This window comes from Sinohyriopsis cumingii, chromosome 3 (assembly GCF_028554795.1).
Source record: "Sinohyriopsis cumingii isolate HCF-2022 chromosome 3, ASM2855479v2, whole genome shotgun sequence".
Taxonomy (NCBI): domain Eukaryota; kingdom Metazoa; phylum Mollusca; class Bivalvia; order Unionida; family Unionidae; genus Sinohyriopsis; species Sinohyriopsis cumingii.
Window position 1 is genome coordinate 94517366 of NC_142963.1, and position 106716 is coordinate 94624081.

General features: G+C 35.6%; 1 protein-coding gene across 1 annotated transcript; it reads left to right on the plus strand.

Annotated features, from left to right (window-relative positions):
- The first annotated feature begins 15582 nt into the window (after positions 1 to 15582).
- Positions 15583 to 101617, plus strand: LOC149803317 (choline O-acetyltransferase-like). Its single transcript, XM_089953914.1, is given in 15 exon segments — positions 15583 to 15625; positions 25012 to 25148; positions 28875 to 29069; positions 41610 to 41728; positions 42101 to 42154; positions 55431 to 55611; positions 56404 to 56581; positions 57253 to 57464; positions 63437 to 63537; positions 67626 to 67757; positions 68984 to 69106; positions 71279 to 71417; positions 77932 to 77994; positions 78366 to 78503; positions 99604 to 101617. Coding segments are annotated over 15 exon segments (2187 nt in total). The 3' UTR covers positions 99976 to 101617.
- The last annotated feature ends 5099 nt before the right edge of the window (positions 101618 to 106716 follow it).

Genomic DNA, 106716 nt, shown 5'->3' on the forward strand with positions numbered 1-106716 from the left:
TACTATTTGCTTGTAGTGTTTCTTCTAAATGGGTAGTTGATATAGCCATAGTCTTGTTTTTATCGCCGTTGGTGATACCTTTGACCTTAAATTATGGAGTTCAAGAGCAATATCGATCGTAAAATGGTCAGCATGTCAATTGTCAGTAAAATTTCTACAAAGGTGTTATTATTCAAGTAATTTAAGTTTATATCTCTGTTATGATCTTATCCTACCTTATATTTTTATAGCGCAAAGTCAATTTAAATAAAGAGAAGATATTAACAAATACGAGTTATTGAGGCACAAATGGTACAGATAAAAGAAGATACGAATTACTGAGACACATATGGTATAGGTAAGAGATCTCATTGCGTCAGTTCTATTTGTACTTTGCCGGATTATGCTTTCTGAGACTGATTATTAAATGGAATGGCCGCATGATCAAATATTTTACTCAAATGACGGATTTGCTGTTCCAAAACGGATGAGGAAAGCTGAGACCCAAATTCCGGCATTCTGACAACACGTCTTTATGTTCCGGAATTGTGTAATTTTATAGCCGTTTTAGACAAAGCTTGTTCGGAAACACGCAATGCATAAAGATTTACTCTTTCCTAGTTAGACCTAGTCATACTGACACTACTTGATTTATTAAGTTTCTCTTTTTGCGTCCTGTCATTTGAGCAGATTAATTTCAATCGGAAATTTGTTGTGTGCATCTCTATTTACTTTCGCACGTATGCCAAATGAAAATAAAGAATAATATTTAAAACCACACGAAAATTACCTGGGTAACAGATGCATATATTTTTCCAGCAAGTTTACTTGTCTTTTGAAAATATCAACACTATAATAGGTTGGTATTTATTGATGTAAATGTTATCTCTTGTGGTGAATATAACTTACATGCACTGTGTCCTAGAAGAACTAGGTGTAAAAAGGCATAAAAGATTAATGGCAATTGCATCATTTTGGCAAACGAAAATTATATGCAAGAATAATCCACAAATTTTAATTTTTATAACTTAGGAACTGACAAACATTCATGGTACTTTATTAATTCCTTCGTTTATGATCCCATTACGAAAGATGAAATTCACGTGGCTACTTTGATGTTTTTTAATTATAACAACATACTTTATGTAGTTAATAACATAAACTTGATATATCCATTAGTGTGCCATTCTATAATTCCCTTTCCAGTTTGATGCTGAATAAAGGAACATTACTGAGAGAGTTGATACAGTTATTCGTAGACCGATTTTATTGAGGTATTTCAGACAGATCTTAGAAGGATTTTACTGAGCGTTCATACAGGTCTTAGCTGGATTTTACTGAGAATGTTCATACAGGTCTTAGCTGGATTTTATTGAGAAAGTTCATACAGGTCTTAAATGGATTTTATTGAGAGAGTTCATACAGATTGTACACAAATTTTACTGAGAAAGTTCATACAGGTCTTAGACCGATTTTATTGAGGTATTTCAGACAGATCTTAGAAGGATTTTACGGAGCGTTCATACTGATCTTAGCTGGATTTTACTGAGAATGTTCATACAGGTCTTAGATGGATTTTATTGAGAGAGTTCATACTCATTTTACTGAGAGATTCCATACATGTCTTAGATGGATTTTATTGCGTTCTTACAGGTCTTACATAGATTTTATTGAGAAAGTTCATGCAGGTTTTAGACGGATTTTATTGAGAGTTCATACAGATCTTAGCTGGATTTTACTGACAAAGTTCATACAGGTCTTAGCTGGATTTTACTGACAAAGTTCATACAGGTCTTAGATGGATTTTATTGAGAGTTCATACAAATCTTAGCTGGATTTTACTGAAAAAACTCATAGAGGCCTTAGCTGGATTTTGCAGAGAAAGTTGAGAGAGGTCTTAAATGGATTTTATTGAGAGAGTTCATACAGATCTTAGCTGGAGTTTACAGAGAAAGTTCATACATACTTAGCTGGATTTTGCTGAGAAAGTTCATACAGGTCTTTGATGGATTTTATTGAGAACGTTCATATAGGTCTCAGATGGATTTTATTGAGAGAGTTTATACAGATCTTTGGATTTTATTGAGAGAGTTTATACAGATCTTTGGATTTTATTGAGAGAGTTTATACAGATCTTTGGATTTTATTGAGAGAGTTCATACAGGTCTCAGATGGATTTTATTGAGTTCTTGCAGGTCGTACATGGATTTTATTGAGAGAGTTCATACAGATCAAAGACTGATTTTATTGAGAGGGTTCATACTGGTCTTACATGGATTTTATTGAGTTCTTACGGGTCCTACATGGATTTTATTGAGAGAGTTCATGCAGGTCTTAGATGGATTTTATTGAGTTCATACAGGTCGTACATATATTTTACTGAGGGAGTTCATAAATGTCTTAGATGGATTTTATTGAGAGAATTCATACAGATCTTAGATGGATTTTATGGAGAGTGTTCATACAGATCGTACATATATTTTATTGAGAAAGTTCATACATGTCTTAGATGGATTTTATTGAGAAAGTTCATGCAGGTCTTAGACGGATGTTATGGAGAGAGTTCATACATGTACATATATTTTACTGAGAGAGTTCATACATGTCTTATATGGATTTTATTGAGAGAATTCATACAGATCTTAATGGATTTTATGGAGAGAGTTCATACAGATCGTACATATATTTTATTGAGAAAGTTCATACATGTCTTAGATGGATTTTATTGAGAAAGTTCATGCAGGTCTTAGACGGATGTTATGGAGAGAGTTCATACAGGTACATATATTTTACTGAGAGAGTTCATACATGTCTTACATGGATTTTATTGAGAGAATTCATACAGATCTTAATGGATTTTATGGACAGAGTTCATACAGATCGTACATATATTTTACTGAGAAAGTTAATACAGGTCTTAATTGTATTTTATGAGGGAGTTCATACAGGTCTTAGATGGACCGTACTGTAACAGTTCATACAGTTCTTCTTCGACAAATATTATTGAGAGCGTTCATACAGATCTTATACAGATTTGTGAAAGCGTTCATATACTTCCCAGAAAGATTTTATTAAAGGCGTTTCAATAGACTTAAATGGGTTTTATTGATAGACTTCATACACAACTTAGATCGATTTTACAGTGAAAGTTCGTGCAGTTCTTGATAGATTTTATTGAAAGAGTTCATACTTATTTGGATTTTATTGAGATTTCATACAGTTCTTCCTAGACGGATTTTGCTGAGGGAGTTCATAGTCATCGTAAATGGATTATATTAAGGGCACCAATGAATTCATACAGACCATTTATAGATTTTCTTTCGAGAGTTCATACAGTTTTTAATTTCTTTGCTGAGAGTTCATACAGGTCTTATCTGGATTTTACTGAGAGAGTTCATACATATTGTAGATGGATTTTACAGAGAGAGTTCATTCATATTGTAGATGGATTTTACTGAGAGAGAGAGAGAGAGAGAGAGAGAGAGTTCACATATATCTTATATGGATAATATATTCTAAAGTTAAAATTTCCCACCATCACTTACGAATACAAACGGCTAGAGCGATGAATCCTGATACAGAAGAAAGATCATGCAACCTTTGTTGCATAAATTAGTTAGGCCATATCTGAACAGACATATTTCAAGATGGAACAGAAATTATATCTGACAAAGCATTTGTTTAATAGACCAAACATTTTATTGGTCAATTCTAGAGATCCCTGCTTAAATGTGTTTTGGGATGATTTGAACACATCAATGTCAGAAAACATCATATTCGTTGTTATTACCATGTGTCTTGCATAGTGTACTAAATTCATTTTATCTACCTCCTCATTAAACGTGACGCCAGTGTTGCTTGCCTTTGATATGTATGAGAAATGAAATATCAGCAGAACAAAGAACTCTGTAATGTATATATTAACCTATTATGTAGGGAATTTATGAAATGAATACAGAGCATGTTGAAACTTGACCCAAAGAAATTTGCTAATGCTACGCTCATGGTCATCGATAGATCTGGAGAAAACGTATTGCCTCTCTCTTTATGCAAAGGTCACCAGGTCTTACATTCATTTATGAAAATATAAAGAATTATCTAAATAGAATCTGGCTTTATATGCCGCTCTTAGAAGATAAGAAATAAATAAAGAAAAAAGTTATAATTGTTACGTGTTGGAAGTATTAAAAAATGAACGTCTGGAACAACGTGCTATTGTTTATAAATACTGTGCATGACACGAATATGTTAATGACGGCAATGGGGTGACCTGTAAACCATAAGTATACTAGTTCTATGCATGAGAAATATTAAACATAAACACATTAGATATTATTGCTGTATTATCACATTTAATCGATTGATGTAATATGAAAATAATAAGTAATTAATATCTTTAATACGGATAACTTTTAACTTTCATCAGTTCTAATTTGGAAAACGTCCTAAGGTAGGCAACGGTACGATGCTGTGCAATACAGTAATGGGTACACAGTTATAACAAAGAGTGTAGCGATTGTGAGGAGATTTCAAATTCATGATTTTCTTGGAAATTTATATTTTCTGTCCTGGAAATATGGCACGCTTTGCTATTACTAGTGCAAAGAATAGCGTGTGGACTGATGGATGAGCCACTTGGAAAGTGCAGGAGATTTAATTTGCAATCGCATTATTATGTATGATTTAACTGTGAGTGTTTGACAAAGTTGCGGTATTGCACTTGAGAGAGTTTGGAATTTAACAATTTGGTAATTTCTACTAAATCTATCTCATTATAACACTTATCTGTAAGAATTATCATACAGTTTGTCAGTACTGTTTTCTTAGGACGAGATTCACAAACCAAATGTAGCTGAATATCTTGAGTTTCACAAAACATTTCAAAATGAAGTGTTAGAGTTTTTTTAAATTTAAACAATCAACTGTTAATGTAGATAATTATGTGGAAAACTTTGTACTGAAAACGCGTAAGGCCTGTGGCGTAAATGGATCCAAAGGGAAGTATATATATATATATATATATATATATATATATATATATATATATATATATATATATATATATATATATATATATATATATATATATATATTCCCCAAAATTATCATTTTAAAAATTTAACTGAAGTCTAAATTTTCCTAAGATCTAATTGTACAATGTATCATAGATAATTTTTGTATTAACTCATTGCAGGCAAAGGCGTATTATTTTATAGTTTGGTTTGGTACTTTACGGCACAGCAACACAAATAGATTAGTTAGTGCCTATGCCGCTGGGGTAAAGCGTCTTGCCTAAGGACAAACCACGACAGGTCCGATGGTAATACTTTAAACGACATCCTTTCTGTCGTAGGTCCTGCACTAACCGCTTAATCATCGTGGCTTCCAATGAACATTCCATCATCCATAACTATGGCATTAAATTTAAAACAAATAAAGCCTTCTCACGCGATTTCTTTGAAAACATTGATATGTTTCATTATACAAGTGTGGTATAGATAATATTCGCTCTAGAATGACGCAATACATAATCTCAAACCTAGCCTCATTTAAGGGAAGGACTCAAGTCGGCAATTTGTATTTAACTCTAATAATGCCTGTCTTCTGAATTAACAGTGCGTTTATCAAAGTAATTATGTAGAATAAAGATGTATTTCCTCTTGTACGCACACTAATATTCATATACATATAAACACGGTGCACCAAATTTGTTACATTGTTTGACCTAAGCAAAATAAAGATTGTATAATGTATCTTGTACCCATCTGTCTCATATCTTGTACCCTTTTTTATTATGTATTGTACCCATCTGTCTCATATCTTGTACCCTTTTGTCTTATATCTTTTACCCATCTGTCTCATATCTTGTACCCTTTTGTATTATATCTTGTACCCATCTGTCTCATATCTTGTACCCTTCTGTCTCATATCTTGTACCCTTTTGTATTATATCTTGTACCCATCTGTCTCATATCTTGTACCCTTTTGTATTATATCTTGTACCCTTCTGTCTTATATCTTGTACCCTTTTGTCTTATATCTTGTACCCTTCTGTCTTATATCTTGCACCTTTGTATACCATATATGGCAATTCATGTTTTAAGTATGTGAATTAAACATTAGACCAACACCTTTCATTAACAGCATCATCAAAGTTGTTGTTGTAATTGTTATTGTAGGGTTTATCGCCATAGTTCAGCACACGATAGGCTAGGCATGGAGGCAAGTATCAATAATGGAGGAAGAACCCGGAGAAACCCCAGAAAGAACAATCGACCCACGAGAAGCTACTGGCAAGCTTTCTCACGTGCCCACATTGGCCGATCATCTCAAAGTAAGTCAGGGACGACATCCTGTTGAAAATTTGTGCACAGTTTAATCCACCAGTACAAAATTAGTAATTCAACTTTCTCGTTTTCTTAGAGGCGATGAATGGTTGCATTTATCATCGGGAGAGAAGCTTCAACGTTTTCGGTGTATGCTAGATTATTTTCATGGACAATAACATTTCAGTCATTTGTCATTAACAAGAAAAATATTTCACAAGTGAAAACGTCTATATTAAAAGCAGATGGGATACAAACGCTCAACAAGTGCAAATACGATTGAACAATTGAAATATTTATTTTTCATTGTTTTGATAACTTATAGTTTTAATGCTAATTACTTACATTATTTGGCTTTTCCTTCGCTCAATAAAGATATAAGCATTATAAGAAAAACGAACCATTGCAACTATGTTTAAGACACACATACATACATACATACATACATACATACATACATACATACATACATACATACATACATATGGTGGCGCTCTACAGTTTCGTATTTATTTCGTAGTGTTTGATTTTTGATGAAAAGAATTTCCGTTAAGTATCGTCACAATCTTTATGACAACAGCATTGAGCCGTGAAACATCTTCACACTTTTTATGGCGATCTTTATCATCCACTACAATTTGGATTACTGTTTTTTTGTCAATTCCATTTTCATATATACGATTTCTGACCAACATGATCATTGTTCGCCAATACGACCTTGACTGTTTCATGATAGTGGTCAACATGTATTATTGGATTTCAGCAACAGAAAAACAACTTTCATAGTCCTACGGAGCAGTAGAAGAGAAATATCGCTGACACTTGCGGAATAAAACCTGATAAGTATATTGCAGGAGAACAATATGCAATTACTGTTGCTATGTACCCAAATCATCACTGTCTTAAACATAATAATCGGAAATTAACGTATTCAATGATAGATATAAGTATCAAAAGAAACAACTTAAAAATTGCAAACACAGATTTCATAGGGTGGATAAGTAAAGGACTGAACCCATCCCGCGTTATTCAAGTTCTCTTTCTTGGTTTACTTAGCCCAATACAGCTCTTTCAAAATCCGCCCCTTGATAGTACAACGATTAAAAAAATTAGATAGGTGCGTCCTTCTGTAGTAAGCAAATGCTTTTCTAAAGCGGCATGGGTTATCTACGTTTGGAGCATATCAACACGCCTACTACTACTCACGACAATAATAATTCATTCCAGCACATACAAATCGCTAGGCAGTTGATTTTCCTCTAGCACTTTATTTGTGACCTATGACACCTCATAAACAAAATCCCCACTCCAGTTCACTGTTGTTTCTGCGTATTTCTATCGATCCCAGAATTCTCGTCCCAGCTGTCAAACAGGCGCCATTTCTCATGATGGTGTGTCAAAGGGGCCATAATTAATCCCGCCCTGAAATCGATCCCCACTTCATCCCGTCCGACAAGTGCACTTCAGCAGCAGTTTTAATCATGTTTAGGGACTTTGTTCAATCTAAAATGTGTTCACTGAAGCAACGTGGGAAGATAAAAAAAGAAATGTTTGCCCTCAGAAGAAAACGAAATTGGAAAACGAACAGTTCTAACGGATTCGTATTTGTTGTAACCGTATAAATGTCCGTAACATAAAGCTGCATTATTCATATCTAAATCAACAACAGCGGTACAAACATGGTGAACAAAATATCATACACTGACACGTTCTAGTTAGATAATTTCTTACGTTTGAAGAGTAAAACTTTCGTGCGAGAAAGAGTGAAGAGCTACAGTGCCACACGGCAAAAAGAATAAAATTATTAATACAGTTTAGGGTATTAATTTTTGAGGATATATAATTATTTTATTGTCAGATAAAAAGTTTAAATGGCATTTAAAGCATCTCTATTCCAAGTAAAGAGTTGTGATGTTTGAACTGAATATTTTGGTGCACAATACTTAGTAATAGTGAAAGGCACAATTATTTTAACAAAATTAAAAAACAGTTACCAACGTTTCGAACTAATTGTGACGCGTGGGTGGTGGTGGAGAATCTACGAACAAAAGGTGAATAATGGCAAGCAAAAGGAAAAATAATTAAAACAATGGTCATGAAATGAATAAATTACGTGTCTAATTTGGCTGGTGGCAGGTTAGATTAAACATTTTTATTACAATAATCAAAGTTGGAACTATTCGTGCAATTTCTCATTCATCTTGCAGAGAACATGTCCATATGGCAGTTCATCTATAGACATAAATTTGTAAATTCAATTCTATAAGTTATATATTCATTCATTTTATTAATATAAAAGGATGCATATAACTGATATTCTTTTGAATAGTTGACATGCAAACCTTTATCCTTGTGCAAATATGTACTTTCGACATTAATCGATGTTTACTGACGTAAATAGGACTGATATTTCCGTTAGTTCTAAAACTTCACATGAAGTCTGCAAACATACGCAAATTATTTGATTAAAAATGAGGTCCATATTAAAATCAGCTTTGACATATCAAAGCTTTATATATTGTTGAATATACAAATATTCTTCAAATTTCCAATAATGTCAATATTTATTAATCTCATGTCAAAAGTAAACAAACATTATTTAAATAGTTCAATGAATAATTTAAAATATAATCCAATACCATGAACGTATATTATTTTCGCGACTATTTTAATTTTAGGCAATGGCTTGAATCATGGAACTAAACGGGATCAAAGAAAACGTTTATTGGCACCTCGACCAACGTAGACATTGACTACGTACACAATGGTCTCGCATTTATTATTGACTCCTTGCGGGAGCCGACAGGTGTTGGGCTTTGCTGAAACCACGGGTCTATTGATGTAACAAAAACAATCAACTTAATTGCCAATTGCTGTATTTGTTGTTTGAGATAAATATAGAAAAAGCAAATTGGTTTCTAAAAGAATATTTGAACGCTTGTACCCTTAATAGGCTGTTATTACGACGCTAAAGATTAACTTGGATTCTAGCATCGTAAAGATGGCCGGAAATGTGAAAGTAATTGCTGTTAAAATTAAATGATAAGAACGCCAGCAATATTTATCGAAAAGGCATTAATTTGCAGAATGAAAAACAAATTTACTCAACCAACTGCCAAACAGTATGCACTCGAGTCCTTCAACTGACTGCGGTCAATTCAAATATGCAACGGCAATAGTGTTATGTTTTACATGAATCCTATATTCAAATAATGTCAAATTCAGTTAAACAAATTGTTCATTAAAATTATAAACATTACATATGAAAAAATATCCTTTCTTCATCAATGCGAAAGATAATAACGTCTCAGAAGATCTAGGTATATTCTTGTCTCCTCAAGTTATCAATAGAACGAACTGTGTAGTCTGTGGTGTGGGACATCACGTGACAATATTTCGGATTATGTGCTTGTTGCTTGTTGCCTCAAGGGATCAGTACAATGAAGATTGTATATGTGAGCACATCGTTATGGGTCCAAGTTTGTCGGTTCAGGTCATGTATGCAACGAAGAATATATATTCTTATGTGTGGTCACACCAATTTACAATAGGTCTACGCTTCAACTCATGAGTACATCGAACATTGTGACGATATGTCGGCATTTACTAAATTATTTTCTTTTTTTGTGGTGGTGGCGGCTTCTCAAATAATGGTAACTATCTACAGCATAGTTTTTATTTTTAAGGCTTTTTATTGATAGTGTATTGGTTATTTTCGGAAGTTTACAAATCTGTAAAAATGACATTATTGTACAGCAGATTTCGGCTTAACATACACCTTGTAAGTTGCCTTGTAGCATGCACGGTTTATCCTCTTCCTTTTATCCTTTATCCGACTGAGCGTGACGTACCGTTTTACGCATTCAGTACAAGTATCAAAATGCGTACAGTATATGAACTGCTTACAGTATTCCGGAAATAACTTTTGCAAGCAGCTCAAGCTCAACCCATAACTCGTCTATGATACTTCCGGTTCAACAATGTCATGGACATCTCGAAGTCTTCGAGAAAGACTAAATTTTTTATACAAAAACTGATATCATGTGATTCTAGTTTTATTCTAAATAAAGTTATAGGATGTAAAACAGTTTGGGACTCTGAAGTTGAGCTTGAGTTCCTTGCTCAAGACATTTTATGAATACGGATCTCGATCTGTATGCACATAAAGCAACAAAAAATACTGGAGTCACACTGCTCACGTAAGTAGGATGGCCAACTGAAACACTAAGTTAAGGGTGAATTATAGGACAACATCCCGCATCCTTTTGTAATATCCCTATGTCATTTTGGATGCTAAATGTTTCTACAGTCCAAATGTTGTCACTTTTCCAATGCGATAATTTTTGAAAAACATCGTGTACTAAACAGCATAATGCAGTTCAAATTAGTTGCTACCTTATAAACCATTGTAAAGAAGACAAGTCAGCTCTGTTCCAGTTTAAAAATATGATTTTTGCTTTTCTCAATATCTAGCCACTTGTTAGTGTTAGTGGAGGGTTTAACTTTATAACATTTATAATAGAAGTTATGGAATATTTATGTGGGATATTCTTATGTATTGTGAATGTATACATACTGGGCTATATTTCAGAACTTATATCAGGATGTTACGTTTGTTGTTTTGCTTGTTCCCCGCCCCCCCCCCCCAAAAAAAAAAAAAAATTAGAAAAAACAAGTTCCTAACATTAGAACTGTCTCAACTCTACACATTCTTGGTGACTCGCTGGAATTATTCCTGTCATCAATTTTCAGTATTAATACAAATTTTAAGCTATCTCAATTTTTTTGTCTCCTCTGGGATTTCCAAGATATGCAAAACGTATAAAAGAATACAGGGAAATAAACAAACATAGCTACATTGGCAACAATCATGCTATGTATGCAAATACAGATATGATTTCACCTTAAAATGACCAGTTTAAGATATGATTTTCTTACAAGGTTAAGAATTCATGTACGTATATGAAAGTAGCTAGTTCATGTAACAACAGACAACAGCTTTACTAATCAGGCAGCCCCAACTTCACTTGCACTAATTTGCTCCAGTATCAATATCACTGAAAATTTGCATAAAAAGACAAGGTTTTATAGAATTCAATGAGATTCTATGATTTTCGGCAATAAATATAAGAATTCAAAATAGTGACATTGCAGCATTAAAAATGTATCAGAATATTATAAGTTTATGTTCGACTCTACCGTATCTAAATTAGGCCTACCGTATGGAAAAATTAGGCGTACCGTATCAAAAAATTAGGCGTACCGTATCAAAAAGTAGGCGTACCGTATCAAATTCAATATCTATTGTAATTTTATATTCTGCTTTAACCTTTCCTCGTGATACTGTGTAGACATCCTCAAGGGAAATGGAGGGGGTGGGGCAGAATAATGAACTCTGTCTCTCTCTCTCTCAAATAATAGACTAAAGGTATGTTTACTAATTTAGGGGTGAGAAATTTAATATTCGTGCTGGAAGTTATACAGGGAGGAAACAAATCAACACTAATGAGCAAGCTAGATTATTCCATCAGAAGCATCTTTTCTGCAGTCACAACTGAAACGTCAATAACGCTACACACACACACACACACACACACACACACACACACACATATATATATAATTTGCACTAATCAAAATTAAAGCTATATACCTTTCCCCCATGACTTTGTCGTCACTATACGCGCACGCACACGAAACTGCGAACATAACCAACAGGTGTCCCTGCATGAAGAAGTCAGGAATACAGCCACTGGCCATTGTCATGATTTACACCAACTCTCGTGTGACCTTTATCATTGGAAAGGTATTACAGACACAAAGCTTTGACTTTGTAAGTGCGCAAAAATATATTTATACTTGGCATTGATCAACCCAGAAACCTGTGTTCGCTTGTGTTGATATGTGTCCTCAATCAGCACATGTATATATTGTTTCCATTGTTCGATTGCTGCCAGTCAGCTCTGGTGTTCCATACTGTAAAAAACTGTACGTATAATTCGGTCGGTCACTGAGTAGCCAAAGAGCAATTTTGCACAATTCTATGATGTGTCTGCATTCAAGAATCTGAACAATTCCTTCGCGATAATTTCCTGGTCTCGATGCAGAATTAGGTGGGACTGTAGTGCACACGTTGATTTATGGGTAACAGAACATTATATTATATGCAATGGCAACCACTGACTTAACTTTTGTTCCAACCAACTACCTTACTTACCAACAACTGCCTAATCTAATGGCGGCGTGGAAGAAGGCGCTGATGTTTGCTGGTGTCTCGAAGATTCTCGCCCCAATTCCCTACGAACCTTGCAGGTATGCAACAACCACAGCGCTAAACGCATTTGCCCCGCTGTGGTCATTTCGTATTTTGGTTGGCGCGAGCGATTGGGTTTTGTGTATTTTGTATATGCGAATGTTCTGCCATGTTTTTCCAAGTCCCATGGGCATTCCCTTCCTATTTCGTCCCTACAAAAGCAATCGTCCAATCTTACTTCTTTGTGCGTATAGCGCGTTACTCACGCGGTTTACATCGGATAGGTGCTGGACACACACCCAACTCGAGCTTGAGAAAGTAGAAACCGTACACTGGAATCTTTTCTTCATTTGTTTTTCCCTATCGCATGTGAATGGCTGTAAAATTAGGATTTAGCTGGATGTGCCACGAACCATAGACTTTACATATCTGTGACGGATATATTTATCTTCTTCGACGTCGCGACAATTTTGGTACAGTTCGTGTTAGGTGGTGCTTCGACCATTCTTATTTGAACATCCGATGTTTCTCAGGTTTTTTTCTTTTGAGACCAGCTGTTGTGTTTCTGTATCAAAGGCTTGTTCGGCTTCTTAAACAAACCTGCATATATCCCCCCGTTCCTGGTCGTTTGATATTGCTAGTTTGTCCAGAATAGTTCCCCACCCTCGTTATTATAGTGTATTATGTCTTTTTAATTTGTAGTATTTGTCATCTTTTCTTAGTGGTCATATGTTATGTACATTTTTATTTTGTAATTGACCTCAATTCAATGTGTACATGGCTAGAGACATTGATATATTAACAAAATAATACTTAGCAAACTTTTCTCTATGAATGTGGAGTACTTATTCAGATCATTATTACTTAAAACATGTTTATCTTACACTGATTATGATATTACAATTACCCCATGCAAAACCTGGTCTACCTCATGTTCACCATGTTTTTTATTATAATTTTAGCAACCATATTTTATCATGTTCACAAAGAATTTTCTACAAATGAACTTTTGTCTATCATCTTAGTTCTACTATTGTGTCTTAGATTTTTTATGTATAATATTGTTTACTTGAGAAATGATTCATTCTTGCCTTAACAACTTGAAGCAGAATCAATTGTTTTTCAATTTTCTTTTGGACGGGTTTGTTTATTATAATTATTATTCACTGGAAATACAAAGTGGTCATCTATAATATTCTTGGACTGGCAAATTAATTTGCAATTATAGTGAATTCAGACAAGAACATTTTTGGATTATAATATTGTGATACATCAAAATACTCTTATCATATCGCCACAATCCAGGCTGTTGGCAATTGATCTCGTTCGCGACTGCATGCACATCAACCTGCTCATTATATGAATTTAAATGGAATACCAATGGCATTCATATGGAACTTTCTACATTTGGTCCTGTGATAAAACGTTTATGACTAATAGGCATTTAATTCACAATACTTTAAGTTCTTTTCAAATGCTTTCTTTGAATTCTAGAGAAATAAATTATGTGCTTAATTTTACAAAACTTGTTGGTGTTCGCTCTTTTCTTTTTCATATTTGAAGACCATAGATTCTTAACAATAGTACAAGCGTTGTCAATGGAATGTTATCAAGAAACGCCAGGTTGGATGCGCATATACAATGTAGAAGATCGACGATCTGTGCCTTTTTTGTCCTTATCATTTACGAAATATTTTCTCTAAAACTCTAAAATAGCGTCTGGACCTTTCGTGACCAGACTGTGCAGCAGTGCTTTCCTTGCTTCTCCGAGTCTGCAAGGTTGTTTGGAAGAATATATCAACTTTGTTACTTTCTCTTGTTTGGACAATGCATCATGTATTCATCTCGAGAGTGTATTCGAAGATTCTTTTGTATTCTTTGTGTGGAATCTGGATCTGATCCAAGTTTTCTATCTCATTCATTCGTCGCAGTCGAGATTTAAAAAGTATTTTCATTTTTCCAACTACCTCGCGTTTGTGATACAGCAGAGAGATCTTTTGGTCCGTCGACAAATCTTCTGAGGTTGTACAACACACACTGCCTTTTAGTGTATACGATGTGTTTGTGGAGAAAGTATACACTTGCATCGTGTAAGAACATGTGAAGATCGAAGAGTGGCTGAAAATGTGTGCGACCCTAGTACCTTTCCAAATCTTCAGCCTGTCTATATCTGGTACTAGATTATTCTCGTACGTGTTTCTTGAGCATGCAAAGTAATGCCGATTTCGCGCACGGAGACCTATGCTGAGAAAAGTGGCATATACGGATTATTACGTTTTGTGTTTGTACCTGCGATGAGTTTTGTATGGTTGTCTCTTTTTCCATACATGGACTACAATATTTCACCATTTTTTATTATTTTTTATTATTTTATTTTTTAAAATTTTTTTATATAGTAGAGCGAAGTTTGCAACGTTACTGTTGGCTTCGATGAATATTGTCTTGGGGTTTTGGCATTCGTAGTGCCTGGTGTGCGGGGCATAGGTGGATAGTGTATAAATACTTGTTGGTCGAAAATTGGCTTCAGTCGGTGCGACAAAAGTGTGATAGCCCCAAATTAGGACAGCTTCGTCACTTTTTGTACTCTTACCAAGACCAAGTCAAGAGTAGTCGAAGGCTTTAACCTTGATCATTAAAGAAGAAATAAATTCTGGTATATAATTGCTCCCTAGCATTCTGAAAATAAAAACAGGAAAAACAAAAATTTTCTAGCGATTCAATAACTTTTTATTGAAGGGTGAAGAGTAAGACTCTGCCATTTTAATTGACAGTTAGTTACTGGAAAATTCAATATTTTTGTCCTGAACCTGCTTCAGATACTGAAAATATACCAGATTCTGAGTTCCGTGTTTCAATCATTAATCAATTATTTTGTGACCATACTAGTAGAAATTAGTCAAACCATTTCACATTTGTCAATAAACAGACAATGAAATCAATTGTTAAATGACAACTTATTCAAGGTAAAGAATTTCTAAACGAAAGCAAATAAAATTGATTAATTAAGATAATTAGAAAATAAGAATGGAGCAAACGATGCAGATTCGAGGAAACAAAGAGGAAAGTGGTATGATAAAGTCAAGTGCAAAATGGATGGAAGAGGGACAAAAACTCTCAAAAGAATTTTGTAATTATGAAAATTTGCGTTACATCACCAAACTATGCTTGATTTAAAAAATGGAAGCGTAACAGGAAGTCAAGAGGATATTTTGAGGAAGCAAATATGAATTAGAATTTATACTCATTTGAACATGTTGATCCAGTCACATTGTAGTCTCTGTTAAATTATGCAGATATTCCCTGATTGGATAAAGAAACACATGGGCAGATATATTCAGTTGGACAATCAACAAATATGAGTAGATATCCCTTAATTGGACAATCCACAAATATGAGTAGATATCCCTTAATTGGACAATCCACAAATATGAGTAGATATCCCTTAATTGGACAATCCACAAATATGAGTAGATATCCCTTAATTGGACAATCCACAAATATGAGTAGATATACCTTAATTGGACAATCCATAAATATGAGTAGATATCCCTTAATTGGACAATCCACAAATATGAGTAGATATCCCTTAATTGGACAATCCACAAATATGAGTAGATATCCCTTACTTGGACAATCCACAAATATGAGCAGATATCCCTTAATTGGACAATCCACAAATATGAGTAGATATACCTTAATTGGACAATACACAAATATTTTGCTGCTTAAGTCATCAATTTGTTTTACTAAATCAGCGAATTATAACACATTAAAAGCAAGGGATCAATACTTGCAATGGGAAATGAAGGACAATATTTTACCCTATGCAATAAATGCCCACCAAACATGCTTTATTAAAGACATATGCTAGAGTAGCCTATATGATCCCATGTTCTATACAAACAAGTATAACAAACCTCATATAATGTTTTAAATAGATTTTGGGAAAGCATTCGATTATTCAAACATATAGTGTTAGACCTATTCAAACTAAGTATTACTGTTAAAAAATAGATGCAACTGCCAAGTTCCATCAGTGTTCAGAATTATATAAAAACAAACGCATTTGACAGGCCCATACTCTTTCCCTTTCCATTGTTGCGATATATATGCAGTGATTTTGGTCGATATAATCATAAAAATATCCAATATAAAAAGTATTAAGGCAAAAACAATATATCATGTAGTATCACAATATACTAAGGACACATGACTAACTCTAGATGGCGGTGACAACGCTCATAAGTCCGCATTGTATGTTATATGTCAATATGTGAAGTTTTCCGGACATGCTATAAAACTGAAAATCCCTAAGCAATTTGGTATGGGAATAGTGCATGATGAAAAATCAGATACTACCAAAAATGTAATTTGCATCCTGCCTTTATTAAATTATAATTTATAAGCATATCATTTTTATTTCATTTTTATTATACGATAGAGCCCTAATAGGATTAGTGAATCAGAAAAATAACTTTATTTCTCGAATGGTCGCGAAGATCACTCACACATTTGGGAAACAACAGTAATAACAAGTTTAGCACTACCTAAATTAACTCATTGTTTTACTTACATTACCAAACTCTCCTCAAAGCGTGTTACGAGAATTAAAGTCACTTTCCCATAAATTTTTTGAAAAGGATCAATTGCAAAATGTAAATTAAAAGATTAAAAGATTACAAAGAATGAAGTACGAAAGGGTATAAGATGTTCATGATTCGATTAAACTTACCTGGTTAAGACGTTTTTATAACATGAATCAAAATGGAAACAAATATTGGTAGATTACTCCCCTTATGTCAATATTTGTTTTCCTTTTTGCAGTTGAACTTCATTAGAATTATGTAAACAAATCAACGAATTCCAGGTGGCTTTTTCTGTTGTTTATTCTCAATTATTGGGAAACGTTTACGTGTGTAACAAACATGATCTTGACCAGCTATACAATGGTACAATCTAAACATTACAATAGGAAACATTGGTATCTTTTATCGGCGTTAGTCTAACAAACATGATCTTGACCAGCTATACAATGGTACAATCTAAACATTACAATAGGAAACATTGGTATCTTTTATCGGCGTTAGTCTAACAAACATGATCTTGACCAGCTATACAATGGTACAATCTAAACATTACAATAGGAAACATTGGTATCTTTTATCGGCGTTAGTCTAACAAACATGATCTTGACCAGCTATACAATGGTACAATCTAAACATTACAATAGGAAACATTGGTATCTTTTATCGGCGTTAGTCTAACAAACATGATCTTGACCAGCTATACAATGGTACAATCTAAACATTACAATAGGAAACATTGGTATCTTTTATCGGCGTTAGTCTAACAAACATGATCTTGACCAGCTATACAATGGTACAATCTAAACATTACAATAGGAAACATTGGTATCTTTTATCGGCGTTAGTCTAAGTGTATTTTAACAATTTATAAATGAAGACTGTTCTTAGGATCAATTAAATAATTTACAAATAAGTTTTATGTTCAATTAAATGTTTTTCAGTGTACTGAATTCTGTTACATTTTACTGGTATAAAGTTATTTCGACTCTCTGGTCTCAAACTAACTAACAAAAAAAAAGAGTTAAAGCCAACAAATTATGTGAAATTCAAAATATTATTGATTTCTATAAAATACTGATGAAACATTCAAATTAACTCATAGTATGTTGAATGAAATCAAAAATAGTCAAGCAAATTTGATAACAAGTCCTAAATTTTCGGATATTCCAAAAGAGTTCCAGTGGTATTCCGAATGAAGTTCAATATATTGTGCTGACGTGCCAGTAGTCTTTATGCATCAAAATCATATAATAATCATATAATCCAAAACTATCTTTAAATGGATTCACAGTACAGCCAAAGCAACTACTGAATCCTAAAGTCTGAGAACTTTGTAATTCCAATGCATAATTGAAATAAATAAATTAAATCCTCTCAAGTTAAACATAACTATGCTACTAAAAGAAGGCTTATGTTTATTTCAGGAATGACTAATTTGCAGTAAATAATTCCTTTTATTAGAAAAAAGCTAACACGTAATACGGATGAGAGTCGAATAATGATTGTGAAATCACTCTACCATTTTCAACAAAGTCAAGTCCTTTAGCAGCTAGCAAATCAAGAATTAGATCACATGTTTTTGAAAGGGAAATCCCATTGAATTTGTCATTAAGGTTTCTACTACAGCTTGCATGGTTAAAAAGCCACAATAACATGTTCACTCAAAGGATATGACCTACCTTATCCTAAAGTACAAACCCACTATCTTGATGCTATGTAATATGTTAACTAAAATGACCCTATTTATAAAGTATAAACCCGCAATTATAATGAAAATTAGTATTTGATATGTTATTTATTAAATGACCATTACAATCTATAATGATGCAACTTAGCACACATAAGATAGATACACGTAACAAAGGTAACATATATTATAAAAGAAGCGCACATTTAGTAACTGTGAGACTGTGTTTACGGTCGAATGGTGATTTGAAGTTAATAATATGGAAGCTAAGAGGATTCAGTTTTATGATTAGCTATGTAGGATCACAAAATGTCCACAATCAATAGCCTTCCAGCTTTAAACTTTGACACAACATGTCAACAATCAATAGCCTTCCAGCTTTAAACTTTGACACAAAATGTTAACAATCATTAGCCTTCCCGTTTTAAACTTTGACATAAAATGATTTTGTTTGTAAAATAAGATAGGAAAACTTGATTACAATTGTGTTGCCTTTGCAAAAATACAACGGAAACTGTTAACCATAAACTTCGTGATTGGATAGTACCTAGCAGGCTTCTACGTGATACTTTGGATTAAGAACGAGAGTCACCATCAATCTAATATGATTCATACAAAAGGAAAATAATTAAAATGGAGTCCCTCATGAAAAAGAATTAGAGAATACTATCAATTGAACTATGTTGTCACTGAAGCAGCATATCTTATCGATATGATTTAATTTTAATAAATTACCCAAACGTTTCTCATTTTAGCACGTTGTTCATCACGTATTTTTCCAATCCGATGAACTACCCAACGTTTCTCATTTTAAGAAGTAATACATGTTGTGAACTATCACAAATTTATCAGCTTAACAAGTAATTCACATTGTATTTCTGTCAGATTTACTACCCAATGTTTATCAGCTTAAGAAGTAATACTTATTGTGTTTCCTAACAGATGAACTCAATGTTTCTTAGCTTACGAAGTAATAAATATTATTTTCCAATAGATGAACCCAGTGTTTCTCAGCTTATGAAGTAATAAATATTGTGTTTCCCAATGGATGAACTACCCATGTTTCTCGTTTTAAGAATTATAGGTTACTGCAATTGTATGGGAAAATATGAACGATTGTTTTGGATGGAATACTGCACGATCTTGGGAGTCATTATATCCATCCGACAAAACGAGTTCATATTTTCCCATACAAATGCAGTAACCTTTTTATTATATGCTCATTTTTTTAAAAATTCTACCTAAGGCTTAATTATATAAACAAAATACACTACAAGAAACAACGTAAATGAATGTATGCCGTATTCCAAACTAAATACACAAGCGCAGATTTATCGTTACACAACAACATTATTATTGCGCACATAACTCCGCCCAGATAAATTTGAACTTAGTCGTGCGCTCGACATAACTTTCGAAAGAAAATGGTGTGTCTAGTTAAAATTGAAATTTGGAGTCATATTGTGAATGAATGCGTATTGCAACAACTTTTCCATTTGATCTGGAATGAATAGATTTTGGTATTTATTTTCGATTCTACGAAAGATCGTGATTATGGACTAGATTCATCTGTGCAAATTGTACATGAAATACATCGGATTGAAGCAGCGCGGGAGAAGCATGTTTACATCTGCAAGTGTGTTTGTTCTGTCCTTGACTATTTGAAATCATAATGTGGGAAAAATATGAAGTGTTTCAATTGCAATTATCAAAAAGACGCTATTGAATTTAATGTTTATTACATTTCGAGTACAGTAAGGAGGATGCAGTTGCACTTGGAATATAGTCGAAATTAAAGTACAATTTCGAAGTGTGCAATCAAGCTTGAGAACTCATGAAATGGCTCATGTACTTGGGATTTGCAGAACTAAGACAGTACATTTTGAGGAAATTCAGAATGTAAAACTGTAAGTATATTTTTTACCATTCTTATTACCAGCTAAAGGAGGCAGTTTATGCCTTTATAGCTTGAATGTTATTTGTAGGTACCAAACAATTTTATGAAATCTGGCGTCTATCGCCAAGATCCGAAACATTGTATCAAAGTAGCTGGTATTTGGCAGTCCACTAAACATCTGCTTTAGTTCTTTCAGAAACAAATTTAATCAACCAAAACGTATTGCGCCTAGTATGCGAGTGTACATGATTTCTTTATAAAGTAGTTCCGAATACACTATTGGGCACACGTGTCCTGCGCGTGGGTGCAATATGAAGGTGTGCAATATCGTAAAATACTGAACGATTCTGATAATGTAAAGTTAACGTAGAAAATAATTGAGCATATAATAGGTAATATATGTTGAGTTTCATGTAGATGAACCACCCATGTTTATCGTTTTAAGAAGTAATCTATATTGGGTTTCTTATCAGATAAACTACCCATGTATCTCGTTTTAAGAACGATACATATTGGGTTTCCTGTCCAATAAAGTACCCATGTTCCTCATTTTAAGAACTAATATATAAGGGGTCTCCCAAAAGATGAACTACCCATATTTCTCGTTTTAAGAAGAAATACATATTGTGTTTCCTAACAGATGAACTACCCATGTTTCTCGTTTTAAGAAATCATACAAATTGGTTTTACTATAAGGTAAACTAACCATGTTTCTCGTTTTAAGGAGTAATACATACTATGTTTTTTTAACAATGTTTCTCAGCTTAAGAAGTAATACATAGTATTTCCTAGCAAATGAACTACCCATGTGCTACCCAATGTTTTTCAACTTTTAGAAGTAATACATATTGTTTTAAGAAGTAATATGTATTGTGTTTCCAAACAGATGAACTACCCATATTTCTCGTTTCAAGATGAAATACATAATATATTTATGTCGAATGATCTAACATTGTTTCTCGTTTTAAGGAGTAATACATATTGTGTTTCCTAACATATGAACTACCCAATGTTTATCAGTTTAAGAAGTAATACATATTGTATTTCCGAACAGACGTACTACCCATGTACTACACAATGTTTTTCAACTTAAGAAGTAATACATAATGTTTTAAGCAGCAATATCTATTGTGTTTTCTAACAGATGAACTACCCATTTTTCTCATTTTAAGAAGTAATACATATTGGACTTCCTATCAGATAAAGTACCCATATTTCTCGTTTAAAAAGTAATACATGTCGAGTTTCGTATCTGATAAACTAACCATGTTTATCGTTTCAAGAAATAATGTATATTGCGTTTCCTATGGATGAGCTACACATATTTCTTGTTTAAGACGTAATACATATTGTATTTATGCCAGCTGAACTACCATTGTTTCTCGTTTTAAGTAGAAATAGAGACTGTATTTCCTATCAGATGAGATACACATGTTTCTCGTTTCAAGAAGTAATATTTATTGGGTTTCCTATCATACAAGTGATCTGTTTATTTATGTCAATAATAATAGGGAAAATATTGATTTGTACAGAAGGTTATTTCATTTAGTATTATATGACTGTCTGATGTATGTATGTATGTGTGTGTGTGTGTGTGTGTGTGCGTGTGTGCGTGCGTGCGTGCGTGCGTGCATGTATGTATGTATGTACGTACGACTGTCTGATGTATGTATGCATGTGTGTGTGTATGTGTATGAATGTATGGATGGATGGATGTATGTATGCATGCATGGATGGATTGATGGATGTACGCTAGACAGGAGAAAATGAAGAATGGTACAAAGTTATTTTTAAAGCATAATGTAACTCCCTATATTAATCGAATGTATATTTACAAAGGTCTCGTTATAGTTATGACGTCATGAGTCTTGTATACCCTGACTGTTTTCGGCTTGAACGTTTTAAATTGTTGTGTTGCATTGTGGATCCCTAGGACGAACAAATGAGAGGCAGAATCTGACGTTGAATAATGATCAGGGAGAGCTAGGTTTATGTTCTTCGTTTTTTACATGATTTCCAGATGCATTTCTCTGCTAGGATTAGATGTGTGCTATATTCAGCAAAAGCAGTGGTACAAAGATATATGACATAGGAAAGTGGTCTGTGATTGCAGTTAGAAGATACCATCCAAAGGAATCATTTTTCTTAGGTTTACCTTAGTATTATCACATTCTAAGCCATTACTTAAAATCCAGAGATTATGCAATTAAAGTTTTACAAACACGGAAACCTCCTCCAGCTAATGGAACTATACCAGGCTATACCACGACTGACGCTTTCATAATCGACGTGTAAAGCTAAACAGCCATGGAACCTCATTCAAGTTTGATTTGGTGGAGGATAACATTTTTTAGAAGCCAAAGAGTGGACCCTTTTGCAAAATGTTGGTTTATAAATTAATGGACACTTGATTTTTTGCTGAAAAGACTCATTTGTGATGTTCGTTACATGAAGAAATTATATAAAGGAGACCACAAGTAATATGATTTTTACCAAAAGTACTTTCTGAAACATGTTGGTTAAATGTTGTTTTAATGAGTCAAAATTACCAGGGTAAACGTCTAGAGTTACTGATGTGGCCTTCTGCATTTATACATGCAAAAAGATCAGAGTTTTCGCTTCTAGTTGGAAATAATAGGATGCAGAAGTTTCATGATGTAGGTGTACCTAAGTATTATAGAGATTTAGGACTTTGCACAAAGTATATATATATATATATATATATATATATATATATATATATATATATATATATATATATATATATATATATATATATAGTTTTACCCTTGATGTCTTAGTACTAAAAGCTTTCTATTACGGCTAGTACGTGTATCCTTAGGAACACTGAATGATTGATCTTCAACGTTCATAGGCTTTTCAGAACAAATGATCTCGCCAACTGTTCTGTCGCACATCATAGAGTTTTCAATAAACAACGATCTCGCTAAACTGTTCTTTTAAAACATATTTTTAAAACCTCTTCGCCTGGTTCTGTTCTTCACATTATTTATCCATTAGTATCATTGATCTTTGCATTATGTTTAAACTCTGGCGAACGAAAGGTAAATGTTCAAAGCGACCGATCCTAATAATTAGACCTTTAATCGTTCTCTTTTGTTGTATGAACACTGTCTTTTACATGTTACGCTATAACATATATATATATATATATATATATATATATATATATATATATATATATATATATATATATATTGGGGCCCCGAGTGCAATATAATTTGTAATATAGAAATTAAAGCTAATCAGTCATTAATTAAAGACTCCTAATCAACGATGTCTTGCAGTCCAAGCATGAGTAATTAAATGTCAGTCATCGATCAGTGGTGCCTTTATGTCTGACGATGTATATGACCAATCAACACAGGTGGGAACAAAGTCCATGTCAGACGAGCTTATTACCTTCATCGAAACTCTTTGACACGTATGTTCATAAGACCTTACAAAGAATTGCTGTTCATCATTCCTCTGTTGCCATTGCGTTAGGGATAGTCCGAGTAGATCTCTGATAATCTCTGTAAAATCTTACCATGAATTTTATAATTTAATTAAATTATCTAAATAATAGGTTTTGTTGTATCTGCTTTTTCCTGTTCTGAAACATGTCCGATGTTTACAGAATGTTAACATTCATTGATATTAATACAGTCAAATGTACGATGATCTTATGATCTTAAACATTTAATCCTGATACTTCAATCCAAACTTTTGACTACGAAAAGAAAGAAGGATCATCCAAGCAAAATCTATGTCCCACGATGGTCTCCGATACTCAACGTTATACTGTAATACTATTTGGCAGATGTAATCATTAAGTTATTGATAGGAAATTTCCCACTATTTTACCTGATAATACCATTATTTATTTTCATATCTTTGATGACAACGTTTATATTCACCAAATCCTATCAATAATAGTAGCAAGTAAATTTGAACAAAAATTAATAGCTAATTTATCGCAAAACCAATACACGTTACACATGAAAATGTTCTATTGAAATTGTTCATAAAGGTCCTACATAAGAAATACGTGACAACATTAAAGACGATGCTAATGTAGAAAATATAGACAAAATTTCCCATTTGGTTTCATGTTCCTTATCAAAAGAATTTTTACTTTCAGCTTTGAACATGAGGACATTGTAAAGGGATGGACTTCCTGAAAAGAGCAGTAAATTTTCACACTGACGAATCATTGCTGAAATCCAGTATTGTCTGAATAATCTAGTTTAATAATTGTAACTTCTTTTGGAACGATAAAGATGTAACATCGTACAAAGAAGGGTACAAAAATATATTTTGACTTCAACGTGTTAAGATGGCTGCCGGTCATGTAAAAGAGTATATTACAAGGGTCGCCTCTATCGATGGGGAAATTTATCCAAGATGGGATCTTATGGTAAGTTTCAATACACATTTTATCTTTCTCGTTCTTTTCATTGCTAACCCATTATTTGTTGTATCTGCATTGTCTTCGTCATTATCATTATTGCCGCCATCATCATAATCTTTATTATCATCACCATTTATGTAAATACCTCAGTTTTCAAGTAATGTTTCTAATAAGATACATTAACTCCGTTCGATTACCATAAAAACATCATTTGCTATATTATGTTACCTCAATTAATAATATATATATATATATATATATATATATATATATATATATATATATATATATATATATATATATATATATATATATATATATATATATATTGATCAACGAACAAAGTTAGTATCATTTATTTTTCTAAACGTTATATCTCTCCTTCCTGCACTATTAATCATTTATTCTCTTATTGTGGTTAACGCTCCGGCAGACTAATCCGCCGAGAAATCACCGTATATGAAGATGCAATTCTTCTGGTCGATTAACTCAGCCAACAGCAATTATTTGTTTCTAGAAAATTAGATAAATTGGACTGTAATTCGTGACAAACATTGTTCCTAAAAGCTCGAGCTTACTAGCAAAACTGTAAATTGAAAGTGCTTCGGGGAACAGTTTCCTTTCTTTCATCCCTTTAAAAAGTGGCTCACCGTCCAATGGAACACGAACTTCCATGATTCAAACGCGCGATTCCTTCCCAGGCCCTTCTTAAAATCTTTAGCATCACGATTTTCCTCTCTATTTCCTCTCTCTTAAACAATTTAAGCAGAATAAACGTCTGACCAGTTTCTTAACCAGAGCAATAAATTAGTGGCTTCTAGGAAAATTATTTTCACTAGATTCAATTAGTACGTAGACGATCCTCGAATTTTGCACTACAACATTTATCGGCTGAGTACACGTCGAATCTTAAAATAAAATAGTCGTATTTCCTCGTGTCGATCAAACGCCTAGTTGTAAATAGGGTAAGCTATTCTGATTTCAAGAGAACTGAGCAAATTATATTCTCTCAGCACATCGTGCTACGAGAAGGTTTGATTTTTGCTGTTCGCATTTTGGTCGCAGGTTCGATACCCGACTAGGCCAGTCCGGGTACTTAATATGCTAAAAGTACCGATAAAATCAACAAAACAAATAAAAAATTATACTGGTATTTATGGAAGGCAAGGAAGATTCCTTTGCTTACTTTGGATGGCAGTTGACAATGAAAGTCGTGGTTTCCGTTATATTATTTCCAATTTCATCCAAACTATTTGGCTCTGACTTAGCCATTTACACAAAATCAACAGCAGCAGAAAAAATATTAAAGGAGCGTTGAATGAGAGCAACGAATGATCCCTACTCATGGAATCGGTGATTTTATCGCACATAAGTACTACAGTTTGTTCAATGTTCTACTACACTTGTCTGGTATTAGGTTTTATTATGTTAGTCCATTATTAGGTTCTGTTACATTAGTGTAATATCAGATTATTTTCCACCAATCTAGCATTAGGTTCTATTACACTAGTTTAGTATTAAGTTCTATTACAATAGTCTAGTATCAAGTTCGTTTACACTAGAATAGTATCAAGTTTGATTACACTAGTCTAGTATCAAGTTCTATTACACTAGTCTAGTATCAAGTTCGATTACACTAGAATAGTATCAAATTCGATTACACTAGAATAGTATCAAGTTCTATTACACTAGTTCAGTATCAAGTTCGATTACACTAGTCTAGTATTAAGTTCTATTACACTAGTCTAGTATCAAGTTCGATTACACTAGAATAGTATCAAGTTCTATTACACTAGAATAGTATCAAGTTCTATTACACTAGTCTAGTATCAAGTTCGATTACACTAGAATAATATCAAGTTCGGTTACACTAGTCTAGTATCAAGTTCGATTACACTAGAATAGTATCAAGTTCGATTACACTAGAATAGTATCAAGTTCGATTACACTAGAATAATATCAAGTTCGATTACACTAGAATAGTATCAAGTTCGATTACACTAGAATAATATCAAGTTCGGTTACACTAGTCTAGTATCAAGTTCGATTACACTAGTCTAGTATCAAGTTCGATTACACTAGAATAATATCAAGTTCGGTTACACTAGTCTAGTATCAAGTTCGATTACACTAGAATAGTATCAAGTTCGATTACACTAGAATAGTATCAAGTTCGATTACACTAGAATAATATCAAGTTCGATTACACTAGAATAATATCAAGTTCGATTACACTAGAATAGTATCAAGTTCGATTACACTAGAATAGTATCAAGTTCGATTACACTAGAATAGTATCAAGTTCGATTACACTAGAATAGTATCAAGTTCGATTACACTAGAATAGTATTATAATATAGCTATTCAACTGGTCTATTATTAGGTTCTATCACACTAGTCGAGTACTCGGTTCAATTAACCTAATCTGGTATTAGGTTATTTTACATTTGTTATTATTAAGCAAATTTAAAATACGAATAAGAATATTGTCAAATACATGAATATTTTTCCTTGCCGTTCTTTGATCATAATTTACAAAGTTTTTTTAATATATTTGGGCAATTAGTAGTTCAACATATATAAGTGACGGGTTACATTTTCACGTTGCACACATTACGACTATGTATAAAATTCCAGAGATTTTTTGTTGTTGTTAAATTTAATATGGTTCTGAGGCTGCCAATAATTAAACAGCCGATTGTTGCTTAGAACATTAATACACTATATGATTTATTCAAAGACACACTGTAAACTGTTAAGAGCAATATTAGAAAGCCCCTCAATATTTATGGTTGGAGTTATATTATAAATATCTTGGTAATTCTGATTAAACGTGACTGTATATTCGTCATACATTATATGTACCGACAGTGTAATCCAGTAATGGCGGCGTCGCGCACTTTTTGTACGGACAGAGTAGTTCAGTAACAGCGGCATCTTGCATTCTATATACCAACAGATTAGTCCAGTAATGGCATTTTGTAAATTTGTTGTTTTATTACTTTCTTACAATATTTAATTGAGTTTTTTAGATACATGTATAAGTTTGATTCGTTCTAATCACAACGCATGCTAAACATTTGTGAAATAATTCCAAGGGTCATGTAGGGTGGGAAGTTAGCATACCAATAATTTAATTCATAAAGAGAAACGCTACTCACAATAGCCGTTGCTTTTAAAATTAGTTTTACTTTTAATTATTTCTTGATAAAAAGTATTCAAGATGATATCAATTAAGATAGTACCGATTATCACAGGGGCAATATCAACGTACTGTCCAGCATGAATTAACTTTTTTATATAAAAAAAAAAACTCCGGTGCTTTTAGATGAATAACACCATATAAAAAATATTAAAAAAACATATTTTCCCCTGTGTTCGCCTGAGAATTTAAGTTTCACAAAAATAACTCCGGGTAGTCATACTTTCTCTCCAAAAACTCATAAATGTTAGCTACAGATGATATACAATCAAAGGCTTGAAAAAAAGCTTGTACAAATGTTAAAATCATCAGATTGACGATGGAATGTATTTAAAACATAAATGTTATGGTATGCAGTATTCATTTTATAAAGTTTATAAGAAGGTATGATAACCCCCTCCCGGGAGTGTGGTGGGCTCCAATTGGAAGGATAGTATGCAAAATGTCCTTGCACCGTCCCTGTTTGTTAGAATAGTATGTTCATATCATAATGTCTAAATAATATGATGATTTCTTCTATATACATACAGAAGCCTTTACCTAAGCTGCCGGTGCCTGATCTTCACCTGACCTTGCAGAAGTATCTTGATATCATGACCCCTATTCTGACCCCAGAGCAGTTGCAGAGGACCAAACTAATTGTGGAGGACTTCGGCAAACCGGGTGGTCTTGGTGAGTTCCTCCAACAGAAACTGAAGAAAGTTGCTGAAACAAAAGACAACTGGGTAATTACTTGTACCTTAATGATTCTGTTATTCTCATGTGTTCTTCCTGTATTATGTATATCATAGTAATGACATGATAATTTATATCATCATTATTTTGGTATATATTTTATATGTCTTCCCTTTAAAGGAAATAAAGTCAATCAATGCATGAGTCTGTTACACACACAGACAAATATATGTATACTGTTACAATATGTATTCTGTTACAATTAAAAACATATTGCGCACACCCGGGAGATTTGTACTTGTATACCTTCTTATTCTCGTTGATGTTTTGAACATGAATATGCACCTTCTTTTCCGCCCTCTATATAACGGACAATTGTGTCTCTACACAGATTCCTAAAGAAATCCATATTTTAGGTGTTTCAAAATTTCATCTAACGTTTCAATGGAAAACATACGCCTTTCAATTTTACTTGTCAACATTCTTACATTTAAAATTTACAATAATTTTGTCATTGCGATTAGTTTTTGCGCATTATAATAAAGAATGTGGACATTAAATTCCTTGATACGAGGTTGTTTCATTTACGGAGCGACACATGCATGATATACATCTCTTCTGTGTAAAGATGAAAATACTCGAGAAGTCAACCAAAGACAGACATGCATGAAAGATGCTTTCCTCAATGACCATGAAATTATAGCCATAGAAAAAGATATTTTGCAGCTAGTATTGAAATCCTGAAACTACTGACATGTCGAGCATATATCGTTTATATTAATCTTTCAAAAATATCAAAATCGTATTACGAAATTTTGTTGCGTAGCATTTTTAGCAATCGGGATGGGGAAAATACCATGAACGATGAAATCAAACACTGGATGACGGGTTCGGATACGTATCAGTTAAAATAATTATATTCAACTCTTCTTTATTCGTGAAACGTATTCTTTGGCTAAATTCATTCCACTTGCTTCCAAGTGTTGGATGCAATTTTCTTACGTGACATTGCAGTATTGCTTGATTATCGGCCCAATGTTGATATTTGTTACTTCATAAATTTTACTTGTGTGATGCATATTTAATTTGTATCGTGTGATTAACCTTTGTCCATCACTGAAGATAGGAATTTGGACCTTTATGACCAATATCATGCAGGGTAAATATGTTTACTTGGTTTTGAGTTCTAAGTACAGTCTTGATTCTGACCTTTGAAGGTTCCAGAAACGAGATTTTATAGTTTGATAGAAATTTCCATTGTGATGACTCGTGGTCCTCATGTAGTGTTTTAGGTTTAATATAAGGAAAAGTAAAGAGTAATGTTTTATTTCCATCCTTGTATCAGTCTGTAAAAGAATCAATTTTAGTTGTGTTCACTTAATACTTGAGAGGATTTATTTATTTACATTATTAATTGGAATTAAAAAGTGCTCTTTGACTTTAAAAAGTGTTCTTTGACTTTAGGACTAAATCACTGTTTTGGGATTATTGTGCATTCATTTATAAACATGTTGGATAATACTTCAAGACTGAAAGCAGATCAATACTAGTTCAGGCTAGCAACACATTCAAAACTGGGATTCAATTGGAACACTACTGAAATTAGTTCAGAATACTCTCTACTTTTGGATATGTGATAGAATATTTAGGACTATTTGGGATTTAACTCACATCAAAATCTAATTCCTTTTAAAATTTGTATTATGTATTCTATGTAAATATCTTATTTGCTGAATTTTACAAATCCTGTTGGTGCAGCGCTTTTCTGTTAAGTTGTTTTAAACCATTGAGTCGTAACATAAAATTGGGGAGGAGCAGTCATTCGGAACACGAATTTCTTTAAAATATTTCAGAAAACTTATATTTGTTTTTGGAAATTTGAATGTATTTGGTTTCTGAATTTTTAGTTCCTGGTCTTTTAATTTCACATGCTTGCGAAATCTTTAGTGAATTCATCAAGCTTTCACAATGTCATACATAGTAGATACATTTATTTTATGTCCTGTCCAAGACGGGTTAGAGTCAATGAAGAAAGACGAATAGTTTTAGCTTGCCAGACAATATGATATTTCTGAAGCGAAAGTTTATTTAACGCAGCAATAAATAAAAAATATTTTGGTCTAATATTTGGTGGTTAAGAATATTTTGGATAAACGTTATTTGGTTTGATTAGTAAGTCCCTACCTGCCTCTGAAATGAAAAAAGAAATGAAATTTAAAGAAAACATATGGACATTTAGTTAAGAAAGCTCCAGCTTAAAAAATGAATTATGAAATCCACAATTAAGAAAGAGATTGAGAAAAAGAAATACAAATGCGGAAAGAGGAAAAGAGAGACAGAAAGAGATGAGAGAAACTGCAAAGGCAAATCCAAAATAAAGAAGAAGAGAGGAAAACAAAAATGTAGAGAGAAAGAAATAAAAAGAAGAAAGAGAAATAAATGCAGAAGGCAGAGAGCGAAATGAAAATTCAGAACGAAGACAGGGAAATGCAATTTAGAACAAACGGACTAGAACTAGCTAGCTGAAAGAATCACCCCACCACAGTTTATATTCATATTCAGGTTTTGATGTAACCAGAAATGTAAGGTTAGTATCCCCTTTTAAAGAAATGCAAGATCAATATTTTCCTCATTTTGAGAAAATTGCTGAACACTTTAAATGGCCAAGTGAGCATTGCGCTTAATTATTCCAAAATGTACGAAGTGACAAAGATCGAGAAGGGTACACTTCACTATCGGCACAGTAAAGTGCTAATTATGGTGTGGTTAGGAACTATAAGGATTATAAGATGTTACCTGTGGGATATCGACAAAGGTTTAGGAAAAAAGAAACTGAACAGACCCATGTCGAATTTGCAAGAGATGAAGAAGAATTATTTGATAGCTGATACTCAGTCAGGAAGGTTGATCAAGATTACGACAGACTCAGACAGTTCATATGATTTGAAGAGTTAAAGAATTGCGTCCATATTGACGTCAATACATACCTTGATGAACAGACGATTGGAATTTTAGAATATGCTCCTCGTACAGCTGATTATTATTCCTTGACAAACAAAGCTTCGCTTTTCAAGACATCTTCCTCTTAACCGTTCTTTGGTAAAATCAAAATCTAAGTCTCATACGCGTACGTGCAGTTAGATCCGAAAGTTAATCTGTTTGACATTAAAATCCCGTTTTTATATCATACACTTTTGGACTTGTGATAGAACTTTTAGGATTTTTTGGGATTTAATTGACATTTATAAAACTTCTCTTAAAAGCTTTACTTTGTATGAATATAAATTATTTTTTATTTTCTCCTTACGATTGGAAAGGAGGGTTAAATGTGCTCATATTTAAAGTTGGAGGGACATTTAAAAGTGACTCTGATAATTATAAGCTATCTCCTGTTAGCTTGTATTATATAAGCGGTTTGAAAAGTGTTTATTTGATTGATTTACTTGATGGTGTAATATTACTATATATAACTTTCCTAACACCAGACAACAGGGGTTTTTAAAAAGAAATTGAGTAGGATAAAAGGATCCTTCAATATGCACGAAACTATTGTTTCCACTTTTGAACTAGGATCACGAGTGTCTGCTTCTTTCTTAGATATCCAAAAGGCATTTGACACCGTGCATCACACACGACCCTTCCTAAAACTCAAAGAAAAGATTTTACACGTAATAAATGAATTGTACTCAAAATCCGAACCTTTTCCAGTAGAAGGATAAATTCGGTAGGGCGGTATTTTGTCAACATATTAGACCGTGTTTACATTAATAACATTCTGCAAAAAGTACAGTAATCACAATTAGGGCTACTTGTTGTGTCCACTCCATCTAAAAACCCAGCGCTGGTTGATGATATAATTCTGCTTGCACACACACCAAACCATTTGCAAATACACTCGATATAAGAAACCGATACTCTCTGAAATGGGACTGCACCCTCAACGTTAATAAAATCTGCGTATTAGTTTCTTGTCAGAATTCAGAATAGACAAACAACATGGGAGAAGTTTAAGTGGAGAATATGCAATCCTACTCTACCTATTTAAAATGAGACCGATTATGTTGGAGTGCCTGTTGGCGATAATATGAAATGTTTCACAGCAAAGTAGACTGGTCTAATAATAGTAGCCAAGGTTACTGGTAGTAGACAGTGCTTATGCTAAATGCAGAAAACCATTTTATTCTCTTTTAGCGATTGGCACAAATGAAGTTATACCCAATTCTCCAACCTACGTCAGTTTGTATAAAACAATTGTGATTAAATCAGCTCTTTATGGCTGTGAGGATTGGTCGAATATCAGGCACACATACTTACGAAAGCTCGATGTATTTCAGCACCATTGCACCAAACTTCTTCAAGGATTTCCTCGAACCATACGGTCAGGAATGAGAGAACGTTTACTCGGGATAAAGCAAATTGTATCGGAAATTGATAAATGGAAACTAAACAGTATTGTTATATCTTGCTATATTTAAGAAAGTGTAACATCAAAAAGAATACTTTATTCAGATTATACACAAATCTTCCAGGAGAGATGTTCCGCTACAAAAAGGTTATATTCTCGACATGTGTAACATTTTGCACAAATATACTATTCATGAATTTATTAAATGTTTTGTTAGAGAAAATTTATTTATAAAACATGCCATTCATAAGTATGAAAACGAAAGCTTTGACAAACATGTGCCATACTGACATGTCCTTTTAAAAGATTATAAAATGTTCATATTTCTATTAACAAAAATCATCATTTTCATTGCAAATTACACATACGAGATAATTGCAATTAATTAAATCCCATGTATACACTTTGATCACTGTTCCAATTAATACCCTTCAAGATTGTAAGTATTACAGCTATTCTTACACAGATGTAATAATCCATGCATTTATTGAAGTCAAAGCACTGTGCGACACAGAGAAATATTTTGGACACATTAATAGTTTTGAGATTCATTTTTGTGTATTCTTTCATAATATAGCAGACGAGGAATTTATTCTACATCTCCAGGGTAGGAAACTTACCAAGCGTATCGGCTTAAACGAACCTGAAATACCCCAAAAGTTATAACGTCTGCTTCAGTGTTGGCTGCATCTGTAATGCGTGTATTCCTTTCTTTGTAATAAGATCAGTTTTAAAATTATCAGATTTGGAAGATCATAAAGAATATGAAAGTCGTATCACCTTGCGCGCTATTTATGACATAAGATATAAAATATCACTTATTGTGCAACATTAAGGATGGCGTGTCAATTAATTAAGTATTGGAAGGTTTCGCAGGAATATGCGTTATCTTTTAAAACTATAGTGCTCTAACATAAGAATCCTCAACGGGAAGCTGCGCGTCTAAGAAATATATCTTATGTTTATCTATGCTAGTTATATATAACTAATGCAATTTTGAGATTACCTTTTCCTGCTCATGTCCTTTTTCCTATGTTTGTATCATTATTTCTGCAAAGAAGAAATACAAATTGATGATGATGATGATGATGATGATGATGATGATGATGATGATTAAGAAATCACTTGCAATTGTGTTCCGTTAAAATGTCAGAGGATATATTTATATAAATTAGTCATTGGAAATACAAAATGCTGCTAAACATTAGGACTAAATCACTATTTTGGGATTGTGGACATGAATTAATTTGCATACATTTTGGGTTATATCGTTGTGACACATCAAGAATATCAGCACATCAACACTATTCCAGACAATTAGTACATCAGTACATTCAAAATTGTAAGTCGTTTAGAACACCACTGGTAGTCATTCGAAATACTCTATACTTTTGAACTTGTGATTGAACTTTTAGGATTATTCTGGGTTTAATTGACACCACTACTAATCTCTTTCAAATTTTTCACTTTGTATGCTTGGCAAATAAATTATTTGTTGAATTTGGCAAAATAACTGGTTTTCGCTCTGTAAGTTAGTTTAAGACCATAGAGTCATGACACATGGTAATGTATAATAAACATTTTGGTATAATTAAGGACTTAAAAACTACTGTTTTCAATTACTACAGAAGGCAGAATATGACTACCAAACGAAGGTTCGAAAGCCATTTAATGTCAACTAGAGCATAAGATTACAATTATGTTACTATCCTAGTCGCATTAAAAGGGGGAAATAATCTTCCTAACTAATCTAGCTACAAAAGACTAATATGAGTAAATTTTTAAAAATTATTTTCTGCTTTTCTGTTACGGGTTCTGTGGGAAAAAATTATATCTGTTTGATGCTGCTTTGTGCCAGATGAAACTTCTTCCACTTTCAATTCCACCATTTACATGATTGCTGAAGCATATCAATATTTCTACTAATCATGTTCGTCATTCAGAGAACGAGACAGAAATACAGATCTATTGGATTTAAAATATTGTCGTATGGTGTGATTCATTGAACATCACTCCGGTAGTTTGACTCATTCATTTCAGTATAAACTTAGACGTGTCAGCTTTATATGTAACGGCATTTCAACGCTAACAATGTTTAACGTTAAAGTAACTTAGTTAAAAATTACATACTAATCCGACAGGGATTATATGACCAGATATCAGTGCCAAATTAGATTATGTCCTTTTGCCTTGAAATGTTCGATAACCGACGGTAAATTTGACTTGATTGGAATAATTAGTATAGATTTTGCAACTTCTGCCAATCATTTAACATGGAACTATATATTTATTGAAAATGAATGAAAGTGTGTTTCCTGAAGTTCTTAGTTCCATCTAACACAATAAAGTAAACGCTGCAATTGCACGTAAAACGAGTAATTTAATCCAATATATATCGTTTTTGAATGCATGGTTTGCGTGATCCATTGTATCGATCGGAATGTGGAATGGAAGTATTCTAGGTTTATCATGCCGTTGTCAGAAACTACACCAGCAGAGAATGCTTAATAAATTTCATGTACATCAGTTATAATCAATTATATGAGAGAGATGAAGCATCGTGAACATCGATATTTATCTTGAGGAGGTAAGGCTGTAAAGGCAGCTCGTTATTTTTTAAATTGCCATTCTCTTCGCTCCTCAACGACTGTGCGATCACCCATTTGCCTCGTTTTCTGCGCTCTATCGACGCTGTTTGCTGCAGTAGCATTGATTTAACATCAAGAAGCAAAGATAGCTAGCTCGCCAATCGATGACGGTTTGACATTCAGCAAGGAAAAAGTTCATAGTTGATAATATCAATACATGTAATAACTGCATATTTCTAAAAAGAAACAACATTAAGATATTTCCGGATAACAAATCGAAAAGACACAAATCAAATCCATGCAAGAACCAACGGAAGAAGCCGCATTTCTGTTTTATCAAATAGAACAAATTAGTTTCTAAATCTGGACATAATTGAGAAATACTGTTTCTCATGTCTACTATACATGTAAAATGGACCTTTCAAATTTCAAACAAAGATGCTTTATCACTACGTGCATCTTTACGTTCATTCCAAAATGGATACTTATCAATATCTGAGAGAATTATGTTCGCATTTGCCGGCAGGAAATATTGTCTGTGACATAATTTTGATGTAAGCCGTTTGGAAAAAGTAAATGTTAAATAGCGCGAGTTCTCAAATGAATAAATTTCAGTTAAAAAGAAGAAAAGAAAAAGAAGATAAATAGTATTACAAGGACGATGGAAATGAATATGAAAAAGACCAACAGCGACGTGCCAGTCGTTTATGCAACCATCATTTTAAATATGATCTACAAATAGTTTATACAGTTTAGGTTATAAATGAACTTATAATATAAATTGACATTCAACACGATGTGAAATATACCCTATTAACTGAAGTGTTTATGTTGCTTTGATTTACTGTTGGGTTTTTTGGGGGGTCACGCGTCGATTGATTCATCGTTCTTGCTGCTATCTAACCCTTTGTGGAAATAGCAAACTGTTTATATTGTAGCTTTACGAAATATTTCGAGTGCTTGGTTAATTTAATTTTACCATGCTCTTCTTTTTGTACGAATGCAAGTGTTCTTTAAGGCCGTGACTTTTAATTGGGTTCATAAATTCAGGTTGATTGTGCAATCGTAAAGCAAAATAGTTTTATGTAATTATTTTATTACGCTATTTTTTTTTCTTCTATTTTATGGTGATTAAAATAATAATTCAGTCTAGATGCATTCGGTAGACAAATCAAAAGGAAGATCAAATTGAAAAATGTATGTCTATGCAAGTGGCGGTTGTTTCTCTTTTTGTCGTTGGAATCATGTACGTGTAGTGCTCGTGATCCATTATGTAAATGAAACATCAAACAAGAAATCAGTTTCCTGTGAACTTGGGGAGTAGATATTAAAAGCAGATGGGATGTTTTGCTGAGAATAGCTTCTTTGTAGCCAACCAATGAAAGATAATGGAGTTTATTTCTGTATGTTTGGAGAACTAGCAGAACAGAACAAAACTTTTATTAATGAAAGTAAGTCTCAGGCCACACAAAGATGGCATGTGAACATACCACAACTGCTACAAGTTTTATAAGGCGACGTCACTAACATATGCAAATACAGATCAAATCGATTGCCTAAGTTTACAATCAGTGCAAAAATATTAAACTTTCAGAGGAAATATAAAAACATTTGGGTAAAGTAGGTATAACTGCAGGCAGACAAAATAACAGTGACTATCACGGAGTGTACTAGAAGGAAAAACACAGTATATCATTAAGATATATAAACAATTTTCAATTTGACTAATAGCAGAAGGTTTATGCTATTGTCTTTATTATTGGAGTAACAAATTTAACTAGATACCGCTAACGTTTGCGATTATTGGTGGCAAATAAGGTTTGTAATTTTTCAATAGAGGGCCTGTGAAAAAATTCCCTTTTTTAGAAACTACTCTTCTTTCTTGTGAAATTTGGGACCAATGAATATTTACTGGTTTTATCCCGGGTATAACTTTTATCACAATGATTATATCTTTCATCAGAAATGTATTGTCCCAACGACCGGTTTCAACTGGGAATTTGTGATTGAACTCCCAAATTTAAAAAAAAAACTTGATCAGATGGCAACTCCATGATAATAGCACATAACTGTATAACCTTTATTAAGGTGATCATGTCAGCCCAAACAAGCATGTTTTGCACATCGATACTGATCAGGATATTTTCACACACCCATAGGTCTCTTGTCTCGCTGGCCATCATTGGCCAGTGCTTTTGTCATTCATGGTGTTACTACTGGTTTTAACATTCTGCACCACACATTCAAATATTAAATTGTTATTGATACAAAAAGCCTATTATCTTAATTTATTTCAAGAGCAGATACGGTAATTAATTTGATATTACAACGCGAAACCTTAGCCCTAGTTATTCCTGTGTGTACCATTTCTAGCTGAAGGAAAATTGAGCTGATATTAAGGACTAGTCTCGAGTTGATAAAAGAGATCAAAAGAACACAGTGCTAATAGTCTCGACGATTGTCTTGTGGGAGTATCGAAGCTTATCCATACATTACCAAACCAGATTTCTTTCATTTTGATAAATAAAATTTAGATTGAATCGGCTATTTTTATGAAGCCTTATTCCTGCAATCTTACTGATTGAAGATAACGGTGTACATATGTAAGTGGGTGGAGATAAAAGCCTTCTCCAAAATCGTCGAAATTATCGAAAGAATAGTTACTCTTTTTAAAACAAATTTTAAATCGGCAAGTTGTTCTGATGCCGAGCATTTATCTCTTTCAATTTTTTTTCCTCTAATTTGCACCGAAAATGAAAATGTCCCTTCAGCCTTTGTTCGATGCCAAAAATGTGTTCGACGCTCTAGTCTGGACTATTGAAGAGAATAGTTAGTCTTGTTATCGATTATAATAGTCTTTGAAAGGCCCTTGCCATTTTGTTACTTAAGAGCTTCTTTGATTTCCCTGAAGGTATCTGGAAAATTACCACAGTATCAGTGTACCACATGATCTATCGTTCTTTGATCTAATCTAATTTCACGGAATGGCGAATCAATGAATGAAATAATCAGAGAACGTCTTCGATTTTAGACCGGCGTCTTTTTTACTCCCTCGATTTCTGATTATTGTTGTAGCGCCTAATTTGATGTAACTGCGCTAAGGGAACATAGTCACAAGAGAGGGTTTTCTTTTCCACATTTAATTTATCCCTAATGCTTCCAGTTCTACATTCTGAATCCCTGCACTATGTTTGACCCTAGCTGATGAAGGATCCTAGTGGACTTATGGACTGATTTTGTTAACTGCAGCTCTTTATTTACCTTAAGTCTATGTACTAAAATGCACAAAACCTAATTTCTATAATCAAGTTATAGTCATATATCCGCTCTCTCTCTCTCTCTCTCTCTCTCTCTCTCTCTCTCTCTACACACACACATACACACACACACCGTTGCAGCCTTTAATGTGAATTAGAAATTCTATAAATGTTGTAATAAATTGGAAATTGCTTTTAAATTATATCTTTATGATCCAACTAATTCCAAATTAAACTGTAACTATTTATCTTTATTTTAATCTATTTTAATCACTTTAAACCATCTAAGAGAGGTACTAATTTCATAATGAATGGTCACTAAACTAAATATTTGACTATTATGGGCAAAACAAGCCATCACTTATTTATTATAAGTCACAAAACACACAATCCTGCCAATCTCATGGCTTCTTTGTTTCAGTACATGTCCGACTGAACTTTAACATAACCCCACTTGGGATTGAGTGGCTAAAGAATGCACGGTATTTAAAATGAATCACAGCCTCTATATTTAACTGTGAAAAAGATATACTCCTTTATCATAGACATACAATTATTAAATTTATCAAGAGAATGTAGAGAATTATATACAGATGTATATTCTCTTGTAAAACAATGATGACTATCATAGCACTTTAAATAACTAAATTTAACCCTAAAATATTATGATTCAGCCCAATTATTGCAAAGTTTGAGTTTCATATCCACGTACAACATATTAGCACTGTTGTTTTCTGGAGCACTAAATATTTAAATGGGATTCATATATTGCGTGTACTCCGATGGTATTACTTTTGAACATTGGGCAAATCTATTCAAACATTAGATAAGGATATAGTACTGTAAATGCACGTAATACGTCTGTTTAGGATTCTTTGATACAGGACAGTATTTTTTCTCAGATGGAATATACCTGTTTTCCTGCCCCATAACTGAAGGGTTAACTTGAGAATGTATTTTCAGAGCAATAAAAAATGGCACCAAGCCTGTTGAATCTCCGTCTGGAAATTAATTCGTGAAGAGGTTTTTCTTTTATATCTATGACTTTATTTTAAAATGCCGGTGCACAGGATCTCAGCATACCAACTAAATTGCAGTTTCTAGTGGAATACGATAATCGGTTTATCGGTCTTATTGGTCATCATTCTAGTAGTTTTAAAATGGAATTTCTTAGAATTTCGTTTGGAATATGTCAAGTTTACGTTAAGATGCTATTATCGACGACATTTCCGTCCTAAAAAAGCCCACTGGCAAGCTAACGGATTTTGTCAAGTCAAAGGATGGCAAAGACAAAAGCAAAGTAACCACTTCTCAGGTAGTTATGTAATTAGCTGTCTCTGCTTGGGTAAATACTATTTATGAATCTGGGTACAATTATGGGTGTCTGAATTCAGTTGTTGTTAAAAATGAAACGTACTTTCCTTTAACCCAAGGCCATACTCACTTATTCGGCTCCGATCCTAAATAATTAAACGTGGGCTTCATTTTAACGATAAAGCAACTCATATTATACATCTGACCTAAAAGAAATGATGCAGGATGAGGATAATTCCTCAATAACATTTTCTATATTGCTTTCTTTGAGTAAACTGGCACCATTATATAACGTTTAATGGGTTCTAAGACGATTAACTTCACATGGTTATTTCTAAGTCTGTGAATAACCATATATCTGTCATCGATACGGACTTTACAGACTTTGAATGGTGATATAAACAGAGAAACACCATTCAGAATTCTCTTTTTTTTCTTCAGAGCATGTAATTATGACTTTTCCCTGGCTTAATACAACTTTTTTGGTGAAGAATGGTAAAATAATCATCTCAAAATTTCGTGATGACTAACTAACCCGTAAAAAGAAATCCACAAGAACTATCTAGCTTTTCACAAATCATGACATCTATCTAATTTACGATTGCAGTATTATCTTCCTTCAGTGGAACCACGGTAGCTCAGTCGGTACCGTGATCGACTTACAATCCGTGGGCTATACTTTCGAAGATCAGCCTGGGTCCACAGCCGTGGCGTGCCTCTGGACAACCTAATTGACTCTCATGCCCTTTACTGGCACTAAATAGTCTCATGTTCCGTTAAAAACTAATTACATAATCAATAACATCATGTTTATGCTCCCTCTCTACACAGGTAATTGCAGTCAAACCATATCTCTGAGAAGAAAAATTTCATTTTGTGATTATTAAAAAATATATATTTTCACTATTATATGCGGATAAACCTTTTTTAAAAACGTATTGTAGACATATTGAACACCTCACAGAGAGAGTTTAGAAACTGAAAATGTATGTAGCAGCTATGATTTTGGAAATTTGTACCCGTCAGGCCTACAGCTGGTGGCTGGACGATATGTACATGAGGGTTCGTCTACCACTTCCAATAAACTGCAATCCCGGCATCATGTTCCCAGCTCAGTATCTTGAGACCAGACATGATCAGCTCAGGTGAGTATATATATATATATATATATATATATATATATATATATATATATATATATATATATATATATATATATATATATAGTGATCTCACAAATATACAATTTTCCTCGTCTTGCAAGGTATTCTTCTTTTAGTCACAGCGTCCATTTTAGTGTGATGTTGCTTTTATTGTCCTTTTTCAGACAGTTGATCTTGCTGTACCTTTGCTATCTTAATATCATTACGTATTGAATCCACAGTAATGTGTGCATTTAAAGCAGTGATGCTAAATGAATATAATACCCTTTATCAGAGACTTTGATTTCATAATATTATGGTGAAATTATCGGTTAAATATGAGATAAAAACTGTTTACCTTCATTATTTTTATAGGTATGCTGCTCGTCTGATTTCAGGAATTTTAGACTACAAGACAATTCTTGATGTGTAAGTACCACTTGAGTATGCGTTACTCTTCTGTAGAAATAGATTATAGAATAGTTGTCCTTTAAACAACTGAGTCCGTAAGACTGGTTGAGTTCATTAAAATTGTTTTCTTTGATGAACGTCTAAAAAATATTAAAGTCTTAGACTATAATGTTGAAAAGCATGATCTATGTACAGAAATTAGTTTGCTTTATGCGCTCTTTAAGTGACAATCATAGCATGAAAAAATCAATTATCTTCATAACACAAATAATTTTATAGGCTTATTTCATTAGAATTGAAATATACATAAACCAATTTTCATTTACATTGCAAACATCCGAATCCGTTGAAAATATGGTAATTCGTTACTCTAAATCTGTGCTATAAATCAGTGCATATGGTCCTTTTGTATTAGTTAATATCAGAATCAAAACACATGCGGACAATCACATTTATTCTCCATCACTTTAACTCGTATTTACACTGAATCAATCGCATTAATTAGTACTAGACAAAGGTTACACTCTCATGGATCAAGCGTCCTAGTTACATCTGATTCATTAACCATTAATCAATTCTAAAATGATAAATGTATACAATCAGCATTCTATTTCATTGAAACATGCGGCAATCAAGCGATGCACTTTACCAAAATCACCCCAGCATGGTAGAAAACGCCAGCTAGAACTAATTAATGTAATGTCGATAGCCCTCAGTCATCTTGCCTTGTATCCGATGTCAACTTCCGGTTCATTTCCGTAAGTGTCGTGTCCATGAAATCCATCAAAGTTTTGACATGACGGTCATTCTCATATATCTTCTCTCTTCAAAAGGCTGTCTACCAACCCAGTTGAGATCAAATGATTCTGATTCTGAAAATGTTGCTCATGGAAAAGTCATGCGTAGGCAGAATCAAGTTTTAGAATATTTTTAAAATTTCAATGCGATCTCACTGTCAAGCGATTTCTCCATATCCTTGTCTGCTTCTCTTTTTGCCTAAAAGGTGAGCAAACCAAATTTTACATGAAGTTGGTCCAAAGATACGAGAATTAATGTGTTTATCCTATTACGATGTGCCATCTAACATTGACCTATAAATATACTTTGTTAAAAAATTATGAATTAAACGCACTTATCGAATGAACATTGTATTTTTATATGCACATGAATGTGGGTATCAGTACTAGAAAATATATATTTAAATCATTAGTAGTATTTGACAATATACTACAAAGTGTAGACAAACGTTATGCTCGCACCGTTTGTTAAACCAAGAGCGGAAACTTCCCAAAACGATTTGTAATAACAATAATATTATTATTATTATTATTATTATTATTGCTATTATTATCCAGCAAGATTGTGGTAAGTACTGTGAATATTGTGGCAAAAAGAAGAATAGTCAATCAGCTGTTTAAATGTTGTTTATGTCTGTAAATCACATTTTCTAATGACTTTTATTTTAAAAGGCAGTCAGCATGTTAAAAGTCGGTCATATATATATATATATATATATATATATATATATATATATATATATATATATATATATATATATATATATACACAGACACATACACACATATATAGTCTGTAGAAGCGAAGGTTTATGACGACAGCAATACTCTTGTCAGGATGGTGGACCCTGCTCATAGCACCTCTGCTAATATGATCGTGTCTTGGACACACGTGCAGAACACAATCGGATACTCGGACTTTTAAATGGCAATTAAGAAGTTTTGGAAAACTTTAGAAACTTCAAAACCAATATTGGTCATGAAAACAAAATCATTCATATTGATACGCAAGGTTGCAGAAATAAGTCTAGTTTTCATTCTGAAAAAGGATTTGAAATCGTGACCTAATATAGGTATATTCGTGATAAGGACATCATCTGTTTGGCTGAATCTTCGTTGATGCTGTGTATACACCTTTGTAAAAAAAATAATTTAAACTGCAGATAACTAAGATCTTAATATCAATGCAAGTAAACTAACATGTTCGGTTAGGAACGATACGATTTTAATTGCAGTCTAACACAAACAGCTGATCAAACTTCCAAGTATTTACAGGCAGTATTGCATGCTGCTTTATGGGGCAAACTCAAACAAATATTTGGTCAAATGTATTACTACTCTTTAAATGTTGTCAAGAAATAAATCATCTTTGCTTGCGTATGGAGAAGCATAATTAATTATTACTCCTGCATACGCAGGAAACCTTTTTTAAACAAACTCGTCAAAGACAGACCAACAATTGATAGTGTGATAGTTATTGCTGTTGCTATTGCAGCTATAAATATACTGTTTTCTCTAAAATATTGTTTTAGCCATTCATCTAATGGTAATTATTTTTCAACTTTTTCGTTAATCCTTTTCATGTTTTCTCTTAATATTTTCTGTGTTATTTGTAGAATGTTTATGTTATTTTACTTTTCAACACTATCCGGCTACTATTGCAATACAACAGTTGTGTTTGGTTTGGTTTATTCATTAATCTCGTTTTTCTTTTAAACAAATATGATACTTCATATACTGTGGGTTTTTTTATTGATAACTTTTTTTACAGTAGTCATAAAACCCCATATTATCTTTTGTTTGGTATGATTAATAATCATTTGACTATCCGACAGCTCTCCATATTGAGTACCTCTGTGGTATTCGTCAATTATTAACTCAGGTATTACTGTTGGGCAAGTGTTTCATTTGTGTTTACATCTCAGTGTTTCTCATACCTGTTGGTCAAGTGGTTCATTTATGTTTTCAGCTATATTTTCTTTGGTACTTTTATTTCTTGCCATTGTACACTGATAGGTCGTTCTGGAGGTTATTTAGATCGTATATAGTGGTATCTTTCCTTCGGATGTACCTTTTTTCTGCCTTCTTTGTCCATCTTTTATGGAGTTAAAATTCTTGTCACCCTCTCGTACTAACAGTGCAATGTACTAGCTTTGAACTGAATTTGTCTTTTAACGAAATTTGAACTGTCTTGCCATCAGGGTTTACGTACTGTAATGCTGTTTCCTTTTTCCCTTTTTTATCCTTGATTCTAAAGTTATTTCTTAGATATTGTACTTCATCCATGCGAAGACCCTTTTTTATTTCCTCCTTGTTCAGCCCAATATCTTCTAGTAACAAAAACATAGAACATGCCATTGGTTTGACATCTACGTAATAATTAGAAAATTTAACATTATCATCAATTGCAAGTTCAGTATCTGCAAGATAATCATCATCGTCATTATACAAGTTTAAAATCACATAATCCAAATAGTCTGCACCATTAGCCATATTTAATTCTAATGGTTATGGACAAGATGAGATTATGAGATGGCATATCGTAGTTTTCCGTCCATTAGCACAAATATTTTCCAGCTATTACCTTGAAGCTACTTGAAGAACTGTCATGAAACTTTACATGCACATTGAATTGATCTTAACATATACTGAGATGGGGTTTTCACACAAATACTTCTAATGAAGTACGTTTGGTCCAAAGTTAAAATGGTGGTTTCTTTTATCTAATATGGGCGCCACGAGGGCCAGTTTGAAAAGCATGAGTTCGCTCAATATTGTCATAGATACCTTCAACACCCTTCAGTTAAAAAAGTAAATTTTCTTGTCTTGGATTCCAGAAAATTATTTTCAACAATGATTTCAAGGACTATTGTTTGGTTTGTTAGTTGCAAAAATTATGCATTCCGCACACATGCAAATCATGCTTTATCACTGATCAATGGATTAGTGTAAACGGGAAAAAGATTATATTTGCATGTTTGAAAGAACCTCACCGATCGGGACGAAAATTGTCAGTCTACAGAAAATGAAGAACACAAGCAAGATTTTAACAGCTATACACAAAGAGATAAAGGGTACAACATGATTTGTTGTAAAATGAACAAGAAAGCTATGAAATATTTCTCAATGATGGATCTGATAAAATCACCGTAGAATTGTTGCGTCTTTTAAGATGCATCGTAACAATATTGATAAACGATTAATTTTCATGTCCATAAATCTACAAAATTAACTGAAAGATGATTACATGTCATCACCTAAAATTTTATACTTTACTGCATTTTACGAAATTTAAATAAAATGTATTATTCGATATGTGATCTTACTTATTTAGGTATCCTGCTATGAAAGCAAAGTTGTTTATGCTTTAACGCATATCACATAGCCACACCTATAAAAAGTAATGTTAAAGACTTAGAAAATCAACACCACTAAACAGCAGGGACTTATAAGTGCATCATGATTTTGCCTGCATAAACCTCAAACAATGAAGTGTTTTAACTTTTCAAGTAGTAAATATATTATTTTTCAATTAGTGCAGCAAATATCATTATTAAAACTGTTTACCATAGAACATTTAAATCGGCTCTTACGGCTACCTACACACATGCCTTTGAGGTTGTTTTAGATGTCAGTAAGTTGCCCATTAAATATGGATCCTGATGATATAATAATAATAATAATAATAATAATAATATGCTTATGTTTATTTATCCAGGATGACATGAAGAGCTAATAGCTAGTTTACATTACTACCCTGTAATTAAAGCAGACGCATATAAAATTAGTAAAGCATCTAAAAGCTTAACATCTACTCTGTGTGTGTGTGTGTGTGTGTGTGTGTGTGATTTGGATTTTTAACGTAGCTTTCAAAAAATTCTGTCATATTGCTACGATGTCTGCAATGTGACAGTTTAGTGATGTCTAGCACTGGAGCATCATGCCGCAGACATGTAGCATGATGTCCCACCCAGTCATATTATCCTGACACCAGGCCGACCAGTCCTAACACTAAACTCTTAATGCTGAACGCCAAGCGAGGCAGCTGTTAGTACTATTTCTGTAAGTCTTTGGTATGACTCAGCCGGGGATCGAACAAACGATCTACCGCATCCGAGGCGGACGCTCTAACCACTAGGCCACCGGAGTGGTCCTCTACTTTGTAAAAGAATACAGCGACAGCAGACGTTAATATAAACTATACAAAGTTAACATTCTCATATATATGTCACAGCTGGCAACTACCACATACAGTCACAGCTGGAAGCTACCATGTACAGTCACAGCTGACAGCTACCATGTACAGTCACAGCTGACAGCTATCACTTACAAATGTTGCATAGTCATAACATCATTGTTTAATATCATCCTGCAAACTATTCCATACAAATATACCGGAAAAAGATTTCATAAAATGCTCATGTCCGAATTCTTGTTACGTTTTAGTAGTCATTGCTTTCACTCGAACTTATACTCATTGAGCTAATGTTTCTTGCACACTTACGAAAAGTAAGATACTCTGGCGTTAAATTAAGCAAAAACCTTGACAGAACAGTTTTTATAAAAATAAAGGAATCTGTAATTGGCATCCTTGTCAGAGTGTTGCAAAGAGACGATGTAGCTGATAAAATTACGCTACAATTAATATCACCCGGCTGCTCTTTTCTGTAATGTGAAAATAATTACTGGCTTCTTCACACAAAGTACATGATCAGATGCAATGTGAAAACTGTATTTTAGGATCACTGATCTGACATGAACCTCGAACCCTTTTTATATATCCTATTTTCATAGATACTACTATGAAGAGTGTTTCAAAGATCTTAGACTAGCATGAAGTATTATCAATCAGGAGACCTGGAAGTTTGTCACATTTAACAATTTCAAGTTGTGTACCATTTACGTCTAAGTACAATTATCTATATATCCCCTGCTCATTATGCTGAATAAATAAGCACTAAATGGGTATCATGTTAATCTTGGCTAATTGCATTGTCACACATCAATTTGTAAAGTTTCTTTTATTGTTTTTCTCTCAAAATTTTATTTTACTTATTTTAGTCAGCACATAATGAGCTAACTTGTTTTACATTTACCAGACAATATTGTTAATTTTGAAGAAGCAAACGTAAACCCAAATTATATAGCTAATGCGCACAACATTGTCGCTAATAAATATCATGCATTTTACGTGCCAAAAGTAAAGACTCCAATAATAGCAGCGTAATTTACCTTGCCACAATACACTGTGCTGTTTCTGTTGATTATATGAGGCGTTGATAACAAAGATAGAACACTACACCGGTGTTAGAAAGAAATATAGCAAATACGGTTTTGAACTGCAACAGTTTTAGATGGCATAGGTGTAACAGAAGCTGTAATTCTTCCTTTGGTTTGAATGGAGCTTAGTTCAACATTGTTATGAGTTTTGGTAAAATTAGTCAACATCAAAGTTGTAAACATGTCGAAATAAGAGATTCTGAGAACATTACGTTCAATAGTATATATGGAACACAATGCAAGTCAAAGCATTACAATCAAATTAACTGCAAGGAGTGTATTTAAATCGACCAATGAGTACATTAGATTCAATGAAATTACACAAATCAAAAGTATATCAGACAATGGAGAGACAAGTACTAGAGGAATTTGAGAAAGTGTTCAGAGGGGAGGAAAGCTATTTAAAACAAAGAGATTCGGGAAGCGTTGGGTCAAAGTTCCGTCTGAGAGAAACTTACAACCCAACATTATACAAACAGAAGTGAAAAACCTTAACTCTTGTATGTTTAAAGGTTTCCCATTTAAATATTTTAGGGTCCAGTTGAGAGTGCAAATAATAATGAGGACTTTGTATAGCGCCTAATCTTTAGAAGCTCTAAGCGCTTTACAACATTAGACAACACATATAAGATAAAAAAACATATAATAATATTATTACAAAAACAAACACCATGTAATTAGGAAAACATTAAAAAATAAAAAACATGCTGAGAATATTTCAGGTAGGAAACATTAGTAGGTCTTTAAGTTTGTTCTTGCAGTCGAAGTAAGTGAGTTTTGAGAGCCCTCTTGAATGTGATCACTGTGTCTTTGTGTCTAAATTCAGTGGGCAATTCATTCCACGTTGTTGGGTCCTGGTATGCAAAACAACGCTGTCCATATTACTTTGTTTTCATAGTGGGAATAATGAGTATACGATTGTCAGAAGAGGAGCGTAAGTATCTTGCTGGTGTGTACACATGGGTGAAATCGGATAGGTATGTTGGACTAGAGTCCGAAAGTGAAACGTAGCACAGAGAACAAATTTTGTGTTTGATTCTGGATCGAATGGATACCCAGTGTAGGGTACAGAGCAGCGGGGAGGTGTGCTCTGATCGTGGTACACTAAGTATGATCCGAGATGCTGTGTTTTAAACTTTTTGAAGTTTCTGGAGTAGATATTGAGATGAACCAGACAGAACTGAGTTACAATTGTCCAGTCTTGAAAGTACTAATGAGCACACAAGTGTTTTAGTGGCATCAACTGAAAGATATTTGCGAATTGAGCTGATGCGTCTCAGCTCAAGATATGCAGCCTTGCATATGTTCATGACATGTTGGTGCAATGTGAGAGTACTGTCCAGAGTAACACCTAGGTTTGTACTTATTGTGTGAATTTATGTTGGCGTTGCTGATATGTATTGTTTGAGGTAAAGGATGTGAATGAGAAAATCTTTGTGTTGTGATCAGAATGGCCTCAGTTTTATCATCATTCATCTGCAGCTTGCTACATGTCATCCCTGATTTCACATCAGAAATGCACCTCTCTACACCTTGGATGGTAGCATCAACTTCAGTTGGGTGGCTAGATTTGTATATTTGGGTGTCATCAGCGTGCAATTGGTGAGACACTGGATGATGATCTATGACACTTGAGAGCGACTGAGTGTATAGAATGAAGTGAACAGTTCCAAGAACAGACCTCTGTGGAACACCAGAACATAGATCAACTGGGCTGGAGTGTATTCCATTTGCAGATACAATTTGTGTCCTGTTGACCAAGTAGGACTTGAACCACAGTAAAGCTGTATCATGAATGCCAAATACATGCTGGAGACGGTGAAGTAATATATCATGGTCTATTGTGTCAAATGCTGCAGACAACTCAAGGAGGGTGAGGACTGTAATCTTTCCGCTATCCAACGCAGAGAGAATGTCATTAACTACTTTTAGAGTAGTAGTTTCAGTACTGTGGCAAGGGCGATATGCAGATTGTACATTGCTTAAAAGACTGTTTGAATTTAGATGAGATACAAGCTGGGATAGAACAACCTTTTCTAAGATTTTTTATATGAATGGGAGATTAGAAAGTGGGCGGTAGTTCTTTAAATCGTTATGGTCTAGTGTTGGTTTCTTCAGCAGAGGCATTACAATGGCAGTTTTGAAAAATGATGGGAATTCCCTGAATGAGAGAGAGGTATTAATAACATCAGTTAGTGAAGGCAATACTGGATCTAAGCACTCAAGCAGCAGTGATGTTGGAATAGGATCAAGTTCACATGACTTTGGTGCACTCTTCATCAGGATTGTACGTACGAAATCCATACAGACAGGTTCAAATGCTGCTAATGGTTGCCGCTCAAATTCTGTATCCCAACTGTATGGTGACGATGAGTCAATTGAAATTGTGGTGTCAAGCTTATCTAGTAACTTATCCATTTAACTCCAAAGAATATCTATGTTATTTGGTATCACATTATTTTCCCATGAACTGCGAAGCAATATCTATTACTATAATTACAAGAATGAAACAAGTACCTCTTTAATTCCATTGGTTTCTTCATTCCTGAAATTGACATGAAATTGCCATAGAGGGAACAACTGCAAATGGTGACAAAGAAATATGTTGATTGGTTGTAACACAACTCTAATGTTCTCGTCACGTTCGAGCAATAATTACAATTCGTTCGTGATCACATGCAAAATAGAATTGATTGTTACGATTCAACAGTATTGTGTAGGATGGCTTCACTGATTTGAAGCAAAACTTTCAAACATAAACATATGTATTCAAAAACTAAACAGATACAAAGAATGTTTTAACTGGCTGAGTTCATACAGTTTTAACCAAAATAATCAACAGTGAAGACTGACTTAAACACGGAAATGGACATAAAGTGTCTTGGACTGAGTGGATGTCAGAATGAATGGATTAGACCAGGAAATTGATAAGTAATAAAGAGGAGATTGTTGTGGAAATCAAACTAACGCCTGTATGCACATTCTCTTATGATGTTCGCATTGTTCTAAAATGTCACGAGTATTATAATAACATTGACATATATTGGATGCTTTCTAACGGCACTTTCGTGATTTATTTTCCTATGTCATACAGAGGAATCTGAGCTAAGTGCCTTTCCCAAGGAAGCGCTGGGTAGCCAACCAGATCTGGCATGGGCGGGCATAGAACCCAGACATTTGGGTAAAAAGTCCAAAGCTCTACCAATTTAGCTACCGAGGCTCCTAAATGTGGATGAAAAGATTTCGACTACAAGTTATACACAATAGATGTTTCTCAGCATTATGCCATTCAAATAACGAAAGGATTGTATAATGTTTGCATAAACTTTGATCTAGAAAACAAAATACCAGATCATGTTAATAATACTTTGTTAATACTTGTTAATTAGACTTCGAAAAAGAACCCGAATCTTATTTGCAGAGCATAAACGAAAACGTACATATTATCTAATAGAGAACAACGTTTATACATATATGTTACCGTAAAAGAGAGTAACTGTCATGAAAGAACTACATAGAAAAAACTGCAGATTTAATTAATACATACATTGAGCATAGGATTACTGGAAGGGAGGATTGAAAGAACAATTTACTACTCGGTAATTTAATAACCTGGATAATTGTTTTCGCTCTTTACAAATCTACCATGGTTCTTATGCTACACATGTGCTTATCAATCTTGGTTGCAAGACAAAACTTAAAACTCGCTCAACAGCCAAAGTAAATGATCCTTACCAGCCTTTTGATGAACAGGTAAAATACTAACACATTTATTGCCCTTGTGATGATGTTAGTGTCATTAATGTCAACAAGTGTATTGTAAAATTCACATTAGGTAAAGCTTCACAATCTACAATATTGATTGAAGAAAAGGAGCAGTTAAGATGAAAATGGCTCATAAATAAATAACTACCATAAGCTTGAAAAAATACATAAATCTAGAACAGTATTGCATCACATACATCCCTAATAAGATAGAATAAGATAGAATTGGGAACAACAATGATAGATAGCAATTTCAAAGTCAAGTCCAACTGCACTGATTATACCAGTATGTTTCGTTGTGTCGTTTAATATTGGGTAAAATAAGTAAATGGTATACATTATGAGTAGAATATGTATTACGGATAAAACAGTATCACACAGGAGCATTTAGGATTTAAAAGCTGGATGACTACACATTTTGATGATGATCAAAGATTTGTGGTTAACTATTTGGTTAGCACAAATAGAGTAGAACCGTTTATTATGAATGATAAATTAAGAAAGCTGAGATCAGGGTAGGTTATTATCAAAAATAATACTGGTATTATCCTATTTTCTCTGTTTCATAAAAAAAATTAGAATACCATTTTATGTTTATAAAGCAGATTACGCCACAAAATATTTATTCGATCAACACCAACATTACAAACCAATTATTCACATAAATGTTAACAATATTTGCCCTGATAACCATTGTATCTGACATGATGTAATAAGTGCAAATATTAAACGATTGATTGATAATGGACATGAATTCTTTGTTAGAATATAATTTGTTTAGTGATTTTCTTCTCCAAAGATAAAAGGTCAATGGAAATTGTGTTTAGTGAGAAAAATGTAGCATCCGTGATTACGATACAAGAGATAACTGAAATTCTGAAAGTAAACAAAATATGAAAACTCGTAAGAAAACTTAAGTTTCCTTTTCCTTTAACTTATATAGTAGTTATATGTTCATAGGGTAGCTTAATTATAGCGTCAATCCCCACCCCCTTCCCAAACAAAGCCAACAAAAGCAAAACTGCTTGCCTTCATACACAAAGACAGTTGCTATATGTATTGTAGTATTTTGTATTTCATGACTGTATCATGTAAGGATAATAATTTCCTGGTCATTTTCCCTGAGATTGAATGCACAGTGTGTAACTTTACATTCCTTTTGATTGTACATAAGATTGTTCGTTTGCAGATTATATTCGTACAAAATCAGCCTTTAGTGAGTAACGTTTTTACCGTAATACAAAAAAAACCAACACTTTACTAGGTAGGTTTCTTATTCATTTTGGGTAAATAAAATGTGCTTGGTCACTAATGGCATAAAACACGGCATTATCATTTAAGTAACTGCAAACGTTTACTATTTCAACACGGATACCCAATAAATTTGTATCGGTCATTCCTAGTCTGATTGTATCGCCATATTTATTGTTCATCTTGAAGTAAAGGTTAGTACATGAAACAGTTGTATAACCGTACAGGTCTATATCAAGTTCTAGCTGTATTCCAGACAAATAACTGGCATAGTAACAAATGGTTCGCATTGCAGTTGAAAGTTCTTATTGGAATTTTAAAAGAATTTTTAAATCTTATTTTTACTGTAACAGTTGTTCTTTACCACAAACTCACCATACAAGGTTATTTATTCGTCTGAGAAAAGCTTTTTCGAAAGCTATCTACGAATCTAATTGTCCATTAAAATATATTTGCTTTCTTCTTCCTTTAACGGACTCATGATGTATGAAATTTTTCCTGAATGAAATAAATGTTTTCATCTTTCTTTGGTATGAGTTTTAGCTCTTCATTATGATGATTATTAGCCAATATATTGATGGATGTATGACTGTCATGAATGGACAAGTTATGAATGAATAATTCTGTATATTTTGATTATTTAAAATCACACATGCATTTATTATGCAATGGATTATTACGCGTGAACAGGGTTAGGCACGTTTTGATTGTTATTTCTTTCCCACAAATATGACATATATTTGCTGAGACAAAATTTTGCTCGTGTTTGTACATGAACACCATAGTTTCTGGACCTCTTGGTCCTGATTCTTCGTACACTACGTTTACAGTCTTGCTTACTGCATGAAAACATTTGAATGCAATCTGTATATTTGTAAACTATTGGTTTATATCTGTTGTGGATTGATTTGAGGTAAACACAAAAGCATAAATGGATTGTGTTTCTTTCGCTTTTCAAAGGTAAAATAACATAATTATCAAGAGAACTTTAATCTGTGTCGACGGCTATTGTAACATAGCATTTTGTATTTTATTAATTTATATCTAAAAAATGAAATTCAAGCGTACAAAATCATTATTGCAATCTTATTTGGATTTATATACACAATTACAGGCATATTAGTTATTTTGGCATGTGGTATAGGTTTGTGTTTTAAGTAATCTTTTCTTGTGAACATATGTGTTTATTGCATACATATACGAATAATTTTATGAGCAGAACTTATAAACATGTTAACAGATGAACCGAAATCGTTAACTCGTGTCAAGGGTCCGATGAATCCGAAATATGCCATTGTAGAACGTATTATTCTCGAAAAGATTTGTTTACCTCTGTCGAGTTTCGAACCAAAGACCTTTCGATCTGTATTTATAAGCATCATGCCTACGTCACGCAACCTTTCCTACCAGTGTATGTACAATATGCGGCTTACATTAACCTGTACAATCTTAGAAAGAACTGCTAGTAATCCTAGTCTGTTCTGACTGGTCTAGTGATTGCTGTAAAATAAGACCACTTTTATAGCATTTCATTATCTCCATTTATCTGTAGCAGTATGATGTTAAATAGCAAATGCGTTGAATAAAGCTATTAAATAGGTAAACCGAGCGAAACTTCCTAGTGTAATCATTTATTTATTTAGTGCCCGTAGGAATGCAAAAAGTAGCGTACTATTTAAATTTGAATATGTTCCAGTGTTGTTGTCTACTTACTAGCTATAAATACTGTTTTATATGAACTGCATGTGCCATTTACCAATCAGAGGATTGAAATGCTATTACAATTTTCGTTCAATCCGAATAAGGTAATTGTAACGCAGTCATTTGCTGAACGTTTCCTCGTATTGGGAGTTAAAATCTAATTAAATCTAAAATGATAGAGCGAATAATCTACACGCATAATTAATGTTTATTCATATGACTTAGCATTATCTTATTTTCTTTTTATTTTATCCATCCATCCATCCATCTCTCTCTCTCTCTCTCTCTCTCTCTCTCTCTCTCTCTCTCTCTCTCTATATATATATATATATATATATATATATATATATATATATATATATATATATATATATATCTTTCTATTTTAGAGCACATTTAGATTTATATGATATAAAGTTTCGGAATATGTTATGCAACGTAGTATCAATTATGCTTTATTTTCTAACTATCGAATGTCTTGTTTTTGTTTGTTTTTACAGCCGAGGTCTGCCTATTGACCGGTGTCGTCACAAGGAAAAGGGTCAACCCCTGTGTATGGAGCAGTATTACCGTCTGTTTTCATCCTACAGGGTGCCAGGGGTTAAAAAGGACTCCCTCATATCAAACTCCACAAAACTTATGCCTGAGCCAGAACATATAATTGTAGTGTGCATGAACCAGGTAAGAAATGTTAGTTTTTCCTTTTTTATTATAGACGTTTTACGAGATGTCTGAGCATGCTATGCAAAATTACAGATGTGTTTCTAATATGTCTGAGCATGTCATGTTTCATTATAGACGTTTTTCGATATGTATAACAATGTTAATTATGAAAGCGAATTTCGATGCGTTTGAGCTCTAATGTAATACTGGTGATTGTGTGTGATCTTGGACAAAATGCACGAATGAGTCTGGAGCAGTCTAATGTGAACTTCGCATCCCAAAGTACGAGACATTCATGTGTATTATTTAAGGAAAGCCCTATACGATGAGAAGATGTTAATCCAATCAATTTCGTCCCTTCTTTCTAACGACTAAAGATTTATCCAATCATAATATAAATTCAAAGAAAAACAAACGATTTTCCCAGAATGTGTTGTTAGCATTACATTCAAATAAATGTAGTTTGTATTAATTATGGGTTATTGTATTTTAGAGTTTGCTACTGTCTGCCGTCTGCTCTTTGAATTTTTCCTAGACTTGCATGACAGAGATTTTGTTTTGCAAGATGGTGAAAGCAAAACCGTTGTTCATCAAATATTCCTATAACTCAAAAAAAATATCAAATGAATTGAAATGTTAATAGATCGATATAAATCAATATGCATAATCTGAAATAAAATTGAAAGTTTAAGCAATCAGGGAACACTATTAAACTGAAAATAAAAACTTATTAGCGTAAAGTATTTCGTCAACATTTCTTTATATCGTTCAACTAGTTTTTGCAATCAGCATTTTTGTCTCTTCCTACAGTTTTTTGTCCTGGATGTGGTAATAAATTTTACGCGGATGAGTGAAGATGACCTCTTCACGCAGCTAGACCGAATTACTAAAATGGCGAACGGATCTGAGGAAAAATCAGCTCCCATAGGCCTCATGACAGCCGCGCCACGCGATAAATGGGCAGTTACACGAATGCAGCTCATGGAAGGTAAACATTATTTATGCCCCCGCCACCAATATGAAACGAGCATATACTGTTACCCTTCTCAGTCTCTCCATAAGTCCGTTCCTAACACTTCAGTAGGTCAGTTTCTCGTGGCTGGTTGTTGATGAACAGCTCTGCAAAGACACCACACAAAAATTAGGTTACTGTGGGAAAGCTTTTCTGCCATTGTATATTGAAAATCCAAACAACTTTGGTACGTATAAACGTATCCCGCCAAACTGAGTTGATGGTGACGGTGTATACGTGTTCAATGAATAAATCCGTATTTTTGAGTGAAGAATTTTATTTCAGAGATCATAAACATGAGAAACAATGCGATGATTTCTCCATAGTAATTATAGCACATTTTAATGACTATTTTAAAGTATGTTCTTGTGTTTCTGTGATGTTTGTCTTTACTAGCATTTTTTCAACAATAAGACTATCATGAAGTTTGTTTAAGGACGCTGCAAATCATTTAATTTTAAATTCATTTAGAAATAAAATAAACAGAAGTAACTAAAGGATTTGGTGTTATTTGACCTATATTAAGTTTAGATAATATGTCTGAAATTGTTTCGGTTTAAATCAGTACATGATAACTCTATCGTAGGTGGGTGTTTTTTTTTTTAATTGACAAAAAGTACTACGTTAATTCTCGTCTTGGTTTACAGACTCTACAAACAGGGATTCCCTTGACGCAATAGAACGTAGTCTATTCATTCTCTGCCTGGATAAGGCGCTTCCTGTCTCGTTCAACCATCAACAGAGTTTTGACAAGACATCTCGTAACGTCAGGGATGACGTGTCCATAATGCTTCAGATGCTTCACGGCTGTGGCAGCAAGCACAACAGCGGAAACAGGTGGTTTGACAAAACTATGCAGGTAACCCTCTCCCTGTGTCTTCTCCGTCTACTGTCTCATTTGAAAAAGTTTTTTAAAAAATGTTGGCCCACTAAAATGTTTTATGATAAGTTAATATTAACTTTTTGAGCTTATCCTGAATATACTAACTTACGGAACCGTTCTGGTTTGGTAACTTCTAAAACAGTTTCTGAATATTACATGCATAGTAAAATCTTAACACACCTTCTGAATATTACATGCGTGAAAAAAACTCAAATCCTAACCCACCTTCTGAATATCACATGTATGATGAAAATCAAGTATACCTTCTGAATATTACTTGCATGATAAAAATCAAACATACCTTCTGAATATTACATGCATGATAAAACGCAGATCCTACCTCACCTTCTGAATATCACATGCATGATAAAAATCTCCCACACCTTCTGAATATTACTTGCATGATAATAAATCAAACACACCTTCTGAATATTGTATGCATAATAACGCTCAAACACACCTTCTGAATATTATATGCATGATAACGCTCAAACACACATTCTGAATATTGTATGCATGATAACGCTCAAACACACCTTCTGAATATTATATGCATGATAACGCTCAAACACACATTCTGAATATTGTATGCATGATAACGCTCAAACACACCTTCTGAATATTATATGCATGATAACGCTCAAACATACCTTCTGAATATTATATGCATGATAACGCTCAAACACACCTTCTGAATATTATATGCATGATAACGCTCAAACACACCTTCTGAATATTGTATGCATGATAAAGCTCAAAGAAACTTTCTGAATATTATATACATGATAATGCTCAAACACACCTTCTGAATATTATATGCATGATAATGCTCAAACACACCTTCTGAATATTATATGCATGATATCGCTCAAACACACCTTCTGACTATTGTATGTATGATTAAACTCAAACGCACCTTCTGAATATTGCATGAATGACAAAGATCAAACATACCATCTGAATATTCTGTGCATGATTAAACTTAAACACACCTTCTGAATATTGTATGCATGATAACGCTCAAACACACCTTCCGAAAACGGTACGCATGATAAAGCTAAAACACACCTTCTGAATAGTGTATGCTTGCTAACTCTCAAACACACATTCTGAATATTGTATGCATGATAAAGCTCAAACACACCTTCTGAATATCGTATGCATGATAAAACTGCTCAAACACACCTTCTGAATAATGTATGCATGATAAAGCTCAAACACACCTTCTGAATATTGTATGCATGATAAAGCTCAAACACACCTTCTGAATATTGTATGAATGACAAAGCTCAAACACACATTCTGAATATTGTATGCATGATAAAGCTGCTCAAACACACCTTCTGACTGTTGTATGTATGATTAAACTCAAACACACCTTCTGAATATTGTACGCATAATAACGCTCAAACACACCTTCTGAATATTGTATGCATGATAAAGCTAAAACACACCTTCTGAATATCGTATGCATGATAAAGCTGCTCAAACACACCTTCTGATTATTGTATGCATGATAACGCTCAAACACACCTTCTAAATATTGTATGAATGATAATGCTCCTCAAACACACCTTCTGAATACTGTATCCTTGATAATGCTCAAACACACCTTCTGAATATTGTATGCATGATAAAGCTCAAACACACCTTCAGAATATCGTATGCATGATAAAGCTACTCCAACATACCTTCTGAATATTTTATGAATGATAATGCTGCTCAAACACACCTTCTGAATAATGTATGCATGATAAAGCTCAAACACACATTCTGAATATTGTATGCATGATAAAGCTGCTGAAACACACCTTCTGACTGTTGTATTATGATTAAACTCAAACACACCTTCTGAATATTGTATGCATGATAACGCTCAAACACACCTTCTGAATATTGTATGCATGATAACGCTAAAACACACCTTCTGAATATCGTATGCATGATAAAGCTGCTCAAACACACCTTCCGAATATTGTATGCATGATAACGCTAAAACACACCTTCTGAATATCGTATGCATGATAAAGCTGCTCAAACACACCTTCCGAATATTGTATGCAAGATAACGCTCAAACACACCTTCTAAATATTGTATGAATGATAATGCTCCTCAAACACACCTTCTGAATACTGTATCCTTGATAATGCTCAAACACACCTTCTGAATATTGTATGCATGATAAAGCTCAAACACACCTTCAGAATATCGTATGCATGATAAAGCTACTCAAACACACCTTCTGAATATTGCATGAATGATAATGCTCCTCAAACACACCTTCTGAATACTGTATGCATGATAAAGCTCAAACACATCTGCTGAATATTGTATGAATGACAAAGCTCAAAAACACACCATCTGAATATTGTATGCATGATAACGCTCAAACACACCTTCTGAATACCGTATGCTTGATAAAGCTCAAACACACCTTCTGAATATTATATGCATGATAACGCTTAAACACACTTTCTGAATATTATATGCATGATAACGCTCAAACACACCTTCTGAATACCGTATGCTTGATAAAGCTCAAACACACCTGAATACTGTAAGCATGATAAAGCTCAAACACATCTGCTGAATATTGTATGAATGACAAAGCTCAAACACACCATCTGAATATTATATGCATGTTAACGCTTAAATACACCTTCTGAATATTGTATGCATGATAACGCTCAAACACACCTTCTGAATATTGTATGCATGATAACGCTCAAACACACCTTCTGAATATTGTATGCTTGATAAAGCTCAAACACACCTTCTGAATACTGTATGCATGATAACGCTCAAACACACCTTCTGTATATCGTATGCATGATAAAGCTGCTCAAACACACCTTCTGAATATTTTATGAATGATAATGCTGCTCAAACACACCTTCTGAATACTGTATGCATGATAAAGCTCAAACAGATCTTCTGAATATTGTATGCATGATAAAGCTCAAACACACCTTCTGAATATTGTACGCATGATTTAACTCAAAAACGCCTTCTGAATATCGTATGCATGCTAAAGCTGCTTAACCACACCTTCTGAATACTGGATGAATGATAATGCTGCTCAAACACACTTCTGAATACTGTTTCCATGATAAAGTTCAAACACACCTTCTGAATATTGTATGCATGATAAAGCTCAAACACACCTTCTGAATATTGTATGCATGATAACGCTCAAACACACCTTCTGAATACTGTATGCGTGATAAAGCTCAAACAGATCTTCTGAATATTGTATGCATGATAACGCTCAAACACACCTTATAAATATTGTATGCATGATGAAACTCAAACACACCTTCTGAATATCGTATGCATGGTAAAGCTGCTTAGAAACAGCTTCTGAATATTGGATGAATGATAATGCTGCTCAAACACACTTCTGAATACTGTTTGCATGATAAAGCTCAAACACACCTTCTGAATATTGTATGCATGATGAAGGTCAAACACACCTTCTGAATATTGTATGCATGATAAAGCTGCTCAAACACACCTTCTGACTATTGTATGCATGACTAAACTCAAACACACCTTCTGAATATTGTATAAATGACAAAGCTCAAACACACCTTCTGAATTTTGTATGCATGATTAAACTCAAACACACCTTCTGAATATTGTATGCATGATAACGCTCAAACACACCTTCTGAATATTGTATGCATGATAACGCTCAAACACACCTTCTGAATACTGTATGCATGATAAAGCTCAAACCCACTTTTTGAATATCGTATGCATGATAAAGCTGCTCAAACACACCTTCTGAATATTGTATGAATGATAATGCTGCTCAAACACACCTTCTGAATAATGTATGCTTGATAAAGCTCAAACACACCTTCTGAATATTGTATGCATGATAAAGCTCAAACACACCTTCAGAATATCGTATGCATGATAAAGCTGCTCAAACACACCTTCTGAATATTGTATCCATGATAAAGCTCAAACACACCTTCTGAATACTGTATGCATGATAAAGCTCAAACACACCTTCTAAATATTGTATGCATGATGAAACTCAAACACACCTTCTGAATATCGTATGCATGATAAAGCTGCTTAAACACACCTTCTGAATATTGGATGAATGATAATGCTGCTCAAACACACTTCTGAATACTGTTTGCATGATAAAGCTCAAACACACCTTCTGAATATTGTATGCATGATAAAGCTCAAACACACCTTCTGAATATTGTATGCATGATAAAGCTTAAACACACCTTCTGAATATTGTATGCATGATAAAGCTCAAACACACCTTCTGAATATTGTATGTATGATTAAACTCAAACACACCTTCTGAATATTGTATGCATGATAAAGCTGCTCAAATACACCTTCTGAATATTGTTTGCATGATAAAGCTCAAACACACCTTCTGAATATTGTATGCATGATAAAGCTCAAAAACACCTTCTGAATATTGTATGCATGATTAAACTCAAACACGCCTTCTGAATATTGTATGCATGATAACGCTCAAACACACCTTCTGAATATTGTATGCATGATAAAGCTCAAACACACTTTCTGAATATCGTATGAATGATAAAGCTGCTTAAACACACCTTCTGAATATTGTATGAATTATAATGCTGCTCAAACACATTTCTGAATAATGTATGCATGATAAAGCTCAAACACACCTTCTGAATATTGTATGCATGATAACGATCAAACACACCTTCTGAATACTGTATGCATGATAAAGCTGAAACTCACCTTCTGAATATTGTATGCATGATAAAGCTCAAACACACCTTCTGAATACTGTATGCATGATTAGACTATATCGACTGTGTTACGGGGGAAGAAGGATACAGAGTGTGTTAAGGGGCACGAGGGATCCAGACTATGTTAAGTGGAAGGAGGGATACAGACCGTGTTAAGGAGACTGATGGATACAGACTGAATTAAGGGGGGCGATGGATACAGATTGTATTATGGGGAACGAGAAATACAGACTGTTTTTAGGGGAAAATATTAAGAGTACGAGTGATATGGTATTAATGGGGACGATGGATACAGACTATGTGAAGGGATACGAGAGATACAGACTATGTTAAGGGGAACGAAGGATACAGATGATTGTTTTAAGGGGAAAGATGGATACAGCATTAAGGGGGACGAGTGATACAGTATTAAGTGGGACGAGGGATCCAGACTGTGTTAAGGGGGATGAGGAATACAGACTGTATAGAGAGAGACTCTGGATACAGACTGTGTAAAGGGGAACGAGGGATATAGAGTGCGTATTGGGAAACTAGAGATAGAGACTGCTAAGTGGAACGAGGGGTACATTGTAAAGGGGGACGACGGATAGAGGGTGTGTAATGGGAGACGAGGGATACATACTGTATTAATGGGGACAAGTGATACAGTGTTAAGGTGGATGAGGGATATATACTGTGCTGGGGGGGGGGGCGAGGGATACAGACTGTGTTAAAAGGGACGAGTGACACATACTTTATTAAGGGGTACGATGTCGTGCCTGTATTATGTTCGTTCTGCAACTACCACGAAACTATAAGTCTGAGAAAGCTGCCCAGATAATATGAATTGGTAAAGCAGAGTACTGACAGGTTAAGTTACAATTTTGCATCACATGGATGACAATTGTAATGGCAGTAATAACTGTATTGTTCATGAAAGAACTTCAGCTCATTTCTTTAATTTTTCGTGATTTCCTAATTGCTATGCAATTGTGTTCAATAATAAAAGAGAACTGTATCCTATTTATAATTAGGTTCCTGTCTTTCATCAATAATAAAACTTTATGACAGTTACAGTTATGTTCACACTGCATACAGTAAATCACGTGAATATGACTATATTGTTTAAAGTCTGCCTGGTAAATCATTCCTTAACCATGTATTCACCCTTAGAGAATATTCACAACAACGACCATCTTTTTCAGTTCATTATTTCGGAAGACGGGGCATGTGGGGTGAATTTTGAACACTCCCCGTCAGACGGAATAGCGGTTGTTCAGCTCATCCAGCACTTATTACGCTATATGTAAGTAATCTTCCTTTTATCTTTAAATCTTTGACCATGTAACTGACGGGACTGTTATCATAATTGACCATATATAAAGTTAACTTCCGGTTATGATTTATAATAAAACAGATAATAGTGCGCCTAAAGTTTAACCTGCTCAAGATATCAAAGTAAATATGTATGGCATGTGCTTGTGTTGTTTGAGAGCTAGTACAATATACTTTTTCGAAACAATTCACTATGCCAACATTTAAATTAACACACATGTCTATCTGACATTTTGAATTTGGGATGGACATCAAGCCAAATCTGTTTCCCAATGTCGCCATTCTTGACGACGTTTTCACATTTCTTCTGACAATGCCTCTGTAGCAGAAATCTTACACAAAAGAGAGCTCTTAAACGGCTAAAAAAAATTATTAGAATTCAAATTATACATATGCTCTGAATGTCTTGTCAATGAGATTCAAACTGCACAACATGTTTTAAAATATGCTTAAGCAAAGAAAACTGATAAAATTTCATATATAATAAAGTTAGTGTTTTGCAGAAGTGCTATATATTACTTGTATAACTGAAAAAGAAAAAACATGAGTTAATTTTTTACATGACAAACAATTCTCTTGTAAGGTGCCAGTTAATAAAATCAGACAAGGTGAGAATTCCCCATTCACTCTTGGGATTCTCTATGTAGTTACAGCGATTAAATATTTAAAAAATTTCGTTCAAACCTGCCGTTGCGTGCAATGTACCCATATGTATACTTCTACCAAACAACTACGTTTGAAATTAATTATTCCAGGTCAATCAGCGACTGTCTTGAAATAGAGTCTTCAATAGACTGGTTCCGTAGCTTGTAAAATAAAAATGTATATGTAGCCCAAAGTCTTCATTTGAATTGTCAATATTGTGTATATCTATTTGTCTTACAATATCTTTAAGTTTGGAAATACTAGAATGATATCTAGAAATTGTTTGTAAGTCTGACCTTTATGCCGTGACTTCAGTCTAGCAAGTACCCCTAGAAACCATCAACAGATTGATAACGAAAGGAGAATTTATGTTGGACACGATACTTCAAGATCTACTCTAGATATGATTACAGTTTGTCTCTTATACCAGTCAATCATTTGGATGAACTCGTACCGGGTTCGACATAGATGGGAGATTATTTTCAGATATATAAATAGTTTTCTAATTTTACCATTTCATAGGTGCACATTCTTCTTTGATATGTTTAATTAAAGGCCAGGCGAATACTTGTGATTCTAACGGATTGAATGACAATGATACTCAAATACCATTAGGTGAAATGTTAACAACACCAACTCAAAAAATGAACGCTATTCGGAATGTTTCCAAAATGGAATGGATGGAAAACGCTTCAATACCATTTGTAATATGTACGTATATAAACTATATTATTCTGAACGCATTGTTTGATGGGATGTACTGTGACCTTCCTATTGTATTGTCCATACTCTGAGTGTCTGTATGTGTGTGTGTGTTTGTATGTGTGTGTGCAAAAGGTCATTTGACTTTCATGCACAACATAAAAACACAAAAGACATGGTAAATATTTTGACTCTGAAATATTACATTGCTAATGTACCTTACTTGGAGGGAGGATGGAATCTGTTTCTGATTTGTTTCATTGATTTTCTATTATCTATGCCCAATATGTCAGGCAAGCATATGAAATATTTATATATAAAAAATTACAGCTTAAAGGACGCTGAGAATGTCTTCTGAACAGTATCTGGTGCAAGCAATAATTTCATTATCATATTGACTGTCAGGTGGAATGACTAATTCTATCAGAAGAATAATATGACTCTGTCAGTTTGTCTGCTTTTTGTTGTCATTGTTGTTTGTGATTTATTTTGTTTTCTAACGAAAAGACATTATTTCATTATTTTAACAAATCATTTTGAAGCTGTTTGAAGAAAATACTTTGATTCATTTAGTTCCATGGACAACATTTTATTCGTTATTTTGCTTAAGAACATATTTATATTTATTCTTTTACACTTATCAGTATTGCTGAGCTGAATGTTAATTATTTGAGAGAAATTTCCTCTTATCCACTTCTTCCTTCCAAGGGTCATGAAAGAACTACTTTGCATTATGTTTCGATTTACGCGTGCATTTTGTGATTTTATGAGCTTAGTAAGGAGCATTACATTTTCTTCATAGTAGTTGAGGAACAGACCGAAGGTCAACTATCAGGAATTAAACCAGTCTATCACATGTCGTTCATTTATTCTCTTGGTAATAGGGCATACAATACTCATCCTTAATATTAAACATTTTTCTCGGCTCTCTTCAATCTTTAAATTTTATTTTTGGACAGGGTAAAGCTGTTCTTCATATATCTCGCCCAGATTAGGTCAAGGTGCTGGCAAATTTACTGCACTGAGCTACGATGATGACGTGTGTCTTCTTACGTTCCCCTTATTCCTATACCAGTACATTAGACTGATCCTCAAAACAGAAGTAATCCTTGAAACAGAAATGACTGCTTCTGGAATTCACAACAAGCCATATTCAGTGTATAATTAAACGTAAAACCATCATAAAACACTTCGCTTCAAATGTGCAGTTTTAGTATGCAGTATGAAAGCTGGCTATAAACTTTACTTGACAAGCTGCTTCTCTGTGAATAGAAACCGTACATGCCTATCGGAAAGGAGGCTATATATGCGTATCGGAAAAGAGATTGTACATGCCTACCGGAACAGAGGCTGTATATGCGTATCGGAAAAGAGACTGTACATGCCTATCGGAACGGAGACTGTATATGCGTATCGGAAATGAGATTGTACATGCCTATCGGAACTGAGAATGTATATGTGTATCGGAAAAGAGATTGTACATGCCCCCGGAGCGGAGACTGTACATGCGTATCGGAAAAGAGATTGGACATGCCTATCGGAACGGAGACTGTACATGCATATCGGAAAGGAGACTCTACATGCATATCGGAAAGTAGACTGTTATGTGTATCGGAACGGAAAGTGTACATGCGTAAATTTCCTTTTAATGGGTTGACCAAAAACACAAATTCTATTAGATTTTTGTCTGTAAAATTAGACACCTTACAATGGCCTCTCAGTAACACAGAAGACAGTTATTATCGACTATTAAAAGCTATTTAGTTCAGATCCTAAAATTTATGGTACCATTTGCGAGCTTTTAGGTCAGGTTACACGTTTTGTACTCAGGAAGCGCTCAACAGTCAGCGACATGTTACTTAGTATGACCAGAAAAATTATATCGCCTAGATATAGCGCCACTAAAGGCCACGTTAGTCAAAAAATTAAAATTTGCAATTCTTTTCCATCCGTAAACAGAAAACTTAATGTACCGCGTAATTTAAAAAATTTAATTTTAGTCACATGGATGACAATGAAAGACTTTGGAGTGATTCTCAAGATTTAACGGCGAAGACGAAACAAGGGATGGGCAATTGCAGCTAATGGACTTTAAAACAAATAAATGTAAACAATTCAGACTAAAACAGTTGAATACACAAGGCCCTGTGATGGATGGCAAGGACGTTTTAAGACCATGGAGACTGGTCAGTAGGAATTTTATATGCCCTGTCAGAAAGATTATTAGCTTTAAGACAGAATGAGACGGATATCCCCTATATGGATTAAGTTTGGGGTAGAATATGAAGGATATCCCGTATCCGACGGAAGTTGCTGTATATTTTGATCGTATACCATTGAATTATGTCACAGTGAAAACGACTTTATCTTCTATTTACAATACATCATCACTGCATAATATATTGATGAGTAGATTGGAGCCTGGTTTGTGAATCTGGGGTTTGAGTGTGAGGTTTGATTTGGTTTTGTTTTGTGGGGTTTTATCCCGCATTTTGCAGCATGTGATAGACAGTACATGATTGCCAGTATATTTGGCGGAGGAAGAGCACTGAAAAACACCGGGATGAACTATTTTGTTGTTTGAATTAAGAAAAGCAAGTGTGTTTGTGTGTTTCATTCATCTTAAGATTACCACTTGAACTGTGGAAAGTGCTGTGGATAACTTGATGGAGACTTTAAACATTATATTCTCATCCCTTTTTCTGTTTCCAGGGAGGAGGTGAGACAGAGGAGCCTGGTTCGGATGAGATCTATATGCGAGCTGCCCTACCCCCGCAGACTGCAGTGGAAATTTTTCCAGGAAGTGCTGCAAGAGATTGAAGCTGCGGCTACGAGCTTTGATAGGTCCATTTTCAGAATCAGTATACAGTATCCATTTACCTTAACTTCGCCTTACTTAACTGAATACGTCATCCACTGGGACACTATAATTAAAATGAATGTTGTTATCACAGTTGTCATTGTCGTCGTAATGATTGTCTTCAACATTATCATGACTGCCACTCCACGCTCGCTTGAATCATTATAATCATCACAAACCAGATATCAGATACCAAAAATATTTATATCGTCGTCGTTTCAGATTCTTTTATAATATGTTCTTTTGTTTGTTTTTCTTTTGCGATTTTGCAATCAGTGTAACAATATCTTTGTGACTGCCATCATTTTCACGGACATAATTTCTATTATAAAACTTTTGTTACGTGGGATACATACAGCTTTATCGTCAGTGTAATATCATAAAATGTTTATTTGGCACTACAACAATACGGTTAGCAGAGAACTCCTTTCCTTTCTTAGAAGAATTTTTGGATTGGAATAGGGCGCCAAATATATATTACCATAAACATTAATTGTATCGGCCAATCAGATGAAGTCTTATATGTTTGCGTTTGGAGATGAGCAGGAGCAGTGTGGATGAAGAGCATTAATTTATACCGAACTATTTAATTCACTTTCAGATTTTTGAACGCTGCATTGCCACTGGCTAATTCAAAGGCCAGCAGAACATGACCCATACGCGGTCGTCGTCAGATCTTCTCGAATGACAGAGAAGAGATCTGTTTTAATCAGATTACTCATAAAACCGCTTTTGAAACAAATATAAAAAATGTATGTTTTGTTTATTTATCAAAATCTGTGCAATAATCCATCTTTTTAACTTTCTGAAGTGAAAACACGGAAAATGTCAGATGCATAAGGTAGACATTTGCAACCTGGAGCGCTCAACTCATCAGAGAATATGACTTCCTATCGATGAGGTCATTTTTCCAAGACCATTTAAAATTATCTAAACAAGAAGTTCAGGTCATTTAAGGAAACGATTTAGCGTCTCTCTAAATTAACAAACGATATTCTCCAAATTTTCTTTTAGTTCCTTTCAGTGACAGCAAATGAAAGTAAACGAGAGTAAATGCTCTGTGGGAATTGTGGCACGTTGTAACAGTAAATGAATATAAAATTATCATATGAATCATTCAAATGAAAAACGAATAATGTGACAAGGTAAATACGTGCCACAAGAAATCGATATACATGTATCATTTATATAATTTTATTTTCTTCTGTAGGCTCATCGACGACTTGGATTTTTACATCCTAAAATTCGATCATTTTGGCAGAGAGTTTCCGAAGTCACAGAATATGAGTCCGGATTCCTTTATACAACTGGCATTGCAACTTACTTATTACAAGTAGGTTTACATCTGGATGGAAGTTTTAGTAGACCAGTTTAAACGTTAACCAAGTAGACAAGACTAAACATTATCTAAGTAGACCAGTCTGCATATTCTCCGAATAGATTGGTCTGTATATTCTCCCAGTAAACAAGACTGCATGTTCTCCGAGTAGACCGGTCTGTATATTCACTGAGTAGAGCCGTCTGCATATAGTAATAATATCATATAGCCCATTTCATACCGAATTTAACCGAGTTGCTCCGTAATTATCCGAATAATCTCCCGAGTTACTTTATACTCCAACCAATTAAACGCTGGTGGGTACATGTACGTAACAAAATGGCGTCTATTGTTGTTTAGAAATATTTCAGAAATAAAATTAATTAAATGATTGAAATTTATATGTAAATTATCCACAGACTTTCAAAAACAAATCTGATAAACTCATATGAAACGCATTTTATTATAGTGACGTTTCGGATGCACAGAAATAGTTTGAACAACATTCTCTTTGATTGTCAGGATTAAATTTACTTCGACACCGTTTCCTTGCTCACATGTACATGTCCAGATGTAAACAGCTCAAAGCTACTCTCTCGTATGGGTTTGAAATCCGTTCTAGTTTCCAGAAAATAAGACATGATGGTTCCAATATTAAATTTCGTCAATATCTGCGGCAGCATCGCTATTGAATATGCATTTTTCAACTCGATAAACGATGTTGAAGTAGTTACAGAAGTTGATGCTGATGCCGAAGCGTTAGCCACATTTTGCCCACCACCTATCGAGTGGCTATTACGGTCAGCTGACCACCCGCCACGTGATCGAAATTCCGAGCAAATTATGAAGTTCACCGAAGTCTGCATGAAATGAGCCCATTTCATACCGAATTTAACCGAGTTGCTCCGTAATTATCCAAATAACCTTCCGAGTTACTTTATACTCCAGCCAATCAAACGCTGGTGGGTACATATACATAACAAAATGGCATCTATTGTTGTTTAGAAATATTTCAGAAATAAAATTAATTAAATGATTGAAATTTATATGTAAATTATCCACAGACTTTCAAAAACAAATCTGATAAATTCATATGAAACGCATTTTATTGTAGTGACGTTTCGGATGCACAGAAATAGTTTGAACAACATTCTCTTTGATTGTCAGGATTAAATTTACTTCGACACCGTTTCCTTGCTTACATGTACATGTCCAGATGTAAACAGCTCAAAGCTACTCTCTCTCGTATGGGTTTGAAATCCGCCCTAGTTTCCAGAAAATAAGACATGATGGTTCCAATATTAAATTTCGTCAATATCTGCGGCAGCATCGCTATTGAATATGCATTTTTCAACTCGATAAACGATGTTGAAGTAGTTACAGAAGTTGATGCTGATGCCGAAGCGTTAGCCATATTTTGCCCACCACCTATCGAGTGGCTATTACGGTCAGCTGACCACCCGCCACGTGATCAAAATTCCGAGCAAATTACGAAGTTCACCGAAGTCTGCATGAAATGGGCTTTTCTCTGAGTATATATTCGAGTTACATCCATGTCCAGTACGTAACGGGACATTCGAGATGAAAGAAAGCATTAACCTAAAATGTGCAAGACGTCAGTCTCATTACACAGTAGACAGAGCCTTTTAGAAAGCTTCGTTATTTCAGGATTTAATTGCTAAAATAGCTTCTAAAATATGCATGTGGTGACGAAATATCATAAATAAATGAAAGTCAGTAGGTGTTATCGAAAATAAGCATAACAGAACAATATTCTCAGAAAATAGGAGATGAGGAAAAAATACAAATCATCAAATACCTGTAAGAAACGATACAAGATAAAAATAAAGAAGGACGAAGAAGAAATTTATCTTTTGAACAGTAAGTAAATAAACCTCGCTTTCCATTCATAAAGTGTTCAAATAAAAATTCATCCTATACAGTCTATGTATATATTGGCAACAATTGTATGAACATATCAGGTGTACAACTGTCGTTGAACTATTGTGGCAGATTTTATAAGTTGAAGCATGGGAGAAAATTTAAAATTATGTTCAGGGCCCGAGACAAAGTCCTTAACTTAAATATATTATGAAATCAAGACACGGATTATACGTATGACTCGTATATGTTGAAAATGTCAACCATCATTCATATATGTTGAAAATTTCAAACTATCTTTCCCAGGATACACGGTCGTTTTGTGTCTACCTACGAGAGCGCTTCCACTAGAAGATTTCGTCTTGGACGGGTGGACAACATTCGGGCAAATTCTATTCCTGCTCTAGAGTGGGTCAAAGCAATGGTCGGACAAACGACAACCACGGTAAGCGGCTCCATTTTTTTATTTATCAATTTGGTTTTGATGTATTTCAGATAAGAACAAATGAAATTATGCCTGTTTTCCACTATAATATAAAACACGCTTCACTTCGGCTATCGAATCGACCGACTTTCGTGGTCATTATTGGACTAGGAGCAGTGTCGTTGGAGGTTATGGTGGTGTTTGTAAGCATTAGAGCTTGTAATGGTGGTGATATTGGGCCCTTACTGTAACGATTGCGAAATTAGTTGTGAAGATTGCGCTAGTATTAATGATTGGTGGTGTCGCTGTTTCCGGCAGTGCTTGTGGTGTTAGTGATGTTCATTGTTCTGATGTTAGTGATTGTGGTGGTTGTGGCGATTGTCGCACTGGTGGAGATCGCAGCGTTGATACTCGTGGTGATGTGGTGTTATTATCGTAAAGGTACTGACGTTGTGGCAGTAAGGGTTGTTGTCTTTGTGCTGAGCAGGTATTGCTAGTGGGGATGTTATTGGTGTTACTGGAGATGGCGTTAGTGCTGGTTGAGGTGCTGGTGTATGGGTTTGTGTTGCAGTGATAATGTTGGTGATGATAGTTCAGATGGTGGTGAAAATATTGATATTTTATTATAAATACTTGTAACGATTACGGTGAATAGAATAGATTAACGACGAGGATGAAAAAAGAGCTGAATATGTCGCGCAGATATGTATTAAAAGATGAAGTTGATACATTGTGAGTAACAAAACGAATAATGGACCAAGATATCGATATTTTCTTCAGGAAATATTCAGGTTTTGTTGACCTCGCCCATCCTGCAAATGAAGGTTTATGAAAACGAGATCATTTGTTAGTGATAGATATCGAGGAAAACCTTCTCTGACATGAATTACGTTTCTTCTCTTTTTTGCTCGGAAAATTAGATTTGTCTAAGGATAATATAGCGTTTTCCAATGATCCGGGGGTCCATTATATTACCAAGACAACATACTAATTCATTCTCCAAAAATCGAGAGAGGCAATGCAATTCCAAATTCAGTCGATATCAGTACAAGCACCATTTTCAGACCTATCGAATCTCAGTTTATAATCTGACTAAGCGGTTCTTATAACCAGTACTATAGACTTTACCGTATACTACACAAATTGATAGTCTTGCTAACATGGTATTGTGCACAATGATACCTTTTTTCCCCACCGAATTCGGATATTCATAATACACAGTCGAATATGTCTCAGATTCAGAATTTAGTTCTTAGAAATATTGCCCAATTCAATCCTTACTACTGGAAATTAACTTCGTTTCAGCAAAGAAGGTACTATGGAAACTCTAATGTAGTTATCTTATTTATTCTTCGAAACGGTTAAGTCTAAAACTTCAATTCTGTTGGCAGCTACAGTCTTTAATGCTTTAAGAAGTTCTCGGTCAGATATTTGCGATTTGCATGGAGACGTATCTCAGACGTCCGATATAAGTTTCAGGCGTCCAGTATGTGTCTTATGCATACAGTAAGTTATCGAAAGCATTGAAGATATGATGGATAAAGTCAACTCCCATTTTGTATCACCAAAATAAGGATACTTTTTTGTCAATTTAAAAAAAAATGTTTCTAAGATTATAATCCTGCACCACTTTGGTACTCTGCTGGTTAAGTACCTTTTTACCATAGTATATGTTGTGTACAATTATCGAATAATGCAACTCAATCTAGATAAAAATCTGAAATCAATTGCACGTATTATTATCAACAGAGATCAGCGTCTCTGTCTTTATCATATCAGTATCTATTATGACATTATCGTTACTTTTGTAGTCTTAAAACTCACTTATTTATTTTTTATTTATTTATTTATTTATTTATGATTACATTTATGGACTAGCCATATTTTTCGATGTATTTGATTGCAGATGTTTTCTGGTCATTTTACAGTTTTTGAATACGTCGTCGAATAGTGCTTCTTTCCTTTGCGTGTCATTATTCAAGTAATTGATCTATTTGATACATAATATCTTTGATTTATAACCTCAATTTCAGATTCTTCTTTATGCGATGAAGGTTTAGCTACAGCAAAAACAAAAACTTATTTCAAACATAACACAAAATCTTTGTTTCATGATCGCTATTTGTTTCTTCTGAGGAACTTTGACAATGGTAACAAATTATCAACCTTCAGATGTTACAGGCATTCAGCATTTGAATAAAATAAATAAAAGTAAAGCATTACATCTCATTCCCATCTATGCGTAATGAACGTCGTGTTTCTGAACGGCCAACAACATGGGGAACTACGATAATGACTGAATCTCTTCGTCTCAATCTCAGTGATCCTTGGACCTCTGTAACGAGCAATGAAACTACATAGAAAATACATTTTATTGAGCAAAGGATTTCATAATTGATAACGATCGAGAAAACTACCTTAATTTAATATACGCACATTTTAGCGGTCTCTTGAGCCCATAGCTCATCCCTGTTAGACAAAGTTATCAATGGCAACTCGATTACGGCAAGATAGATTGCGGCTGACCAGGAAAACTCTTCGTGCTTTTAGAACGCTCCAATTGTGAATAGATGTTTGATCATGCAGATACAATGCTCGATAAACAAGCTAATGAAACTGCCTACGGGTCTCATTTCTAAGATCCCAATTTATCGGGTTTACCGAAGACCGTTGGAATGCCAATCTATTGAGCACGGAAGCTGATGATGCCATGATAGAGGGGACAAAAAAGGGAATTTCGGTCAATTGATATAAAAACTGGCATTCATCATTAATATTTTAATTCCTAATTTTATGACCGTCTTACCCTCCCTTATTCTCTCTCTCTCTCTCTCTCTCTCTCATTGGCATGCAAATTTGAATATTAGTAAATATTATCTGGAATAGGTATACCTTGATGGTAACTGATAATGAACAACACATAGATTTGGTCAAATGATGATAAATACAAAAAGAAAAGTTAGTTTAATAAATTGTTAAAACTAAGGCAAAAATCTTAATATTTTTTATGCTTCATTCCTAAATTCGAATGCTCTTTTGATAACGATTTGGGAAAAGTACATTGCGTTCGTTCATTCCTATAATCCTCGTCTTATTGATGAGATAATCGATAAAATAAACCACATCTTTTAGTATATATTCCAGTATCTGGTCTAAGACGGCTTGCATTTTCGAAGCGCATGCTTTACGTACTTGGAAATCAGCTTGGACGTAGGTCAGAACAATGTGGCTATCCGTATGACCAAAACTTAGTTCGACAGATAGCTTCTCTCTTGACTAATATTATAAAAGTTCGCTAATCAGACAAAAATAGACATGCAGGAAGCTCGTTTTTAGTAAGACATTGTTTCAATTGTATTTATTTTTCTCCTTTTATAGCTTATTGTTTCTGGATAAACCTTCCAAGACTTTTGACTTTATTAATAATGTCAAATCACTGACTTGTTTGGGGACTAACCATTTTCTACGGGCGGGAGGGGCTGTATATTCTCATGGCGGGACATTTTTGTTCTCTTCCGTCAAGATAATTTAAACGTTTATAGATGAATTTTCACGTCATCTGTGGACCACGCTGAACCGCTTTCGAACAGGAAAGGGTCGTTGTGCAATCAACCTTGTCCGATAGGATTAGTCCACTGACTCTTCCTGTTGATGTGGAACTCTGCAGATCATGTCACACATTGTGAACAATTGTCCAATGACAAAGTTCCACGGTGGACTGCAGGCTCTTCACCTTGCTGATGACGACGCTATTAACTACCGGAGCACGCAATGAACGCTATAATAATATTTACAACAACAACAACAACAACAACAACAACACACACACACACACAAATAATTAAAACAAATATCAACGATACCACTGGTTCTATTAAATTATAAATAGCACAAGATTCTTTGATTCAAGCTATTTGACAGTGACACTTATTTTTCTAATAAAGCACAGGTCCCCAAACCCCTCTCAAAAAAGCAAATGGTCGGTCATTTAGAAAGCATAGACATCAGTAAAAAGTTGTTGAAAGTTCTAATGTCAATGTAAAATAATCCACTTTTATGTGTGCAGATGAAAGGGTGGTTTACTTAATATTTTAGCAATCGATGTTGTGTACTGAACACACTTCATTCAATCTGTTTCTAATTGATCAGGTTGTAGACTTCTTAAAAACTTGCCCAAATGGTATATTTATTACACAAGAAATATCTTATATTATGGCTCTATTTAATGCTTATGGTATTGCACATTGTGACGGTACGGTCTGCTCTTTGAAATCACATATTAATGTTGTCGAGACATTCTGCGAAAATTGTGGAATGTGTATCAAATTAGATAAAACCAAACATATTGTAGTCAGAAATGATGGCTTTGTTAGGAGTAAGGGGAAGTGGTATTAGGCGGTTAAACATGTCCAGGCCTTCTAAGTACATGGTGCAATACTTGTGTGAAAAACTCATTGGAACAAAAGCAAAGGAAGTTCTCGCAATTCTAGCGAACAAGATTCTACATACATTAATTATTGTTAAAAAACGATAAGGCAATCAATGGTTTTGTTTTCAGAAATTATTGAAACCATTCCATTCCATTTGATAATCAGACCATATTAAACTTGTTGGTATTTCATGTGCAATTTGCAATGAATGTACAGGACAGATTTTGTACTACATTTCTGAACCATTCGAGACAAACATAATCCCTCTTACCACAAGGATAAATGTGAAAGATTGTCTATATGTTTTATTTCTTATTGCAAATGTATTTGAGAGTGATACCACTTGTTCTAGTGTTTTATGTGGATTATGTTGCTCAGAATGGATGAGAGTTTATATTCAAGGTAATGTTATATTAAGCCGAAAAAACTGAATGAGCCATGTAAAGTCACACGACTTAACGAAAGTTAAAGGCACATTATTCAGATATGGATTTTTTGTATACACATTGTGAAAAAGATGAAAAAGTACTTTAACTCAGCTTCAGGCAACATCTTCAAGACAAGTTAATTCCGGATTGGTATTCAAAATTTTTCATTATAATAAATGTTCTGATACTTTTTCTTCTCAGTTTTATCTAACCATTGATTTACATACCCATACAATAAATACATTAGCCAGACTCATATGGTCCGCCATAATTTATCTAAAAATAAACACGCAATAATGGCATCTCTCCTCATCAACTATTATGTATGTTGTGTGGCCAAAAAAAGCCAAAAACAGAAGATAAATATTATTTCTTTTGTAATGCCAAATTTTATCTAGATTTAAAACGTAAATTTATACCAAGGAGTTCTAGCAAACCAAGCCAACACAACCCACCAACCCCAAGTCTAAGAATCAATCTATAGTATCTCAACTTGTAGAATACGAACTTTTTTGCATTCCCTAGAGCAGAACAAATGAATATGTAACTAGATTGATAACATTACTCAATAAGTAATGTGTTTTCATGCCATGATTCTTCCAGTAATGAGCAGTCATGCATTATCTTACTGCATATTTCTATTAAGATGGTCAAGCTAGGTTTCATTTTAGTATTTTAAATTTCAGTCATTGTAATTGAAATGTGGTTCTTTACAACATTGAAACAGTATTATGTAACTGTTGTACTATGAGTCCTTAACCAATCATTGTAACTGTCATTATTTAACTGTTGATGCTTGATTCTCTCAGTCATTCCAACATGTAATAGTTCAGGTCTTCTCTAAGTTTTGGTGATTAGCGTTTATTTTTTGGAGGTAAGACTTTTTTCTCTGGACGCAAAGCCTGATTATTTAGCTCGAAATGTTGGGAATCATTTTTGTAACTGCACCTTTACCAAAGAGGAAGTAAAAGAGAAATAACCACTTTCATGTTTTTAACGTGTCTGCTGATGTACAGCTGAAAATATATCTTGGTTATACATGAAGCCCTTTGGCAAGATAAATTATAATATTAAATTTGTTCTTTATTCTTTTTTTAAAATTCAGAAACAGCCTCTTGAAATACATATTTATAGAAAAATATGAGATCTGTACACATACGAATTTCATTACAAAATGATTTGGTTTTGTTCGCAGTAAGTGCGAGCACCACCGATACAAAACCATTAGGGTGATTCTTGGCTGATTAAAGTTATTACTTTTAGTTCATAATATTGATGATATTGTATATAATAAAACATTAAATATACAATAAATGCGTCATCATTTTATTGGAAAAACGTGAAATAAACGCATCATAGTTTTCTTTGTAAAATATGAAATCCACACATCATCTTTTCATTGGTAAAAAGTGACACAAATGGATCATCTTTTTCTCTTGGTAAAGCGTGGCACGGACGAATTATCTTTATCTTGGTAAAACAGGAAATGAACCATAATCTTTTTATTTTCAAAATTATCAAATATACAATAAGGCATAATCTGCTTTCATTATGAAACATGATAACTGCAATAATTCGTCATCATTTTCATAGTAGTAGAAACACACTAGAATAATTGAATCAATTATTCACGGTAAAATGAGACATATACAATATACACATCATCTTTTCTTTCAGGACGAAAAAAAACTTCAGTTATTGCAGAAGGCGATGGACTGGCAAACCAAATTTATGACAGAGGTGAGATACAGTTTTTATAACATTCTGAGGTGAGATATGCCACATACTATGACGCTTCCTTTGCGTGTACCTTGAAGTAAATCATTTTTTTTTTATCTATTTCCGTTGGCCATACATGTTATTTCAAACAGTTAGGATTGGCATTAAAAGAACATATTTATTTTAACTCTGACTTTTAATCTCATCTCATTAGCTTTATAATATTTGCACCGAAGTCACATGCCACTGGTTTATAGACATACTCTTTTCGCCAGCTTTTATCTGCCACTGAATAAATTTTTATTCTAATGAAATGCCAACCTGGTCTGAAAGACTTTTAACCACACAAAATGTCACTTTATGATACCAAATATTTCATGTTCTGCCTGAAGGCCATATTGGGTAAAGGTATAGACTGTCATCTGCTGGGTCTGAGGGAACTAGCGACTGAGCTGGGGATACCAACACCAGACATATTCACAGACGAGGCTTACAAGATTTCCAACCATTTTTCCTTGTCTACCAGTCAGGTACAGTACAGACATCCTGTCATGTTTTAGATAGAATTAGTCCAAAACAGTTTGGTATTTTTTGTCATTTCCTGCCTTCGGATCAAACCTCGAATACATGCCGATAGCTGCCATTCGTACCACCTCAGCTATTTACAAAATAGGTAAGTCGATCCGATCGCATAAACAGCCAAAATGGTCCGAATAGATTTTTGGACAAATAAATATTATGATATTTCTATAAATTACTGTGAAACGATGCATATTTTTGACGAGGTTGTTCATAATGATCCTTACATTATTGTTTTCATTCAAAACTTAATGCGTTTGAAGTGGTGGCTGACGGCGATAGCAGGGCTTGAATATCAATGTCCTGTATCTTTTGGCCCGTATTGGACGATTCTCTTATGTTCTAGTCATGAATCATTGTCAAATGTAACTGTCCTGTCTTTTTTCATGATTTACGCTTCTTCCCATCCTTGTTATATTTCCATCTCTTTGTTCCAAAGCTAAACTGATATCCATGTATAAATATAAAAAATATACAAAAGAAAAAATATCATTTTTAATGAGAAATTACCAGTTAACTTTGTCGATAATTCTTTTTCTATCTCTTGCTTATAAAGGTTAACTGATATCCATGTATAAATATTAAAAGTATATAAATGCTAAAAACGTAATGTTTTATGAAAAATTAACTTTGTCAGCAATACTCTGAAGAAAATAAGGAGGATAACTCTTTTAGACAGGTACTGTCTGTCTAAATAAGTTCCCTCCCGTGCATTGCAATATGTTCTAAGTGAAAAAGAAAACCAATTGAACAGTTGTTTCAAATAAACAAATATCCCTGTTAATTTAGTACGGGTTGATTTTGAAACGAACAAAGAGTTTTTCATCTGAAAAGTTTTGTTCTTATGAAATATATTAAGGTGAAATAATTGAGGTTTGAAAGACGTCAAGTCATCTTTCTCTTTTTCAGTTACTGATCTACTGTAGTATATATTTCAACAGAAGCTGACAAAATAAGATTATATCACGTGAGGTAGACGCTTCAGGGTGCGCCAATTTGTTTCCGTTTTTCTTTGGTATTAGATTATGAGTAGTGAAGTGGGCCACCTTAGCCTCAAGGGGAATTAGCATTAAAAAGCCTGTTTAGCCTCTATGTAAATTTAACATGGGCAAAAACCCCTGGACCTGTTTAGCCTCAAGGGAATTTAACATGGAAAAAAAATCTTGGGCCTGTTTAGCGTCAAGGGAAAATGGAACAGGGTCGGGACCCTATTTAAAAAAAAAATGGGGTAGGCAATGAAAGTCAAGATCTTTTCGAGAGACATGGGTGGCCCTGAAAAGGGCCTTTGGGTTTATGTTAACATACCCTATTGTTAACACAGAGGGCACCGCATTGGTCTTCTTATTGTCCTCAAGCTGCGCCTGACTGCAGGACCGTAAATGAGAACCCTTTTTAGGCATCCTTGCCTCTCCACATTTATTCTTCTGATCCACAGGCTGGTGTCTGTCCTGTGGACAACTGTCCACTTGGATCGGACATACATCATACCGACCGTCCGGAACATCATGGAAGATACAAGAGTTGATGATTGCACGTCGGTCCACATGTTTGGGGTGCCGAGAATAGGTGAAGGAATGCAGTGAACTGCGCTTATTTATAGGGAGAGGAAGGATCGAAACGGATTGAGTTCATTGACCAATCCAAACACGCGTTACAAAATTCAGTCAGCCCACGTCCAATCCGAAGAGAACAGTCTGTGACGTCACATGTCCTATATAGATTCGCTAGCGCCTGTGCGCAGTCAATCCATGCGACAGTTTTTCAATATGACGGAAACTCAGAAAACGATAAATTGGGGTGCACCAGCCGTGGAGACTACCCAAGGGATCTCGAACTTACTTTCAGAAGAGGTGAATTGGGATTTTGTGGATTTTCTTACCTCGCAACAATTTGTTCCGGAACCGTCGCCACCTTCATTACCGCACGTGGAGAATTTTAGTTCATAGACTTCTTTTGTCTCATTGTTCACTCTCTCTGTTTTTTTAATTTCTTCACCGTCACAGTCTTTTCCTCCTCTTCATCCTCACTTTTTTCCCTTCTTCTTTTCTTCTCCTGTTTCTTTTTCTTCACCTGTCTGCTTTCTTCCTCTTCTTCTTCTTCCTCTTCTTCTTCCTCTCCAGAATCCCTCTCTTCTTCTGACTCCTCTTGTTTCCTAGGGCAATCTGGAGACCAATGTCCTTTTTCTTGACAATAATAACAGGTATCTTGACTTTTGTCTCTTTTAACCCCTGTTTTGCATTTTTGACGACCTGGACACTCTGAAGACCAATGCCCTTTCTTCCGACAGATATAGCAAGTATCTTGACTTTTATCTCGAAAGGAAGGAGAGTAGTCCTTCGACTGGTCTGAAGAGAATTTTCTAATGACCCCTCGCAAAGCTCTGATGAAACGTTCGATCTGTGTAGTCTCTTCCATCGTTGTGCTCGGTTTGAGAGTGAAATGAATAGTGAAAGGACAAGACACATGCCCTTTATATAAGGTGGTCTGCCATGACTATAAAGTAACCCATGGTGTTTAAACTTTAGTCATTTGACTTTTTGCTATCAAGATGAAACGATCCAATTCATTCAAGAAGAAAGAAGAAGAAAGTAAGAGGCAGAAACGTGATCTATCGCCTCGTACCAGGGCTGAAGTCTTGGCACAGATTCATGCCAGTGATTTTGAAGAAGACATGAGTGAACCAGAATCCAAACCCAGAGAGTTTTAGTCTAAACAAAGTTCACCACCCTTAGTCAACCCTGAAAAATACTATTCCATTCAAGAGACGGAAAAGCGTCCCTCTAGAAAATTTAGAACCACGGCTTACAAATACACAGTAAAGTTTAAAGATTTCAAGTCCGACGTACCGTTAGAGAAAGCAGAAGGGTTCATCACCGAGATGTAGGATTCTTTGCTCACCACACTCAAGCGACAATGTCAACCCAAACAATACGATCGCTTGAGACTTTCCATACAACACGACGGTTTGAAATTCCCTGTTTGGATGGAGTTTAGCAGCCCTGCAGAATTGACCGCTTCCAAAGTCATGGACAAGATTCAACACGTGCAACAATCTAATGACCAGTTTGACATCACCGAAAAAGCCACACTGGACATGACCCACGTCTCTCCTCCTCAAGGGACCGGACAACGCAATAAGGTGTTATTGGTGAACGGTCTTTGAAGCACCAAAAAGAGCCTCGTCCAAATTCACAATTCTCAAGACCAGATGTGTTTAGCCAGGGCTATCGTGGTGGGACGAACCTATGTCGACAAAAACGACACGGCAGAATGGAAAAGAGCCTGGAAAACTATTCGACAATTGGACCGAGCCAAACAACGAAACGAAGCAGAACTCCTATTACAACAAGCCGGCTTGCCCAAAGACAAACTCTGTGGCATTCCTGAAATGCAAAAATTGCAAGATGTTCTAGCTCCACGCTACACCTTGAAAGTGCACCCTCAAGAAGTGAGCGGGCCTCTGTTGTTTCGAGGGAAAGACTTTAAGGATGGAAAATACATTCACCTCTATCATCACGATGAACATTTCGATACCATTACCAGTATCACCGCATTCCTGGGATACAGTTATTACTGTGAGAAATGTGACTATGGCTATAACAATCGAGAGCAACACAAGCATTGTGGATCGAAATGCTCAGGATGTTTGGCCTCTCAACCCTGTCTGAACGAAGGGCAAGAACGAGTGCATTGTCCAGCTTGTCTGCGCACGTTTGTCAGCCCTGCCTGTTACCAACAACATCTGAAGACGCAAGGTTCACAGCAGAAATGTGCTTGTCAACTGCTGGGATTGTGCCCCACGTGTGGACAAGGCCTATGTACCAATAATACCAAGGCACACGTTTGTCGAGGAAAGAAAAAATGTCACATTTGTCACCGAATCGTGGACTTGGAACACCAATGCTACGTGCAAAAATACCAATCCCAACCAGAGAAAGAGGACGGTCACAAGAAGAAAAGCAATTTCATCTTTTTCGATTTCGAATGCATGCAAGAGACTGGCATTCACATTCCTGATTTTTGCGTGGCTCATCGAGCGTGCGAGAAGTACATTCAAGAACCTATTTTCAGTCATTGCCCTCACTGCAGTAAGATTCCTGGAGGGCGTGAAAAAATCTTTCGGGGACCGAACACGCTAGCCGATTTCGCTCAATGGGTCTTAGACCCCATCGACAAGACGTGGAGCCAAGAGGACATCGAACGTTACGGAGATTGTCATCGTCATGCCACGGTGATGGCTCACAATTTCTCCGGATACGATGGACAGTTTCATTTGAGATACTATACAGAACATGGTACCGAGCGTCCTAAAGTCACTTTGAACGGAGCCAAGATCATTTTCATGCAAGTGGAACAAGTGCAGTTTAAAGATTCAATGAGTTACTTGGTCATGCCTTTGAGTCGAATGCCTAACACTTTTGGAATGACAGAAATGGCTAAAGGGTACTTTCCTCACTTTTTCAATACGGAAGCCAATCAACATGCCGTTCTACCCCATTTGCCTGAGGCTCACTATTACGACCCCGACAACATGCGTACCGAACAACGAGAAGCTTTCTACGCTTGGTACCAGGTCCATGCCTCCGACCCTTTCGACTTTCAGGAAGAAATGTTAAAGTATTGTCGTTCCGACGTGTACATTTTACGGCGATGCTGTGGAACATTTCGAGAACTGTTCATGGAACACGGAGGGGTCGATCCTTTGAAAGAAGCTTGCACCATTGCCAAAGTGTGTTCCTTAGTGTACCGGCAACGATTCATGCCTGAAAAGACTGTGGCTGTCATCAGTCCTCAAACGACCAACTATGTCAAACGTCAATACTCGATCAAAGCCCTACGCTGGTTACATTACTTGTGCGACAAGGAAGACAAATAGATTCAGCATGCCCGCAACGGAGGGGGTGAAAAGACCATTGGAACGCATTCGGTCGATGGCTGGGACTTAGAAAACCCCAAGATCGTGTACGAGTTTAACGGTTGCTTATTTCACAGATGCCCCGTCTGTTACCCTGATCGTGGCACTAAAAATCAGTTTTTACAACGAACCATGGAAGACTTGTGCCAGGCCACTTGTCAGAGACGCCTAAAGTTAGAACAGGAAGGATACCAAGTGGTGGAAATGTGGGAACACGAGTACGATCACCGTTTGAAAACCGATCCCGAGTTTAAACGCATCGTGGAAAGTTACCAATTCATGGACCCCCTGAACCCGAGGGATAGTTTGTACGGAGGAAGGACCAATGCCACCTGTTTGATGTACCAAGCCGACGAAGAGAAAGGAGAAGAAATCAAATACTTGGACGTGTGTTCCCTGTATCCCTACGTGTGCAAATATTGTCGCTTTCCTGCAGGGCACCCACAATTGCTGACGGAACACATCGACCTGGTCAACATTCGACAATACGAAGGCTTGATCAAGTGCAAAGTTTTGTACCATCCCGTGTTACCTTACCATTGCCAAGACAAACTGATGTTTCCCTTGTGTCGTACATGTGCCGAAACGTGCAACCAAGACCAACCTTGTCATCACACCCAGGAAGAACAAGCCTTGACGGGAACCTGGGTCAGCGTAGAATTGTTTAAAGCTCTGGACATGGGATACCAACTGTTAGAAGTGTACGAAATTTGTCACTTTCCCAAGACACAACAATACCACAAGGGAGACCCCTGTCAGAAAGGCATTTTCTCAGACTACGTGGATGCCTTTTTGAAACTGAAACAAGAAGGCAGCGGCTATCCTTCCTGGTGTCACACTCCCGAAGACCAAATACAATTCAAAGAGAAATACTGGACACAAGAAGGCATCACTTTAGATCACATCGACAAAAACGAAGGCAGGCGATAGTTTGCCAAAGTGATGTTAAATTGCTTGTGGGGAAAAATGGCACAACGACCGTGTTTACCCAAGAAGGAATATTTGACAGAACCTTCCCGCTACTTCCAGATGATTCACGACAAAACCAAATTCATCAAATACGTGGACGTCGTTCGCGAGGATTTGATCTTAGTGAATTACGAAGAAGATCTGGACTTTGTAGAAGCCGATCCCTTTGGAAATGTCATCATTGCGGCTTACGTGACAGCTCATGCTCGTTTAAAATTGTACGAAGCGTTAGAACTGTTAGGGGAACGTGTCCTTTACTTTGACACGGACAGTTGCATTTACATCGATCACCCGAGTCACCGGCACCCTGACATCGAAGGAGACCGTTTAGGAGCCTGGACAGACGAGCACCCCGACGACAAGATTCTAAGTTTCACGAGTGGCGGTCCTAAAAATTACGGCTACGAATACCGGGACAAACAAGGAGAAGTGCACACGAAGTGTAAAGTGAAAGGATTGACTCTGAATTATCGTACCAGTCGAGTGGTGAACTTTGGCATATTTAAAGAAGCCGTGCAGTCTAGAGAAGATGAACACTTTAAAGTGACCACCTATCAGCCCAACAAGATTGTACGTTTACCCACTGACCACATCGTCAGTCGACCCTTGGAAAAAGTCTACCAAATTGTGTACCAGAAGCAAGTGCGACTTCCCAATCACTTCACCTTACCGTATGGACATGTTGGTATTGGCCTGTATATAAAAAGGAACCCTAGGCAAGATCGATAGTTCATTGTGACTACCAAGACCAAACGAACAAGATGAATCCTTTTGAAAGAGACAAGATTTCAGTTTGGGGATTGTAAAAATGTTTTACCTTCCCCTAGTGTGACTAATATTGGATGGATAAGACCCATACATTGCGACGGAAAATGTCCGGAAGGAAACTGCAATTGTCCATGCGGTTACCATTGTAATTGCGTAACGGAGTTTGCAGACGAGTGCGATTGTGAGCCTTGCGATGGAAGCGATGCTGTACGTTGTGACCTTAGCGATGCCGTAAAGCATCATGGGAACTTTAGTGTCAATACCCCTATCATGGAAAGTGACGATGTACGTGTCAAACCTGAGGGATGCGAAAGCGATGCCGCTCGTCCTCTTGGACACTTTACTGGGTTTCGTTTTAAAGGTGAATGTCCACCTTCACGTTTACCCCCCTACGGATGTCATCCAGCCCTGAGTAAACTCCTCTCCATGTCACCCTACCCTCATCGAAATGAACCTGTGAAAGACGAATATTCGTTCCCTGTGCGTTTGTCTGAATACTGCGACTTTGAAAATCGTCTTCAATCGTTCAAAGGAAAATGGCCTAAGTATCTGAGAGGACCGACCCCCGAAGAATTAGCCAGAGCCGGATTTTTCTACTTGGGCGAAGGGGATAAAGTCAAGTGCTTCAGTTGTGGTGTGTCACTTCACCACTGGGAACCACAAGATTCGGCCTACCTAGAACATGCTCGATGGTCACCGAATTGTCATTACTTACCCTTAGTGGGACCGAGACATTGAAGTAACCTACCATGTCGTTGAAGAAGAAACCAGACTGGTTAGGAGTCAAATGTTGGACATCACCGAGACCAGTATTTAAACTCCATTTCAAAAACGATATTGAATCATTGCCTAAAGAACTACAAGAGAAGATTTACAAGGAAGTTTGGCAGGGACTTGCCAGAGTGAAATCTCAATGGGTAACTGTAGAACTTTTGTGTCGAGAAATTCACAAGAGGAAAGTGAAAAAAGTCAACCAATGTGTTAGATTTCTCTGGGTCAAGTGTGCATTTATCCTATTATATTACTTTAGACTGTTTACATCAAAAGAGTTCAGTGAGATTCTTGGACGTTACCCTGAGCAGCAGTGGTCAGAAATTACTCACTATGTGGATTACTTTTGCTCTAGGAGAAGATTGTGAATTGTACGGACTGACCTATTCATGGATGCTTTGCTAGAGAACATTCGTGCTTTGCCTGTGGAGTTGAGAGAAAGGATTTACCGAGAACTGGTCAAAATTCAAGTGAAACGCAAACGCAAAGTTATTCATCCGTTTTTAAATGATGCTCTTTTCCAAACTATAAGAAGACTGATTATGAATGGATATTACATCAGTCACAAAGGTAAACGAGGCTATTGGCCACCACCCAGTGATTCCAAAAACATTACTTTACAAGAGAACATTTTGGGCTTGCCTGTGGAGTTGAGAGAACGCATTTACCGAGAACTGGTCAAAATACAAGTGAAACGTAAAGAACAGTTGCATCCGTTACGTCACCGGTGTTTGAACCACTGGTACCTGAATGCTATACAAGGACTGATTCAATTGAAACTGTTCCATTGGACAGACATTGATCAACGACCCCTGGTTTTAAAAAGGATTGGTTTGCTATTGATGATTCTATCTACTACATTGTAAACTTACTGCATCGAATTCCAGAGGAAGAGTTAACGAATTACCAACATCTTTTCCACAATGTCAACTTAGTGAAAGAGGAAACTTCTGAACGAATTGTAATGTGTAAATTAGTGATTAAACGATTTAGATTCGACAATGAATTAAAACCATGTCTGTGCAATCGGTACATTTCTTGTGTCAGACAATAGAGGATTTAGTATGACCTATTCATGGATACTTTACAAGAGAACTTCCGTGCTTTGCCTGTGGAGTTGAGAGAACGCATTTACCGAGAACTGGTCAAAATACAAGTGAAACGTAAAGAACAGTTGCATCCGTTACGTCATCGGTGTTTGGACCACTGGTACCTGAATGCTATAAGAGAACTGATTCGTCAGAAATTGTTTCAGTGGTCAGACATTGTTCAACACTTTGAGGTCGCCAATGATCGACATGTTCATCATTTTGGTTACTTCGAGATTCACCTAGTGCAACGCACTGAGGAAGACGAGTTAAAGGATTACAAAGGTCTATTACGTGGAATCTGCTTAGTGGAAGAGGAAACTTCTAAACGAACTCTGAACTGTAGGTTACAGTTTGGAGCATTTAAATTTCCAACTGGAGAACGAAGATCTCTGGGTAGAAAGTACGTGCATTGCATCCAGAAAAAGAGAATATAAAAACAGGCTGTCATGCCAAGGTTTTTATCACATGTGATTGAACAGATTCCGTGGAAGGAACTCAATGACCATATTCAAACCGTGGATCATTACCATCAATTATTACAAGAACTGTATCCGTTCAACTTGGGTCGACAAGTGGTGTGTGTCTTAGTGACTTGTTTTCTGGGATTTCGTTTACCAGCCGATTCCTTGTGGACTCTTTACGAACAGTACTTACCACCCAAATGGCCTTAAATGGTCACGAAAGACTCCTTTTGCTCAAAGCCTTGCGTTTTCATCTGGATACTTCTCGACCTCTACAGGTAAAAAAAGATTCGTCAACTTTTAGCTACCGAAGACGTGTATGACGATGTGTGTGTAGCTTGTGACTTACACCCCCATTGGACAGATGTACGTGACTGGAAAAAAGGGGTTTTGAGGCTTGGACCCAAGAAGTGGCCCAGTATGCACGAGAGTTGTTCAAGGAAAAAAGTTACTTTTCAACCTGTGTTAGTGACAGTACCAGAAGAAGAAGAACCCGTCACCCAGGACAGGACTGTCGTAGACATGTCTGAAAGACCCTTTCAAAAGGACACTTCTGTGACCTTACCCCCTATAGAACTGGTCAGAACATTACCCAGAACATGTTGTACAGACACTTGTTATTCCACGTTGATGGTTTTCATGTGCCTTTTATCGTTGTACTTAAGCCTTTGGATTTTATGTATTTTTGTCTTTCGTGTTCATGTTTAAAACATTCAATAAACGTGTCCTGAATAAAAAGTATATAAACTCTTGTCTTGTTTGTTTTCGTGTCACAAGTGACATTCCTAACACTATGGCTACCTCTGCTGTCTCTGCTCCCTCTTCCTCCACTGTCAAAGTCATCGACGAACACTTAGATCGTGCCAGTTGGGAGGCTTTGTATCTTCGCCATCCCTTTAACATGCTCATTGCTGGACCTAGCGGTTCAGGCAAAACAGAATTCGTCAAACGTTTGATCAAACATAAACATCATTTGATCGATCGACCACCTCAACGGATCGTGTGGTGTTACAAAGAGTGGCAATCGGCGTACAGCCTCTTGCGAGAAAGTCAAGTGATTCCATCGTGTTTGTGGAAGGCATTCCTAAAGAAGATGACGGAATCGTCTCTGACTCCCGTCAAACCCATTTGGTCATTTTCGACGAACTGTTAGTAGAAGACGAAGAAGAAATTAAACTGTGGTTCACGCGCAAAGGGCATCATCGTAATGTCAGTGTCGTTTACATCACTCAAAATTTGTTTCAACAAAGTAAAGCCCATCGCACCGTCAGTCTCAATGCGTATTACGTGGTCTTGTTTAAAAGCCCTCGAGATAAATCGCAAGTGCAAGTCTTAGCCAGACAGTTAGGAACCCTTGGCTAACTCAGGCGTACGACGATGCCACTCAAACTCCACACGCTTATTTACTCGTCGATTTGAAACCTACAACCCCCGATGATTTGCGATTTCGTACCCCATTGTTTCACCACTGGTGTCAAGACGGAGGGCCTGTCCTGTACACGTCTCCGTCCTCGACTTAACTTCACTCAAAAAAATCTATAAAAACCTCAGACACTTTTCGTCTGTCTCACACAGTTTGAACATGACGTCCCTTCAGTCGCATCTTCCCGTCAAATTGATTCGTGCCTTGTATGGCATCAGTCGAGAAAAAAATCCACAAATACGAGCTCGTGTCTTAGAAGCTAGTCTCAAAGAAGTCTTACGATGGTTCACGGTGACAGCACGTCAATTACTGCAAGGGATCATTCAGATTCCTCATCAAACCAAACGCTTTTTTGATCGAAACAAAGTCGCTTTGACCCAACTGGCCGATCCCCGCATCGACACTCAGACCAAAAACAAATCATTTTGAAGCCTGGAGGGAACGGTACTCTAGGAGGGATCATCATTCGCTCTCTCTTAAGATTCGATCATTATGCTCCTAAAGTTCTCCCCAAGAAAAAAGCCAAACGTATCTCCAAGAAGAAGAAAAAGAACCACGGTGTCAAGACCAGGTCCCCAAGGAGACCCGTGTTTCCAAGAACTTCTCCAGTGGCGGGACCCTCCTCTTACCAGTCACCACCCCGGAAAAAGAAAAGCCCCCAGAAAAAGAAGCAGAGAAAAAGTCCCCAGAAAAAGAAAAGCCCACAGACAACAAGAGAGGCACTTCGGCCAGGACGCAACCTTACACTCGCAAACCACGACCTGCAACGACGGTGACAGCGTCTCCGGTAGCCTCAGGTTCATCCACTTCTCCGTTGATGACACCAAGAACTGAGAAGTACTTGGAGACGTTGATCACACCAAGACCTTCTCCGTTGATGACCCCAAGAACTTCCCCAGTGGCAAGACCCTCCAATTTAGTGGCAGTGGCCGCTGCTCACAAAGTACCATCTCCCAAAATCAAAGTTCAAGAAAGATCGGGCATGTTACAAAGTTTACTGGATTTGTCCAAGCAAGAATTGGCTCGATTTAGTCCGTTACGTACCCCTGCACGACGTGTCATGCCTGTCCTGAAGTTGATACGACGTAAAGACAATCAGTGGCGACGCGTTCCAGTATAAAAAAAAGACCTGCGACCAAGTAGAGGTATCAGTGAACTTCCAAAAGATGTCACCTCCAAGAAGTGCACACAGTCACTATCGTCAAAAAAGAAAGAGACAAAGGCAGACTCGTCATCCGACAAAACGCTTAGCCAAGCATCGACGTTACCCTAAGAAAAGACACAGTCGTTCAAAGAAAAAGAGGCCTCAACATAGGGGAGGATTCCTTGGCGATTTTGGAAAAAAACATTGTCACCTTTATGACAAAGCGATAGTCCCAAAAAAAAAAAGATTAGCGAGATGTCCCAGTTACAACACGAATTGCAGTCCTTGATGGATCGCCAAGATTTGTCCGAAACAGAAAAATCGCAAAAGTATGGTCAACTCTTGCAACGACTGCAACTCTTTCACCAGAAAGCTTTAGACGAAACAGCTCTTCTCATTCTGAAAGATTTTAAGACCTTGATGAAAAGTCCATCCCCCACACCACCACTACCACCACCACTACTACCATCCCCAGGGGTCACCAGAGACGCTACCCCACGAAGGCCTGAGGAAGATGAGATACGAGAAGTGTTTCAAACACCGTCAGCAGTTCCCATGTCTAGTAACATTGCAACATCCTTGTTGACCCCGTCCCCCACACCCCAACGAGAAGAAATGAAAGCATGGGTTAAAAAGATGATGTCCACTCCTCCTTCGACAGAAGTGAGAAAGAAAGAAGGGAAACCAGAAGTGAAGAAAGAAAAGAAGACCAAAGCCATTCCACTGCCACCTCCGCCACTACCTTCGACTTCTACTCCCGTAGCCCATCGGACACGTAAATCCGTTTCCAAACCACCCTTTCTTCCCAAAGTAGCATCCTCGAAGAGTGGGTGCCTTATTAACAAACAAATAAAACATGGAAAAGGTGTTAGCCAGCATTTACTACGATCCCTCCCATCCTGCAGGTTACGCAGGAGTTCAAAAATTGTATCGCGCTGCCAAAACGCGACTGAAAAGTCTCCGTTTACCTCAAGTGCAACGATGGTTACAAGAACAAGCTACCTACACTTTACACAAACCCATTCGAAGCAAGTTTCCCAGAAGATGCACCCGAGTGGAAGGCATCGATCATCAATGGCAAGCCGATTTAGCCGATGTCTCTCATTTGGCAAGCTACACTCGTGGCTACAAATATTTGTTTTGTGTCATCGACGTCTTTTCCAAATTTGCCTGGGTTGTGCCCTTGACTTCCAAATCGAGCAGTGAGTTAGTGCGAGCCCTGAAACGAGTGTTGAAACAGAGTGGTCGTCACCCTCTTCAATGGCAAACGGACAAAGGTACCGAATTTCTGAACCAAGCTTTCCAAAAAGAATTAAAGAAACGTGACATTCATTTTTTTACCACCGAGAATCCTGAAACCAAAGCCAGCATCGTGGAACGTTTTCAACGCACTTTGAAAGAACGCATGTGGAAATATTTTACGCATCACCACACTCTGAAGTACATCAACATATTACCGCACCTGGTGCAAGCGTACAACCAATCTTACCATCGAAGCATTGGACGTGCCCCGCAAGAGGTGACTCCCGAGAACGAAGTGCTGGTGTCTGATCGCCTGTTTGGTACGTCCTCGACGAGAGCTGTCCCTAAGAAAGGTGGAGTGTTGGCCGTAGGAGATTGGGTACGCATTGGCAAAACCAAACGCACTTTCGACAAAGGTTACTTACCTAACTGGACTACCGAATTGTTTCGTGTCACTGGACGAGTGCATGGCCGTCATCCTGCCGTCTATAAATTAGAAGACATGAACGGAGAAGTGCTCAAAGGAACGTTTTATTTGCCCGAGTTATAACGTGTCACTAAAAAAGAAGACGACGTGTACGACATCGAAAGCATTCTGGAACGCAGAACCCGTAAAGTGGGCAAACGACGTGTCAAAGAAGTCAAAGTACGTTGGAAAGGATACCCACCCAGTTTTGATTCCTGGATCGATGCTTCGCAAGTCATTGCCTATAAAAAGAAGTGACCATCATGCTCTTTCACACAGACGCAGCTACGGTGACCACTCCTTCACCCAGTTCTTCTCTGCAAGATTTACAGAAACAACCCTTGTGGGTGTGGTGTGGAGAACGTGTGCCTAAAACGGAAATCGTTTGTTTCTGCCAAATCTTCGTGGTGTATTGTGTCATCGGTGCAGCCATCGCCAATTTGAGTTTGGAACAAGCAGACAAACAATTGTGGACCATTTTATTGAGCAGTTGCATCGGTTACCTGCTTCCCAATCCCTCCCTGAAATTCTCTTCCAACGGGAACAACGGGAACCTTGTGTCCAGTGCCAGTGTCAGTCACCAGTCCAATAACAACAACAACCTCATTTTGAGCGGAGACACTCCTCTGACTTCCAGTAACCCCTCGGACAGCCACAGAACTCTGGAATTATGAGTCACACTAACAACCAATTTTACTTAACCTTACCCAGTGACAGTTCCATGGAGGTGTTTCCCCACAACACGTTGTGCTGTTACACGGCCAAATTACCTCAGGCCATCCCCTTAGATCACGAAGCCCATTGGGAAGTGGCTTTAATGGAAATCATTCACCCGACCCAAGTCCTCAATGTCCTTCCCAATCAAATTATTTTTACGGTGGAAGTTCATGACGAGCCATTGCAATAGTACTTGGATGCCTACGTCAAATATGATAAGAAAACCCCTGGCACAAAAACTCAAAAGTCGACCACCTATCACTTGTTCATTCCTCCAGGCTATTATTTGAGTGATCAACATTTGGTGAACACCATTGCTTCCAGGTTTAATGTCGTGATTGGAGAGTCTCAGAAAAGTGTCACTCTGGAATACCACAAAGTAGCTCGTCGCTTCCTAATGAAATTTCCTGAGGGGGGTAAAATCATGTCCATTTTATTTTGTCCTGAACTGTTTGACATGTTGGGTTGGGACACGGAGATGAGGATGGTCTGCTCAAGAAAAACGAATTACCAGTCATTTCCGACAACGATTCTTTTAGCAAGTTATTTCGTTCCCCAGTAGAACTGAACCAAGGACTGAATTTGATCTTTGTGTACTCCGATGTGGTGGAGTACAAAGTGGTGGGACACTCCGATGTGGTGGAGTTCAACGTGGTGAGACACACCTCCGTACCGTTACCGCGTGTCATTCCTTTCAAAGTGGATTCTGTCACGAACGCTGACGAGGAAGGTGGAAACACTTATCACATACACCGCGAATTTGTACATCGTCATTATTTGCCTGTCAGTAAGTCGTATTTGGACACGGTCAACATTGCTATAAAAGGAGATCTGGGACAAAATATTCCATTCACCAAAGGAAACGTCACGGTGAAACTCCATTTTCGAAAACGGTTCTCTCACGAGTTGCAAGTCAAGCATCCAGTGTACCGAGGGGTTGCTCGACAGCGAGGACACGGTTTAGGAGATATGTTAAAATCGGCCTTTCGTTCGGTGGCTCCCGTGTTGAAACCGATGGTGACACGCGGATTGCACGCCTTGAAAGATGCCACACCGACACAAGGCAAAGAATTTCTCCAAAATGTCATCATCGACAAACAAAACCCCAAAGAAGCCTTCTTGAGGGCAGGCAAAAATGTCTTGCTGCAAACGGGCAAAGACATTTTGGGTCGACGAGAAACACCTATAAATGCCCTGAACCCTACCGAGTCAGGCATTCCCGCTTTGAAGCCACAGCAAGGACACGGTAGAAGAAGACGACGAAGAAAACACCCTTTCACTAGACTTCACACGTCTAAAGCTAGAAAGACAAAGAAAAGAAGAACCGTTCGAGACTTAGACGTTTTTGATTATTAAAGTATTGAGAAACAGAAAAATGATGCACCGAGAGTCTTGCGCCTGTTTCAAGTCGGAACTGGATCTGTTTGCCATGCCACCCACTATGATGACGATGCAAGAATCCCAATGGGTGGAATTTCACCCCCTCTCCTCTTTGACAGATTCCGCTCCCATCGAGTTTGAAATCAAAGGTCAGCCCCCGAAGATTACATCGATCTGAATAGCAGTTACCTGTACTTGAAAGTGAAAGTGATCAAAACGGACAACACCAATCCAGGAGGCGATGCTAGAGTAGCTCCTGTCAACAATTTCATGCATTCCTTGTTCAGCGAAGTGGACTTGTACTTGAATAACAAACTGGTCAGCAGCAGCATGGATACTTACCCTTATCGTGCCTACCTGGAAAATCTCTTGACGTACGGAAAAGAAGCCAAGAATATTCATCTGGATGCTTGCGTGGTATGGAAACCTGACACGGCAGGTGTAGCCACGTTTAGCGACACAGTCCTGACAGAAGATGACAATCCTCACAATGTGGGGTTTAACGACCGTCGTAAGAAAATTCTGCAAGGGCGAAGTTTAGAACTGATGGATCGTTTGCATTTGGACATTTGGTTACAAGAAAAGTATTTGCTAAAAGGGGTGGATGTCCGCCTGAGACTGAGACCGCTTTCCATTTGATGGCCCATGCCAATGAATACAAAACTATCATTCAAGAAGCCCGACTTTACGTGCGTCGTGTGGAAGTGTTACCTAAAGTGGGAAACGACGTCAGTCACACGTTGAGCAGAACGACCGCCAAGTATCCGATACGACGCGTAGAAGTGAAAACGTTCACCATTCCCGCTGGACAGCGATCTATGATCGAAGATCATCTGTTCCAAGGACAGTTACCCAAACGTTTGCTCGTTGGTATCGTCAGGAATTCAGCCTTCAGCGGAACCCACGATCAGAATCCTTCTGAGTTTCAACATTACAATGTGTCCAAGATCGAAGTCAGTCGCGACGGCAAGACCTTGTGTACCCGACCCTTTGAGCCTAACTTTGGTGTCGCGAAGAATTATTTGAGATCGTACTTGTCCCTGTACGAAGCCACCGGACAGTTAGGAACCAACACCAGTCACGGTATTTCGTACGACGATTATGCAGGAGGCTATGCTTTGTGAGGTTTTGATTTCACTCCAGACCAAGGCAGCGACGAGAGACATTTCCACCCTATAAAATCTGGTCAGATTCGTGTGTAACTTCAGTTTGCAAATCCACCTCCAGATCACGCAGTGAACGTCATCCTGTATGCAGAATTTGATAATACGATAGAAATCAACAGTTTGAGAGAAGTCATTCTAGATTATTAGAAACCATGGAAGACTGTTATCCCGCTTTACCTACTGCAGAAACTTTGGACATGGAATGTGAGGAGACTGTGGAAGAAGAAGAATCCCAAGACAAAGACGAAGAAGTCATCATGATGAAGTCAAGATGGCCAGAACAAGAAGCCCATTTAGTCTCCTGTTTTGCTACAGTCCTGCCAGATACAATGAAAGACATGATCAAGGAAGAGTGCTATGGATGTCACAAGGATCATCCCAGTCAAATTCAACACGACAAATGTCTGATGTTGAGTCAAGAAAAAAAGTTGGACGAATATCTGGACAAAGCTTGGGGTCTCATCGAGATAGAATTCGTGTTGAACGAGTGGTATAAAGGCTTGGATAGACATTCTTCTCCTCCATTAACGTGTCTGGAGTGCCGTCGCATCGAATCTCCCTTTGACCAGAGTAAGAAGTCGGAGCTAAACGCCTTTTACTTGTCAGACATTTTCATGCAAAAAAATCAGGATCGAATTGATCACTTATCATTACCTATGAAGAAGAAAAAGAAAAAAAACACATAAATAAATGGATACCTGGGAACTTTATTATCTTTTGAACTACAGTTCGTATACTGCTTCTTGGAATCCTGTCGTCTGTGCTAAAGATGAACTCCCTCATCGCAAACCTCAAGACCATCAAGCTTATGTGATCAACACGGACGACAGTCATCTCCCAGGAACCCACTGGGTAGCCGTCTACTTTCCTCAAGAAGGATGTGTGGAATATTTCTATTCGTATGGATTGCCTCCTTTGGAAGACGATATCATTGACTTTATGAGAAGAAATGCGCAGACTACCCGATTCAATAATGTGAAATTACAAGGCACAGATTCCTTGGTGTGTGGACAATATTGTGTGTATTTTCTGCATCATCGCAGCCTGGGCTATTCCTTAGAACATTTAGTAACTCATTTTGATACTCGTTCTTCTTCTAGAAACGATGTGAAAGTAGATCGATGGTTTTGTGACCATTATACTGGTCTTTTGTCTCAAGCTAGGAAACGTAATGTTCATCAATGGCCTAATGACTTCCAACAGTGGAAATCACAATTTAATTCACAACGTTGTCAGCCCTGTCCAAAATAATGTGTTAGTTGAAAAAAAATGTTTGTGATTTGAAAAAATGTTTGATGTTATATTGTTTGATTATTGTTAAAAATGTTATAGTTGTTTGTTAGTGTTAAGTGATTTTGAATAAAAAATGTTGTGTTTTGAAGAAAAAATGCCTTTGTGGTTTGTTTGGCTATAGGAATCTTGATTCATGCTCTTTGACTTCTCTCTATCCCTCTCATGACACTCATTAAACGTTCCGACTCAAAAACCGTGTGGGGGATGTTTTCCTTCACGTCCGCGCTTTGACTTTAAAAACCGGGTCAGTCTCCAGTCTAACTATCCATTATCGACTCATCCTGCTACGAAGATGTGCTCCAGACTAGCTAAGCTGAACGAAGCCTATGTGAATTTGCATAGGGTCAGACATAGTCTGATACCGAAGCCAGAAGAGATAGAGAATGTGAGAATGCTAAAAGTCACTGAAGACCTGATAGAAGATTTCTTCAGAGAAGAAATTAACAGGGAGAAAGAAGAATGGACAGAGAAGTACAGACTTGAGAAACAGCAGAGAGAGCGGCAACAGCAACAACAGCACCAGCAACCTGAACCTGACAGAGGCTTTGTCGACTGTCGTATCGATACCAAAGAGCTCTTCTCTTTCCGAAGAAGCAGACCTTATCCTGGAAGAAAGCCTATCGTCAGAGGAAGCCGCAATCTTAGAATCTAAAAGATGGCCATAGTTTCAAGTTCACACGCAAAAAACAGCCCTTTTCAGGGCTACCCCAACCTCTAGAAAAGAAATAACAATCGATTGCCTATAATAAGTTAAATAAAAATAGAAGTGCGTGTAAAAGCACATGAATTCTTTATCTTGCTTAGAAAGTGTGTGTGTGTGTGTGTCATTGTAAGCGCTCACGTACGTTTGTGTGGATAGTAGATTATGATAATGTTTTTTGTTGTTTGAAGTGTAGGAATAGTAGATTTGGGTTTGATTTGACTGATTTACGTATGTGGATAGTATATTATTTGTTTAATGAAATTTTTTTAGAATAGTGATGGGCAGTATAAAAAGGTGAGTGAGTGTTTCTTTTAGGTCCGCGCGTTGTTTGGTCATGATCTCGGTAATATAAGTTTTGGGTTTTAGGGGATGTTTTCCTTCACGTCCGCGCTTTTAGTATAAATTGAAAACTAGTCTTCAGTCGGGCTACCCATCGTTGACTCGTTAACAACAAGACAATGAATACAAGGATTGTAAAACTTCTAGAACTCCAGATGCACCTGGAATATACCAGGCGTATAGTGAATGAGCTGGCTGCAGAGGCCATAGTCGAAGAGGGAAGGATAAAGAAGGAAGAGGAGGAGAGAAGACAGAGGGAAGAGGGGGAAAAGAAAATAGGAGAGAGGATGACTTACAATATACCAGACACAGAGGAATGGGGTGCTGAAGCCAATCATCCTCCCTCTGCGCTACCAGTCAAAAGAGTGAACGGAGATTGGAGTAGAAGATGCGTTTGCGGTGCCAGGCCGGGGAGGTGCAACCATTAACCAGGTGCCCTGGAGTTCAAAACAAACAGCCCTTTTCAGGGCTACCCCAATCTCTAGAAAAGAAATAGTAATCGATTTGCCAATGTGTGTGTATGTAGAGTATTTATAAACACTCACTCTTTTCCTGTTAAGATTGTATGTGATTATGTATATGATTGTGTGTTTGTTAGCGATCACGTAGGTTAGTGTGGATAGTAGATTATTGGGTTTTGTAATCAATCACGTATGATTGTGTGGATAGTAGATTTGGGTTTGATTTTAATGCTTTGCGTGTGTGGATAGTAGATTTTGGGTTTGTTTATTGCTGCTTCGCGTATGTGGATAGTAGATAATATGAGATGAGAAAAGTAGGGGATGTTTTCCTTCACGTCCGCGCGTTTTAAATGATGATCTAGGCAATATAAGATTTGAGTCTTGGGGGATGTTTTCCTTCACGTCCGCGCTTTTCATATAAGAACCCACAACATTCGTCGTTCGCGCCATTCTACGGAATAAGCGAAAAGAAAATGGTAGCTCTATCTAACCTGTTCAACAACTTAAAGGAAACATACTATTGGATGATAGACAGTGAATATGTAATGGAAAGAACTGAAAGAGAATGGAGGATAAGAAACAGTCTGGACTTTGCTAACAAGCTAAAAGTAGCCAGGGAGAAGATAGAGGAGTTAATAGAAGAAGAAGTGAAGAAGTTGAGAGGGTTTATTAATCCTCCCTATGTCAAAATTGGAATGTTAAAAGAGGCCTTGGATAATGTTGTAGAAGTAAGGTGTTTTTTGGAAGTAATGGTGAAATGGTCAGATTGGCCCTTTGTCAAAAGGGGTCTGGAAAAGCTGAAGAAAGCTGAAGAACTAATCAGAAAAGTGATGGTGGAAGAAGTATAGAAGATAAAGGAGAAATGGAGTAAAGAAAGAAAGGATAAGGAAAATTTAAAGAAAAAGGAAGAGTTTGAGAGGCTCAATCAGAATTGGATAAAAGTTCAGGAAAAGTTCAGAGATCTAGGCCATCCTGACTGGATGCCAGAAAAGGAGAAGAAGAAGACAGGAATAGTGGCAAAAGTGAGAAGATGGTTAAAGAAGTGGAGGAGTTAGAAGAAGAAGAAGAAGAAGAAGAAACAGAAGAAGAAACCCAAAGGCCCTTTTCAGGGCCCCTTCACAGGTCTCGAAAAGACCTTGACTTTCATTGCCTACCCCATTTTAAAAAAAAATAAAAAAATAGAGACCTCTTCCTGTTTCAATTTTCCCATGTTCCATTTCCATAGGCCCATCAGGTCGGGACCGTATTAAAATAGGGTCCCGACCGTGTTCCATTTCCCCTTGACGCTAAACAGGCCCAAGATTTTTTTCCATGTTAAATTTCCTTGAGGCTAAACAGGCCCAGGGGTTTTTGCCCATGTTAAATTTACATAGAGGCTAAACAGGCCCAGGGTGGTTTTTAATGCTAATTCCCCTTGAGGCTAAGGTGGCCCACTTCACTACTATTATGTAAGTGTGATGTTTATTTGCATCAGGAAGGGAGGAAACATTCGTATCATTGATAGTTACTGTATCTTCTTCTGTATAACAGTTCCTTCAGCACTATAATTCTTTTTACTGATCACTGAAAGAGTTTCATCAGTAATACAAGAGATTAAAAACTACATTTGACTAGTACGTTCTACGTGATAACTGCAGTAAAATAAAAAAATCAAATTCAAATACTTAAAATTAAAAGAACAACCGCCAAGAAATAAATCTACAATATGTGTGATAATTGTACTGCATTTTAAATCATTCCAGGTTCCCACAGAAACCACTTCGTTTCTCTGCGGGTATGGCCCCGTCGTTCCGGATGGATACGGTGTTTGCTATAACCCACAGCCAGACAAAATTGTCGTCTGCGTCTCCTCATTTAAGTCATGTTCGGAAACCTCTTCAGATTTCTTTGCTGCCACCATAGAAAGCAGTTTCCTCCAAATGTACGAACTTTGTTTAAGAGTCAATGCCCAAAGGTCACAGCAAGAGATCCCCAAAATACGAAATTTGGGAAACATGAATAGCATGGGATATACCGAGATTAAATCAAGTCCGAGGAAAACTAGACTCATTCGACAAAAGAACACAGAGTTGATTTCTTCTCGTGATGGTGATGTAAAAGAGAATGGAAAATAGACGTTTTACATGCACGTAAAACACATAGAAGCTCAGAAACATTATCGAGTTAGAGTTACCGTTAGCGCGTCTGGTCAAATATTCGAATGTCGTTTCCACGTACAGTCTATCTCCCATATCAACAAAAGCATTCTACATTGTTGAATTAATATTCAAGAGCCCATTGCGGCGCAATATTTTAGATCTAATTACGATGAAAATTTTCAAATTTTATATTAACGCACTGTTATTGAAATTTACAAAAACGAATAAGGTAAAATTAAAATATGTTACAAGTAATTCTTTACCAAATAGAAGTTTTATATGCAGTCATAGATGTTGACACCATTTTTTGTTTCCAGTTGTTGTGGGAAAAAAACTATGCATTTAAGAGACCAACCTAGGCACCTTCTTGATAAAGAATTCAGCCTATCAAATGGTTCAGTCGGTTGCATCAATTATCGTCTGCTGATATGGAGAAGAGCTCGAAAAAGGTTTAATACCAGGTTATTTTAGTAGCAAACAGATAAATAGAAGGGCAATATGCAAAAACTGTAATAGAACATGCTCTAACATTCCTACAAAGTTTACGTTCACTCGACATTCAATTTTGTAAAGAATGCACAAATGTTTTACGTTTCGAAAGACGACACGGGTGAAAGATGCTGGGTTATCGATTCGATCTCTCAGCGTTAGACCATGTACGCCGAAATGAAAGAAACACATTTTGCATGATTTCATATGCAATGGTTTAATTGTTAGTTTATATACATGGTGCTAGTTTCTTTGCATCTTTTGTTTGACGTCACATGGTGTATACTACTTTCAATGCACAGTCTTGATTTTTGCTGATTCAAATAAGGACTCATATACACAACTAGCATTACGCTGAAGTTTAACAAGCCTTTTCACCCATGCAAAGATTTTATTTTCAAATTTCACATTGTTAGCGAGTCTGCAAAACCGCCCAATGAATGTATTTTTGTGCCAGTTGTTTCTTTCTATCGGACTATCGCGGACTATCGCTGGACCATTTTCGTCAGGTCGGGAAAGAACCTTGGAAATTTGAAGGAATACCATCAAGTTTGATGGGTGTGGTGAATCAGGTCTGGCGGAGAGCAGCACATATGTTACAAAAGAAAAGGCCGACGATATTCAAATTGTGACTTTCCATCGGCATGGCGTGCGAAACTAGTTCTCATTGGCGGCAATGCGATCCCAGGTTTCTTGTTTATCCTTTTAGGAAAAGGTTAAATATGTACCGATCGCAGTTTATTTGTAATGATTACAGATTAGAACAACGGCTATTTTCCAAGTGAGGAATCATATGTTTTTAATTGACGTCTCAGACCCTAATGGCCAACAAATTTGTCAACGATACTATGTAATCATTGTATTGTTTTGACAAAATTTTGTGCCACTTTCGACAAGCGACTCTGTCGACAACTTTATACAAAATGTTACTTAGTACTGTATAAGTGGTCAGACAGAAAGCGGTTGCCACCATAACACAGACACGTTTATATTATCAAGCTCATCTGAAAGAATATAGATTGTTATAATGTACCCCATATTTCTACCCGCCTATACTACTTTATTTTGATATTCTACTGAAGGTGCCATTTTATTCGTGATCAATATTTTTCATTATTTGGTATATCAAATGTTCACAAAGTGCGTGTTAAACAATAAATCACACTATATACATTGATATTGTTAATTAATATTGCAGAAATTCACATTCTACAACAGTAACATTATTGAATAATGTTGATCTCCACACACCAGTTTATGAACTATTTAAAATGAGTCTAAGATAAGACCCAAAATACCAATTTATGAACTTATCAGAATCAGTCAACAATAAGAAAATAATACCAATTGTACGATAATACACACATGAAAAGACTACAACATTTTCAAATGAAACTGTATTTTTTGAAAGACCTATACATTTATATCGATTGATATGTGAAAGAATGTATGAATGTAAATTAATGTATTATGATTTTAGTGTATTAAAATAATAAGAGAGAAAAAGAAGCAACAAGCTTTGTAAACTTCAACAAACTATGTATTTCCCTAGAATACAAAGTGAAAATATAAAAATGGAACTTGCGGTATTGCGAAGTAAATCACAAATAATTATATAGTTATAAACACAATTCCTAATCATACAAGTTCTGAATAAACTTTAGTGGAAATTTTAATTGAATCCAGCTCTGGAAGTGATGATGTGCCTGTTGTAGGTAGTGTAGTGGTGATGTGAGAACAGTCGTTGGTTGGATCACAATAATACAATCCAAGAATACAGTCCTATTTGTAATTGCACTATAAATTAATGTCTCTATTTCCAATAATGTGTTTTTTTTCGATGAGCATCTTGTATATCCAGGGAATAAATAATGTGAACAAATAATACAAGTCCAGCCCAAATGAACTAGAAGACACAACAATAATACAATTGATTCAGATCTTACAGCACGAAAGAATAATTTATATTTTAAAAAAAAACAAGATTATACAGTCCTCTACATGCCCTCAGGTCACAATTAGCAGTTCTAAAGAAAATTATTACCGAATGGAAAATAACCTTCTATAAGGCTCCTAATACTTACTGGATAAAATTAATATAATAAAGAACATGGTAAACATAATGTCTTTGACTAAGGCAAATTGCCTGAATCCTAATAGTTAACCCATACATATTGAGAGATTTAGCTATGTATTAGCTGTTTGCAGAATTTTAAACAAAATCAATGATTCAGGTCAAGTCGAAAATGAACTTGATTTTGGACAGCTACAAGTCCAATATTCGATGTTACATCAGCAAAAGTATATGATGAAATATATATTTTTAAAAAATTGCAAACCAACATAAAAAACAACGCACATTAAATATACATAACGAATGCTATTGCATAATTGACCGTGTAAATTGTATTCTGTTTTTATTTCAGCCTTGTTTCAGTATACGATGATGGCTTACATATAAAAACCGACACAAGACTGCTTTAGAAACAAACATCAGGAAATACATATCTTTACAACAGTATTACTATAAAGACTGGCTTTTAATTTTTTTGGAACATTTAGATTACAAATGAGGAATTAATAAAAGAAAAATAATCCACAGTACCGGATATATATATATATATATATATATATATATATATATATATATATATATATATATATATATATATATATATGCACCAAATGAAATTTTAATTATAACATAAAAACACTGTACAGATTCACGAACATGTCCTAGGCTACAAGGAAACAATTATTTAACAATTTAAAACAATTGGATAATATGTTCAGTGAGAATGTGGATGTCCACGTGTATGATATATGTGATCCAGTCAGTTCAGATTATCACCTTGAAAGTAATGATACAACCGATAATGCTCGGTATACAACTTTCTTTTGGCGTAATTACTCCATAAGTAATGTTCATCAATACTGGATGTTGTTTCTTCCATAAAACTAATGATAGATATGGCATCCGTCAACATGCAATCATTAGGTTACATTGGATTTGATTCATTCATAATATTGATGAACAAACCAAACTAATGTTAACAGATGCGTGGTAAGCCTTTTGTTTCACCCTAGTTTTCCCTCTTTACTCCCTGCAACAGTATATCATAAACAGAATAAGATAGATTTCGCAAAGAATGCTGTCAAAAATTTTTAATAAAAATCATTAACAAAGAGTGAAAGGACGACTGAATCTGCTGTGACGAATTCGGTCACATCTATTGCCTGTCGCTAAATGATGTGACTGTACAATCGTTATTTTGAGACTGGTTCCGTTTTCATACTATTCTTAATGAGCAACATTTCTGAAGAAGATCACATGGCACATGGTACACATAATGCCGTCTGGTGGAGTGATAAGTCAGTCACTGTTTGGCATTCAACCTATCAATCAATTCATCAAGTCAATACAGAGCTTATTTCTACTATAAATACAGCTTATGCATATCAAAATATGACAATGAAAAAATAAAGACAAGGTTCAAACAACGATCATAACAGAAAAGTTTACGCAAATAAGATGATCTGCATCCCATAAAATGATTTGACCACCGCAAATTACAACCTATCGCATATGAAGCACCCTTTGCAATACAGTCCGAACACTTTAAACAGTCCAGCCTTTCAATGTGGAATCTTAGCTTTTTATTGTGTAAGACTAGATCCTTCCATTGATAGACGATGTTATCTAAATGACTACAAAATGTAATACCTAATACGGGAGGAACCTTAACAGACACAAAACATTCCAATCAAAATAAGACTTGCAAAACAGTAGAATTTTTTTATTCCACCGTGAGAGAGAACAAAATCATTTCCGTTGTATATGCTGACAAAGTCATATTCTTTGTAAGAATTTAAATGAAATATAATAGATTTATAATAAATTCCAGAAACAAATACATTATTGTCAAGAGACTGCCAAGTAGGGAAAGAACCCATTCGTAATCTGTATTTCTGTTCAAATAAAAGAGGTTTTAGTAATAAAATTAATAAGGATGGTCGACGTATCATATAAATGATGGATAAAGATGTGTGCTCACTGCCATATAAGGGGTTATTGGAATCTGAGGTCAATTACAAACAGCCTCAGCTCCACAGTAAATTACAGTGCTAACAAAGCATCATACATAGTTACTAATGCATGCAGTTTCCTTTATCGTTGCTAGTATTTAATGGATAATAAAATGTAACAGAGCAAATTTAAAGCAAACCTTTAACATGTTAGTACCATAACAATACTATCATTTACAAATTATTAAACAAACACTTCAGCGACTAATCTGATATGATTTAAAAGATAATGGGCGCGGTAATGCCTCTATCACAAAACTGGTACTCAGTTAAAACTAGGAGCAATTGTGGCAAATCACCACACATGCAACAGAACATATCATTTTTTAGTGCAGCCATAAGTGATAATCAAGAAGAAAATATTATCGTATTTGTTCTGATCATCCAAATTTAAGACAAATGAATATTAGGATTAACAGTGTACAGTATCCTGAAAGCAATTTCAAGCAGATAAAAAATATTAACAAGCCTTTAAATTGTTTCAATATATATATATATATATATATATATATATATATATATATATATATATATATATATATATATATATATATATATATATATATATATATATATACCTCGACAATGGTACAATTATAAAGACTTAGGATTTTGGAACTCTGGACTTTATATATCGTATTTTATTCAGATCTTAGCAAGCATGATTAAAAGCTCATAACTAGTGCCTACGAAAATTAGATTACATGGGAGTTAGGTAGTAATTTTCAATGTGGATTTCCCCCCGACCAGATATTCACATGGACAGAGGTAAGAAGTCAGCGATCTGCAAAGGCGAGTGCCTTAGACCACTCGCTCCCACTCTGGAGGGCCCACGGTACAATGAAAGAAACAAGGTAGGTTCCTTCCCATGTTACCTCTGCTCATGGAGGCAACAGTTTCTCTTATTGCAGGATGCTTGGGAAATCGTTTTAGAAAGAATTAGCATTCTAGGAACAATAATAAAAACGTCTTTGATTTTACTGGGACACGACTCAAACGAGAAAAGGTCGTTGATTTACTGTGGACACGATTAATGCGGAAAGGGTCTTTGTTTTTACAGTGGACACGATTCATTCAGGAAAAAATATTTGTTTTTACTTTGGGCACAATTCATGCAGAGAAAGGTCTTTGCTTTTACTGATGACACCATTCACAGCGGAAAAGATTTTATTTTTTACTGAGGACGCGATTCATGCAGAACAATTCTTGTTTTTGCTGGGACACTATTCATAGAGGGAAATGTGCCTGTTTTTACTGGGACACAATTAATAGAGGGAAATGTGCCTGTTTTTACTGGGACACGATTCATAGAGGGAAAGTGCCTGTTTTTACTGGGACACGATTCATAGAGGGAAATGTACCTGTTTTTACTAGGACAAGATTCGTACAAAATAATCATTCTCTTAGTATAATATTCAAATAGTATCATGCGCGGTTATTATTGATTATACTATATCATACATAGATAGAGAGATAACAAGCTAATATATATATATATATATATATATATATATATATATATATATATATATATATATATATATATATATATATATATATATATATATATATATATATATATATATATATATATATATATATATATATATATATTAGACATGGAACAACATCAAAACCGTTCAATGAGCAACTAGTCGAACAAGACGCAAATACAGTATAACATTCTTATATAATATAATGAATCACATAATTTAATGTACCAACAAAAAACCGATACAGAAGATGAGGTATTAGTCATACAAAGAACAATGAAAAGATTATTAGAGGTATATGTTCAATATAAGGTAGCGAAACAAGTTGCTATTAAAAAGCAAGAATCAAGTAATTTCAATATGACATAATATCATACCTAAAATCGTGGAATTTGAAGTGCAAAATGCAACCTAATATAGACTAAGGTTTGTAGCCTAATAATAAATGACTTACGAAAGGAGACTTTGCAATGCGCAGAACAAGAAAGGAAAACTGCTTGCCATATAAGCCGGTGGCAATAAAGATATGCATGCCAGAGTTTTACATTTATGAATAAACGAGATTTAACATTAGCAGGTTGTCGATATTGTCTACCAGCATATTCTGGATATGGAACATAATTTTATAACAAAACATTTTTAAATGGTT